The sequence below is a fragment of the Semicossyphus pulcher genome, unplaced genomic scaffold (assembly GCF_022749685.1).
Source record: "Semicossyphus pulcher isolate SPU_LCO1_2020_fin unplaced genomic scaffold, fSemPul1.0.p SCAF_22, whole genome shotgun sequence".
Lineage (NCBI taxonomy): Eukaryota > Metazoa > Chordata > Actinopteri > Labriformes > Labridae > Semicossyphus > Semicossyphus pulcher.
Genome location: NW_027211696.1, coordinates 16,391,514 through 16,535,692, shown reverse-complemented (window position 1 = coordinate 16,535,692; position 144,179 = coordinate 16,391,514). Strand labels below are relative to the sequence as shown.

General features: G+C 41.5%; 4 protein-coding genes across 6 annotated transcripts; 2 read left to right on the top strand and 2 right to left on the bottom strand.

The window, feature by feature from the left end:
- Nucleotides 1-41,603: 41,603 nt before the first annotated feature.
- On the bottom strand, nt 41,604-43,683 carry foxd1 (forkhead box D1). The gene has a single exon (XM_069673625.1). It carries the CDS (start codon nt 43,368-43,370, stop codon nt 42,321-42,323), a length of 1,050 nt encoding a protein of 349 aa, XP_069529726.1. The 5' UTR covers nt 43,371-43,683; the 3' UTR covers nt 41,604-42,320.
- A 6,665-nt stretch (nt 43,684-50,348) lies between these two features.
- On the top strand, nt 50,349-57,669 carry btf3 (basic transcription factor 3). Of its 2 annotated transcripts, none has more exons than XM_069673169.1 (6): nt 50,349-50,392; nt 52,722-52,790; nt 53,184-53,297; nt 53,385-53,586; nt 54,909-54,965; nt 57,208-57,669. In XM_069673169.1, exons 2-6 carry the CDS (start codon nt 52,722-52,724, stop codon nt 57,252-57,254), a joined length of 489 nt encoding a protein of 162 aa, XP_069529270.1. In that variant the 5' UTR covers nt 50,349-50,392; the 3' UTR covers nt 57,255-57,669. The 2 variants fall into 2 exon arrangements, with proteins under 2 accessions (XP_069529270.1, XP_069529269.1); XM_069673168.1 differs by having other exon boundaries at nt 50,367-50,455.
- Nucleotides 57,670-59,484: 1,815 nt separating this feature from the next.
- ankra2 (ankyrin repeat, family A (RFXANK-like), 2) lies at nt 59,485-62,739 on the bottom strand. Its single transcript, XM_069673508.1, has 9 exons — nt 62,669-62,739; nt 62,051-62,403; nt 61,778-61,936; nt 61,619-61,684; nt 61,333-61,430; nt 61,104-61,229; nt 60,896-60,962; nt 60,731-60,811; nt 59,485-59,795 (listed from the first exon to the last, which is right to left on the bottom strand). The coding sequence occupies exons 2-9, from the start codon at nt 62,325-62,327 to the stop codon at nt 59,740-59,742; spliced, it is 930 nt and encodes a 309-aa protein (XP_069529609.1). The 5' UTR covers nt 62,328-62,403; nt 62,669-62,739; the 3' UTR covers nt 59,485-59,739.
- A 4,652-nt stretch (nt 62,740-67,391) lies between these two features.
- On the top strand, nt 67,392-124,967 carry arhgef28a (Rho guanine nucleotide exchange factor (GEF) 28a). 2 transcript variants are annotated; one of them, XM_069673364.1, is made up of 35 exons: nt 67,392-67,547; nt 71,749-71,803; nt 79,715-79,859; nt 79,948-80,316; nt 84,435-84,624; nt 85,089-85,278; nt 85,661-85,730; nt 88,039-88,085; nt 88,246-88,318; nt 92,310-92,425; nt 92,530-92,798; nt 93,599-93,782; nt 93,901-94,012; nt 97,112-97,154; nt 97,849-97,953; nt 99,077-99,200; nt 99,737-99,872; nt 99,952-100,007; nt 100,119-100,179; nt 100,617-100,752; nt 100,844-100,953; nt 102,151-102,291; nt 102,444-102,694; nt 102,770-102,895; nt 105,119-105,236; nt 105,358-105,612; nt 105,701-105,777; nt 105,890-106,068; nt 106,146-106,237; nt 106,336-106,521; nt 107,627-107,859; nt 108,506-108,553; nt 111,378-111,899; nt 115,882-116,173; nt 122,542-124,967. In XM_069673364.1, exons 2-35 carry the CDS (start codon nt 71,771-71,773, stop codon nt 122,715-122,717), a joined length of 5,265 nt encoding a protein of 1,754 aa, XP_069529465.1. In that variant the 5' UTR covers nt 67,392-67,547; nt 71,749-71,770; the 3' UTR covers nt 122,718-124,967. The 2 variants fall into 2 exon arrangements, with proteins under 2 accessions (XP_069529465.1, XP_069529464.1); XM_069673363.1 differs by having other exon boundaries at nt 88,039-88,109.
- The last annotated feature ends 19,212 nt before the right edge of the window (nt 124,968-144,179 follow it).

Genomic DNA, 144,179 nt, shown 5'->3' with positions numbered 1-144,179 from the left:
AGACCTTATGAAGAAGCACATTGATCACACCGATGCTTATCCAATTGATCTTTCCTTATTGAAATGTTCTTTCCATGTTCTTTCACCGGGAGCCGATGGCAGAACATTCCCAGAAACTTATATCTTAGAATCTTAGAATGGCGGTAAAGTTAAATTAACTAACCCTTCTAGGTTTGAGCCAATACTTCTGCTCTTTACTCTGTTATAAATCAAAACTGTGACGCTGGATTATGAAGGAAAGATCAGTATAATCTCCCTCATGTTTCTGCAGTGACTTCAGTACACGTGCTGAAAAAAGAATCCGTAAAAATAAACACAACACGTAGAAAAATGGATCTAGCTTGACATTAGGGTAAAATCTGGAGCATTGTGCTCTCTTGTATAAATACTGACAAAGGAGGACGGGAGAATGAAATATAATTCACTTGACCAATGAGGCCTGAAGTATTTCATCCTCGGAGCAATAAATCACGATCCATAACTTTTGCTTTCTGTTCCCTCTTTGGCAATATTTCATAACCTAATGCATTTCTGTAAAACCACACCACTCAAACATGAAATAAACACATCCAAGATTTAGAGCAATTGTTTGACTTTCTTTATACACAACAAAAAGAGCCTTTTTCCCACCTCACATGTCCGCAGTCTCTGCTAATAGCGGGTCGGCCTCTCGTTGTTTACAGCAGGGAGTAGCGCTGTATCCCTAAACCTCTCTGGCTCTGCGTCGCTTTACTTTGGATTCAAAGCAGAAATCGCCTTGCAACCACAACAGGGAAATGATGTCATACTGCAAAGGAAAAGGGGTCGGCTGAAAAGCAGGGGCCGCTCTGAACAAAGTTATTTGTTGACAAACCGTAAAACAGAGGAAAAAAGGCAGAAATGTGTTACCCTCTAAAAAACACCGAAGCTCTGAGCTAATGAGTCACAGCGCCGTGTGAGCGGACAGAACCCAGATGACTGCCTCTCTTCTGTTTGTGCTCGCTCGCTCTGCGTTTACGTCTCCGTGGCATCAACGTTTAATCAAAAGTGTTTGGTCAGGGTGCGGATCAATATTATTCTTTATGGATCATTTGTCATTTTTTGACAAAGCTTTAGTCGATTACGGTTTACGGAAATCTAAATAGCGATCATTAAGTTAAACACATTTATTCTAACCACTCACAAAAGTAAGAAATAAAGATGATGCATCATCCAAACACATATTCAGTCATCTTTGTGACACTGTTGTACAGACACATGAGGAGTTCCTTAGAAGAAATTACATTAAGAAATGATTATTAACAACACAACTGCCAGATGCCGATCTCCTCATTCACGGACTGTGGTGAACTTTCCCGGTAAGTGTGTGAGTGCTTAGTGCTGTCCCATTGTCGACTCACCTTTCCTTTGGTAGTTACCCAGAGTTCATAGCCAACTTGGTGTAATGTATACAAGCGTGATTGTCCAGCTCCTCACTAAATGCAAACAAATGTTCGTATGTTGAAGTAGTGATCAATAAAGTTTGAACCAAAAAAAAACTCAATATAAACAAAGCAACATGGACGTGATGGAACCGCAATTTTATCTGTAAATGACAAAATGTAGTTAATCAATTTTGTGGTTATTTATTTCACGTTTTTTTTATAGATGTTTTTTTTAATTAAATATTAACAAACTTCTCTGACTTTTGATAGTTAGCTAAAATATGTAAACACTGTAATATAAGACACACAAATGTTAGGTGATAGTTTAATGGTGCATCTTGTTTCCTGGCAACGTGTGATGCCTCATGCACTGCGCGTCAGATGTCACTCAAGTCCCTGAGGATTCAGCGTTTTGGTTTTGGCCACTCGGTTTGGCATCCACACGAGCAGCTCTGTGAGCTAAATGCTAACGTCAGCATGCTAACCTGCTCACAATGACGATGCTAACTTAGTTTTTTAGTTCTTAGTTTAGCGTGTTAGCATGCAAACGAAAACAGGTCTGAGGAAGGTGCTTCTAAGATATTTGGGTCGTGAATGAAAGAAGTAAGAAACAACAAATTTTGTTTCACCTGAATTTTTTCCTTTTTTATGCCTTTAGTCGAGAGAGGAAAGTGGATAGTGACGGAAGCAGGGGAAGAGAGAGCAAAGATGACATGCGGGGCCGAGGGTGGGAGTCAAACTGGTGCATCGAGGGCTGTAGCCTCTGTATATGGAACACGCGATTTGACCACTGAGCTAAACCAGTGCCCCAACATGTGGATATTTAGCATGTTAAATCATGTCAGCCATCAGTTTAGCATGTTAGCATGCAAATGAAAATAGATCTGATGCAGATGGGGATGTCTTTTATTTTTATTTTTTTTAGATATTTGGATCATGAATGAAAGAACTGAGATTTTCATGGTTCCCAGCGGATCAATCCAGCTAATTTTGTTTCACTTTGTTTCACCTCCTACTTCGTGCCATCATGAGGGTCACATTTGTGACTGGATTAAATCTCAGGACGACCGTGAGATGGATCGCTATTACATTTGGTAAAGGCATTCATGATCTCCAGAGGATAAATCATTCAATTTGTAATTATTAAGCGCCAAATCACAACAAAAGGTTATCTTGTGACACTTTACATATAGAGCAGGTCTTCACTGTACTTTGTATTACTAATAAGGGAGATCCTATTTAACCCACCATGAGCACTCACTCAAAAAGCCAAACGTCCAAGGCTAAAGAATTAGCTTTGGTGATCCTCTGCATGGCTTTTCATCAGATCATCAGGCCACCAAGTATTGAACCAAGTGAAAGAGTGGCGTGATGTTGGCACCAGATGAAAAGGTAAGGGATTATAGCAATTCACTCTGAGGGGACTTAGCATTAGCATCATTAGGATTCATTTCAGCCTGGGCCATAGACTGTACATAAGAAGTGGACGTAGCCACCGTGGTGTCACCCATTGTTTTGTGGACTACTGTTAGAAGCCTCGAGGTTGGCATTTAGGCTGCCACCATCTTGGTTTTTGACACCAGAAGTGACCATATATGGATACGCTTCAATAAGCCACTATCCCGTTGGACAGCTCATGGTGGTAACGGTTTGTCAATCAAAGGTGGCCACGCCCTAAATCATACTCTTCTTTATCGTCTATTTAAAGCTAAATCATTTTATTTACATTATTTTTGGCTTTTTGCCTTTAGTAGGCAGGACAGGCGAAGAGAGACAGGAAATGTGGGGAGGAGAGAATGGACCAAATGGTCACAGGCCGGGAGTCATCAGTGCCTGCTCTACAAACTGAGCTAAACCAGCGCCCCAATGGGTACGTAATTTCAAAATCAAAGCATCATGCTGTATTGAAGAAGACTTGGAACTAGTAATTGAGAACATAAACTCATTAGGAAAATGTTTACTGAGGCAAAAATCAAGTGAGGCGTAGGGTCGTATTTTGGTTGACACAGTCGGCTTGCTTTTTCCAACAAGTGGAGTAAGTGGAGTCGCCCCCTGCTGGTCAGTAGAGAGAATGCTGGTTTAAAGCACTTCCACATTGTTCTAAGCTTAATCCAAAAGGCAGCTGGACTTGGTTGAAGTTCTTGAAGACGTTTCACCTCTCATCCGAAAGGCTTCTAAACCGACCGGTGGACGGAGCTGGATAGGCCTCATTGGTTTCCCTTTTAAACGTTTTATTTACAGATGGACACGGCATGTAAACTTTAATCGAATTATCAGCTAAGGTACATTTTTTTCTATCCTTTGAATCTCTTCTGAAAACACACTTTTATAAACAGGCTTTATGTAAATCATCTTGTAGTTTTCTTTACTCTGATCTGATATTTTAGCCGACACCAGTTTTTATCTGACAGTTGATGTGATTTTAGTCGTACCTGTCTACCTTATTTGTTGCTGTTGTATTATTATGGAAAGCACTTTGTAAACTTGTTTTATAAGGTTGCTATTGAAATAAAGTAATTTATAGTTAAAATGTGTCGGGATGCTCTGAGTTCCGAGCTTAATGGTGCGTTTAAACAAGAACGGAAAGTTGTTTTACGGAGATTGATTCATGTCTAACGAGCACAGCAAGAATGTCGCCACTTTAAGACTTTGTCTTACTTTATTTTTAGCTGAACTTCACATGTTCTTGCTGAGTTTTTGTGCATCAAAGAGGCGAAACGCTTCTCATCTTTGAACTCCGACTGGAGACGAGAGCTGAGAGAGATTATGCGACGCAATGAAGTCATTAATGTGGCAAATGGACGTTCTCCTGCTGTGACAATGACACACACACACACATATTTAATTTGTGTATGGGGAATTTAGGCCTTTTATTGACAAAAGAGATGGATGAACAGCTTCACACACACACACACACACACACACACTCCCCCTCTTTGTCGCTCTCTCACACACACTTAAACACACATTGTTCCTTTGGGATCTGAGCTCATTCATGAGTCTTATTATGCCACGGTTTTCAGGTTTTTCCTTTTGATGTGTCATTGTGCTTCTCGAGCCTTTTAGGTGGTTTTCTTCTGCTCTGAGTAACGTTTCGCGAACACACACACACACACACACACACACCTCCCCCTCTGCCTCTCCACTTCACCTCCAGTATCCCTTTTGGCACTAATGATGCCATGTTGTGCATTTGTCGAACTCTCTGAAACATTCCTCCGCCTGTGGACTGCAGGTCCTGTGCCGTACGGACGTTACCTCCTAGCTGACTGGTTCCAGATTTGCGCAGACGAATCACAATAGGTTGTGCGTGAGAAGCGCCAGCCGTTTGTTAATTTGTTTCGAGGTTTGTTTGTCTTACTCATCCATGTGCGCTTGTGTGTGAGGCAGCAGCAGAATCCGAACAGTATGTGTATATTGTAGAAATTCCCGTGTTGATATTGGAGGATAAACACGTTTCTTTCATTTTCTATTGTGTTGTACGTCCAGTGTGACCTGTGCATTTATTTTAGATTCACGTTCTCCCTCGTGGGGCCTTTAAAAGCTTTAGTGTAAACAAATTGTTCTCACTCTAAAGTCGGGAAATACAGCAGCTTGGTCAGCGGCCCAAAGCTTCAAAACATGCCTCTGTAGGTTCCCCTCTAACTCTACTTTCATTTCTGTACTTCTTGCGCCTTCATTGCGCTTCCTGTCTTGATGCGCCTTCAGAGTCAGCTGACATGGCATAAACAGCAAAGATGTCTGCATGCAATGGAAGATGGATGGATCGAACAAACATGGTACATGTATTTAGGAGACAGGGTTCCATTCCCGTGTCTATCAAATATTAAACATCGACTTCATCTAAGGGGTTCACTTCCTTTTAGTTACGAAACATACGCAGGTTAGATACAACCAATGACTGTGTATAGATGACACGTCTTCATCTGCTCTCATCGTATGAAAATGATGCCAAAATACCCCCGAGACGGGCGCTGCCATCTTGCGATGGTTACGCCAGAGCTGCGCCGTAGCCAGTTCCGCTAACCAAAACACGCACGTAACTTACCGGAAAAACAAGCATAGATCCCGCACACCGGCCTGTTTAACCGCAGAACAGCTTCCTGTGTTGGTCTGAGGTTAAAGTTCACAAGTATAGAAGCTTCAATGACTGCAGTGATTGTTTTAGTCATGTCTCCTCTCGTCGATCCTCCTCTACTCTGCTAACCTTGAACAGATCGCCTGCAGGAGCCGGATTTGTCAACAGAGCTGCCAATCATGATGTCACACCCCCTTTTTACAGCATCAAATAACTAATTAGAGATAAACTTGTCAGAAAAATTAACACTTGGACGTCAATCAGCATGATAAGAACTAACTATAATGACAGAAACCATGTTTGAGAAAAATGTATTTGACGTGTATTTTGATTTTATAGTTTGACTCATATCCCATCTGTTAACATGGAGGAGGCGGGCTTTATGAGCTATACTGCAGCCAGTCAGCAGGGGGCGATAGAGAGGGTTTGGCTTCACTCTTAGGGAGCTGTCATATCGTCCATCTTTTTATACAGTCTGTAAATATACGACATACACAGTGCATAAGTTACGTGCGGTAACAATTGTACGTATTTCAGCACTTATTTAAACAAATATGTGACATTCATTAAAGAGGCTGGGGTCTGATTTCCATTTGAAACATAGTAACATAGTTGACATCTTTTAAATCGATATTTGACTTCCTTTGAAGGTATTTAATGAACACTTTTTGTATGTGTAGTTATGCTTTTCACGGCGTGTTAGTTACGTATAGGTAAATTATGTGTGTGCATTAGTACTTAATTAAACAAACCATAGTATTTTCTACTAAACCCAAATAAGTTCTACTTTGAAAATAATACCGGATGTTTTTATTTATAAATAGCTACCTTAAGAACTTTATTTTGGAAGTCTTACAGGATGTTGCCTGTCTATAATCGCGGAATTGACCGCGGAGCGTCGCAAACTGACGCTATTTAGATCGTCATATTTTGAAGCTTTACTCACCAAGATGACGTATATGACGTGTTGGGAATGAAAGTGTGGATTTGACAGAACTTTAATACACTGATGTTAAATGTGTTAGTCCTAAGTTTTTGCTTTATTCAGATTTGTACCAAATGCAATTACATCATAATTTATTTTGTCTCCTTTTTGGACTTATTGAACCCGATCACCCTCCTCCAACTCTTTCCATTGTCATGAATCTATAACCCTCTAATTGGACTCAAAGATTTGAACTACACATGGTCTCCAAATACCTTCACACTCCATTGATTCACATGTTGCAGCGACAAGACTCCCACTTTAACTTCCTCCTGATTCCCCATACAAGATGCATATGCAGATTGCACATGAGCTCTCGGGACAATAAAGGCACTTGTGGTGAGGGGGTCTGAAAAGTCTCCTGAAGTGGTAGACTCTGCGGCCTAATTAACATGCCATAGGTGTTAATTGGCAGCTGGCAGCAGTCAAAGCATGTAGCAGGTGAGCGCCAGCGCTTGTTGAACCGAGATGCACTGAATAGCACGCGGAGTCACCGGGGGTTTATACGGCAGCGATTTACAAATCAATGCGCACGTTCTGGAGGTTAATTTGGATGTGGGGAAGTCTGACATCATGTTTCCAACCTCTTTCAGGAGGTTAAAGCACCATTTTCACTTCTCTTTTTTTTGTTTTGTGCACAGGGAATTTAATTATAACATTTCAATCTCATCATTTGTGATGTGCAAACTATACACCACTTTTTTGTGCATGTAAAATATGAAAAAAGAGAGTAAAAGCAGTTTAAATCCACTATAAACTGAAAACAAATCCGTTATTCTGAATTAACTCACTACTATAAACTTAATGTAAACCACCTGCTAGCTTTTTTAAGTAATAGCACTTCAGTAAAAGGTGTGAAAAGCTCTTATTCTCTTCCCCACATAATGCACAGCGCAGCCAGGGGAATGCGGAGGATTACCAGTCTGCCATTAATAATGGTAGGTAATAAGAAATGCACGTGGATTATTGTAAATGCGATTTTACTTTAGATAAGCACACACCCATCTGCTATTAAATCCATTAAACACACATTACGGTAATGACAGAAGCGGAAGTGGCAGTTTTCTTCTTTAAAAAAAGTCTGTGCGTCCACTTATTTGGTATTTATTGATTGGCAGACTTCAAATATACATTAATTGGCGTAAAAGAGATTTAAAATCTTTGTTTTATCGCGGGATTTAATTTTTATGATGATTTTTCCGGAAGCAGGGCACATTTTTTTCCAAAATAAAATCAATATAAATGAAAATAATATCACTTATCCTGTCAGAAGTGTCTATATCGTGACGACATGCATTAAAGGTGTTTGAAGGGTGGACTTCTCCCGGAAGTTACACAAATAAAAGATTAATACATTATCTTTCACTCTAAGCGCACGTGAGCCTCCAGGTGGGTCGTTTTAAAGTACTCTCGTAGTATTTTAACACCTGTCCCGTCTTTGTTTAATTGCTAAGAAGCTTTAAAGTTTGAGCTCCTCTCGGCGGGGAGCAGACGTGTCTCCGCTCTGCCTCTCCGTCCTCCTCTCTCTGCCCCTCGAGGGGGAGCCGTGGCCCACATCCGCAGCCTCCCCCGCGGACACGCAGCTATATGAACCTGACCAGTCAATTAGGAGGGAAAACAAAAACTAGCTGCAACCAAACACGAGCATCGCGTGCAGGCCACAGCACTGAGCCAATAAACACATCCACGCGCGCGTGACGTATAGCCGCCACCAAGGATTGCTTATGTTTGTTTATTGCTCGTTACTTCATGGAACCTAAACGCTTTATTGGTTTATAGTCATGTGTTTTTATATATATACTTTAGCCCTTAATTAGACTGCATTTCACCGTATTATTAACTGTATAATAACACTTACATTAAATACAGTAGGCTAGAAAAACAGGGGGGAACGACCCAAACTGATTTGACGTTTGACAGTAAAAGGCAGTTCCGCATAGTTTCGTTTAACTGTCCACCAGAAGTTTAACCCTCCTCCGGACATGTTTGTTGACCTATAAAAATAAAAGCTTCTAAATTATAATGAATGTTTACGTAGCAATAGCCTGCTAAAATTAAACTTCTGCTGTTAACATTTTGCTTTTTTAGGAGCTGACCTACAAACGTATCAGCTTCAATATTTATTTATAGCATTAAAGGTAAAATAAAGACGCTCATCACGCCGTATGTCACATTATTAAATCACAATTATTGATGTATTTAAATGTTGCATCTGGTAAAGCTGCACCCGAGCTAATTTTAACCTGGCAGCCCTGAATTTTCCTCCAGGTGTCAATAAAGCATTATCTTAACCAGATAATTTATTGTTTTTAGGCTATATTCTGTATCCGGGTCTGCTGTTTTATTCGAATGAAGTAGAGGCAGGCCTGTACCAGCAGAAAAGTCCGCTAATATACTCAAATAAATGTATTTGGTAACTTTACATTTTAAAAAATTCAATTTAGATTGTCTAAAATAACTTTTACTCCTCCAGCTTTAAGTTTATGTCATAGATGCCTCCAGTGTAAGGTGTGTGTGTGTGTGTGTGTGTGTGTGTGTGTGTGTGTGTGTGTGTGTGTGTGTGTCTCTCAGCGCTGCACCGGGAGGGCTCAGGGTTCCACACCACACTTGTGTGAGCTCACAGATCTGCTGAGGATGCTCCGTGCCGTCATGATAAAGGCGTGAGTGTTTCACTCTTAGGCCTATATCGTGTTTAACTCTGATTTAGGAGAAACGTTCCTATATTTTTAGTTTAAAAAGAAAAGAAGAAATCAACGTTAGTTTAGGAGATGTGGACGTTAACATTTCTTGCATTTCCTGGTGGGAAAAAAGTAATTCCTTTACTATATTTGTTGCCCTTTTCACCTCATATCTGACTCAGCCTGTCCATGTCAGATAAATCAATATAAACTCATCTTACGCTTCCCCCAGTGGTTATAACTTGGCTCTCACACGTTTGACAGATTTTTCTCGGCGCGCTGCATGCTTTATTAGACCACTGAGAGGTACAGCTGCAGCCTGAAACACACGAGGCATCAGCGTGACTTTACTGTATTGATGTGAACTTTAATGAACAATAGAAGTCAATCTGATGGAGTCTATTTCTTTGATTTAAAACATATAAAACACGCGTGGGAACAACAGGGACCTGTTAACACTCACAGCTGCAACCGGAACACTGAGTTAGAAGTTCTTCTACTTTTCACTCCGCACGTGGAGGCCTGTCTGACACATATTTTATTTACCTTATAATAAAGCAGATAAATAAATAAATACAGTTCACTTCCCATAACTTTTATTTCTATATATTTAGAAACCTTCACCTGCTGTGGGGCTGATATTAATGTTAGTTTGTGTCGAAAACAAATGCAAACTTTGAGATGCTTTGTGCGCACGTGCAGATCTGAGTTTCTCCTGAGCCGCTGTGACTCTTTGATCTGATGTAAAATGTGACTCTCACATCGTGTTTGGCGGTGGAGGAGGAAGAGGGGAAAAAGGGGACCAGCTTCCTTAGCTGTGGGGCAAAACACACTCGTCTCTTTCATCAATGAGTCTACCTCCCACCACGACGCAGCCCCACGCGCAGCCCCCCCCCCCACCCCTCAAACATATTCCGTCCAGTTCATGGGAAAACAAAACATCCATTTTTAAACAGGTTTTTCATCAACGTGACTGGTCGTCATTAATATTTTACTTCTGATGGCAAAGCCAACTGCACAGTTTACAGTGACTCAGATGTGTTTGCTCGCGCGCAGATGGGAAAGAAAGCTGCATAAATCTGTTCAGTCACTCTAGGTGGCGAGTTTCGGCAATTTATTAAATTGCAACATTTTGCCAATCCCCTCGCACGAAGGCATTGTTTCTTTTCTCCCCCACGGGGGCATTATGAATAATTAGAGGGCAAACACACACAATCCTGCTTAAGGGACACCAGGAGAGACCTGCTCTGCGGCGCGCGTGCTTAATGCCAAACTAGGCACCAGAAGCAGCTGGGAGCGATCAATTATTAATATACACCGGGCGCGCGTGCGTGCGTGCGTGCGTGGGCCACGGTCACTGCACTTCCTGGGATGGTGCTTCCCTGGAAAAACAGCTTTTCTGGTTGTGTTACGTAAGAGTGAAGGAGGAAGTGCTCAGATTATTTAACACGCTGCTCAATTAACAAGCAACCACCCTGATCGATAACTTCAGAAAAGTTTAATAATCAATAACATGAGTCAGACAAATGTCCCGGATGAGTAAAATGCTTCTGCGTGAGCTGAGTCAGCGTCGTCCTGTTGCGCTTAGCCGATGTGGAACTAGTTTTTACGACTTTTCATGCTGTCCATGAATGTTTCATTAATGTTATTAATGTGCTGTTAATTAATCTGTTACAGTGACTCATGTTGTCACAAGTTTTCTAGGGAAAAAATTGGCGAAGCGACTTAAACTGAAAGTGCAGTGAAAAGAAAAACGATGAGAACATGTAAAGAATACGGAACAAATACACCGCAATGTCTGCTCTTTAACACTTAAATAAATGTACTTTGTATTTATTAAAAGGCTCGACTGTAAAGTAACAAAGTCAATCTGCAATGTGACTTTTTCATCTTGTCGAGATGTTTGATTTACTTTCCTGATTTCAAAATAAAAGCACGGAGACAAAATAAAGTGAGAGACACGAGCTGATCTGCGTTGAGAAGGACACACTTGTTGTTTAAAGGACATAACACAAGAGCGGGGCTTTAATGTACAGTGATTTTAACACACTCACTTGTGATGTTTAACATGTTTAAACGGGCCCTAATATAGCAATGAAACACAAAGGGTTAGGGCTAAGCAGTATAAAGCAGAGGGAGTTAAAATAAAGGAAGAAAAGCCTCCATCCTCTGTTCAGGAAGCAGTCCAGGAAAAGGCATCACAGCCCGCTTGGCTCCGCTCTCTTAATAACTGCTAAACTGCAGTAATCAGGCCAGTTTGCAGAGTTTGAACTGGAAATCCTCCAGTCAGCAGGTTTACCTCAGTTGAACCAAAAGAGCTTCTGGGGTCCAGCGTGTGTGTGTGCGTCTGCCCCGCCTCCGAAGAGCCCATACATAACTTTATTTAAGGCAGAACACACGCGCGGTTATCAGGGAAGATTAAGATGAAAAGTTTCTGCTGTTAAAGTTTTAAGAAGTGTGTCAATTACATAAAATAATGAATCACTTGAGAATAATCTATCAGCCTGATATTATATTCACATCATACATTAAAAAAGTATTAAAACAATCAAGACTTAAAGCTAAATTAAAGTGTTTTTCCTTCAGGAATTTTCGCCGTTTTAAGTTGTTAAATTTAGAATAAAAACGTGTTTTTCTCTTTCAGCTTTTTAAGCAGTTAAATTAAACAAAGGTAAAGTTTTATGTCTTTAATTGCACCGTGGGTGATTCTAATAACAAACTTTTAAGTGTTTAAAGTGTCACCAGGTGTTTGTGCACGCGCGGCAGTGAGGTGTCTGTTTTTCAGTCGTTTGTCAGACACTTGGTTCTAATTTCTGCAACGCGTAAAAAGCGTGTGTTAAAACGTTTCAGAAAGACGTTCAGAAAAAAGTTGACGCTGTTTTCCTGCACGCTGAAGTTTGTGTGACAAAAAGCACGGAGGGAAATTCCATGTTCCCGGTGGGAGCCGCTTCGCTCCCCGCTCACAGTGTGCAAGAAGGAAAACTGTTCCCAAGATGTTATCGGTGAAATGATCCCGCCGATCAGAGAGCACTGCAGGCCATCTGATCCGGCTCCGCGTCGTTCCCGGCCTCCGCGTTGCAGATAAGGTGCGTTTGGGAAATGTTTGTTTCTGTGTTTAGTCACATTTAATGACAACATAAACTTATCTTGAAAACCATAATGAATGGCCATTAGGACTACAAAGCTCTCCAAATGGTGCGCGTTCAAGGGAATATTTGAGTGTCATATCAAAATTACAACTCGAGTAAACCAATTTTCTCCACACAGGAATAAACACAGACGCGAGTGAACCGCAGAGATCAAGCTCGGGGGATATCACAAAGTGTTTCCCAAACTGCTGCAGACTTCTGGAGCAATTAAGAGCGCTTGGCTTTGAATGGTGAAGGAAATAGCTTTCCTTGCTGTTAAATGTCACCAGAAACGCGCCCGGGGCAGAAAGTGACCACTTTGTTTTTGTTTAGTGCGCTTAGATCGCTCTCAGTTACGGGCTGATAGGAGAGGGGGGACACGGCCCTGCAGGTCACACCGGAGCCTCTGCAGGAAGCTGCTTTTTACAACATGTCAGCACTAAATAAAATTCAGATATATGGGCGAAAATTTGCTTTTCATCTTTCTTTAGTTTATTTAGAATTTTTTTCACGAGTTTATGACATCAAAACATTCTTTTTTTTGTTTGCACAGTCAAACCAACTGATTTGAACTTTGACCCAAAGGCCTTTAATCCTCTCCTTTCTTCCCAACATGTGTAAAACTATCATGATTATAAATAACTTTGACATAAAGACCATAAGATTTAACATAAAAATGCAACAAGTTCATGAGTTTTGATTCTTTTAGTTACCAAATTGCACAAAAAATTTAAAATATATATATTTTCTCATTTCAAATTTGATGGAGTTATTATGATATTAACATCCGTACAAGATTTAAAAATTGAAATGCAACAAGTTGAAAAGCTTTTGTAGGAAAATGCCAAATATCTGGATTGCACAGGAACAAAGGAGGAACGAGTTAATCCAGTGGATTGAGACTGAAGGCAAAAAAAGTTGATATCATTGTTTGATTGTGGTGATTTGAAAATTGCTAAAACAGCAAAAAAGCTTTTATATTTTAGCACCTTTGTATTTTAATTTTTGTGTACTAACCAAACTTCTTACAGAAAATTCACTTGTCTCCTTAGAGCTAACGGCAGACCATGTCATTGTCGGGAGTATGCATATTTCTCACATACCTGTTATGCAGCAGTCTCGGTTGTAACGCATTAAAGCGGTCACGAGTACAAAGAGCGATGTCTGCATGCAGGAATTCCCTCAGGTCAGAGAGAAAGCTGTGTTTTGAGGACCTTCTTAGCAGCCTTTGCCTCACTGGCCTTTGACCCCGGCCGGCCCTCTTTAGTGAAGGAGCATAATCCACCTAACATGGATTTAAACAAACAGTGTAATCCATAACACTCAGCCGTTTGCACACCATCTCATTCAGGTTATGAGCCCCGCTGCTGTTACCACCGCGATGGTTTGAGAGGGTGATTTGGACTTTATTGTCCTTTGGCAGCTGGAGCAAATTCTCACTGTAACTCTCTGCAGTAGTGCTGATTTAAATGGGAGTGGAGGGCTATCTGTATCTGTGAAGGTGCTGCTGCTGTTATGACTGTGTTGCTTTCAGTGTGTGATTTGTTTTGTTTTTGTCCTCTGGCAGCAGGAGTGAGTTCTCTGTTACTCCCTGTTGGAGAATTAATTTTAAATGGAAGTAAAGGGCTATCTGCATGTGTGAGGGTGCTGCTGCTGTTACTACTACACCGCTTTGAGTGTGGGATTTGTTTTGCAGACTTTATCGTCCTTTAGCAGCAGGAGTGAGCTCTTCTTGTAGGAGTTCTGCAGTAGGATTGATTTTAAATGGAAGTAAAGGGCTGTCTGTGTCTTTAAAGGTGCTGCTGCTGTTATACCACGCTGCTTGTGTGATATGGACTTTATTGTCCTTTGGCAGCAGGAGGAGGGTTTATTTGTACTTCCCTGCAGCAGCACTGAATTTAAATGGAAGTAAAGGGTAATCTGTATCTTTAAAGGTGCTGCTGCCGTTATGACTGCATCACTTTGATTGGGTGATTTGGACTTTATTGTGCTTTGGCAGTGAGATTGAATTTCCCCCCTGTATTTTCCTGCAGTAGCATTGCATTTAAATGGAAGTAAAGGGTAATCTGTATCTGTGAAGGTGCTGCTGCTGTTATGGCCATGTTGCTTACAGTGTGTGATTTGGACTTTATTGTCCTTTGGCTGCAAGATTTAATTATTCCCCCAGTATTTTCCTGCAGTAGCATTGCATTTAAATGGAAGTAAAGGGTAATCTGTATCTGTGAAGGTGCTGCTGCTGGTATGACTGCGTTACTTTGATCGGATGATTTGGACTTTATTGTCCTTTGGCAGCGGGAGTGAATTTTTCCTGTAATTCTCTGCAGTAGCATTGCATTTAAATGGAAGTAAAGGGTAATCTGAAAGTGTGATGGTGCTGCTGCTATTTCTAGTGCATTATTTTGAGTGTGTGATTTGTTTGTCAGACTTTATTCTCCTTTGGCAGCAGGAGCGAGTCTTCACTATGCTTCCTTGCTGTAGCGAGAAATTCAAATGGAAGTAAAGGGCTTGCCGTATATGTCTAGGTGCTGCTGCTGCTGTTGTCAGCAAGTGGCTTTAATTTGGTGATTTATTTTGCAGACTTAATTGTCTTAAAGGAGCAACTTCTCACTGTTGTAGAATTGATTTTAAATGGAAGTAAAGGGCTAAAAGTATCTGTGAAGGTGTTTTCTGTTATCAGGTCTGCATTGCTTCTACTTGTTTTGCAGCCTTTGTTGTCCTTTGGCAGCAGGAGGCGGGTTTATTTCTACTTTCCTGCAGTAGCATTGAAATTAAATGGAAGTAAAGGGCTATCCGTATCAGTGATGGTGCTGCTGCTGGTTTAACCACGTTGCTTTGATTAGGAGATATGCTGTGCAGACTCTATCGACCTTTGCAGGAGCAGGTTTTCACTGTAATTTCCTGCAGAAGCAGAGAATATAAATGGAAGTAAAGGGCTATATGTATCATGGCAGTTGCTACTGCTGGTATAACTGCATTGCATTGAGTGTGTTTATTGCTTTTACAGACTTTATTGTCCTTTAGCAGGAGCAAGTTTTCACTGTAATTTCCTGCAGTATCACAGACTTTCAATGGAAGTAAATGGAAGTCTGTATCTATGAAGTTGCTGCTGCTGTTATGACTGTGGTGCTACGAGTGTGTGTTTCACCCTGTAGGCCAAAGTACAATAAGTTTGGGACTTTTAACCCTTATTTTTCTGCTGTAGCATTGAATATAAATGGAAGTAAATGGATATCTGTGTATGTTAAGGTGTACCCTGTAAGTAACACACCTGCAGCACAGCTTTAATGTCAGAAAGCGACTGTGAAACGTGGTTGTTCTGTTTTCCCAGCCCGCCCGGCTCTCTCTGTGTGCTTCAGTACAGCTGTGTTTGTGGCCCTTGCACCTCTGCCCTCGCCTGCCTCCCCGCCGCTTCAAGCCTCACTGCTCCCCCCCTCCTTCCTTAAAAAAGTTCATCAATATTTTGGTTGACCTTTGACTTGACCCGCACAATTAAACAATGGGATTTTGGGTACACTAAATGGCCTGGCTTTGCTACAGAGGGCAGACTAATGAGAGGATGTCGTCTTTAGTTTATAGCTCAGTCCAGAAAGCAGTGGAGCGGAAAAACAACCCGACGTTCCGTTAAGCTGCCTCACGCAAACTTTCAAAGCAGGGGCACTTGGAATCAGACTGGGCTTTCCAATGTCATTTACCTTCACTCATGTAACCCCGCCCCCCTCCTCCTCCTCCTCCTCCTCCTCCTCCTCCAAATTTATCTCGCTCTGCTCCCCGAGTTTTTCAAATCTGGGTGTCTTTTAGTCGCATTTCCTTTTCCAAACCATCCCTCGTTACGTGCGTAACAAGACACACAAACATTTTGCAGGTTTATATGAACAGATGTAGAAGAGTGCTGACAGTGTTGTGCTTGTGCTGTCATACTCGCTCTGTTTGTGTATGTGTGTGCGAGACAAAGGCTGTTTTTTGTGTGTTTAGCTGTGTTATTCATGTACTTTTCCCTCGGTCTTGCCCGTGTTGCTTTTTCAGTCTCCCAGCTGGAGTAACAACAGACCGCTGAGAAGCTTTTTTATTAAAAAGTCTGACAGTGGCTCGTCTTGACCGGCAGTCGCACAGGTATAAAAACACTTTGTATCTGTTAAATACATTTGAAAGAACTTTTACTTCATCTTAGGCAACTTTATAGTCCATAAATTATCAGAGGCAAAAGTTGTTTTGTTTTTTTTTGTCAAATATGAAGCTGCAAAGTTTAATAGCGACTGTAGCTGTCATTTAAAACCAAATTATAAGCTTTTAAATTACAATCTGCTCTATTTATTGTTGTAGATTGAAACAGGGGTTACCAAACTGTTACACTCCTGCATGCTTAGATGCAGTGTCTGTGTAGGTCCACACAGTTAAACTACGCAGCAGTAAAAGAAGCTAAATGTAGCTCCAACTCCACATCAAAATTCTGATTAGACATCAGTGCCTGAGAGATAGTTATAATATTATTTATCATACATTAAATTATTGGATAACACTGATCAGAACTATTTTTTTTGTAATAACTTTTGGCACTTTAAGTGTTGGTAATGTTAACATATTGGGTAATTAATAAATTATAACACTAAAAACAACATAATAAATAAAACAGAAAACCAAACATTTTTTTAGGCTGATTAAAACATTAAAAAAATATATATATAAATATATTTACGGATTTAAAACAGTTAAATTTAACTATTTTAAGGTGAAAAAAAAACTTTCCTACCTTATCAGATGATGCAAAACAACAACTGTGCATACACATCACTCTGCTCAGTAAAGCACAAATTAATTTAAAGTAACAATGAGCAAAACACGTTTTAAAGTGCAGGCAGATTTTATATTTGACTTTTTAATAGCAAAAATAAAACAAAATATATTTAATACGTTTAAATGGAGAGGGGTATAAAACAACATACAAACCTGTGAGTTAAAATACAATTTTTAGAGCATTTACTTAAAAATTATGACAGATGTAAATTGTTTTTTTTGATACTTTTATATATTTTAGGAGTTGACCTAAAAGACCAGCACTTCTGCATTTAAAGACAACCAGCCTTTTTATTCTAAAGCTCCACTTGTTCTGTTATACTTCATGTGTGAAGGCCGATATAATGTATAACTACACATTATTTATTTGTAACAAAATTAAGTCTTTCAAGAATGTTTAAAAGTAAAAAAGCGAGCGATGAAACTAAAACTCGGCACCCTTTTTTGGGAGTGAGTCTGAGCAGGCGCTGCTCTGCACCGCCATGATTTATTAGAGCATCAGCTGTGTGTTTATGTAGTATAATGGCACTGAATCTATCACTGCCATAATATTGTCACAATGGAAACATGTGTGTTGTTACTGTTATATATCTGAATGCCAATAATACTATTACCAAAGCCCCTCCCCCCCCTCCCTGTATAAACACACACACACACACACACACACGCACACACTCCAACCCTATGGTGCACATACACATACTGGCTCCATCTCCATTCATTGGTTCAATCTTTCGAGGAACCTCCTCCCAGAGCGACAGACTCGATATCTCTCGCTCTAATAATCTCCCACAAACGCTGCGTGTGGCTTTAGTGTCCCCGAGTGCTCTCCGCACGAGATGGCTCGTATAGGACTCCCCGTATGACCACACGGAAAACAAACACACTACGCACGCACATACACAGCACCGCCTTCGCAGCGGCCGGGTTTTAGATCTTGGCAGCTAGCGTTAGCTTCATTCAGTGTCTGCCCTGATAACTTATTAGCTCATGTGTTAATTCCTTTATTCAGGTCGTTAACAAAGCCCTGAAATATGACCAAAATGGCAACTTGACAAATAACAGGGACATGGAGACATGAAATATTTCCCTGAAAATGTGGCACATTAGCTTTTGTAAAAATGCTATTTTTACAGTTTTGTATGAATAAAATTAATTGTTAGCAAGGCAATAAGAGAGGTTTTAAAGTACTTGTAGGTGGATTTTGTTTCCTTTGGACAGAGCTAAGCTTTAACTCTTTACATTTGCAGGCCTTGAAGTAAGCTAATAATTTGCTACGTGAGGTTAGCTAGCATCATACTGTATTTTTCGTACGGACATGCTGGTGCCATTAATCTTCATATTTAACACTCAGCAAGAATGCAAACAAGAATTTTTGTTAGCTTTTTTTTCACCGTTGTAAAGAGCCAAGCTAGCTGTTCCACCGTTTTTGTGCAAAACTAAGTTAGCTAGCTGCTGCTTGGTTACTGTTTTGCCTCCTTTTCAGAGAGCTAGGCTAACTCTTTGCTTTTTCCCAGTAGGCTACCTTTAAGTGCCATCTTCTCATTTAACACAAAGAAAGAAAGCTAATAAGCATTTTTTGTGTTAGTTATGATACCTTTGGACAGAGCTAGGCTAACTCTTTACATTTGCAAGCCTTGAAGTAATCTAATAATTTGCTATGTGAGGTTAGCTAGCTAGTTATTGCAGCATCGTATTTTCTGTACAGACATACTGGTGCCATTAATCTTTATATTTGACACTCAGCAAGAAAGCAAACAAACTAGCTTCTTTTATTATTTTTTTTACCTTTGGAGCTGCCAAGCTAGATGTTTAACCCTGTTTCTAGTTTCTGTGCAAAGCTAAGTTAGCTAGCTGCTGCTTTGATACGGTTTTTGCTACCTTTTAAAAGAGCTGGGCTAACTCTCTTTCCCCAGTAGGCTACCTTTACATGCTACATACAGGAAGCGCCATCAGTCGTCTCATTTCACATTAAGAAAGAACGCAAATTAGCATTTTTGCTAGTTTTGTTACCTTTGGAAGGAGCCAGGCTTTAACTTGGCTAACTTAGCTGCTAGTGGTAGCTTCATATTATTAGCGCAGATTGCTTTTTACTTTGATCGATGACAATTCAGTGTCTTCTCAAAATGTTTAACTATTCTTTAAAAGTTGTTTAGCTGTTTCCTCCTTTTTTCTAGTTTTTATGCTAAGCTAAGTTAGCCAGCTGCTGCAGCACCCAGACATAACATTTTGCCAGCTAAACATTCGCTTAACCATACGTCTTTCATTATATCCTGTAAAATAGATATATTAGCTCATCATGCTAATTTGCCTCCTTTGTTCCTGTCCCAATAAAAGCCCTGAAATATCACCTGATGTGTTGGATGAGGGGACGGACAGCATGAGAAATAGCAGTGACAAAGGATTGAGGTGGTGGGAGAGGAGGACCTGCTGTCTCAAACGCAGAGGGAAGAGGGGCTGTGTCATGCACGGACGTGTGTGTGTGTGTGTGTGTGTGTGTGTTGTGTGTGTGAGATGAAAATAGACGGGCAGACACATTACAGGATTACGGGTGTGATTTTGGGCTAAGGGGAGGTCATAAGAGGAGAAGAGGGAGAGATGAGTCCTCAATCTAACCCCTGGAGGACTTTCACACCCGGGCGACAGGAACGCTCAGAGGGGAGCGTTCATGTCAAACAAAATACATCCCTCGAGACGTGAAATATTTGACAGAGAATGTGTCTTGAAAAAAAAGGATATGAGGGTTTTTTTTTTGGCCCTTTGTGACAGCAGTTTAGGAGCGGATGACTTGCTGGTGGCTCTGTGGCTCGCTGGCAAGTTGCCCAAGCAGCGGGTTCATTACCAGTGAATCAGTTACAGCAGACTGACACCCAGACTTCAACCCGCACACCTCACAGCTCTGATGAGGCCTCCTCCTCCTCCTCTTCTTCTGTGCCAGCATGGTTTGAGGCCTCCTCTTTGTGACCTCTGAAGCAAGAAAAACACACCTGAAAGATTTCTTAGCTTATTTTAGCTTTATCCACCCCGAGGGAACACTTTCAACCTCCACTGGGTTGCACTGCTTTTGTAGGTCAGTGTTATTGATCCGCCAGTTGGTTAAAGGAAAGGTTTGACATTTTGGGATGTACATTTTTGCTTTCTTTCTCCCCCTATTTATTTCATACTTATGTCCATTGGATCAAAGGCAAGTTAGCATTAAGTCTGTAAATGCACAAGTAAAGTTCTCAATATTTAGCGGCTGGTCCGGAATAACTCAACTTAAATCGGTAGAAAAATATATAAAAAGTCAAATTAGCAAACAAAGCTATGCTAAATAGCCAAAGTAGCAGAATGGAAAGACTTACATCTTTGCAAATAAAAAAGATCACGCATAAGAAATAGAGTACTGTTTTAATATTGGCTAGAAGTCAGAACGTAGAAAAACCGAAATAAAAACATGGAGTCATTTAACAGGAGGTTCTGTAGTTCTGTTGGCTGGTACCGGCAACTTCCAGCCTTGTGCTAATGCTAGGCTAATTAGTCATGAGTGATGTCATATTGAAGTTACAGACAAACAAGTGCCTTCAGTTCTCTCATCTAACTGTTAGCAAGATAGCTAATAAGCGTTTTTGCTAGCTTTGTTACCTATGACAGAGCCAAGCTAGCTGGGTATTACGCTAAGCTAACTTCTGGTGGTAGCTTCATATTTAGAGTACATAAGAATGGTTTTTGCTCTTCTAAATTTTGGAAATAGGCTTTTGTTTATTTGAAGAAGAAAAGGGACAATGTCTCTGAAGGTTCTCAGTCATGGTCATGGTAGTTAAAAGCTTAATCCAAAAGGCAACTGGACTTAGTTGACTTTCTTGAAGACGGCTGCTCATCTGAACTTTAGAACTGAAGAAGCCTTTAAGATGAGAGGTGAAACGTCTTCAAGAACTTCAACCAAGTCCACATGCCTTTTGGATTAAGTTTAGAAAAAGGGACAATACACATTTTAAACATTAAAACAAAATGCAAACAAGTTAGCCAAAATGCTAGTTTTCATCGGTTCCTTTTGCCAGGTGTTGCTAGCATCCTAAAACAACAAAAACAAGCACATGCCTATATTACTGGAAATGTTAAGCTATTTCTTCAAAGTAATACTTGTGATCTTTTCCGTTTTTAAGACTTGAACTTAGCTAATCTTATGCTAAATGAAATTAGCCTGCTTCTGTTGGTAGTTCTATACAGTACAGACATCTGTGTGCTAAGCTATCAGTCCTCCGATGTAACCCGGCAGCACGAGAGCACATTAGCATATCTCTCATAATATCACTCTCAGGTGAACATACTGTGGTGTGTAAAATTCACTTTACTGAGACTGAACAGCTGCAGAATTCACCTCAATATAATCTCATAAATGAAAACATGTGCAGCCGGCTCTTTAGAGGGAAAAATGATTGAGAGCCACAATTGAAAGAGGAAGTAAAAAAGGTCAAGAAGTGATTTTTATTTTCTTAAGCATCCCTACCTCTGCTATTAGCCGCTGGTCGTTTCTTAACCTTTCTGGTCTTGAATCGAGGGCCTGCCCGGTTCTGTTTCCCCCCTCTAAATGGAATTAGACTAAAATTACAGCATGAGGTCACGGCGCTCTGGCAATGAACTCAACAACAGAGGAAAAAAAGATGTAAAAGCTTTGATGGCTTGGTATAGAAATAATCATAAAAAATAAAGGAAATTATATTTACTGAAGTATGTCAGAGCACGTTTAAGCCAGAAACCTCAAAGTGGGAGGACTTTGAGTTTTATGGAAGTGGTCAGATTCGGCATTCTTGTGTTATTCCCAAGGAACTAAAGATAGCAGGGCTGTAAAATACATAGAAATGCTTGTGTGCAACAAAGACATACATGCATAGTGCCTTTTAAGTTTACGTTTGTTCAGATAGGTGCTGAAAATATCGTCTCTGTTGCATTGTTTTTACAATGACGGCCTCGCTTTCTAATTATGCGATCCTGCAAAATGGTTGCGGTGTGGCGTTTTGTGAGGACGGCAGCACGTTGAAAAACACCAAACAGGAAGAAAACAAAGATTTGTGTTAAATTCCACTTTACAATCAGCCCGTTATGATAGCTGCGTATGATGTTGGGAAGTTGTGTTTTCTCGTCGGGCTGCGTCTGGTTTTTAAATGTCTGTAAATCACAGGTTCCTTTGCTTTGCTTGCGGTTCATCTTCGTCCAACAGCTTCACTTATGGGGCTTTTTAAACAAACGTCCTCAGGCATCGTTTTTACTACCTTCATATGGAGCGGACTCTCTGTACACCCCGGTGGAGATTTGAAGGGGCAAATGTTGGTTGCTACAGTCGAAAATAACTTGATGTGTACTTACAGTGCTGTATATACTTTATCAACAATATATGTTTTTACTTTTAGGAAGATTTAAGGACTCATGGTCGTGTGACACAGAGCCGCTGGCTGGTAAATTTGGAAGGTTTTTTAGGGAGCAGTAAACACCAGGTGCACAAACCAACAAGAAACATACTGGGAAGAAAACAGTCTCTATATCATAGATGTAAAATCAGCGTTGAAAAAGTCGTCAGATCCCTGACTTAGATATAGGTAGTATTACTCCATTGGATATATGTTCCACTTCCTGTTTTCAAAACCTTACCAAAGTAAAAGTATAATCAGTTTAACTTCCTGAAAGTTTCCGAAGTAAAAGTTCACATTCTGCAGTAAAATGTTTCCTGACAGTGTTTTACTATTAAACATGATGTTTTCTGGATGCATATTTTTTCTTTATTAATGTTTATGTTACATTTGAGCCAAATTGAACTACTTCATATACTGTTGGGTGATTTCATCATCAGCAATGCATCATACGTTTGCAGAGAGCTGTCCCTGAAAACCGAGGTTCTCCAAAAAGCCCACTTTTCATTCACAAAATAAACCAGTTTTCAGCATTGTTACAATGTACTTCCAGCTTATTTAAGTTTTTTTTCTAATAGTTTATTTAATGTAAAAAGTAGGTGATTTTTCTTAACCCATAAAGGAACATTTTAGCCTTCAGTTTATTGGAAAAACCCATAAGAAGTCACTTAATTTGGAAATACATGGTATTTACTGAAGTGTATAAAAACATTTTAATCAGAGAAGAAACTGTTGGACAAGTTTAGTGTATTAAAAAGTACAATATTTACCTTTGAGCTTAAGTGAATAAAGTTGCAATATTAATTAATATTTTAAAAATACAAACACCTCCAATTTGTATTTAAGTCAATGTACTCAGATATACACTACCAGTCAAAACTTTGGACACACTTTCCCATTCACTTCTATGTGTCCAAACTTTTGACTGGTAGTGTATTCTGGCACTGATTGTTATGCTTTATATTACAACTTCCCTACACAGAAATATTGAATTAAAAAGTTGTTCATAAAAGGAGTAAAAACGTGACAGAAAAATGGAAGAGCAAAGAAACAGGATAATAAAACTCAAGCTACAATGATAGATTTAAATGATGAAGTAGGTGGAAAAAGTGAATAATTACAGGTAAAGACAACAGAAAAAAAACTGTCTCCGTTAGTCGTCAGGAGATCTTAGTCAGGTGACCACAGACAAAGTGCTCTCCGGTGCCTTACTGAGTAACAGTGATTAAAATAATTAAAAAAGGGATGATAATGTGAAGTGGGAGCCGGTGTAATGAGACTGAGTCATGTGAGCAGGCTGTTGTCTGTTTGTTAGGAGCAGATCCTCCAGTAGCACAAACAACCTCCAACAGAGATGAACTAAAAACAATCACAACATCCTGTCAGCACAATAACACTCAGACTGTCATGGAAACTGTCCACCATTAAAAATAAAACTGATAATAAAGGAGCGTATGCTTTATGTCTTTTTTGTCTACGTGAGTATTAACATCTGACTTTGATTTGAGGACACCGGGTCACGTGACATGGAAGTTATTGGAAAAAATTGACAATTTTATATTAAAATATTACTTTCAAATATTAGTAGCACTTGTAATGAGGTGTGTCTTATTTGTCAAAAGTGAGCATTAACATCTGACGAACAAAAATTCTGCAATATCAACATACATGCACACAAACATACACACACACTGGCTAGATAAGTGAGGTCAGAGGCATTATGGGAAACATGCTGAACTAGGAAACAAGAGATGGTAATTGTAAGCTGTGTCCCAATTTGGGGGCTGCATCCTTCCAAGGACGCAGTGGACCGCTAAAGCCGAACTGAAATGGTCTGGCGTACGGAGGTTTTCCTGTTTGCGTCACCAGCTGTTGCCATCCGAACCCTTGCATCACATATCCTGTTGCCTAGCAACAGCTAGCTAGTTGGCTAACCAGCTAACATAACTAACATCAAGAAACTTAACCTAAAGATGATTTGCTTCAAAGGCCCTTTCGTTTTTTAACATTTGTATCGCAGCTATTCGATTGAGTTAAAACCAAAACCTTTTACATTTTAAAGTGTATTCCTCGACCACTTGAGAGTCCACCATCTCATTTGCACTGGCACGCAAAGAATCGCGGGGTACGTTGGGCCATGAAGGACGCACTCGATTTATCCTTTGTGTCCCGGGAAAAGGAGATGCATATTTGTCGGCCGCATCTGGAGGCAGTGTTGTGACCAAGTCATCTTTGCTCAAGTCTCAAGTCATTTTTTCTTTTACAAGTCAAGTCAAGTCAAGTCACAGGTTAGTAAAGTCGAGTCCTTAGTTAAGGCAAGTCAAGTCTCAAGTCAAGTCACTTTTTTTCCACCCAACATATAGCACTCTTACCTGTAGTATCCGGTCTTTATAAAGAGAAAACACAAGGTGTTAGCAGCTCGTCTAATAATGATATTATTGGCCAATTTATATAACCTGTTCAAAAAGTCTGACAGTGAATTGTATCTGTATTATCTTGGCACAGACGCAGCCATGATGATGGTCTGCTCTGAGACCGTGTTGAGTAGTAACGAGTACGACCGATGAGGATTCTCTTTGGGGGCTTTGATGTTGCGTGTTGCCATAGCGAGGAGTCTTCATCCAATCATGACAATCACATACCAGGGAGCTTTTTGAGTCGTCCAATCATGACTCCTAGTTTGCGCTGCGTACATACTTGATAGTTAGAAACTTGACTGCATTGAATTTTATCATCTTATATTTAACAGCTAACACTCAAGCGCCGCTGTGACACAATGGGCCTTCAAATATGTCCTTTGAAGGAAGCAGCTCCTGAATTGGGACACAGCTGTAATTCTCTGTAATAAATGATACATTAAATTATCTGCACTGATGTTTAGCATATGGGGGATGATAAGGGGGACATTCATTCTGATGAAAGTGTCAAAAAGTGTGTGGGGTCCATCTTAGGGCCACATCCCAGTCAGACAAGAAATGGGATAAAGCGTGTCGCATTTGGTTCCTCACAACATCCAGCAGATCGCTTGCTCACTTGTTGGACGAGTCATGAGTTTGCACATTCCTTCATACGAATGTGAATCTGACTTCAGACACCACCGTGCTCTTTCTGCTCTTTGTCTAATCCCGCACGTACAACTTTAATGACCTCAGCTGTAAAAACAAAAGAGTGTACGCATCCCTCTCCTCCTCCATGGCAGGTCCCCGGAGGCCGACGTTGGTGAGAGGGGGAGATCCAAAAGTCAGGTTTGGAAGGGGGGGATCCAGATGGTTGGTTGGAAGGAAGCTAAATAACTTCAAGGTTCACTTCGTTTAGCGCCGTAAGACATGTTTCAACACTTCCTTCACTCTCACTCTCGGTTGGTGCGCCTCAACTGTATGTTTGTCTAAGGCGGTGTGAGAGAGCGAACGTTTGTGTTATTCTTCAGCGCGTATCCATCCTTAAGCCAAATGGTGTCGCGTCGAATGAAGGAATATGAGGAATCAAGTGGATTATAACGCCATTTTGGAGCACGGAGAAGTAAAACAAACAATTGTGGAAGGGGCGAGTAGAAATGTTTCTGTGAGTAAGTGTGAGTAAAGTAGTTAAACGCTTCCATCGCTCTCCTCTCTCTCTCCCCCTCAGGCTCCATAAAATGCTGGTGGATAGCAGAACGTCCCTGCGGAGCATCACTAGGATAAACACACACTCATGAATGGCCCGCATTGAGCAGGGGATGCAGGGGAATACAGGGGTCACCGGTGGACCCCTCCTGCCGGGGGGGGGGGGAGAGGTCACCACACTGACCGCCCTCAGCAGCTAAAGACAAGGAGGATAAATTCTTTGGTGAAGCCGGTCTCAGCTCCTCCTCTGACAGCAGGTCTCGTTCTACAGCCCTAAAGAGAGAGTTGATCGCCCTGTCAATCCCTCCCCCTGCTCTGCTTCTGAGACACTGATTGTTTGTTTAGACTGGGAAAGTCATTAAGTGTTAACGAGAGAGTATCAATCTGTCAGACTGTTAGACTCTCGGCTTAAGATACTCTGAAGGTAGCAACGGCGAAAAGTACTTTTAAAGGTACATGCTAGGCTTGAAAAAGTTCTCCGTTATAAACTGAAGACTTTCCTCCTTTTAAAAAACAGGAAGTGAATAAGTGATAGTTTTTCTAAAGGCCAAAGTACTTCAAGTCATAGCCAACTGTCAACGTGTTGAAAATGTGGCGAAAGATGAACAAATATGACAAGAAGAAGAAGCGTTCTTACTTCCTGGTTTAGCTTGGATAGAAGCGCTGCTACTTGTTGCCTCCAGAAAAGAGACAGAAGGAGTAGTTTGACATTTTGGGGAAATTGGCCCGTTTGTTTTCTTGCCAAGAGTTACACAGGACGATTGATAGACCAAGCGAGCTTCATAAGTGACGCTAGGATGACTTGTTTTTACCATTGGTCAGAGCTAAGCTAGCTGTTCCTGCTTCCAGTGTTTAATGCTAAGCTAATGTAGCCCCAGTTTGAGCCCTCTTGTATACCCAGAGGATTGTTCAGTAATTTAACATTTCCAGAAACCTTAAAGACTTTTTTTTAACTACTTGGATCAGAAAATCTTTCGTCCAATGCTTAGTAAAAACAATTTTTTTTAACCCTTACCCCAAGCTATGGTTGTACTTTGTGAGTACTAGAGATAGGGAAAACAGTGGCAACTTGACATGCTCATAAACTGTTATTTTGTTCGGTAGCGCCCCCTGTTGTTATACCTATAACCACCAGCGGGTCAAATTAATATCGAACTCCGTCATTTTCGCGGTATTCATTTCGCGCGTCTAGATTGATACATTGTATGTTGCTATGGCAACGCCTTTTTTTCTACTACTGTGTGTCATCAAGTTGCTCATCACGTCATGAACTCGGGCATTAGATTTACTCAGTGCCTCGAGTGAAGGTGAGTCTGACAATGGGGAGCTCTCCGGATTATACATGCTGTTCTTAGGTTTGTTTTCTGCGAAGCACCTTGTTCAGAAAAGGTTTATTGTTTTATTTCACTGTCATGTTGTCATTTGTAAGCTGCATAAATGAACCATTTACAATCAATACATTCTAATAGCGGGTACATTTTACTCGTTGGCGGTTGTAGGTACACTGTTACCCCTGGCGGTTCTAGTTTAGTTTCTATTTTTTAGTAAAAGTGTTTAACGATTCTTGAGATTCCTGAGATACCTTGAGATACAGTCGTAAGTGTTGTCCAAACATCCTTATGGGCTCTAAGGTTACTGATTATTGTATGTTTAACACCTGTGATGTAACAGTAACAGTAAAACAGGAGGGCCACAAACTGGAGGTAAGCTCACTGCCTACGAGCTTCAAACCACTTGAGTGTAGTATTGAGTAGGGGTGGGACAAAATATCGATATCGCAATATATCGTCGTCCCAACTGGCGTGATACAATTATCACATCGCTGGCACCAAAAATCCTGCCAATATGAGTCACCGCATCATCATGTTTATCTTAGTTTTATCAGATATCGTGATGTATCGTTATATCATTGTCTTGCAACATATCAATTATCGCAGAATCGCTGTATCGTGATATTATCGTTATCCTGGGCCATGTATCGTATCGTGAGTTACCCTGCGAGTCCCACCACCAGTATTGATCATTTAAGAGCAGATTTGTTCTAAAAACTCACCTCAACACAACTTTTTGCAAGCATGGCACCGAGTAAAATGTCGGTTCCAGTTGGAAACTGACTTTGCTGCGAAACACAACAAGGTGATTAATAATCTGGTGAAAAGAAACCTGCTTTTCCAGATGGCTCTCATTTTCAGGGCCCAGTCACAACATGATTTGTTCGTACAAATATGCATATTTAGACTTTTGTCTCATCTAATTTAACATGTGTGCTTGAGATTTATTGTTTCCTCTGTGCCTGAGTTTACTGGTGCATTTCATTACTTAATAAGAACTTCCTAGAGATCTCATACTTCGCCGTAAACGAAGCTTATCACAACTTTTGTTCGACTGCGCTCTTAAGCTGCAGGAAGAGCCAAAGGATGGCCGTCATTGACTCTTAGTAAGAAGACAGAACTGGTTCAAATCTCCCTTAAACTGACCTTGCTTGTTGCATAAGTCTGAGGAGGGTGAGCAAAGTGTGAGGTAAGCAGGGGAGGAAAAGTTCCACAGCTAACAAATGACCAGCGTTCAGATGTTCAGATTTATGTGACATCTCAGCACCATCCAGCCAGAGTCTCACCCCTCTCTCCCCAGCGGCGCGCGGTAACTCTATCCCCTCTGCTGACGGGCAGAGAGATTGGAAACACGCTGATCTGTGTAGCATGTGTGCTCACGCTCGCACTGAGACCTCTCCTTGCGCCGACTCGTTCCACCTGGTCGCAGAGTGACGGGAGAGGACGGAGAGATCAAGAAGAGGAGGCCAATGAATCAATTAAGCTCCTGTAAAAAACAACGAGGCAGAGCGGAGACGACGCAGCTGTCGAGCCTCTGCTGCTGCCTGCATCCTGTCTGCACGACGTCTTGGATTTCTTGTTTGGGTTGTTTCCGATTTTTTGGTGGTTAAACGTCGGATTCTGGGCTCGCTGCTTTCAGGAGTACACAAGACTCCTAATGATCCATTAATGAACACATGGTGGGTTTCTTCTGTTGACTTTCAGGAAGTAGACCCGCCCCTTTTCAAAGCCCTTTTCCTATAAACTGTCTCAATTCTCCTCTGTGTTTATCCGGCACCTAATATCTTTGCTTTTTCAAACAAGAGCTCGCTCTGTAATCCAGTTTTGTTGAAAGTTTCCAAATGTATTATTCTATCGTGTTTGAGTTGGCCGCGTCGGCCGCAGCGCTGCACATGAATCAGCGGAGGATAAACAGCCGCTGAAGACCATCCAGGGCATCGTTTGAGAAACTTCCACGGCTAAAGAAACAAACACAGACTTTCTACAAATTTAGATGTTGTTTTCTTAGGCTTCACGTACAGCGGGCCACAATTAGAGAAGCACTGCGAATGTTCGGCGAAATATTGTTTTCACTGAAGATAAGACGAGTCGTGAGGTTTTGGGTTCCATATGTTAGCATGTGATTAATTTAGCATCTTTTGTTTGGTTGTTTAGCTGAAAAGAAACACAGAAATATCTGACACCAGCTTGTATGGGAAACACCTGAGCAAACATCTCGGGCTGACGTCTGGACCTATTTTCATTATCTTTTATTTTACCAGGTTTTTATTCTCGAAGTCTTTAGGAGTACTGAGGTCATACATCCAAATCAGCGCCACATACATTTCTGACTGGAGCTGCCAAAACATTTTCTGATTAGTCAAAGTTTGTTTTATTAATTCATTTGACCTCCAAACTAATTTAGAAGTTTTACCCTCCTATCCGCTGCCATGACGACGATACTGAGAGGAGAAATAGTGTGATAAATTCCCAGTGACTCGTAGGACATCACATGTGATCTCCACATGTGATGTGCCATAAAACATCACTTTGAATATTTCACAAGAATTTTCACAATCATCTCAATTCTTGCAAATATGTACCATAAAATATTTCCATGCATTGTACACCTTTTGTCATAACACACTTTCTCACAATAATTTGTTGGACACCTCCTGTTACTGTTGTTGCCAAGTACTGCTCATGGCTCGATTCATGGTGGGTCTTAATTATATAAAAAAAAAGGTTTTTGTTAAGTGTCTTGAGATAACTTTAGTCACGACTTGGCATTATATGAATAAAATTTGACTGATTGAATGAGGACTGTGCGTACCCACGTGGATAGTAACGCGGCTAAAAAATAGTCCCCATTCATTGTGTATTGCAAGCTGCTCGCTTCTCAAAGCATGCTGGGATACCTAAAGCACTGGGCTTGGGGCATCACTTTTTTAGCAGCTTTTCTCCCTCATTATATCATAATCATCTATTTTAAGAAAACTGTCTAACAGTATGTTATACTGTTAAGTGAAACAACCTTGTCGGGAGCTGTTTGGTTTGAAAAAGACTTCTCAATTCACACCAAGTGACCAGCGAGGCTGGGTGGATGTGAGTGTAGGCAAATTGGTCCACACTGTTAAATTGTATTATACACTATGTGATTTAGCGCTAAATTTTTTTTTAAATTACATCCTTAGATCAGACAGTGTTGCATTTGTGACGTCCACGGTTGGCTCCGGTTGTAACTCGTGATTTTCCTCGCTGACGGTCGCTTTCCTTTTCAGACTGTTTGCTTCATCTGAGCGTCGAGTTTGTTTCTTTTTCTTTGGATTGTCACTTATTGTTGAAGTTGTATCTGTAGTCATCCATCTTTTCTTTGTTTGTTCAGCCATAGTAGATTACTGTTTACTCAGAGACTGGAAAAGCAGCCGCTTAGCTCCGGCCTACCCTCTCTGGCAGACCGTCCACTGCTGGGTGACAGAAAAAGCGTCACTAACTGGGCACCGTTTGTGCAAAAGTCGCCACAGACACCCAGTCTGTAATACTGCAAATGCAAAGGCTTTCATCAGTGGGCCATAGGCTCAATCACCATTGTGTTACCTCACTCAGCGACAGATAGAGATTGAGATTGAGCTTCAAAAATGTCAGAATCCTTCCTTTAAAGCCACCACATGTAATGTGAGTGGAATATGTCCCTCCTAAAGTTGTTCAAACTCTTAAATTAATTGTCGCCTCGTACTGAAATAAGTGGTCTGTTCCTTTAACCAGTGGTCACATCATCAGTATCACACAGAGTGAGAGTTAGAGACCTGATTCCTGCTAAAACACATATTTGGCTGTTTGGAGAACTCTGCTTGCATAATGATCGCCCTGTTGGCTGGTGGTAATTAGTCTTTGTGTTCACATTTTGTGTGCACCGAGGGTATGTGGGTGTGTAAAAGCCACTTTTCCAGCTTTCCCGTGTACGAGAGGGCAAAATGGAAGCATAAGTGAGGCACTCTGAGCACCGGAGATAAAACATCAAACCCCCTCCTAAACAGAGAGACCGGCTACGTTCAGATTACTGAACTCCAGTAAACACACAAGATGGACCTCTTACTGCTCCCTGAACTGTTGCAGTTTATGTGAACTGAGTAGGAGTAGGAGATCGGGGGTATTTAGCTTCTGTTAGCATAGGAATTGCATTAGAATTCAAGAGGTAAATTTAGCCTGTGCTAACACTGGAGTTGGGCTACATTTCAGCAGGTCTGCAGCACCCTGCTGTGCCCTGAATATGGATCCGGTTACCTGCCAGCGGAGCCACTTCATTTATCCAAAGAGCGAGAAAGAGAGAGAGAGAGAGAGAGAGAGAGTCAGGGATCTGCTCAGAATTGGCGGGCTTGACCACCCTGAAGCGCAGGGGCCCGCTGGACGCCCCCTTCGGCGCAGTTATACTTTGATAGAGGCCCCTGAAAGTGTTGTGACGGGGAACAGGAAGTGCCGCCCGCCTTGGGAGGAAGTATCAAATAGAACAGCATCTTTTTTTTCTCCACGCTGGTGAGATCTCGCCAGTTTGATGTTACCACCGCTAGTCCAGACAAAAGGAGGCTTTCAGCAGGACGGCGCTAAAGGATATACAGTGTTTTTACAGTTTCTTTCCCCCCTTTGAGAGAGTCAACATTGTTGCTGCTCGCTAGGTGTGTGTTTTCTTTTGTTATTTTATCAAACCTGGGGAGGGAAAAGAAGGGGAGGAGAGGGGTTTGGTGGAAAAACTTGCCATCAATCTGCAGAAAATTCCTTTTGGATGAGACGTGAGCTTGAGAAGAGCTTTCAGGTTTTTGTACTTTACTTGTGTACTTATTATTCTGACATCTTTTTAATTTTAGACACCTACATTTTTACACCAATATCTGTACTTTCTACTCCTTACATTTTCAAAAACGTACTTCAGCTGATTTTAACCCAAACTGACGGGACAGTAATACTATAGAAAAGACGATTCCATGGCGATGCGGTAACTGAATATCAGGCACGATGGGCGTTGCATGATGACATATCAAGAGAACAAAGGGGACACAATGGACGGCAAGAAGTTGTAGCCACATGGATAAAAGTGAACAAGCCAACATTCTTGTTGACGTCTCAGCAGATTCAGAGCAACAAGATGTTTCCCGTCCAACTGATTTGAACATTGGAGCAAATCAAAGGAGCAGTTCGCCCCTGGAAGAAGCCACTGTCAATCAAAGCTCGATAGAAGCATTAATATTTGAAACTGGCGCCATAGCTGCGGAGAAAGTTGTACAAACAGCTCGGGGTTTCGGCCATTCTACATTCCTACAACACCCAGCGTGCATTGCGCCCCTCCATCTGAATGGAACGGCCCAGCGAGAGACGCTGGAGAGAAATACTACAGTTTTCACTGCAGGCAACGGCTCAGAGCGGTAGAGTCTGAAATATGACGGGAATATACCGGTGAATCGTCTTCAGGACTGCAGTCTACATTTCAAACCTGACGATTTTGAACGAGACATGACAACGGAGGCGGGCGTCCTAGATTGAGGAAGTGTAGTTTAGCGAGCTCCCTGGCCTCCGCCAGATGATTCGTGTTGCGTAGTCTGGTCTGGCAGGTTTAACCGGGCCCATTGGAGAAGCGGATAGCGTCCTCCAAAGGCACAGAGCCAAATTAAATTTTCTTTCCTACCATAATGACATTAGCTCCCTGCAATAGCATGATAGGACTGAGGTTGAAAATCGGCGAACTGGCCCTTTAATGTTGATTATTTTCACGATATTGCCAGAAGAATCGACCTTCAGAGGGTGACTTTGACTTTATTCAGCGAGTACATGTCAGAGCTTGTGATTTTATTTTGGTAAAGAAGTTCAATCTGTACTTTTACTTTTACGAGAGTCGTTGTAACACAAGTATCTGTACTTCCTCTTAAGATAAGACTGTGTGTACTGCTGCCACCCATGCTGCAGGCCACTGAGAGCTCCTTACATACAGTGAATGTGGGGAAATGATCACTTAAACACTCACATATATCACATTTCCTCTCACTCTCTCTCCCCCCTGTAGTTGCTCTTTCTCCTGCCATTACTGAGTCATGACTCAAAGGGCAGTTGACACTTTCAGGACGTGTCTTTTCTGAGGGGCTTTCCTCACCTCGACCATGTCGTACATAACCATGCAGCGTGTGATCAGGAAATCAAAGCTCAGTCGCTAATACGTTGCAGAGGGTCATGGTTGTGTCTTTAATGTGGCTAACATCTTGGCAAAGGCTACATCCAAGGCTTGTGAGTGCATCCTAAAGTCTCTGGATCTAATTGTGGCTCGATCTGTTGCTGTGCGAGAAGAGCACGTATGTCAAATATGGAGACAGATTCGGGCAAACTTCCAGAAGCCTGAGCGACACAGAAGGAGGTGTGGCGCATCGACGCGACCGCTTAAACGCTCAGCTCCAGCGTCTGTCTCCCTGTTCCCTTTCAGAGATCCGAATCATCCTGCCATAGACACTTTGTGGTCGAGTCAATGAGGCGGAGAGCTGGAGAGAGAGGAGGATGGAGGGAGAGAAATATACAAACAGAGGGGGAATGTTTGGGGGGAGGAGAAGGAAAAGTGAGGATTGAATGAGGCTACATGGGTGGCTTCCAGTGTTGATGTTTTTTCTTTCCGTTTGAGTGACAGGGCCATCGTCATTGTGAAATCGATGACATAATCTAGAGGATGCAGACTGAAATGTAAAACTTGGAAGCTTTCTGAAGAGCTTTGAACTGGAGTTGTTCCAATACTTAATCAGAAACGCTTCCAGTAGAGCCTAAAATGCAGCATTGATTAGTAGCAAGTATGCTAGTCAATGCACAGATGCATTCCAGTAACTTTTCTGACTCCTAAAAATGGACTTATTTCTTCTTTTCCAAAACAGAAGCCTACAAAACAATAATATATAATATGGCTGCCTAACAACTGTTGTTTTAGAGTGGAAAATAAGAGCTAATTCTAGGTAAATTATCCAGAGAAGAACAGTTTGCTGCTAGCAGAGCCGTAGCGTTAGCAAAGCTAGCTAAATATCAGCAAACACAAAATTTTGATGATTTAAAGCGCTAAAAACACAAAGTAAAGCAGTTTCAAGCTAAGAATCAGGGTGCAAAGCTAGCAAAGATTGTAACGTTAGTCAAAGCTAGCTAAATATCAGCAAACACAAAGTTTAGATTATTTAAAATAGTAAAAACACAAAGTGAGCAGTTTTATGTTTATAGTGCTTAGCTAGCAGAGACTGTCCTGTTAGCGGAAGCTAGCAAAATGTGAGCAATCAGTGTTTTCTTATCAAACGTTTTAAGGTGGTCTTAGTTTTAAATTCAAAGTTCAAATAATTAAATGCAGTTAAAACACAAAGTAAGGCGGTTTCATGATGAAAATCAGGGTGCGTAGCTAGCATAGATTGTATTAGCCGGAAGTAGCAAAATGTGAGCAGTCAGTGTTTTCTAAATCACAGAATTTCAAAGTCGAGCTGAAACGGCATTTCAAAAGTATCTAGCTTCCGTATTGTGACGTATTTCCGAGTGAAACAGGACGTCCAGGCGGGACATATCATTAGAGAGATTTGATTTGATCGTTGAGAAGTGGGCGTAGACAGACGTTCTCCACTGTGCAGTAGCTAGCTAACTGACCGAGCGTTCTTGGTGTTCTGCGGCTAAATGTTGCAGATTGATTGGTTGAAATTGTTTGGTGCTAACTTACGCAAGCACGAGTGAAATTTAGTTTTACCGGAAGAAAAAAAGATTGGATTTTGATATAAGAATACGAAGAAATGGATTTTCTGTATTTTTTTTGGCCTATATTGTCAAATAGATGCACTATACACGGTACAATATTACCGAGGATGTGATCTAAAAGGATTGAAATGACATTTTTCATTTCAGCTTGACTTTAAGGCTTAGTTTACTATTTAGCAGTTCAGATTAATTAAACTAGTAAAAACATGTTAAAACATTTTGTTTTTAAAAATCAGAGTGAATGGCTAGCATAGATTGTCACATTAGCCAAAGCCATCGAAATGTGCGCAGTCAGTGTTTTCTAATCATACATTTTAAGGCTGTTTTGCTTTTAAATTCAAAGTTCAAATAATTAAATGCAGTAAAAACACAAAGTAAAGTAGTTTCATGTTAAGAATCAGGGTGCTTAGCTGGCAAAGACTGTAACATTAGCTGAAGCTAGCAAAATGTGAGCTATGAGTGTTTTCTAATCATAAATTTTAGGGCTTTAGTTTTCTATTTTGCAGTTTAAACTGGTAAAAACACAAAGTAAGGCAGTTCCATGTTGAGGGTTTCTCTGACACTATTTGCGAACACAGGACGCCAGGTGTGGCCATGAATTGAGCTGCGGCTAACGTTAGCTCAGCTTGTTTCTACGTGCTCGTCTTGGTAAGGATTCCTTCAGTGTACTGAGCCAGGCTTTACATCAGTGATAGCATTCATGTCACATCCATACAGAGTAAGTAGTATGGCCTTCAGCTGTTAAATACTTACATGATAATATTATTTTTATATCATGCGAGTATCAGAGGCTACTCAGTATTAGCTGATCCTTAAGTGTAGGTATCGAAATTGGTTTGAACTTCCCACAACCTACACACACACACACACACATGCAGTTAACCAGTGAACTTATCCGACTTTATTTACCGAGTGTAGCGCTGTGTGTTTGCTGTATAGGTTGCAGCCGGTCTGTGTTTAGAAGCGAGCCCCGCTCAGAGGAAATGTTTGGCTCCTGCCTTGTGTCAGCTGCAGCAGTTGGTGTAGATTACCTGCGGGTGTCACCATGATGAACTGGCTGCTGGAGCCCGATGAAGTGTTTATGACCAAGAGGCGTTGTTGCATGTAACTAATCAAGCCTGAAGCTGGTAGTCACAGGCAGTGCTTCTTTGGCAGACCCCTCTGAACGGTAATGTGATGATGCTAAATGATGTGAGGGATGCAAACGGTCAGCAACATCACACAGCTGCTGGACTCTGGATTTGGGACTTTCGAAGTTGCTGATTTGCCGCGGCTGATTTTTGCTCTATTTATTGTTGTAACCTAAGTAGGAGATGTCTAGGTAACCTCTGTGCTTTGTTTCAAGTGGACAGAATAATAAATCCTGCTGTAACAAATGGTTTGTTTCAAGCCGCCTGTTATTTTATCATCACATTCTGCACAAGCGTGATGGATAAGCTACGGGCCCCTGGTTGTTTGCACGAGCGGATAGCATGCCAAAGCAAACACGTGCACGGCTAAAAAAGTGAAAAATGCAGCAACATAATTCTGCAGCAGAACCCCGGATCTGCCGGGTTCAGGCTGAGGTGAGAGACAGGCAAGATGTGGAACAAATAAAAACACCCCTGAAAAGTTTTCGGCTGAATAAATGATGTGCAAGGACGCGTAAGATTGCACTTCATGAAGTGGTGAAAGCTCGGCGTTTCTCCCCGGCCTGTAAGGAAGGTGAGGTGGACCGGAGCCAGAGGTTTTAATTCCTCTGTCAAACACATGTAAATGTAACTGTAAGGCTCATCATGGTTACTCATCACTGCTCCAAACTGGACTTTCACCATCACTTTGTCTGTGCAGGGGAGGATCAAAAGTGCTAAAAGACGATGGAAGCTCTGTTCTCCTTTTTGTTCGAGAGAGGACCAAAAGAAAGAAAGAAAGAAAGAGAGAAGTAATGGGTCCGAAAAAGAAAGAGCAAAACGATGCCATTACAAAAGGGGAAAAGCAGAATCCATCCCAGAGCCACTCGTGTGTAGCAGGTCCTTGCAGTTGTGAGCAGCCTCTAATTAGGCCAGTATTCAGGGGTGGCATTAGTTCCCAAACTTTTTAATGGGGTGGAAAGCGGAGCTCCTTTTAGAGAGAGGGGATAAGTGTAGCGACCGTTCCATACACTGAATAGCAGATGGAGAGATTCTGCACCTCCCTGGGAGGTATTCACTCCTTTAACTCGTTCTCTTTATTTCATTCCTTCTACTCGCACCTTTTCGAACTGCTCTCTTTTTATCGTTTTCCGACAGATGTTCAAAGGTTTTCGCTCCTTATTGTTGCTGCTACTTTAAATAAACTTGGGTTGAAACTTTTGTGGCTAAAACTGTCACACATTTACAGCACTGTTTATCAGCGTGCAACGCTCCTGTGATAAAAACATTATGTGTTAATTAACACATGCATAAGACCAGATTAAAAGTATTACTTATTTATTTTTTATTAACACGGATCATAAATTATTGAATGGATGGGAAACCATTATTAACCTGCAGAATTATAATATTGATGGTTAGATAGACCTTCAAACTTTTGTCAGTTTGTGCATAACTTTTTTTGTGGATCTTTTAATGCATATTGTTGCTTATTTCTTTTTTTTATTATAAAAAGTTTTTAAATAAAAAAAAGTGTAAATATTGGGTTTTATTTCTCTTGAGGAAAAACGTGGTGTTGAATTAGTTTGCCTAATTTTTGCTATGAATAAAGATTATTTTGACGTTTTTATGACGGCATGTTATCCTGCAGAACAATAAAAACTGTTACATTAAACTCTGTTTCTGTGACATTCATGCCAATAAAGCTTTTTGAATTGAACTGAAAAAAAAAAACACATTAAAAAACTTCACTGAGAACTTCCAGTTATACCTCATGCACTTGGTGTTGTATATAATTTAACATTTGCACTATTATACTCTTCTTTGACTTGTTTTAAGTTACTAAATTAAGAAAATTGAGAAAAGTAAAGAAAAAATTAAGAACATTTTTCAACAGGTCAACTTAAGTTTTTTATCTAAAGTTTAGTTGGAGACATTTTTAAGCCACAGTGTAATTGTTACTTGCCTTAAAATTAATCTCCATTGAGGAAAAACTACATTTTACAGCCCAACTTCATAAGTTGAGTTGCTCATACACTTGTGTTGATTTAAAAGCAGAGCTCATTCAAACAAAAGAGAAAGAAAATACTTTATACAAAATAAGAAAGACTAGAGTGGATTTTTTTCCCCACATTTTAAAACATTAAGAAGTTTTATTCCACAGCTGAACACTTTGTAAGCCGGGGAAAACGTATAAATCCTACTTTCCATAAAAATCCAAGTCCATCCAGTAAAACTACTAAATGTATTCCCAGTAGTTGTGGCCAGTTTTCTGTCTTTACCGCACACTCGTGCTGCTGTCGAGTGCTGACAAAAGCTGATGAGGTCAGTGTGACACTCATTCAGTCAGCAGGGCCATAGGTGACCCGAGTGACCCAGATGTTTACTGGCCATGTACGTTTATAACTGAAGTAGGCATCGTCTTTATGACTTCCTTTGAAATATAGATTATTCTCACAGCCCTGAATGCCCCAACACATTTAGCCAAAGCCCAGTGTCTTTTATGGGCTGAGTGTTGTGCTTTATCCCCTCTCCTCATGACCTCTGACCCCGCAGGATAAACTGCTAACTGAGCTTCAGTCATGCTCAAGGAGGCTGATGCCCACATGATCTATGACATGTCATGAAAAGAGCCCTTTTTTTAAAAACTAGGCTCCTTTTTATTCTGCTCATGACAACACGCTTAACGAAGCAGACTCTGAGTTACTCGATCAGACGCTTTCACATGAGGTTCACAAGATGTTGTTTCTTTCCTGCTAATCAAACTAGATCAATAACTTAAGCAGTCTTTTCCTTTTAAAACACTGCTAATTATTATTATTTTTTTTATTTTAAATATTTAACACAATAAACAAATAATTGATGCGTTTGTGCAGTCTAGTTATTTATTTATTTTTACTTCCTTGGGCTTTGTACATTTAAATTTTATGGGATATTAAGAATTATAATTGGAAAAATAATAATAAGACGAATTAACCTAAATAATAAGATAGAAAACTATAATAATTATAGTTATAATAATTAGTCTACATATAATTGAATACAGGTTTCTCCTAATTAAAATGTGAGGACTATTTTAGTGTAACGTGGTCGTGTTAGGTTCAAAGACTGGGGTCTGTCTGTCATGGAAACACGTCAGCTAAAGACGTAAAACCGATTTATGTTGTTTGTTATTGTGGTTATCACGCGGGTCAAAAGGCACGAGCACCCACAAATATGTGTTTGACCTGCAACCGTGAAAATGTTTCACTAAATCAGTGGTGCACGTTATCACATAGATAGTTAGATATTAAATTAACCGTTAGTCATTTGTGCGCACGCGTAGAGCCAATGTTTATTTTATTTTGCCGTTTTTTCCCCTTTAATTTAACCAGGAAGTCTCTTGAGACTAGCTACGTTATTTCTTTTAAACATATATTTAAACATAGAGCTGCGTTGTGATAAATGAACAAGTATTTATAACGCTCACATAAAATAAAGCATGTAGCCTACTACAATTCCTAAAAGACATAAACGGGAGTGTTTGACTGTTTTAAACACCTGAATTCGTCGTGAAACGTGTTTTCAATATGGCGTTTAAATGCGGGAAGGCGGCGCCTTTAAATTAAGTGCGTCAATTATTCAAAGCTCAGGGTGCGTCTGGATACGTGTACACGTATTAGCATAAACAAAGGCCCCAGCTACTAGCATAAAAAATATGTTATTAACAGAGCAATTACACAGAGACGAGAGTTACAACTGAGAGAGGCTAAATAAAAGGAGTCCTACAGATACATTATCATTATAGAGAGATAATAGAAATATTACTGACAGGCTACACGTGCTATAACAGGCTACACACTGTGGGTTATGAGAGGCTCGTTAAATGCACTTATAAATATAACAGGTGCTATTATAATGGTGAAACCTTTAAAACTACACGAAATACTCACATTTTATATATAGATATAAGGCATTAAAATACCATAAATTACAATTAACTAAGGACTACAGACGCAACAGGACTTTTATTGTGATAGTATATCGTCTGGAAAAATCCCGTGCGACTACAGCAGACTACAAGCGTCTTATAGCATTGATTACCCTCGCCCCTTCCCTGTTTAACCTTCTCCATTTGTAAACAAGTCCATACAACTGACCTCCTTCCTGCTACTCTCTCTCTCTCTCTCATCAGTGTGTGTGTGTGCGTGTGTGTGTGTGTGTTTGTGTGCCTGTCTGTCTCTCATTGCGTGTTACATCATCACGCAATAGCTGTCCTCCCGTGGCCTAGTGAACTGGCTCTAAGCGCTGCACCAATTTAGCAATCTACTACACACACACACACACACACACACACACACACACGTTGCTTTGAATCAGGGGAGGCAGGCACACGCAGTCGACGGGCGAACACATCCAGTCACGGAAGCAGCGGGGCTGTACAGTAAAGGTCCACACAGAGAGCTCGTGAAAGATTAAAAAGGAGAGGTCTGACATGCAGCAGAATCACGGGAACACAGGTGCTGCAGACATGCGCTTCTGGGCTTTAATTTGTTTTGGAGACGAGAATAAAAATAGCCTATTAAGTAATCTACTCTCAGGCCTATGTTTATACATCCCCTTACAGTGATCTGCACATTTCTTTTGCGTGAACATGGCACGCTATTTGGCCTTTTAGGTCACCACCTACTTGTATATTAAGACACAAGAAAAGGGGCAAAATAAAGGAGAGTAAACATTAAAACTGCAGAGTGGATGAAGGTGCCCTGAATGCCTCTTTCGTACGATTTAATAGCGAGACCTCAGGAGCAATATTTTGTCTGGGGGGGAAAAATGCGCCAAATAACAGATAATGAAATATTGGATGAGGAAGGTTTTTTCTCGAGAGCTGGCACATCTGTCGACACCAGCGGCGGTTTAATCACCGACCTGAAGCAAGGGGGAAAAAATACAGCCTCCCGACTCACCCCGCTGACACCTTTCCATGTCCGAGCACCGTAATTACAAGGATGAGTGTGAGAGAGGGCAGATGGACACGCAGGCCTCATGTGCGCATGTACACACAGATAGTGCAGCAACACAAAGTAACATGCGCTTCCTGTCTTTAAAGCGCATTTTTGATGCTTTCATTCCCTTTTCAAAGCCATGTTATCTTACAGCCGATTTGGATTGTTGTGCTAACAACTAGCTGCTATTAGCACACAAATCAAACGTTATTAAGCTAAACTTCCTCCTTAGTATCCTCCCTCGCGTGGCAGTTTAGGCCCAAGAAACTCAACGTAATTTAAATAATTTATTTCCAAACAAATTCCCTTTTTTTTTTGCAAAACGAGATTTATTCTTGTTGAAAAAACAAACTGTGTAAAAATATCACACTTCAATTACACAATACTTGCCCAAAAAGAAATGTACAATGTTTTTTTTATTACTGAAATAAAACACACACTGCATATTATTATTATTATTATTATTATAAATGTATGACTTTGCTCTCTGTGTTTTTTTCTTTAATACAAATTTCAAATCAAAACCGTAAAAAAAGTTTTAATTTGCCAAACTAATAAAAAAAAAAACATGGATGTGTTTGACACAAATACATTATTAGCCTATTTTATAAACATGTGATCATTTATAACCTGTCCATTAAAGTCGTTATCCTGAGACGCCCTAAACAGTGACTGAATTTACTTCATAATACAGGGGGGGAAAGTTCGTGGTTTAAAAGTCTGATTCACACCGACAAAAATAACATAAATATCTTTTTTAAACAGCATGAATATAGGCACAAATAGGCTAGTGTTTGTTTATGTCCATCATTCAGCTGCGTGCTAGCAAATAAACGTACAAAAATAATCCTACCTTCAAAGAGGGGCGTTTTTTTGTTTTTGATGCTGTTTCTGTTTTGAAAAAGTTTTCTTGTTAAGACATTTAACACCCGCAAGAGTTCCTCACAACTCTGCTGGGAAAGTTTTCAACCGGGTGTAAGAACCGTTCCAGGGTCGGCGCCGGAGGCCCCAAAAGAGGACGGTGATACCGGGTCACTGACAGGAGAAGTCCTGGAGGGGCACCCGTGATATACTCTCTACAGAGGAAGGGGAACGCTGCACCGGCATCTGGACATTTAACACCCGCTGGAGCCGCTCCCTACTCTGCTTGGAAAGTTTTCAACCGGGTGCAAAACCGCTCCTGGGTGGTGGTTCTGCGGCTGGCTGGCAGCTGGAGGCCCCAAAGAAGAGGGTAAGACCGGGATAACAACCGGAGAAGTCCTTGAGGGGCTCAGAGACCCACCGATGATACTCTCTATGGAGAAAGGGGAACGCTGCACAGGGGAGCTGGATTTCTGCGCCGGGGCTGCAGCCTGCACGCTGGCCGAGCCCAAAGTGGAGGTGAGCTGGGGGTAAAACCTAGTCCGGGCTAAGTCCGTGGTGGTGGGCATCAAAGAGGGAGCGGGGATAATGGTTCCCGTGTGTGAGTGTGAATGCCTGGAGTGCTGCTGCTGCTGCTGGAAAGCAAAAAGTGCAGAGTGTGTGTGGTAGGACTGGAGCTGGATGCCGTATCCTCCGCAGCCGTACGGTCCGTACCCATATGCAGCGGCAGCGGGGATAAAGCTGTTGTGTTCCCGCAGCAAGTCCTGCGCCTGCTGCCGCTTGAAGCGTTTCCTGCGCCTCAGAAAGCTCCCGTTGTCAAACATATCAGCAGACTCCGGGTCCAAGGTCCAGTAGTTGCCCTTCCCAGGGTTCCCGGGCTCCCTCGGGATCTTCACGAAGCAGTCATTGAGGGACAAGTTGTGTCTGATGGAGTTCTGCCACGCCGGGAACTTCTCCCGGTAGTAGGGGAAGCGGTTGCTGATGAAGTCGCAGATCTCGCTGAGGGTGAGCCTCTTTTTGGGGCTCTGCAGGATGGCCATGGTGATTAAGGCGATGTAGGAGTAAGGGGGCTTCACCAGGGTGTTCTTGCCCGCCGGCTTGTAGGTATCCCTTGAGGAGGTGGAGCCGTCCAGGCACGCAGGAGGAGGAGAGCCGGCGAGGAGGATGCCAGCATCGTGCATCTGTGCCACCTCGTCCACGTAGGAGCGCGTGTGGTTGTCCCCATCCTCTCCCTCGCCGACCACGTCTATGTCGGTCTCTTCGGACAGGATGGAGGCATCCGACATCTCGGAGCTCAGAGTCATGGCTCACACACACCGCGGCTTGTGCCCCTCCGAAGCCAGATGAGGAAGACGATGAGATGCACGAGCTGCCCTGCCCTCCCTCTTCAGCAACTCATATGAGGAGGGGGGAGAGGAGAGGAAGGAGCACGTGTCGCCGTCGGTGAGAGATGTCCCCCTTGTTTTCGCGCTATTTCCATATGTTTTCAGGTTTTATAAAATATCGCAGACTAACGAACAGTCCCCGTCAGAGGCAGGCTGAGAAACGCGCCGGGGAACCTGCGAAAGGTCCAAACCTGAATCACAGAGGGGGCGGACCTTGTCTCGTTATTTATACCGCCGCGCTGATCACGTGGTTTGGAAACGTCACCGAGGCAAATGAAAAGAGAGAGAAAATTATAACAAAAAAAAGGTCTTTGAAAATTAACTGTGAGTGGGTTTTAAAAAAAAGTTTGGTGTGGCCTACATCCTTTTTAGTGGTCATTCCTGGTGGCCCGAAGGGCGCAATAATCTGAAGCTTTTATTCTGGCGCAGCGTTTGGCGCAAAAATAGATTTTTGACTAAAAAACGGTCTTTAAAAAGTCTAATTGCTGGTGTGGTCATCGCTGAGATTGAAGCGGATATTTTGACAACCGTTTTTATTTATTTAGGCTTAGTTACGAGGCTGATACATAAACGGGAAACATGCATTTTTTTTATACATATACATTCAATAACTATATTTATAAAGACCCTATAGGCCACCCGTAGGTCATGTATAAAACAATAACTAAAAATAACAGTTGCTGGAAGAAAACATCAGCCTAAAAACGCCCCGTGATATTTAATGTGAATATCGTGTAAAATAGTGCCGGGGACTGGTGCACCAAACCCAGGCAGCTCAGTTTGCGTGATCCGGTAGTTATCTAGATTATCCGCGAGCCATTTGTAATGGAAAAGAGTCAGCTGTTAACTCGAATCAGTCACGGGTCACGCAGAGCATGCAAGCCCCAGATATAAGGCCTCTGCCGTGCGTCTGGAGCACGGAGCTGTGAGTGCATGTGTGTGAAGACATCTCTGTACATTTTGTTTCATTTCATGGAGTTGTGGAGGGACGGCTGAAGGGTGGTGTTTTGTTTTTTGTCTATCAAAGCAGAAAACAGACAATAAGTGTCACTCTTTAAACACATGGAAGAAAAAAAGTATTAATTAATATTGCACATGTGTGAAGGCCTATTAAAACACATGATAAAACACTGATACCCTTATTGTATCGATTATTTAATAAAACGGACCCTAAATGCAACACGTGACATTCATTCATGCTGTGGATTTTTATACGTAAGAGGCGGTTCAAGTTGCACAGCCATCATGAGATATAAAATAATATAACTCTGTCAGTTATATGAGTAAATATATAAGAGGAATATAGAGGTAATAAAGTGTGAATACATTTTTATTATTTTATAATAAACGATGATCTCGCATCTTCAAAATAAACTTTATTTTGAAATAGATTTTGTCAGTAAACAAGCTGCAGGGTCTCTACTTTTTTAAGGACAAATCAAACTAAACACATTTATTTAAAAAATTAATAAAAGTGCACTTTGATGACAGAAAAAAACTTTTCCAAACTTATACACATTTTACTTTTCGCTTTTTCCTCTTCTAATAGAAATAATAAGTAATAAACTTCTTAAAATCAGACTTCCTCTAAACTCCACAGGTCCACGCACGGAGGCTCCTCGCGACTTCACTTCACACTGGATGTTTTCAGGCCCCTTCTGTAACTATTTGCGCAGCGCCATCTAGCGGTGAAACCTGCCTCACAGTTTAAACACTCCCGGACCAGAGAAGAGTCAAAGCTCTGGATGCAGCTGGAGGTGTACCGAGCTGAACTTTAGTGCTAACTTCATTTTAAATAAACATTTTAGTTCAACTTTTGTGTGAAAATTTAAGCCGTGAATTTATCTGACGTTTTATGGTGCCATGAAACTCTAAAGGTAATTATTTTGGCCGATAATAATTTATTATGTTGTTGAGGGGGGAAAAAGGCGGGAAAAACTTAAGGTTAAATACAAACAGTATTTTGTGTCACCTCTGTAGCCGGAAGTGTTTAGTTTGCTTTGATTAGAACTGATTAAAGGCTGAGTTTGATTTATTATTCATCACTTCAGACACATCACAGTCTGAAATACAAGCTGCGCTTTCACCATATATTTCAGATAACACAAAACATTCGTGTTTATTGATTATTAGCATGTGTGTAAAATAAAATCCGCTGAAAATCTTTGATTAATAAAGTTTAACACTCACGCGCCTCTCGCGCTTTAAAAATTTTTTTTTTGCTCAAACATAAAGTGAATCATGAATGTAGACCAGGAGGAACTACGTCTCGTTCATTCTAAGACTCGTGTTGTTTTAATCGATTCAGTTGAGCTTTTTGTCGCACTTATAATAAATCAATAATCAATGACAGGTTATTATGAACGCTGCGATGATTTCTGTTGTGTGATGGCTGAAACTCTCCTTATTTAGAAACAAATAAACCTTGTTTACATTAGATTTCATTAGTTTACATTAAACAGTTCGTATGTAACTCTTAAAAACTTTATTTAAACTGAACTTATCAACATTTGTAAGATAAAATTAAACTATTATTTTGAAGGTTTAATTTTCAACGCACTGAGTTATTTTAAATGTCTGTTGACTTATTATAAACGTAAAGGCCCTGCATGTGCTGTAAATGAAAACAAGTGTATTTAACATATAAAGTGCAGATTGCGGAGACGCATTCAAGAACAGGCGCTCGTTTTCGAAGTTATGTGAGAATCCACAGACTGACACTATGAGGGAGAATAAAAAATGTGCATTTAATGAATGAAGCAGGCGATGTTTTTTCTTTTGAGCCGACACTTCCAGCAGCAGCAGCATGTGTGTGTTAAACCAGCTCTAAAGTGTTTCTAAATTCCCCCTCTGCGCTCCGAGGGGTGGTTCCGTGCCACGGGGTGCACAGAGAGCACTTAGCTGTTTTAAACGCGATCCCTTCCTGCCTCCAGCTCTGATAACAACCCCGGAGTGTCACCAAAACTGAGGGCGAGAGAGAGAGAGAGAGAGAGAGAGAGGGCTGTGGGGCATGTGATTAATGCGGGGACTATCACATGAAGGAAAGGCGAGACACAGGACCAACTAACTGGACCGGAGAGACGACAATTAGTCACGATGACCATCACACTCACCCGGAGTTCAATGAGAATATTGCCGAAATAAAAGGTGTAATATGTTTCTAAGGTAACTAACGTCAGCGGTTATATAAGAATAAACATAAACATAATTGTAGTTTGTATTATTTCACTTAAACGCAACACTTTTGGAAACTTTCTGACTCTTCAAGTGAGCTTAAAATCTGTACAATCAGACGTTCATGCATCTTTTTTAAATGTTCCCTGCCACATGTAGTGAACCGACCCCAGCTTACTAATGCAATGCATAAAAATAAAAGCTTAACAACCAAAAATGTTGCCCTGATGACTCGAAAGTTTGACAGGAAATGAGGCAGAAATAAAGCTGCAGTGAGAGAGGCAGCAACAACAGAACCATTAAAGACAAAATTCACAACAACTTTTTACTTCTATCCAAGTTCAAACCCTTTTCTTGTGTGTCGGGGGACGTTACAGGAAAGTTTCTACAGCCAAGAAGGTCCCTGACACAAGCACAGGTCATGATCAGTCAGGGAGCAGAAGGAGAAGAGGAGCTTCCACTTTGCCCTAAACTGTGGGTTTTAGGATGCTTCCCAGCCCACTGGAGACTTCACAATACAAAGATGAAAATGGTTTTATTCTGTTAACTTGAAGCTAAACATAAACTTGCTTTATCGTGGAAATCTGTTGACAGACCAAGCAAGCAATGTTGGACTGATGGGTGGTGAACTGTCTTGCTATAAAGAAACTTACATGTACAGTAAAAGGGAAATTTTCACTAGGATTTGGCGATGATTCATGATATTTTGAGCAGTTTTGTTGTTATTATGTGTCGGAGAAAGTGTTATTATCTGCCAAAATATGATTTTAAGTAACAAGCAGAACCTGCCGTACGCCAGACTCAAAGTGTCCACATGTGATTTGTCCAAGTGTTCTTTGTGTGCCTTTATGCTCAAGTTTGTATAAAACACATCTGTCAGAAAAATAAGATGCTTTAAGTGATCTGATATTAATTTATTTATGAAGGTTTAATAATAATAATAATAATAATAATAATAATAATAAGTTTATTTGGTATGGCACCTTTCACAGAGTGAAGTCACAAAGTGCTGCACAAAACACAACAACAGCAATATATTACAATTATAATAATAACAATCATGAAATAAAACTGAACAGAAACTAAATAAAAGAAGTGAAGAAAAGAAATAAAACTGAAACTACAAATGTGCAAAAAGATGACCAAAAGCCAATTTTTAAATGTGTCTTAATCTGCTGTTTAAAAGCATCAGAAGAAACTGCAGAGCGTGTTTGACAGGCAGAGTGTTCCAGAGGGTTCCAGAGTGTTCCGAAGCTACAACTCTGAAGGCACGATCACCTTTAGCTTTCAGGCGGACACGAGGGTCAGTTATTACCGCAGTAACAACTACTCTTCCTGGGGTCCATACAACCATTGTTGTTTTATCAATAAGATAAGACTTTAAACTTTATTAACCCCAAAGGAAATTAGTCCAAAATCACAACAATAACTGAAATATCAGTGAAATATAAAATATAAAGTGTATATCTGTAAAATGCAAAGAGACAGTGCCTATAAAATAACAATAGTACAATAAGTTATTTACAAAAGCAAGCTGAAAGTACTGATAAATATAAATAATTTAGTGTGTTAGTGGTGTCGTCACACAGCTGCAGGAGAACCTGCTCATTTATAGTGATGTAATATTAATGTATTGTTTGGGTATGTTTCAAGGAGAAGGTAACAGGTGCTGCAAGTATTTGTTTCAGATGCAGGAGGGTGATAAATGTTTAAATTAAATCCAAGACACAAAAAGTGTATTGTGGAATTTGTCTCATTTGTTATTGTGTTTTTGGGGAGGTGGGATATTAGAATGAGTTTAGGATAATGATCAGCATGCATATACGGCTGATAAAACTGTCTTCTCCTTAATCAATGAAGCAGCGATGTGCTGATGTTGTGATTAGAATGACGAGTCAAAGAAACTGCTTCTTTCTACACTTACAATTTTGTGTTATAATGTTCATAATGTAGTTTCTCTCCTAACAGCACCCTCAATAGACCAGAATGCATTGCAGTCAGAGGCCAGGTTGTGCTTTGAGTTACCTCGTGCAAACTCTGCGTCGCCTGCTGACAATGTTTCCTACCTGGCAGACAAACAGACAAAGCTGGCTGAGATGGAGTCCTACACAGAGCAGAAGACCGCACATGATCCCACAGTAACTCCCGCAGGAGGCCGATCTACGGGATTAAAGATGATCAGAGCTGAACTTTCAAAGGGAGCGCACTAACTGATATCATATCCCTCTGTTTGATCCAACATACAGCACAGACATTTTCACCTGAACTTTCAGCGCAGCGAGCTAATGAATGAGTAGAGCTGAAAGATCCTGCACGGCTAAAAGCTCTTTGTTGATATGCATGTAATTAATATAATAAAGCTATAACAGAATGTAGCAGAAAGGATGTATACTGCTGTACATTATTTCACAGTGAAGGAACAAACCGGTGATTTTTATGTTGAATTTGACAGGAGGCATTCATGTGTCAAACAGTCCTGATGAATTAGAACAGGTTAATAAAAAAAAACATTCCTTCCCCCTTGAAAAGAAGACATTTATGCAGCGAGAAAAGTGCTCCAATTATCAAAACCAGTGCATGCTTACTTTTAAAGGACCTACTGTACGAAGTCATCACACCAACTTACTTGTTGATCATGCAAATCACAGTCTTGGTAGGATACTATTCTGGAACAAAATTCCTTGTGCTCTCATCCCAGATGTCTTACACATCCATGTCTTATTGCTACTCGACTTGTGTCTCTGCAACAACACTATACTTCCATCTAATGGACGCAACATCAGCTGCAGTCTGAGCCTGTTGTCATCATCAGCCAGCAGCTGTGGACTCGCCAACTATCTGGCCAAATGTAGTGGGGTATGATTTTGAATTGCCCTGAGGAGACTTGAAGAGAGTTAAACACAACAAGAGCTATAAAATACTTTGAGTAGTGTTTAGATTATTCCGGTGACTATGAGGGGAGCTTCCTGTGCCAAAAAACACACTTCAAAGTTATTTTTTAATGACACATTTTTGCTCAGACTAGCATCAAAAGTGTCTAGATAAAATCTTGGTACTTACATCTACAGCCCACAGAGGGTATAAAAAGGTACAGGCCATAGGATGAAGGTGTATTGCTCCAAATGAACAAGTTTGTTTTGCTGAATTCAGTGGAAAAGTTTTAAATCATCTTGAAAACAGAGGATCTTGTTAACAGGCAGCTATTAGATTATACATGAACCCTCATCTTCATCAGTCTCTCGAATTACCTAACCACAGACCCCTGAAAATATGAGTATACAAGTTCAGCAAGCAATCAGTTCACTTTACAGGCTTTCAGTAAAAGACTTTCATTATCAGAAGTGGAAAATATGGCAAAAGCAATTCATTTTATAACGAATGAATGAAGCAGCTGGATGAAGATGATTGCAAAAAGTACACAGATGTGTTTCAGGGAAACTGGGTGGTAAATGTTGGTCTAATCAGTTTGGTTGCCTTAAAAAAAGTATGCATCATGTCTTTGTTTATTATCTTCATTGTTATTGTATTAATGTTAAATAAAAACATAACTTTGATGTCATTATTTTGTAACACAGATCATTTCCGGGGCCTGTAAAACACACAATAAAGCACAAGAAAGTTTAGACAGGGGAAAGTGTTGCCTGCAAAACCAAACTCTGGGCATCAAAAACCCATTACTAGATTGTGGTTTTTGCCTGTACGTCACTTCCGCCCTCCTCTCTCTCGCTTCCATCTTGCTCCCGCATGTGTCTGCTGTTAGTTTACAGGTCAGTGAGGAGCTTTAAATACCTTCTTCCCTGCACTGTTTCCCCCCGATCCGGCGGCAAGAGGTAAACGAAAGCCTTCTCTGTCTAGGTGGCTAAAATCTGCCGTGGTTTGAAGCTAACGCTGCTGACGGTGGAGTGTGGCTGTGTGAGAGGCTGTGACTGACAGGCCGAGCACTGCACTGTCTCCCGGTTAGCCGAGAAGCTAGCTACAGTTAGCCTTCAAGTTATTGCACAAAAGCTAAACCACACCTTGTTGCAGTGGTAATAGTGGGTTGAATTAGTCAGCAGACGTTAGCTTAGCTCTATCTGATGCTACCACACCCACATTCAAGCCACAGCTCCCCGCTTGTGTGTTTACATGTGTGTTGTAGTAGGAAACACTCTTTCAATGTATGACAATATTTAAAGGTCCAGTGTGTACGACTGGGGATGTTATTGGCAGGAATGGAAATACTCTTAAGTATGTTGTCATTATTGTTTGAGTTAACCATCTGGGAATAAAATTAGATGTGTTTTTGTTACCTTAAAACGTGCTGTATGTGTTGAGAGGGAGCGGGTCTTGTCCACTGAGTCCGCCCTGTCGAACCACCATGTATGTACGGTAGCCCAGAACGGACAAACCAAACACACTTGTTCTAGAGCTAACCTTAAGTGCTTTTCGCGAATTTCGCGGCCACCTTATGAGAGACAGGTTTAAACCCTGTTTTGGTTGCATTGTTGTATGAGATTTGTTGTCTTAAATTCCAACTAAATAACTTGTTGAAAACCCGCAAAACAAAGTACTTTAAAAATACGAAAGCTAGGTTACAAAAAGGTACAAAGTCTTTCAACATTGTTGTTATGAGCATAACACAGTAATTTAACACAGTTAGCATATACTGTAGTAATAATTTGACCTAGATGATAATGCCCTCGATGACCTGTTCGTAAAACTGTTAGAGCACACGGGCAAAAAAAAGAGTACCTACAATGTTTAAAGGGCCAGTTCGCCGATTTTCAACCTCAGTCCTATCATGCTATCATGGGTGCCTTTGGAGGACGCTATCCGCTTCTCCAATGGGCCCTGGAAAACGTCCGCAAGACTACGTAAGACGTGGAGGCCAGGGAGCTCGCCAAACTACGCTTCCTCAATCTGGGACGCTGCCTCTGATGTCATGTCTAGTTAAAAATCATCAGGTTTGAAATGTAGACTGCAGACCTGAAGATTTTTTAGACGATCCACCGGTATATTCTCGTCGTATTTCGTATTCTGTACCGCTCTGAGCCGTTGCCTGCAGCGAAACAGTAGTATTTCACTCCAGTGTTTCTCGCTGGGCCGGTCCTTTCAGAGGGAGGGGCACAATGCACGCTGGGTGTTGTAGGAATGTAGAATGGGTGAAACCACGAGCTGTTTGTACAACTTTCTCCACAGCTATGGCGCCAATTTCAAAAATGATTGCTTCTATCGATTGCAGAGAACACCAGCTTTGACTGACAGTGGCTTCTTCCAGGGGCGAACTGCTCCTTTAATATAAGATTTCTTTATAATGCAGTTTATGGAGCATGTTTTGAGATCTCCTGTCTGTTCTGCAGGAGTTTTGCTTGTTAACAGTTGTTTACACTTGTCAGCACATCATATTTCAGCAACAGAATGAGTCTTTGTGTTGGATCAGACGTGATGAGATTGGATAAGCAGCCATTTAGTTGTGATAAAGCTCCAGCGAAAAGCCCATAGATCACTCTCTCGATGTATCACCAGGCCTTTATGTGTTTTTGTCTTCTGCTAGATTTCCATCAGTATTGTGTGTGCAGTGCTCAATGAGATCAGAGCCTCAAGTCAGCACATGAATGAACCAAATCACACCCAGTGTGTGCTGGACACTTAATGCACCAGCCGTCAGTGACGCATACTTGCTCCTGACTTACTTGATAGATAGAAGGCAAGTTAGGGAGCTCTATAAAAACTATAATTTTTGGGTGCAGCCACACTTAAATGTTACTGCTTGGATGCAGCATTGCAACTCTGGACATTCTTTTTGCGATAACATTGACTGAAGGTAGATAAATCAGTGTTAATGTATTAGTATGTTATTAGGATAGTGTAGTATTTTCAGTGTGTTGCAGTTGCATGCTGTGCTTTGTGTCTCATTGCCTGTTTTGTGCAGTGTTTTCAGCAACATGAAATGTTTCTTATCCTAAATATTAACCATGTAATTTTTATAAATCTTGTCATGTTCGAGACACAATATTGTTTGTTTGTCCTGGAGGCTGTCAGTAAAAAGATCAGCTGTGTTGGCGACACGATCATAATCTTATAAAATGTACTTTCTTTTGTTTTTGTTTTTTACAGATGAAAGAAGCAATTATGAATCAAGAAAAACTTGCTAAACTACAGGCACAAGTCCGCATTGGCGGAAAGGTAACTGACCAGATGCGTGATCACAGGCTGCATGAAGTGCTGGATTTACTGTGCTGTTTTTCAATGCTTTGAGACGTGCTTAGTCTTCAGGGTTTAGCACCAGGTTGTCAGAACGTATTACAAATCAGGCCGATCAGATACGTTGGAAAAAGATGGGAAAAACATTCAATACAGACTTTACTATGCTGACATATAGAAGACATTTTTGTGATGCTATGGTGACATAAGACTTTGAGCTGCATGTGGCATCTGTCAAATTGTATCCACAGTTTTTGTGGTAGTAATTTTAGGTTCAGTCAAACATCCAGCCTACAAGTTTCACAGAGATGATTTATAATTAGATTATTAACAACAGGACAGAAACTGAAACATGTTTTCTCAATGTCTCCACAGGGCAGCGCTCGCAGAAAGAAGAAGGTCGTACACAGAACGGCGACAGCAGATGACAAGAAGCTCCAGTTCTCCTTAAAGAAACTCGGCGTCAACAACATCTCTGGTATTGAGGAGGTCGGTGTAAACTTTCATCTTGGTTTCGTTCAGTTGTCGTTAAAGGTTGTTTTGTTGCTAAGAGTGTGAAATTCTGGTCGGTTGCAGGTCAACATGTTTACAAATCAAGGAACGGTCATCCACTTCAACAACCCCAAAGTGCAGGCCTCCCTCGCCGCCAACACCTTCACCATCACCGGCCACGCCGAGACCAAACAGCTGACCGAGATGCTGCCGGGCATCCTGAACCAGCTGGGAGCCGACAGCCTGACGAGCCTCAGGAGACTCGCCGAGGCTCTGCCCAAACAGGGTCAGTAACCTATGATACTAAACCTTCGTCACAAATGAGCGCATGTAACAGAACAGATTGTTTTATTTTCTGTTTTGTTACGGAGACGAGTCTCCTTTAGAAATGATTGTTTCTGACCCATGATCATTTTACCTCCCTCGTTTTTTACATGATCCTGTTTAGTCGACCTTTAAAAGAAATTTAGTCCCTAAAAACCGTTTTTCTTTTTGTAGTCAAAGCTTATATAATGTTCTTTTGCAGCAACATTTGCCACAACGTTACGTGCGATGAAAACCAGTTTGGTAAAGTGTGGGCGGATTGTTACAACTTGTTGCGGGAGATTGTTTCTACATGGTTCTGTTTAAATTGATCTAAAATAAATACCAACTTATACAGACTTATAACATATCCTTTAATTTGTATAGAGTTATGCCTGAGATAAACTTGCTGCTTGGCCTTGCGTTCGCGTACACAACCGGCTGCGTCATGAACGTAAACTTGTCTTTGCACTACTCATGTAATACTGGAGGATACCTCTAGAGGGCGCACCAGAGAGCTCAGGCTGTATGCAACTACTGTATGTGCAGGATGTAAACAACAGACACTCGAGGAGGTTACTGTAACGTTTATTCTGAGGCCGCGCCCGCTCTGTTTCTCTAATGTGTTCCTCCGTGCACGGACGTAACAGTCTCAGACTTGTTTACATTTAGTTTTGCAGGTTTCCACGTCGACTAAAATGTAACTTATCTGTCGCAGCTGTTTTGACAGGCAATGACACAATGTATAGATGTTGATAATATGGACTTGGTTTATCAGCTTGTCTTCAGGACTTTCTGCCATGGTTGTACCTGCTGCTGCGTCGACCCTGTCACATGCCCTCTGCCTCCACACTCCCCCAACTTTCATGTGCATACAGCACCTCGCGTACGACGTGCACAGCCGACGCTCCTAACAGACACAGGGAAAGCATGGCAGCCACCATGCACACGTGTAGTTAAAAGCGAGTATTTCTCCGGCCTTAAGGGATATGAGGCATTTTAAAGAACCTCAACTAAAAGGACATCCAGAGTTCAAAGAACGTCTGGAGATATGATTTCTAAATTCAGGAAAGTTTTTGATCCACGTGTTTATCGTGTGAAAAAATCATTTAATTTAATTACATAACCTTTTAGCCTAGGTTGTTCAGTTTCTAGGGATATCAAGCGTTTAATTGTACTCAACAAAATGTCATCAAAATAAGCAAAAATACCAGTGCGGGCACTCGCGGAACATTTCTGTAGCAGAGTTTGTAATCAGGGTTTTTAGCTCTTCTAGTCTCTCACAGATCTCCTCTGTTCTTACAGCTGCAGATGGAAAAGCACCGATTGCAACAGTAGAAGAAGAAGACGACGACGTTCCAGGTGAGTTCTTGAAGGACTGCTTTGCCACAGTACAGTTGAGTTTTCTGTGCACATCTTTTGCAGACTCATTTGGAAGCCGTCTCTTCCACTCGTTCACTATCAGACAAGGCTCTTTTGTTTTCCCCTCTCAGTTAAATAATCACGGCAGGTTTGTTTTCTTTTGGCTTGTGTAAGGGGTCATCAGAAGGGGATTCATCACCGACTTCAGACGATGGTGCAATGCACCGTTTCTGTGCTGGAATCGTGTCCACTGTTTATAAGATCTTCAGATCCAGTTTGCTTTTCTTTGCGAGCGGAACGGGCCGAACACATGAGGTTACCATTACAGCCTTTTTCCCAGGACTTCTCAGTAATGTACCAAACGATTACACGTGTAGTCGGCGATGGGAGCAGTTGAAGGCCGATGGCGCGGGGTTAACAGCCTTTTGCCATCATGTTGTTGTTGGAGTTAAGTTTCCTTTTTGTTCCTGAGCTGAAGGAACATGTTTACTCAGACCTCTCCGATTGTTTCCATTTTAACCCCTCGACTCCTTCCAGCCAAAACGTGGACGTGCAGATTTCTCACGTTTCACGGAGTAATTGAAGCCAACTTTTTGATGTATGCCGTCATTTTGACAGCTGCGCTCAGTAGTTGTGAGGGGACGCGTGTGTGGAGCACATCTGAAGGGAGTTGCAAACTGTTTATCAGGTTTCAGATGAAAACACTTTTCCTGAATTGTTCTCTGCCACCACCGAGAGTCCTTCACGTAGACAGACATTCCTTTAACCCCTGACTAAGGCTGCAACTAACAACCTTTTATTCATCTTGGATACATCTGCCTGTTATTGGCATGATTAACTGATCAATCTTTTAGTGTATAAAATCCAAAAATCTTACAGCTTCCAATTGCATCATTTGTCCAGCCAACAGTCCAAATTAAGGTTGTCACATTTTTGATGCAAACTTTGATGCTTTTCGATACCACGTTATTTTTACGATCGATATTATCAAAAGGTACCGAAGCTTAAAAAAAAAAACACATCTACAATCAGTTTTCAGCCCAAATCTGCCGCGAGAGAGAGAGAGAGAGAGGGGGAGCTGTGGTCGAGTGATGCAGGCAGGAAGGGGAGAGAGCGAGCGCCGTAATGAAAGTAAAGCGTTGAAACTGAAATTTTAAGATATTTTTAATTTATTTATTTTACCAGGAAATAATCCCATTGAGATACAAGATCTCTTTTACAACGGAGTCCTGGCCAAGACGGCAGCATAAAAAGTTTCACAAAAACAAACAACAGCAACATAAAAGTTTCAAGTACAGAACAGACAACAGACTAAGACAGGCAAGAAATTAATCTACCAATAGCTGTAAAAGATGTCATTTCTGATTGAACAAAGTAACATGCCAACACCTCCGTAAAACCCCGCAGGAAGGTGCAGGAGTTATTTTGTCTGCAGCTGAAGTCGAGCTTCATCCTGCCGACTGTGTGTCTGTAGCTCCACCCTCGGTCACACCTGGAGCGCTTTCACAGCACCGACACAGCGGACTGTTCCCATTCACAGGTCGGCAAGTACCGACGTTTTGTCGAGTAATTTTGGCGTCTCATAAAGATGCACAAGTTAGCATCTGTTGCAGACAGACGGAGAGCAGAGAGAGAGAGACAGCGCTGTCACCTGGTCTCTACGTCTTCATTCAGTCCAGATTATCGACACAGAAACGTCCCAAACACAGCAGAGTTAGAAGAAAATGAGAAAATACAGACACACAACTTAATGCTTCTTATGTCTATGATTGATAATTTAGAGGGGAGGCTATATTTAATATGTGTCTTAAAGGAGCAGTGCGCCCCTGGAAGAAGCCACTGTCAGTCAAAGCTGGTGTTCTCTGTAACCGATAGAAGCAATAATATTTGAAATTGGCGCCATAGCTGTGGAGAAAGTTGTACAAACAGCTCTTGGTTTCGCCCATTCTACATTCCTACAACACCCAGCATGCATTGTGCCCCTCCCTCTGAAAGGAACGGCCCAGCGAGAGACGCTGGAGTGAAATACTACTGGAGGTTTTCCAGGACCCATTGGAGACCCCCTGTTCAAAACCCAAAGATTCATTTGCTGTCATAAATTACAAATAAAGGCAGCATATCCTGACATTTCAGAAGCTGGATCCTGTAAAAATGTAACATTTCTGCTTAATAAATGTCTGTAATAGTTGCCGATTAATTCCTCTACTCCTGACTCAATCTACTTTCCATGTTGTTGTTTCAGACCTGGTGGAGAACTTCGATGAAGCATCCAAGGACGAGGCTAACTAGAGGAAAAAAGAGGGACTTCCTGAAGTGTCAAAACTCGCCTGGACCATGTGGGGAACAAGATGTTTTTCTGTCATTCGAAGAGGTGGAAAGAGAATGATTAAAGTACCTGAGATGTGCAACACCTGAACAAAGTAATCACACTCTCTCTTCAGTGAATATTTTTGAGTAATTTTCTAGGAATAGTACTCTGGAGTATTAAAACAAGGGGGTCGGGGTATTTTAGTATTCATTCCACCTCTTCTCGCCCGTCAGACTCTGTAAATGCTCGTCGTGCTCTGTGGTCTGTGCGTCCAGTCAGAGTGGGAGATTGTGTGTTAAGTGCTGTGCATCTGTTTCCTCCATGTTACTGAACCATAACTCTCTGTGGCCTCGCTCAAACCACCATATCTGGAATAAACCTTTGCTACTGTCGAAACTTGGACAATATTCCTGTTTTCTTTTTATCCCTGAAGTACGACTCGACTTCCACCGCTGACATGCTGTATGTAAAACTGGGTTGCATGCCTCAGAGTGCAGGCTGATCTTTGACCACTCTTTAAACATTATCATACAACTCACTCAAATCACATCTGCATCACCAGGATTAGGATTTCCCTTATATACAGAAAGGATCTCTCGGTGCAGTATAATAGTTTAGATACAATTTCAGTCATGCAAGTTATTTCCGACGAAGTAATCTGATTGGATAAGAGGCATTCCACGAGTGCTGATACAGAGAACAACATCACTGGGACTTTTCAATCTGTGTATCACTCCACCTCAGCCTTCAGTGTTCTGAATACTGTTAATCAACATTACAGCAGAGCGTGTACATCTACATTAATCAAGCTGGTGCCTCTGAATCACACAGCAGACTCTTATTTCACTGGCTGATGATGCATTAAAACAAACATAAATGTACACGATAAAAACAGCTGATCTGTGGTAACCTGTTGACACAGAGGCCATGAGAATGTTTGGGTTGCTTGGCAACAAGACTTCAGTTTCAGCTAAATTGGGGGATTAGTTGAGTTGACGGAGCAAAAACTAATAATTCTAATGCTGATTGTTTTTACTGATATTTGCCGCGTGTAGAACTGTTCTGAGCAGTATCACAGTCGAGGTTGTGATGTACTGAATATCATCACGGCTGTGATGATGTGCGGCACTCGGCTGAATCACAGCCGTGATGATATTCAGTACAACATCACAACCTCAGCTGTTATACTGCTTAAAGATATAATCTTGAAGATCTCCACGGTTGTAACTCTTGATTTTCCTCGCTGACGGTCGCTTTCCTTTTTAGACTGTTTGCTTCATCTGAGCGTCGAGTTTGTTTCTTTTTCTTTAGATGTTCACTTATTGTTGAAGTTGTATCTCTAGTCATCCATCTATTCTTTGTTTGTTCAGCCATAGTAGATTACTGTTTACTGCTGGCTGATGGAAAACGCGTCACTAACTGGGCGCCGCTTGTGAAGGCTTTCATCAGTGGGCCATAGGCTCAATCGCCATTGTGTTACCTCATTCGGCAAAAGATGGAGACTTAACAGACATCTATTTAAATGATTAAGTTCAAGGTTGTTACATTAAAGGTCTTTGGAACTGCACTTCCAGTTGTTTAAGGATACAGTTATCAGATTCTTTGATCAAAACTTTAAACAGCTTTACCTTCAGTGAACGGACTCTAAATGTGTGTTTCCTCCCAATGACTTGGACTCTGTTGGACGCAGCCTTGAAAAGATTTTAATTAAATAACAGCTTCATTTCAGTGACTATAAACATTGTTTGACCTTTCTGACTTACAATCAGATAAATATCTGTACAGACGGATGAATGATACAGAGGTCAATACAAGTTGTGACTGATGGTGTAAAACACAAGCAGCCTCACACAGGGGCCGTCTGGGGTTCAAACTCACAACACATAGACATCATCACAACACAGAAAGAAAAACGGATTCAACATGAGGATGTAACTCACAATAACACAACGTCTAAATAAATCCAATAAATAAAGTCAGTACAACAAACAGCTTGGCAGCTTCATTAAAGCACAAACTCTGTCACCGTTCAGTGGAGTCCAGCGAGCTCGACTATGAGGCAATTCATTGATCACATTAATATTCTGTAACTGTTAAAAACTCGATTTCAGTTAATAGGTTTAAAAACACTTGACACGACAGGAAACTATGAAACAGCCAATGAAGGCGTTAAAAAGTGATACACGAGTAAAAAGACTTCAAACAAAACGTCCCTCGCTTCGTTAATGCAGATAATCCAGATTCTCTACTCCACATTCAGTGTGGAGTAAAACAGATTAAAAGAGGGTTCAAATTTAAAAGCCACACAGCACAAATCGTCTCGTGCATCATGCCAACAAAATACCGTCGATATGATGCGACGCTGCTGAGCTGTCGCTCAGTGGAACTACGTTTTCCCATCGTGCTACATGATTGTCCAGAGGCCGGCGTGTCCCTTCAGGATTTCAACTTCTCGACTGTCACAGTTCATTCTCTGATTCCCATCAGTAACTTCAGTAGGTGAGCCTCCATCACCTGTTGAACTGAACAGAGAACATACAGCATTTGTTAAACAGGTGTCTGCTATTTCAAACTGAATACTACTTAAAATATATACTCCCAGAAGGGAGCGTGTTTTTCTGAGCAGGCTTTTATTTTCTTGGGAGCAGCAGCATTGTCAACAACTCATTTCCTGCTAAAACACTAGTCAAGTATGACAGGATGAAGTGGAATTCTTTACTCCTAGAAGAATCTTTAAATCAGTGCTTCTCACTACTGGATTTTCATCAGGAGGTTTCAGGTGATTTTTGGCAGGATTATCAAAAATTGCTTGTCGTTGTTTTCAATGAAAGGGACGCTTTTTGCCCGACGTCACGGGCACCTTTTCTCATTGTCCAATCGGATGAAAAGAGAGGCGGGGCTTCTGTTAGTTTACAAAATAATGGTTAGGTTAATGACAGCTAATGATTCGGTCGAGCTGAAACGGCATTTCGAGAGTATCGTGACGTATTTCCGAGTGAAACAGGACGTGCAGGCGGGACATATCATTAGAGGGATTTGATTTGATCGTTGAGAAGTGGGCGTAGACAGACGTTCTCCACAGCGCAGTAGCTAGCTAACTGACCGAGCGTTCTTGGTGCTCTGCGGCTAAATGTTGCAGATTGATTGGTTGAAATAGTTTGGTGCTAACTTACGTAAGCACGCGTGAAATTTAGTTTTACCGGAAGAAAAAATGATCGGATTTAGATATAAGAATACGAAGAAATTTATTTTCTGTATTTTTTTTGGCCTATATTGTCAAATAGATGCACAATATTACCGGGGATGTGATCTAAAAGGATTAAAATTATATTTTCATTTCACCTCGACTTTAACAACAGACAGTTTGATTATTCAGTTTAAATAGAAGAGCATGTCCACTGCATGTATATACATGAATAATTCAAATATTCAAACTATGGTTTTCATATACACTTACCATTCCGGTAGCCCATAGCGACAGCCATGTCCATTGCATTAAACCCAGAGTCTGACTCAATGGTAGGATCAGCACCACTCTCTGTAACACATCACAAAACTTTATTACTACACAGGTTTATGTTTCACATAACACATTCCATTTCGGTAAAATATTTATTCTCACCGAGCAAGATCTCGACACAGCGCACATGATTCCCATGGACAGCGTACAGCAGAGGGGCTCCTCCATTCTGAAACCCAGAGAAGAACCATCACATCAGGCAACACAGACCGACTCCTTTCATTTGAAAGCAACACTAACATTAAATCCCCTGTGCAGCATCCTCGTTATAAAATGTATTGTGGACATATTGTGCTTAATCAGTTCTTACCCAGTCATATTCATTTACATCAACACCACAGTCAATGAGCATCTTCACAATATCCGTGTATCCCTTACTGCAGGCCAACGACAGAGCGCTTTCCCTCCCTTTGGCCAGGAGGTTGGGGTCAGCTCCCTACAGAGACGAACGATTTAGAGGGAAGAACATTCACTAAAAGAGGTGGCGTACAATGAAACAATGAGATCTGAATAATGCATTAAATTGAATGTTTTCATACATTCTGGAGCAGAAACTCAACAACAGCGATCTGTCCGTGTGCAGCTGCCCACATCAGGGGGGTGAAGCCTTCCTCGTCTTGGAGATTTATTACAGTTTCTATTGAAAAGGCGCACAGAAAACAACACAATCAATACATTAATTTCTATTTAATTTTGTCATTGGGAAAAAATGTATGCAATGAAGACACTACTTTTCCTAAAGTTAATGATTGTTTTACGTCATAAGACAGTTTAACTACTTTATAAGTACATATGATAACTCTTATTGTATTATGGTCAGCCTACCTTGTTCAATCCTACTGGCCAGAAACACCATTTCACCTTGGGCTGCAAGCTGATGAATGGACAAAGCTGAGAAGAAAAAAAGCATGCATGTTTTGATTAACGTTTTGACTGGATTTGTGTTTAGAAACAAAAGAACGAATGAACAACTGATGTACTTACAATGCACCAACAGAGGGGTGGAAGAAACCTCATTGCCTCTGTGTTTGTTGGTGAGAGTGGTTGACTGCTTGATGGGGGAGAAATGTTTGGTGGTGGAGGGCGTGTAAACATGACGCACTTGTATACCCGGGGAAGGAGAGGTCTGGATATTGCACTCAGCTGGAACAGAAAAAGACATTTTGATTTTGATTATTTAGTCAGATATTGTCACAAGTTAACCAAGTAAAACGTGAAGTTGCAGTAAATTTAGAGTCACATAAACAGGGTTCTAACCTTTAAATAAAACAGAAGCCACCTCCAGATCAGAGTTGACCTGGTCCTGGATGTTCTTGCTGTCCTCCTCGTTCAACGACTTAACAAATCTTGAACAAACGTTCATGTCAAAGCGGTTTGGCAGGATGAATTTGATGCCCATGGGCACATTTTGGGTGCCTGTGTCGTCAGGGCTTCCACCCACCGACGGCTCAGTCTTGATGGCACTTAAATCCGGCATCACGCAGATCCCCTCCATGTCCTGAGGACAGTCTGCGGTCCCGTCTGACGCTGCCATGGTAACGTTAACGCTGTCCAACCACTGAACACACACTGAGCTGTCACACTGAGGTCAACATGAAGACAATACTCGCCTGAAATGGAGACACAAATTATGTTAATGACACAAATCGCATTTATTTTTCAGTTCACGTTACGTAGGACGTCTAAGATACATAAATACTACAGGTCCTAGTGTTAAATACCCCATACCTGTCTGTTAGCCACACTTAGCATGCTAGCTATTGTTATCGTAGCCTTCCTTGTGACACACTAACTAACTGTTGCAAATAAATTCGAATGTGTAAACACAGTACCCATCAAAAAAAACTATTTTAGAAGAAAATAGACATATCTTACTTAAAAGGCATTGCTTTACTTGAATATCATCATGCGGCAACCTTCTTTGGGTGTTTTGATAGATATGCGCATGCGCAATTTGGTTGCCTTGCGTCCGCTACCGGGTGCATCCACAATTAACCTCCCTCTATCTAGTTCCGGCACCTCTATATCATGCTACTACAGGACAGACGCACTCATTTCATGAGCTTGTACAAAAATACCTCACACAACCAGAGGCCAAAAGTATGTACATTATATATTTATATAATATAATATACTTTAGACACTATTTTGAAGACCTGGATAATGTTGGTGGTCTGTCATCAAAACTACTTTTATGCAAAACCACAGGTGAGTGCTAACATCTCATGACTAAATGGCACACTGAATTAATAAGAGTGTAAAGTGTTTTTATTTACAGTTTTATAGAAATTTAAATAGTAGCCTGAAGTCAGACCTGAGGTTTGCGGTTCTTAACAGAGCAACTTCCTGGGTCTGCATCATATTGTGTTTATAGTAGGAAAGAAAGCAAACTGCTGGAGGTGGTTTATTGTGTTCAGTGGAGTGCTGCGGTGCGTGGACCTCCTGATAAAACTGGCTGTGTTTCCCTGCCTTCGTGTAAATGTGTATGTGTGGTCTGAGATCACAGGTGGGCAGATGTTTCTAATGATAATCAAATAGTGACACCTTATCCTCAAGAAGTGGCTTATATAAGAAAAGTTCAACAATCCGGAGCAATTTAGCGCTTGTTTAATATTCTTTTAGAGCAGTTTTCCACATTAATGACGATGAATTACAAATCAATTCCAGCTGTGGTTATTATCTTTACTCAAAGTTCCAACATATTAATCTGATTTAGAGGTTTTACAGAAAATAATTCTTCGGACGCTGTCAAATCTCTCCGTCCACAGACATAAACATGGCATCAGTCTTCTGTTTTGGGGTTGTGAATTCAGAGATGATGAGGAGGTGTTGGTTCCATTGCTTTTCACAGTCGTGTGTGTGTGGATAATACATTTTCTGTTCAACCAAACAAAATATCTGAATGATCTTTTGTTTTACCCCGTCAGGTGTTTTGACTGTCTCGGTTTGTTTTGTTATGACTAACTGGGCCTGAAAAGCTGCAAAGTAGAGATTTTGTAATGGTTTGATTAGGCTCTGCAGGATAAACAGTGTTCAGGCCACTGAGACTGTTTATCCCAGTCATAAGTCCTTTAAAACATCTTGATTTTTATGGAAATGTCTGTGTGCCTGCTTGGTATCTATGCTACGGAAGCCCTAAGTGGACATGCATCCATACATTTTATTTACTCGAGTAATTTCCGGTTGTTTTTTGAGCTCTTGACTTATTTTTCGTTAGAGATAACAACGCTTCACCACCGTGACGTCAGATGATCATAACTTGTATCCCTCGTATAACTTGTAGAGTTGCAAAAGCACAAAACAAACATAGAAACAATGGCAGCATGGCATGTCCTGGTCTGTAATATCACAGTGACCAGCCGATTGTTAGCTTTGTTATCTCTAGATAATAAGTGGAGATCTTGAGAAAACAACCGGAAATTACTCGTTATCAGGGGAAATAAAATGTATGGATTCATGTCCGCTTCGGGCTTCCGTACTGTGCTATCTTTCCTGTGTAATGCTTCATCCTTTGTCCTCATTCAGTCCTTTGAAGCAGGCAATCTTTTGAATCAGTCCTAACTGACAAAAACACAGGAATTCAGAATGTTGTGTGAAAAAAAAGCTTCTGTCATCGAAGAACAACGACAGATCTCAAATCCCTTTGTCTCAATTTAAGGACCAAAATGTTCTGATAAGTTTGTTTGAGAGGTCAAGAAAAGCTCTTGAGGCACAGTTGGTTCAAAAAAAATTACCACACATGCAGCAACTCTTAAGCTGTATAAGTAATGTCTTGTTAGAAAAAAATACTAAATGACATATCTGGTTGTGCTGGGAAAGCTGCAAAACCAGAGACAAGAATGTTTCTAATGAGGCCTCATTGAGCACAGACATTACTGCTGTTTACTTGTTTGTTTCTTGTCGAATGAGGAGGTCAAAGGTCGCTGTCCACCGAGGCCTCTGTGGTGATAATAATAGATTTATTTTCATTATTTATTTATCTTTATTAGTCTTTGGGAAAAAACATTCTCTGCTGCACTGAGGGAGTTGCCGCATCCTCAAGAGTTCAACATCACATGCAAGTCAACAGAGACCTGCTCTCATCAACTACAGGACTCTCACATGGAATAACAACAATATATGCAGAAAATACACCTGATTATACTTTATATCTTACTTAATTAGAGGAGCAAATATTTTCCAATTTATTAAGAAAAACAAGATGACGCCTGTTGAATGTTATCTGTAAACTCTCCACATGATGGCAGTGTTGTAAAGTCATTCACTTTCTCTATACAACAGAGGGCACCACAGTTTAACAGAATAAGTTGCAGAGCTGTATGATATATTTGAGTTTTTCTTCTCTTCTTCTCTAATTCTCTAATTTCCCCGGTTAAAAAGGACAAAAGCATCCATGAGTAACTGCCAAATTAACTCTTAACTTTTATCTGTGTTAAAAGAAAGTCAGTTTCAGACTTTCAGCCGTGACCTAATTTCAGACCTTTAATCTGTTGCTCATTATCAGTCGGTGTGATAAGTCTGGGAGCAGGAAGGGTGGGAAAGTCTTCCTGTTGCTGTCATACGACTGTGTGAGCGTCTGTGTCTCCTGTGTGTGATTATAGTTACAGTACAACTGGGACCTGAGCGATTTCTATCGATGCGAGAAAAGAGCATCAGGAAGTCAAGTATCTCGTGCAAATTGGACACTGATGTTAAATAGAACCGACTATTTTCCCTGAATGCAACACACATGCACCAACTCAGCTTAAGTTTGCTAAACTTTCACTTCAGTTAATAATTATATCCAGACATTTTAACATTTTCATTTTACTTAAATATAGTGAATACGAGGAAAAGATTAGCTGATTAAGTGACATATGATTTGTAAAAGTAATACTATAAGATCAGTATTGAACATCATGCTTCTTAGCACAGTCACATTGATATATTTCAGTCACACAATCAGTAACAGCCAGTAGCTGTACAGCTAAAGGGGGCATATAGGACGATGATAATTGCTAAAACATGGTCTTAGTCCAGCTCAAGGTTTGCTGGTGCTTAAAGGAAGTTTTTTTTTTTTTTTGACATGGGATCAAATAAAAGATATTACTTTGTTGCATCATGGGAAATGTAGGATAAAAAATTTAAAAAACATTCTACAGACAAAATACTTTTAATAAATAAAATGCCTTTTTAGAAGCTCAGTTCGTAAATCTAGCTGTAGACTGTGACAAAGTCTGACAGCATTAATAACAAGCAGATGATAATAAAGCCCACATAATGACATAACCTTACCTAATACATACCTCAGAGTTCAGGCTTCTGTAGATGTTTCATTCTATTATTATCAGTCATTTCCTGAGTCAGAGACACTGTAACGTGTGGTGAGACCAAAAAAGACAGCATTCAAAAACAGCAGTATCATAAGAAAAATGTACTTAAGGTATCAAAAGTAAATTTGCTCTCAAAGAAATAGTTAATTATACTTGATAATTTAATTATTATTATTGATGCATAAATGTGTAAGCTGCTTTTTAAATGTGCAGGTGATTGACTCATTTCATCTACTTGTTTACTTCTCCATAGACACTGTATGTTGGAGGTCATACTTGCTAAATATGTATATTCATATAATAATAATAATTTAACTTATAAAGCACTTTTCAAGCTTGGAGCACAAAGTGCTTTCCAGGTTAAAAGATTTACAGAGTAAAACAGAAATCCACCCCATGATTTACAAAAGTCATTCAACATACAATAGTATCACGTGGCCTTGAGCCCATACCTAAGCACATGGAGGTGCAAGTGCAAAAATAAGTTCAGGTGTAAGTAAATAAAATGTGGGAACATATATATACACACACACACATATATATATAATAGTTGTAGGTCATTTAAATCCCTGTACATTGTTCTTGGAACATTTAGAGCAACTAAAAACGGCAGTAAAAGTCATTTTCTGTATACACATACTGAGTTAATAAGCAAATCCTGATTCTGATTTACTGTTAAATTTAGAAAAACACATTAAATCTTACTTGGAAAGCAGAATTAACAAGTGTACTTGTGTAAACTCTAAAACTAAAGCTGTAAAATAGATATATTGGTTATTACAATGTTTCCTGTTGCATGTATTAATTATTGTTGTATAAACTGGAAATTATTTAAACTTAAAGGTACAAGTACCTCAAATAGGTACTAATAAGACCAGTACTTCAGTAAACGCACTGTATTACTGTGTCGTGAACAAGCAACATACAGCACAACCAGGCCTAATGAAAGTGACGTCACTCCAACTTGTCTCTGATTGGAGGAAAAATAAATTACAACTGAAGCCTTAACTGTTGCAAGGTTATACAGTAAACTTAGTCCGTTTATATACAGTTTAAAGTATTAAATGAGACTCAAACATTCACTTCAGAGTAAGAGAGGATCATTAACGGTGCAGGTATAAAATAAAGTCTTTGTAATATCGTGGGAGTGTTTCTTTTTCCCTCCGAGCCTCCAGGCGTGCAGCCCGGTGTGTGCGAGCTGTGAGGGGGCTGGACCAGAGGAGAGAGAGCTGCAGAGAGGAGACACAACTCTGACGACACCTGCAAACAAACTCCAAACCGAGGAGTCGCACGAGGCTGAGACGTGGAGTAATGCGGAATAATACGGCTGCAAAACGTGCTCGTGCGTATGTAGCGGAATAAATTGATAGGAAGAAGATAACAAAAGTCGTGGGGATTCAGTTATCGACGAGCAGAGCGAGAGCTGAGAGAGACGACAGCAGGTAATGGCAACCTGATTCATCCTCAGTTGAAACAAAACTTCTGCTTAGGCTAGCTATTGATAAACAAAAGTACTTAGCGATGTTATCGCGATGTTTTCGACGTTTTTATTCATTTATAGACGATGAAGTGTGTGGTGCGTTCACAGGTAGAACGTAAAAACGCCAGTCGCCTCATAACGTTACTGATTCAAACACTTTCTCTGTTTTTTCTCTGATGCATTTACTGACAGTCTTTGCAGTGTTGTGCAGGAGTTTCTCTTCCATATGAAAGCAACAGAGGTCATGGATTGTTTCCTGAAGGATTGTTTGTGTGGTTATATGAATACTATTGTTTTTAAAGCCTGTTTTCACTTCTTTTTGTGAGAGTTTCTCAACCATTGCAGGTTTTTTCCATTATGTCGTATTTAAAGGGTCTAAAAAAGAGCTTTAGTTTCCTTTTCACATTATTCCCAAGGTAGCTTCATATAAAATCACTTTAATTGTGTTATTGTCACTGAGATCATTAAGTAAAGACACCTATTTATTACAGTGCAATGACTCTACTGAGTGAGAATGATGCTTATTAATGTCATGATTGCATTGAGCACCTTATTTTGGGAGGTAATGATGTATATCCATGTACCAAATGGTGAAGGGTGGAACATTTAGGTATAATAGCCTGACTAAAGGTCTGACAGCATAAAAAGTGATATAACTGATTGCAAATTGTCATGCGAAAGGAATTTGATGATTCAATCATGCATATGAAAATATGTTCAGGACGACAGGATCGACTCGCTCGCGTCTTAAAAATATTTTCATCACATTTACAGATGTCAGAACGAGCTTCCTAAATGCTTTTCGACAGCGCGCGTTCTCTTGTTATGTGTAATCTCTTTTCTCACGCTCTGCTCTGCAGTGCGTGGCCAGCAGCCAGCTCAGGTTTCTCGTTCACATTGAAACATGTCACAGGCGGAGTGAGGACAATGACTGACACAAATCCTGTGAGGATCAGAAAAACAAGACATCTGGATTTTTTGGCCTTGAAGTGCGGTGTCTAATTTTGGTCCTTGTGTTTATTTTTTTGCTCAGAGATGATTTAAAGTTGTTTTTGAAGCTCAAATAAAAGTGGACCCCGATCCTTTGCTCTCAGATTATGTCTTTAAACTTTAATTAAACACAAAAATACAAAAATATTCACAGTATTTTGATGTAAAGCGGTGCAGCTTGCCCACTTTTAGACCATGTCTTTTCTACATTATGATGCATGAACCTTCTCTAGTTCCACTGTACAATGGTGTATTCCCATTGATATGAGTGGTATTCAAAACCGAGATATACGCCCGGGCCTGTGGCATCGAACCCCCTCTATTGATAAGAGGATTCCTGGAAACAATATTACAGCACGCAAACGTGATACTGATATTATTGTCATATAAAGCCATAGGACATCTGTTAGTGTATTACAGTATAACGTGACTGGACCTGCTTACTGTAAGATATTAGATCCTTTTGTTGATGTGGGTCTGTTTTGTCATATAATAGTTTTGTTTTCATAAAATAACATGAAGTAATCTTGCGTTTGACCCAAATTCAGACTACAAGCATTCACCCTCTTGCTAGTATTAAGGTTTCAAATTCGTTGACCTTACATTACCTTCATATAAAGTACTTTACTTTGGCTCAGTGCCAAACTCCTGTATAGTGTTGTTCCGATACAGATAACAGCATCAGCCTTTGATACAGCCTAAAATGCAGTATTGGGTATGAGAGAGTAAGCCAATGAACAACCGTGCAGTGCTAGCTTAGAAGTAGTGAAAGCTAGCAAAATGCCAGCACGCAGTATTTTTCCACCAATAATAATATTTATTTATTGTCCTGGTAACGTAGGCGTAATTGGTATCGGCCAATACACAAGTCTAGGTATCAGAATTGGTATCACGAAGATGAAGATAAGTTATATAGGAACATCTCTACTGCCTGAATGCCTGAATGAGTCTCATGTTTTACCTGTAAGATGCACGTTTTCCATAGGCTCTGGTTGTCAGCTGGACATTAAACATTCCAGCCAACTATTTTCTTAGTGTTTTAAGTAACATCATCATCATTTTTTACCATCATTACACTGGGTGAAGGATTTTAGTCATTAGACATAGAAATCAGAGAAACCAGCTTAGCTAACGTTAGCGGCAGCTCAGCTAGCAGCCCCCTAAGCCCTGTCAAAGAGTGTTGGGGAGAAAATAAGATTTAAAGTAAGAGTAAAAAAACAGGTCAATTTGTTTTGGAGAAAAGGAGACCTCTGCTCTTTACTTGTATCCTGTCCAAACACTGTTAACAATGAACACAAGGAATCTACCCTAGAAACTAGCTACAGAACAAGATGAGCTAACGTTAGCGGCAGCTCAGCTAGCAGCCCCCTAAGCCCTGTCAAAGAGTGTCTGAGAGACAATAAGATTTAAAGTAAAAGTTAAAAAAACAGGTCAATTTGTTTTGGAGAAAAGGAGACCTCTGCTCTTTATTTGTATCCTGTCCAAACACTGTTAACAATGAACACAAGGAATCCCACCCGAGAAACTAGCTACAGAACAAGATGAGCTAACATCAGCTAACATTAGCGGCAGCTCAGCTGATGTGATTTTCAGCTTGTACCTGCTTAAATTCTTTGTAATTTAAATATATTTTAGGTTGGGGTCATTTGGTCAAACAAAACAACAAATTTGAAGAATGTCAGCCATGCAACAAACGGAGGATGTGTAATGGGCACGAGACAAAAATATCATCAGAATAATAAACTATTTACTCTTAATTGGACCTGAAGCAGGGCAGAAAATAATGTATCAGTAGGTCACTACAGAGTGTTTGTGTGTCTTCCTCTGAGCTACAGAAAAAAAAAAACTATCACAGCCGGCCTGTGCGGCACCAGCTCATGCAAATGAGTGTCTAGACAAAGTGCAGCCTGCAGAGCTGACACCACTGTGCAGCTTTGAAGTCATGCACTATTCACAGCTTGGAGTGAAGTCACAGCAGATCAGGTGATGACTGATGACACAGTTACTCTACCCTCTCCTCTGCTGCATCCTGTCTGAAGAGTCCGACACTGTTATTGTAGTTATAACCTCATGCTAACAGGTGGTCATTCAGGGTTTTAAAAATATTGATGCATGTCTGAGTATTGATTTAAAGAAAACATTGTTTGGATTTTAAATTAATAGTTTACATCCAAATATTTGATTCTATTTCTATTAAAACAGGCAATTTTTTAAAATTCTTTTGCTCAGATTGCACAAAAAGTTAGCTTTTTTTATTCAGATTTTATTTATTTATTAGTTTCTAAGACAGTTTTTCTGAAATAATAATTGTAAAAAAAATTGCGATACGTCATCATGCTTACAGTATCCAGTATCGCAATATATTGAATTCTAACCCTTGTAGTGTGATGCGTATTGCATCACTAGATTCTTGCCAATATAATGCTGCAGTGGTCATTCAGTCACTTAAAGGGCCAGTTCGCTGATTTTCAACCTCAGTCCTATCATGCTAACACGGGGGGCTAATGCCATTATGGTAGTAAAATAAATTAGATTTCGCTCTGTGCCTTTGGAGGACGCTATCCGCTTCTCCAATGGGTCCTGGAAAACCTTCGCCAGACGACGTAAAGCGCGTCATCTGGCGGAGGTCGGGGAGCTCGCCAAACTACAGACCTGAAGATTTTTTAGACGATCCACCGGTATACTCTCGCCGTATTTCGGATTCTTTTCGTAGCCATTGCCTGCAGCCATCAATGTCCCTGGCTGGAAAACGGTAGTGTTTCTAACTCCAGCGTCTCTCGCTGGGCCGTTCCTTTCAGAGGGAGGGGTGCAATGCACGCTGGGTGTTGTAGGAATGTAGAATGGGCGAAACCACGAGCTGTTTGTACAACTTTCTCCCCAGCTATGGCGGCAATTTCAAATATTATTGCCTCTATTGATTACAGACACCAGCTTCGACTGGCTTCAGGTGTTATTGTATTTGCTGGTTTAAAACGATTATCAATTATCGTCTAAGCATATTAGTTTAATATTAACGATATACATATTTGCTCTTGTTTCTACCTGTGGGATACACTTTCCATTAAATCATTGCAATTTACTCATATATGCTAAAACATTTGATACTGTATGTTTTCTTATAGACTAGACTAAATAATCCTGACTTTGTCGTAACTAATCTATTTCCCTTACAGGCGTCTGGTGGATGGAGAGAACATGGCTGTCAACAGAAGAGAGGTGCCTCTTTATGTAAGTCATATGTTTCCTCCAGTCTGAATGTGTCTGATGTGTTGGTGGTCCAGCAGAAGGGGTCTGTTTGGGTATTATTTGGGTGTGGTTGATCTCAGACCCAATGCTCTTTCTTCTCACCAGAATTAGAGCGCCCCAGCCTCTCCCTCTGGCTGTCTCTTTTCTGTTTCTCAGTCCTGACTCTCCCTCTGTGCGGTTGTTGACTGGCAAGCCTTGTGTCGCAGGTGAAACCCAAGCCAGGAGGGTTTCAGTCCCTGGGGAAGCCAGGCCTCGGCCAGCCTGAAAGCATCGCTCCCACAGTGAACACAGGAAGCCAGAATCAGAGAGAGAACATACCCATTAGTTTCTTGGCTTTTTACTGTAAGGACAGAGCAAATACAGATTTTTCTCTTGGAAGCGTATTAGAGCGCAGGTGTGTTTTGAATTATCGTTTTTGGACACAGTCCGGCTCTGTTTCTCTCGGGGACTTTCACTTCTTCCATCTGTCTTCCTTTTCCCCTTCCAATCCTCCATATCCGCCATCTCTCTCTCTCGCCCCATATTCTCCCGTGAGTTAGGAAGCCTGGGTGGGCCGGTCGCTGAAGCGTTGCCAGATTTCTGGTAAGCAGAGTGTCTGCCTGTTTTGCTGTGTCACCAGTTTCAGAAGGGGGAGGGGATGCCAGCTCCAAAAAACGTAGCCTTCACTCGCTCGCTCATAGAGGCTGATTGAGGACCCGTCTGAAAACCCAGGCATGTGAATCATTATGGGCTCTAACACTCACACACACACGCACCTCTCCATTAAGAGGAAGTGGCGTCTCCACCCTCGAAGGTCACAGCTCAACAGGAGCAACTCTCACTGCTGAATGAGATCCAGATTTCAATGCCGGGCTTTGTGAAGGCGAGCCAAGGCGCACCGCTGCGATATAAAGGCTGTTATTGTAACACCTTTAGTAAAGTGTTATGGTGCACCTCCACACATGCAACAGAGTGTCAGGCCAAAAGCAGATACTGTTAGGCCAGATCAATGGATAAATGGTTGCATTGAGTTGCAGGCAGAAAGTGTGGGACTTCCTGTGTTTGAGGAGGTTTTATTGGGCTCCGGAGCAGAACTTCACGTCAAAGGGATTTTGTTCATCCAGGTGTGTATGTGTGAGTAAAACTGATCCCCCTGCAAGAAGACTGTGTGCTCATGCTGGTGAGCCGGAGTCCGAGTCTGCTGGGAGAGAGAAATATCATGGCATGGCTCCAAGGATGGCAGTGTTGGTGTATCAGCCTGTTGGTGGTGCACCGCTTTGGACCACTTTCAGACCAGTCTAATCAACTATAGATTGCCATAAAATGCAATTTTTTACGCCATTAGAGTTGACTGAAATATCTTTACTTTTCCATTAAATTAGTGTGCCAGTTATTGCCAAAATACTTGTATCTGACCAGATAATGGCAAAAAAACAACATAAAAAACAGATTATGACAGATTATGATTTTACATCCAAAGAAACGCTTTTTAAAATGTAAATGTCTCTATCCCATGACAGCCAGGACCTATGAGCTAGCTAGCAGTTCCTCATTGTTTGTGTGCTGTTGGCTTCTAGTAACACCAATCAATATTTACTGTTTTCAAAGGAAAAGCATAGAAATACAAAATCAATAAGCGACCTGCCAGCCATTTCATATAAACTTTCATATCTGTTGATCAAGCACCAGCAGCAAGTCAAGGTTATAACTCATTCTGAAAACTAGGGTTGGGTAGGGATGCACGATATTGGATTTTTTGCCGATATCCGATATGCCGATATTTTACAACTCATTTAGCCGATTACCGATACCGATATTTTTTTCCCGCACACCTAATTGCAGAGATCATCAACTCTCTTCTGTATTGGAATTAGCGTACAGTATAATGGTGATACTCTTATCACATTTGTTACAACGGTCGGGGTGACGGGTCTTGAGATGGTTAATCAAGTTTGTAGTGTTGAAAGACTTTGCCTTGGCTCCTCCTCGCATCACCGAAGCTGAGCAGTCATTGCAAATAGCAGTTTTGCTGTCTATTTTGGACACTTTAAAAACTTCCACACCACGGACATTTTGGCTTCTAACTCTCTCATGCTGCAGGTAGACACACGTGACGTCATCACGCTGCGCCGCGCAGGTCTTCTTCGCGCCGGGGACATTGCGCCGAGGTCGGGCATTTAATCAAGTATGCAGCAGCCCATTATTTTATCGGTTAATTATATCGGCGGATATCGGCGTGTTGCCCGTTCATTTTTTTTTTTAAACAATATGTTTATTTCCTTTTAACAACATAGTTATAAGACATATCCTATACATAATATATACCTTACACAAACTTAATATCAACAGCGTAAATAATAGGCATAGAAAGGACAAAAGGACAAAACAACAAATAAGAATAATAATAACGACAAAAACATAAAAACTGGAAATGAAGATGAAGAAACAAACAAACAATCAATTGATTTATTTTTGCCCGTTCATTTTTAAGCCGATATCGGCCGATACCGATAACGTGCCGATAATATCGTGCATCCCTAGGGCTGGGGCCCAATTCACAGGGTCCTGATTCAACTCGATTTTGATCCGATCCGATTCGATTTGATATCGATTTTTGTTAGGGGTATTTCAGTTACAATATCAATGCACCTCTAACCTGCTGCATTATCAAAAATGTTCATGTTTACAATAAGAATTGACCCCAAAGAAGTGACATCATGTTTATTTTGCATGACCAACAAACAGCAGTCAAAACAATATGAACAATTTTATGAATTAGACAGCTTGATGAACTTTTTTCCATATTATATTGATACTGATTTTTGGTGATCCAAATGAGATTGATCGATTTGAATCGGAAAAAACGCAACCTTACTTAAAACTATGATTTGTAGATGACGTTCATGGTTACTAGGAGGTGTAATTTTGGTTATGAATACATTTGTTTATTTCGCACCATCATCATATCAACATTTAAGTTTGTCCAATATTTTGGTTTGACCAAATGTTTTGCTGAAAGGACATTCCTTTGGCTGCCTATTACTAAAATGAGCTAATGTTAGCATGCTAACACACTAAACAAAGATACTGGCCATGTAAACATTACACCAGATAAACATCAAAGTGTTTGTGAGCATAATATTAGCATGTCGTTTAAAATACTGTCTGCCACTGCTCACAGAGCACAGAGCTGCTAGTTTGTTGACACTCTGCCTTGTGTCTTTATGGCGGCTATTAGCTCAGCGCACTAAACTTCATGTTCTCAAATGGGGATAGATTAGCTTTACCCACGTTTGTTCACATGTTAGTTGGTGAGATAGCGACAGTTATCGCAGTGCTCTTTGAGCTAGTATGCACCTCTGTGTAATGGTTTATGATTTTTCTCCCTCTAAGGGGTACGGCGGTTGTGTTTGCTAGACTTCTTCACATGCACGTCAAGCTAGCAGAAAACCTCACCCTGCTTGTCGTTTATTGACGTCAGATAAGCCAGTCAATCATGAAAGGAGAAGAAGAATTATTCCTTAAGCTTGAACAAATAGACGTGCTCTCATTACATCGGCTTTCTCAAATGCTATGAGTAAGAAGAATGATCCTTAAAAATGATTCATTTCAGTAAACGTTTTAGCTAGCACGTACTTCTTTTCTTTTCTTTTTGGTATCATTATGTCACAATAAGTCTGTACATGGCAGCCCTGTTCTTTGAAATGTCTGTGGCACCCCTCCAGTCGTACTGACAGCCTTTCCTGACATGCAGACTAGTTATTAGTATCTCATTTGCACAGCAGATTGAATACGAGGTATGTGTCTCAGCTGAGTGCTGAGAAAAGGCCTACAGCACAGTTAGCCACCACCCTCAAGACTTCAATGAGATTCTGGTTCATTGAGTTTCTTTAGATCAGATTCATAACCTATATTTCACTTTGGTGCAGTGTGACGTGGAAAAATGTAAACTATTTTCCATTTGAAACATTCCCATGAGGTTAAATATGGTGAGATTGACGTGTTAGCTTAGCAGGTGGAAGATTGAAGGTTGAATGGGCCAAGCATTTGCCTTTTGTCAGTCCTCTGCTGAACCATCGTGTTATAATAATTAAAAGTGACTGAAACAGAAGTCTTTTATTCTGTAATTCCACATGAGGATGGAGCTTTTTTTTTGAGACATATGGTTGGAAATACTACACTGTGAAAAACTCTAAATATTTAAAATGAGAAATACTCCGTCCCCGCTGACGTCAGGTTATCCTCTGGCTCAGGGACTGTTATCGGAGCTGTTTTTGTTGTTGCAGCAGCAGTGATCATGCTCCCCTGACGTCACCTACGTGTTGCACTCAGGAGATCATGGCAAAGAGCTCTAAAGCTGATGACTGCTGGTTTCCTGGAGACCAAAAGGAGCAGATCTGATGTTGTTTTTCCCCCCTCTGAATGGACAACAACATGGGTCGAATATACAGTCAAGCCGCAGGCGTGTGTTCGGATTTTGTGCTCCAATTACAACAATAATTCAACCGGTAATTATGACGGTTTAAAGTTTCTATCAAGCTTCTGTTGAATATTCATAAACCGCCTTGTCTTTATGTTCCATAGTTTACATATTAAGCCTGACCTGCCCATATGGAAAGCATGAGCTAAAAGCACAAGGTGTTGAATATTTCATTGTCACTGGATCGGCTCGTCATGATGAAGCCCTGGAGAAAAGGTTTGACGCCTTATCGCAAACGAGCCATCCTCCTCGCCCGAAGCGCAGGAAATGCTGCAAATTCTGTCTGATCAAATCTTACCCGTGTAAAGTAATATTATCTGAGGCTGCTGCAGATTATTGGGACACACAAAGATATTAAAAATATCAAAACATATGTTTTTGTGTCTTTCAGAGACGTTTTCATCAAATAGCTGAAGGCCAGTTTCAGGAAAAGTGAAGCACCAAAGACAGAGAACGGATAAAGCTCCCTGACTTATTAAAAATATGACTTTGCAAGTGAGAATAAATACAAAGGATTGTTGCGCGAATGGATACTAAATTTCCTTTGCAATGTATCTCAGGTGCATGCTCCGTGTCTAGCTAGCCTTAAGAGATCAGAGAGGCTGCACAAACCTTTGGCAGACATCTTATCTTTCTGTAAGGTGGAAAAACTATCAGCGATAACATTAACAGTGTTAAGTGTGCACTAAGTGGTACTGCAGGTAACCACTTAGCGCTCACAACAAGCTGAGGAACTGCAGTCTGACTCAGACCTTTATTATCAGTCCAAAGACGAAAAGAGCAACTCTAAGAGTTTAGGGAAAAGCAAATAAAAGGAGAGTTAGAGTTAGACTGATATCAGTTTGCAGGCTTGGTCAAAAGATTGTCTTTAAGCCCTAGCCATGTTATTGATTTGCTAGCCAGGGACAAGATGTGCTTTCCCTTTGAGGTTGTGTGGATAAATATTCCACATTTAATCATCAAATTAAATAGAAATGATGCAGTCTTGACATGTGTCCTTTTGCAGGCATCTTGTTATCTCATAATACTGCTCAGCGTACCTAAACGGCTAAATCTAGAAAAAGTACAACAATCGTCTTTGTCTTGACCACGCTATGGACGTCAATCCACCTCTGAACTTCAAAAGGAAATATCTCAACATCTGCATTGATTCTGTTTTTGATTCAAACATTCATGGTCCCCTGGGGAATTCTTGATTTTCAATAGCGGGTCAAATGTTTCACTGCAAAGATTGTTAGGATGTATTGTTAGGACTTTGGTGATCCCGAGCAACAGAGTGAGGTTGACATGTTGTTTTGAGAAAGTGAATTGAGTAAAATGTCCAAAAAATGCTAACATGCGTTCTCATGGAATTTGGTATCAGCGCTGATTTGTTGGACGTGGTCGTGTATCAGCCAATATTAGCTAAATAGCTAAATTTGGTCTGATATTGTTTATGATTAAAGCTCCTGTGAGGAGTTTTTTGCTGGTTTTGAAATTGACTGAAATTAATTCTGATGACTCTCTATGACCTACAAAAGCAAACCAGACCATCAGAGACAAGATTGATTATTTCTATCTCGTTATTTTTAATGCCTGAAACTAGAGATAGACCGATATGGTTTTTTCAGGGCCGATACCGATACCGATTATTAGTAGTCAAGGAGGCCGATAACCGATATTTGGAGCTGATATTCATTTGCAGTAACAGTGAAAATATTGGCGTCAAAATTTTGAATAATACAAACTCCAACACTTAACTTTGTTTAAATGCCTTTAAGCATATGTTTATTAAACAAACAAACAAAAAGCGCAGGTCCCAGGGTCAGCAGCATCTCTTATAAAGTTAACTGAAAATTTAAATAAATAAATAAATAACTTCCTGAAGTTTATTAAGGAAATAAAACAAAGTTAAATAAAATTTGCAAAGAAATGAACTTTTTCTCCTCTCTGCCGTGTGTGTGAGCACTCTGCACTCTTATCGGCCGTTGGATAAAAAAATAAAAAAATAATTTTTATTTATTTTTTTTTTTAAAAAGGCCCGGCCGATAATCGGTCGATCCCTACCTGAAATTGCTGGCGGTGGGGGGGGTAGGTGTCAGATGAGTTGATTAACTGCACGCATCCTTTGTTTACATTTTCCAGGGCAAACATTTAAAGTGAGTGATACATATGACTGTTAAAGAAAGCAGGATGAGATCGTTTCTTAAAAACCACCACTTAAACATGTACAGGTCAAAATCAGCAAAGAGTTAAGAGGTACGGCTTTGTCCACAGGGGGCGCCAAAATCAACACAAAACGAAAGTTCCTCACAGGAGCTTTAAATACCTCCTCTTCTAATGACAGTCTCATAACACCCAGAGTTAATTTGTGTTTAATGCTTATTATCAAATGACATGCTTAAACATGTAGTGAACGTTGTCAACATTACACCTGGTAACATCAACGTGTATGCATCGTCTTTGTTGGAATGTTAGCATGCTAACGTTAGCTTTTAAGTGCAGCCTCACAGCCGCCAGCATGTCTGTAGACTCGTCTTGTTTATTGATAATAATGTGGCTCATATTTAATCCATACACAGTCTAAACTGTAATTATCAACTGTTTATGCTTTGGTTACTTGTATTTGGCTGCTTTCCCACTAAAAGGTCTCGGGACTCAGTCGGAAGAATCTAGAAAACGGAGCACTGGGCGGCTGGAGAAGAAATGGTTACAAAGTTCAAATCAAGGCCCTAAAAATAGATTCAAACATGATTGATGCCTCCGCTTTAAGTATTAACAATGAGGATGAATTAAGGACAGCCTCATAAATCACCAGATAAAACCCCAAGCTGAGGACAAGAAAACAGTAGATAAGGATATTGCACAAGTATGGAACTTCAAGTATGTGTTCCCTCTCGACTTTGCAAGATACACTAAGAGCTAATCCTCTTTTAAAGGGCGGGAAAATAATACTTTTTGTGGTGGTCTCCGGCAAGTAAAACAAATGTACTTGATTGGACATTCCTGCATCAGGGGCTGTAAAGCTGAATATCTTGATGTCTGTGTTTGGGATCTTATTAAAATCTTTCTGCTTCTCTCTCCCTCCATGTTCAGTCGATCGCAGACCCTCGTGAGAGTTCTGGGTGTCTTTGAGGTGATGCATGAGTGAACACAGTTTACATGAGGTCAATGAAAAAAAACAAGGTCAACCTAACAGAAATAATGAATCTCATTATGAAGGTGGATCATGAAGTAGACGCTCAGCGGGGTGCAGCTCACTCCCGTCGTGAGAAAATAACTGGTCTGTCTTTCTTTCTTCTTTTCTCTGCCTGATTTTGCTCTTTCCATCGAAGTTGTCAGCAGGGTGAAACATTTTTCCTGTGAAGAAGACTTTTTATTCAGCCCCTCGTAAGAATTTCCACCACGAATTGGAGCCATTGCAATTTTATAATCCAGCACATTTCTCATTTCAGGGTCAGGTGGAGGCCAATGTAACGTTACAAGCAAAGGCTCCTGAAGACGCAGAGTTTTATGTCGCACTTCAAGGCTCTGAGCTTACGCATGTGACGCCAGCAAAAAGAGGGGATGATGGCGTGACCCTTTGCTACACAGTTCCCGGTATGTCCTTAAATCAACTTCTTCAAATGCTTAGATTTAACTTTTTGTCCTTCATTGTCTCACTCACTCTTATCTTTCTCTCCAATAGGTCATTCCCTTGCAGAAGTTGTCTCTGTCACGTCTTACTTTTACGCACAAGACCAAGTTAAGCAGAATGAGGGTGAAACATCTCTTGAATACCTCGGGGACGTTGCCCAGGAAGCCGCAGAGTACCTGAGCATAAACAGAGAACAGCTTGAACCCCAGAGCTTCCTAGAAGTCCTGAAGAGGTTTTCCACGGGGGCGGTAAAAGCTGACGAGGAGTTTTCTGCAGGAGGATTTAACTGCGAAGAGGAGGACATGCAAAGTCCAGGTGATCACGAAGGTCTCAGGCAGCTGGATGAGAAGATCACACAGGCTATGGCCAACATGGATTACCCCCAGGAGTGGAGAGACCCGGACAGTCATCCTAAAGAAGGTAATGATTTAGGAAGTGAGAGTGTAGACCAGATGGGTCTGCATATTGTGCAGTATGAATCATTTAAACTACACAAACTAAACGAGTCCAACAGAAGAAAAGCACCAACAGTCAGGAGATCTGCATCCGTATGCATATGAGGATGTTTAGCCCCAAATCCTTCAGGCTTCATACACTTGTGCTCTGCTACTTCCTGTATCATCCACAGAGGTCAAATGTCAGGGTTTCCTCTCTGCTCGGCAGATATGAGGAAAACTTTTGGATGAGTTGCAAAAAGTTTGCATTTCTTCCAAAAGATGCTGTTGTTGCTGTTATGTACATCCTGCAGATGTTTTTTAACTGTTGGTTCACCCACATTTAAAACCACATATTTTGTGACTTTTCACAGTTCTGTTCTTATTTGCTGAGGTGTTTAGACGTCATATCTATTTTCATAGTGAAAGTTTCTTCGGTAGAAGGAAGCTAGCTGATCACACTGAGGTCTCTGGATTTCCCTGTGCAAAGGGGAACTGTTTCCTTAAAGACATGATTATGTTGAAATTTTCACCCTTAGCTGCATTATTCAGATAATGTCTTCCACAAGCAGATCATAAATTGCCCACATGAAATTGTATGTTTTTTAATGATAATAACATAATAAGTATGTGTTGATATTTTTGCTCAGACTTATTGCCAGATCAAGAGCTAGCTAGTCAAAGTTAGCTAACAAAGCAATGTTAGCTAAAAGACCAATGTTAGCTAAAAAGTCAATTTAATCTAGAATCTTGTTAGCTAATAAGCCAATGTAAGCTAGCGAAGTAATGTTAGCTAGCAAGCCAAGGTTAGCTAGAAAGCCAATCTAATGTAGACTCTTGTTAGCTAATGAGCCCATGTAAGCTAGCAAAGCAAGGTTAGCTAGCAAGCCAATGTAAGGTAGCAAGCCAATGTTAGCTAGAAAGCCAATGTAATGTAGAATCTTGTTTGCTAATAAACCAATGTAAGCTAGCGAAGTAATGTTAGCTAGCAAGGCAATGTTAGCTAGAAAGCCAATGTAAGCTAGCAAGGCAATGTAATGTAGAATCTTGTTTGCTAATAAGCCAATGTAAGCTAGCGAAGTAATGTTAGCTAGAAAGCCAATGTAATGTAGAATCTTGTTAGCTAATAAGCCCATGTAAGATAGCAAAGCAATGTTAGCTAGCAAGCCAATGTAATGTAGACTCTTGTTAGCTAATAAGCCAATAAAAGCTAACAAAGTAATGTTAGCTAGAAAGCCAATGTAATGTAGAATCTTGTTAGCTAATAAGCCAATAAAAGCTAACAAAGTAATGTTAGCTAGCAAGCCAATGTGAGCTAAAAAGCCAATGTTGGTTTGCCAAAATGTAGGGCAATTCAATTATAATGTAATACTTTTTTTTAAATAGTTGTAATCAAAGCATATATCTGAAAAATTGTGGTAACACACAGTTGACACGTCTTCCACAGTAAATACTGTGTTTGACAAAAGCAACTGAAGTTGAGAAAAGATCCCTTAAAAATCAAACCTCAGCCTTCTCAAAACTTAAAACTGAAACTGTGTTGTTTATTTGTGAGCGCTGCCCCTTTAAAGAAAAACAATATGAATCCCTTAGCTTAATATCATTGCAGTGGTGTTTTGGTGTTAAGTAGATTGAAAAAAAACCAGCATGAGATCTGACTGTACAGCCAAACTCTTTCATCACATGATGTTCAGGACCAGCCAGCCAGCCGGGCAGAAGCCTGTGTTCTCCAAAGACGGAGCAATTACTGCCATTATTCCTCTCCAGTCAGATTAGAGTTGTCTTGCAGACCTCTGTGTCTATTAAATCAACTCCCACAATCCTCCTCTGCACTGCACCCACACTAGTTGTTTCTGGCATCTGGCTTTTTTTTTTTATTATGATGATTCATTATTCGAAAGCATTGACGTCTCTCCTTTTTGTTAGGAATTGACAGTGAAACACTCACAGCTGCCAAGATGTTCTATATTGAACATAGGTGCAGTTTTAAGATGAAAGTTTAGCTGGTGCAGTTTATTGCCAGCTCACAATGTCAGACTGTTTTTTATGTAGCATGATAAGAAAAGGGAGGGCTAAAGGCTGCCTTTAATCTCATATTAAACGGTAGTACAGTTTGCATACAGGACTTGCTTAGGAAAAGCAAATGTCCATGCAAAACAAGGGCGAGGTGCACATGCAAAGCAGCTATCGGCCCCTTGTCCCTCTGCACACTATTTACTGGAATATGCGACAATGACATTCTTGTTTGTTGAACTTTGCTTGAAGAGCATGTTCAGCATTCACTCCTCTCAGTCGGATGAAACTGGGTCACAATTAGCGGCGCCATTGTGAGGGGTGACGAGGCATTTCGGATCATCTCAGGGCTCCGGCAACAAGTTGGAGGGCGAAGAGGAAATAAGATTGAATTCTTCTGCACGTTGTTTGTGGGTTCGTAAAGATAGCGCCATGGCAACTTGCAGATAAAGTACCTCTCCAAAACAGTCTTTCATGTTGTGCTTACAGACAACAAGGGCGTGTATGGAGGATTTGTACCCTGTACCCGCCCTGTGCTGCTGCATCCCATTAGCCCAGATATTTAATGTAGAAGCATCATCGCAGCGAATCTGGATTGTTTATATGCCCTTATATTTCTTGTTGCTACTCCCTCATGCTCCTGTGCACTCGAGGCAAAAGGCAGCAGCTGATGTGAAGCAGGTGTTGGCATCCAGTTTTTCTACGTATTCATTGATTCATTGGCAGACTTTACGTAACCCAGAGACCCTTCATCTGCAATGTTTACTACTGATTTACATTCCATACACATGCAGCAGATTATGTGTACATCCACGCTGAGTGGAGAGAGCGTGTGTAGAATGCAACACTGTGATCGATTGGAAGGTTGATATAAAAGTTTACATGAGGGGAAGTTTAGTATGGCATGAGCAATACTTGATTTTTGAGGCTTATGCTTGTATCGGTATTTGGGAGATTTTGATTAAGACTTTGGTTGATAGTAATTGCTTTTTAACATATAACAGAAACTAGACTTTTAAAGAGTTGTAGCTGAGGTACCTAGTTGGCAATATTAATAATAATAAAAACTGCAAATTCTTAATAATCATTCATAAGCTTATATCAGCCTGGCTCTGATTTACACTGCTAGTATGGTCATAGTTTGTTCTAGAGCTCGACTGATATGGGATGTTTTAAGCTGCTACTAATTTTAGAAGGCAAAAAAATCCTCCCTTACCAATATGGCGGCCGCTATCATGAATTTTTCTACGTGGATAGTTGACTTTGCAAAGGTACTCAAAGGAATGCTTTCTTAAGCAAATAAATGTATTTAAAGTGGTAATCTCCAATATCTCAGTTTTGTTCTCGTTGGCGACACCTGTGGTGATAAACGGTAATTACAGGAGCACACTTCCCAGATATCCAGACAGTGCTGCATGTGTGACGTCCACAGTTGACTCCGGTTGTAACTCTTGATTTTCCTCGCTGACGGTCGCTTTCCTTTTCAGACTGTTTGCTTCATCTGAGCGTCGAGTTTGTTTCTTTTTCTTTGGATTTTCACTTATTTTTGAAGTTGTATCTGTAGTCTGTAGATTACTGTTTACTCGCAACACTTGCAGAGAGTGGAAAAGCAGCCGCTTAGCTCCGCCTACCCTCTCTGGCAGACCAACCACTGCTGGATGATGGAAAACGCGTCACTAACTGGACACCCAGTCTGTAATACTGCAAATGCAAAGGCTTAGATAGTGACTTAACAGAAATTTATTTACATGAAAATCTTTCACATTATTACTTTAATAATCCCAGAATACATCTATGCTCATACTTACACATCTGTGATAGGCCTATATCGGCCAATAATATCCACTGGCTGATATATCCCTCAGGCGCTAGATTGGTCTTCTCACATGGAAATATTGTAGCATATATAAAGATGATTTAGTATTTAAGTTTATATTTTACCTTAAGAATTAAGATGTGCAAAAGCCTGAAATAAATGCTAACATTTGTATTTTTAATCAACAAAGTTCTGCCATTGATGTCAGGTAAAGGTGTGGTGTACAGTATGGCTCTAACTCATTCCTCTTTCATTCTTTGTGGGTCTCTCTCCAGCTGCTGAGCTTCAACCCAAAGAAACCCTCCTTCACCTCGCAGTTCGTTTGGGTTTGGTCCAACTCGCCCGTTTCTTGATCCACCAGCCGAGAGGTCAGAGGTTACTGACCTTACCCAATCGGGAGGGAGACACGCCCCTTCAGCTGGCTCAGAGGGACGGACAGCACGCCATGTTCCGGGTGCTGACAGCGTAAGGCCATGAGTTCATCTGTTGCCTAATCCTTACGCAATATAAGCTTGTATGTGTGGGAATGCTAGAGTTATGCATCAGGGCACTTAATGAAATAATACGTTTATGCACTTAAAATCATATGTTTCCAATTTAGTGTCACACAGGAACGCCTTTTATCGCTTCCTGGAAACCTTAAATCTATTTACGGTGTTTAAAGGCTTTCTGGAACCTGTGTTTAATCACAAGTGAAGCTCATGCTATCCGCTTTTATGATTTTAATAAACTGCTAGAAGCAACACATGATCCAAGAGCATGTGAGTCATAAGTAAAACACATTTATTAGCCCAGGGAAGCCCACCACTTCTTTGATAAGAGGTGACATGTACATACGAAACACCTCAGATGTGTTTAATGACACAGAAGGTCTTGCTCACTCAGCCTATTAGCTTTTTAATTGTTGGTGCTTTCCTTCTCCTCCTCAGTCCTCCTGGTCCTGTCGTCGGCCCCGGTCCAGGTGTGAGGTGCGTCTGGTCCGACAGCTCCTGCGTGCTGAGGTTCTGCCCCAGGACGAACTCCCTGACCCTGACTGTTCGGCAGACGCCCGGCAGCTGCCCTCAGGACGCCGTCATGATCCTGAGAGAGAGACTGGGAGAACAGAGCGTCAGTAAACAGGTAAGCGCAAACCACCTCCTTATTTCTATCACATTTACGGGGCAGAAGTGGCTAATAAATATCCCTGTGATAAACAGTGTCAAGATAAGGCAGGCTTGTGTAAACAGTGAGCCTTTGACTCTCACACCCTTTAACGTGCAGACATCTCGATGAGAGTTGAGCAAGTAACGGTGAACAAAATACTGCACCTATCACAGCTAGTAAATCACTGGGCATTAGAGGTGATATGGAAATTACAGACAGGTTGGGATGCAGTGATAGTAGACGATAACAAGGTAGTATGACGATATAAGTGATTGATATTATCATCTCTTGGTTATTTGGTGATTTGTTTCTGTAAGTTACAGAGTGACTGTTAACTTGAGATCTGTTTGTGTCCCAGATCAGGGAGCTCAAAGCGGACAGCGAGGAAGACAAAAAAGACAAAGATGAATTCATTCCAAATGATGGAGGTAAGATGCCTTGTTACATTTACTCAATGTGGTATAAAGTATCAAATTCATTCAAAAGTCAGCAGTTACAAGAGCTCGACAGATATACAGTATATCGTTTGGCCGATATGGTTCAATCATAGATATTTCGTCGTACATGTTTTGACTGAAGCCGGAGATATTCTTGCTTTTAACTATGCGTTTGCGTGCGCATGATGGCTGCCATGCGTTCCCTGCGTCTGTTTGGAGCGTCGGCTGTGCACGTCCTCAAACATTAACACTACACTCATGCAAGACGCAGTATGCACATGACCAGTAGGGGCAGTGTCGAGGCAGAGGGGATGTAACAGGGTCAACAAAGCAGTAGGGTCAACAAGGGCAGGAAGTTCTGAAGACAAGCCGATAGACCAAGTCCACATTTATCCACATCTGTACGATGTGTCATTGCCACTGCACAGCACATGCCTGTCAAAACAGCTGGAGACAGATAAGTTCCATTCTAGAAGTCGACGTGGAGAGAGCTGCAAAACTAAATGGAAACACATCCAGGACCGTTAAGTCCGTGCACGAGGAACATGTTGTAGAAACTGAGTGGGGACGGTGCTGACGGTGTGTTTGTCCACCGAACACACGAAAGCTGTGATCTCAGAATTGTCGTCATAGTAACCTCCTCAAGTCTCGCACTGTCTGTTGTTTACATCCTCCACATGTGGTAGTTGCATACGGCCTGAGCGGAAGGCTAAAAGTGAGTATATCTCCAGCGTTAGTAGATTACAATATGACAAGCACTGTGTGCAGCTGAGTAGCAGAGCATCACAGCGAGCAGACAGAGCTCCAATTGGTTGACAGTGTATAATAATGTTAAATGCGCTTTAATAACCTTATTTGTTTAAAACAGCTACATTCTGAGTGCATTTTTCTTTGTCATGTTGGTGCAAAATTGGTGCACAATCCTCTTAAAAAAGGTTTCTTTCATCCCAGCTATAAAATTAATGATCAATCAGCCGCCATAGTGGAAATCAGTGAATTTTCTCCTCTAAATTTGCTTTTCCTGTGGACTCCGGAAATCCTGTATCTGCCAGGCACTACCATTTAAAACCTTTATTTAAACTCCTCTGATTGTGAGGTTTAGTTTTCAGCGAGGCAGAGATGGCACGAAAAGCTGCGTCGCAACATCAAGTTTCTGAGCAGAAGTAAAAAAACCTGATTGCTGGAGCCGTAATCAAATTCAAATATGGTTCTTTTAATCAGCTGCTATCAAGTGTCTGTTTATCACAGGCGAGCTCCATCTAGGCACGTGCATTACCTGTGTTTTCCATCATGCGCCACTCATTAGCTGTCACATGGATGTGCCAGCTGTGAAACACGAGCTGCAAAAAACACAAACAAATGTCACAAACAGAGCCAAACACACACACAGCTGGTGACATAAGCGCGAGGAGATTCACAGATGTTTTCCTGTGCCTAAAGTATTAGTCCATCCAGAGAAATGATTAACAACAATTTGGAGAATCAGTTTATCTTCTAATTATTTATGGCTCAGCTTCTCAATGTTGATTTTCTCTGTTTTTCCTGAAAAAAAGCTTTCAGGAAAGCTTTCGGAGGACATTTTTCTTACACGTAATGTTCAACAGATTACCCAACAATAAAAGCAATCATTAGTTGCAGCCCTAGTATTGCCATCACACTCGTCTCTGCATGCACAAACAGCACTTACTTAATTTTCTGCGTGTTGCTGAGTTTACTGAAAGCTGTTGGAAAAGGAACCTCCACAGATCACCTTGAGCAAACATTCGTATTCTTAGACATCCATCACTTGCAGAAAACACGCCAGCATACGCCATAAAAGGAACCCTCTGCTTTACACATGTGTTTCCTCACAGAGCACAGGGAAGACTTTGGGGACAGATTGTTGTTTTTTCCTTGAGCGACCACAACCTACCTCCTTTATTCGTCATGCACACACACAAACATCTGCTAGCTCTCATTAACCTGTGGCTACTGTTTTTGGTAACCATAGCGAGAGATGGTGGCAGTATCGACTCGTAAAGGGAAGCAGGAAGTGTTCCTCAGTATTGACCTTAACCCTGTCCCGACTTCTGCAGCCGCCCATTAATCCTCTCGAAATAACAACTGCACAGTAGGGAGTATGTGCTCTTCCTCTGGACATGCTGCTTTGCATGAGCACAACATCTCATTGGCCAGCTTTTTTTTCCCATTCCTGGATAGTCGAGTCATATCCAGAGGACCTGACTGTCCTTAGGAGGAGGAGGCGAGGAGCTAGCGTGTCATGCATCAACTTCTGGTTAAATATTTTTATTTTGCACAGGCATCAGGAAGGAGCTCCGAGGGGAAGAGAACGGGCTGCTGGACAACGTGAGTTTACATACAGATATTTATGTGAGTCTCTGTGTTGTAAATGTTTACGATTTGCCTCTTAACTTCCTTGCGTGCAACCACGTGTGTGTCTGAGAGCATTAAAGTAAAAAACACTCCCTAAAAGTTTCCTCTATTTTTGTGTGTTTTTTTCTGGAAGATTTTTGAAGAGAAGCTTGTTCTGTCTTTGGATGACGACGATGATGAAGAAGAATACCTGTCCTCATTATCAGGTGGGTCTTCTATTCTTCTAATCCGTCAGTCTATTTTTATAACGAAGGAAAGGGAGAAGGAGTGATTTATTTGCTTAAGAATACCCAAAAGCAACATATCTGGAGCGTGCTACTGTTTTTATTTTAATATTTTGGCAATAATACTTTTGCATCTGGCTTTGATTTGTGGGTAGTTGAGTCACCTCCAGAGGACCTGATGTTGTGCCATCAACCCTTCCTGGGAGGAGGAGGAGGAGGAAGAGGGTGTTAGCATGTCATGCACTAACTTCTGGTTCATCATTTTTATTTTGGACAGGCATTCGCATAGGAGCTCCATGTGGCTTAGATAATAAAAGGATGGGTATTTCAACAGCATATTTGTGGCTGTGCTGAGCAGCAGGGTGTGGGAACGAGGCATTATAAGCTGGTTGGGGAGGCTTTCTCTTGTGACGCTGGCTCGATATGCAGAGCTCTGGTTTGGATCGCATCATAGGAAATCAATACACTTACTGCTTCACAAACACAAGTAAGGGTTCACGGCTGTCTGAGCTGTTTTGTTTGATTAAATGGATGTTTCATCATACTGGTAGTGCAGTAGTGGATCGCTACCCTTCCATAATAAAAGCCAATATTCCAATGTTGATACCAGTAATTAGCAGTGCATGCTTGTCAATGCACTGATCCACTAGCAAAATTAATTAGCCCCCAAAAATGTACTTGTTTCTTCTTTTCAAAAGTAGTCTTCAGCAATAATATATAATATGTCTGCCGTTAGCAAATGCTGATTTAGAGTTGCAAAGAAGAAGTGAGAAGAACGATTTATCAGGAATCATGTAGGATAACAAACAGTTTGGTGCTAGCAGGAGTGGAATGCTAGCTAACAAGCAAATGTCAGCAGTGTTTTTCTACCACATTTTTAAAGGTTGTGATAAATAGCTAAGATAATTAAAAGTGGTAACGATACTATATAAAGCAGAGTTTTGTTAAAAATATCTGTTTCTACAATGCTTTGGCAGACACAGGATGTCACTCACAAGTTGAGCTGCTGCTAGCCTTACATTAGCTTGTTTCTAGGTTAGCGTTCCTTCGGTGTAGTGAGCCAATACAGCTGTTATTGTACAAGTATGGGAGTGATACTTATATATTGGCCAATAATCAAGTACCATGAAGAAAAAAAAGGTATTGATAATCCAATACTAAAATTTATTAGCCTTTCCCAAACAACTGCTGCTAGCATTTGCTAGCAGAGACGATTAAGTCATTCAAAGCTAGCAAAATGTCAGCAATAAATGTTTTCCCATCACATGTTTTGTAGCTGTATGTTTTAATATAAAGTTAAGATAATTATAAAGGTAGAAACACTCAATATAGCAGTTTTATAAGGGTTTCTTTATGTCGGATACAAGGGCGACGAGCTAGATGAGTTGCTGCTAACGTTAGCCTAGCTTGTTTCTAGGTTAGGATTCCTTCACTGTACAGAGGCAGGCCAATTAAAATCACAGCCACCATATCACATTCATCCAGGGTTAGTAGTATACAGCAGTAAAGAAATACGTAAATTAAAAGAAAACGTACATGTTTTATTGCGCTGCTATCAGAGGGGTACTCGGTATCAGACAAAAATCAAGTCTAGGTATCAGGAAGGGAAAATTTGTACCAGAACATTCCATCCACAATGATTTAGCCTAATGTCCAGGAATCTGCCCTGTCACTGGGACAAAGGCAGGAATGGGGTCAGACTCGTCCCACTCAAAAAACTCTGTCTGAGCTGGGAGATGCCTCCCCCCCCTCCTCTGGCCTGTCGCCCTGCCCTGCCATCCCCTCCCCCGACTCCCCTGGACGGGACAGTGGAGCTCTGTGCTTGAATTAAGAGGAGGGGGAATGTTAACAAGCTCAAATGTCGCAGGTTTACAAAAGCTGACATTTTAGGTGAGCCTCATGCATTAACCTTGAATTCTCTTTAACCACACGCGTGTCACACAAGCTAGTATATGAGCTTAGCTAGCGTAAACACTTCCCGGCTTGTAAAAACGTTTTAAGGAGGATGCTAAAGTGCTTCAGGTGTTGCCACAGTTACGGTGAATGCTAATTTCCTGTGTGTTGTTGTGAGAGAATGAAGAGATTGCTGTAAACTCTGGAGAGACCGCTGGAGCCTTTAAAGTCTGTGGTGCAAAGTTGTCTGAGTAATTGTTATTTTGAAATTATCCTAAGGGTCTGACTGGTTTCACTGACATGACTCAGCATTTGTCTGTTTTTGTTGGAGCGAGCCCCTGCTTCAATTAAGATTAAATCAAGATTTTTGATATCTGTGAGTTAAGCTGCATACACACACACTGACAAAAGTAACACAAGCTAGCAGACATGTAGATAAAACAATATAAACGCACTGAAAAGGATGAAATAAGTCCGCCTTGTTTGTTTGAGCTCCATGCAAAATTGTCTTCACTGTGTGAGAGCAGCAGAGAGGAAATGCCTCTGTGATGCCCAGGATTTCCCTTACATTAGCGCAGGCATGGCTGGGCCAGACATCAAAGTCTGGGTGGAAAGTGCACACAGAGCTATGAAAATGGCTTCTCATCAGGAGAGGTCATTTTCCACCACTCTTGTAAATACGCAATCATGCCAACCGTGGCACAAATAACTGTACATGTACTGGAAACATTTACTTTACTTAGCCAGTGTGCTTAGGGACAGTTTTAAGGTGCTTAACTTTAATTCATGCTGTGCTGTGCTTTGTTCTTTTAACTGCTTTATATAAATTTGACAGCTTTAGTTCCAGGTAAAGAGTTTTATTAATTTAATTTATTATTTATGTATCATTATAGATTCAGATACCCTACAGGAGTTAAAATTAGCTCCACATCGACCAGTTAAAACACTAAAATACTGCATACACATGTTAACTAGTTAATAATATAGATTAACAGAAAATAATAAATGTATCTTCTGTCACTTCATATTGATTTTGTTTGCCTTCCAAGAAAGGGTAACAAGACTGTTTCCTCAAAGGCAACAAGAGTCCACAGGCAAGCTATGTTAGCATGCTAACACACAAGTGGCAATGCTAACACAAAGACTAGCAAGTATTATTACAGTAAAGTTTCGCGTGTTAGCATGGCAACATTGGTTCTAACTAAACATAAAGTAAAGCTGAGGTTGTTGCAAGTGTTTTTTCTGGATTAAATATCAAATTATTTGACAAATTCATTAATTTTTTACTTTATGAATGGAGTAAGCATGCCTTCCCTGGAGCGTAGCGTTAGCCTAAAGTTGCTAAAAATACAGAAGATTCTGGACTCAAGAGTTTTAGGTGAAAATGATGACGGTTTAAAGAGTTCAAACTTAACCCAGGTGTAAAAATCCTAGTCTCCACTTTCTATTAATTCATTTTAAACAGAAGGTGTATATAAATATTACTAAGCAGACCTGGCTAATAAACGAGAGCGTAACTCAACACGTGTCAATAATCCATTTTTTCCCCAGTAAATTAGCCGACTGTTAACGTTAATATGTGGAGGTTCCTATGAAAACAAACCTTTAAAGGGCACACATGGAGCAGGTATGCAGTGTCTCATCACGTTTGCCTTTATTTACTCTAAGCCCATGACATTTAGGCGATGAAAGATCAATGAGTGATGATCCCAAATTACCGGCATGAAGGCTTATCAGAGCTTGAAGTTGAGAGAAGGTTTTGTTGTGTTTTTGTTGAGAAAAATCTGTTGTTTGGTTAAGATATCTGTGAGATCATGTTACTCCTAAAGCTGGTCTGTATTAAACCACATCTTTATCTGGCTGATGCTGGGGTGAATGATGGTAATAAAAATGGCTTCCCGCAGTGTTTTGTGACAGTCAATCATTTAGCAGGATAAAAACAAATTCCTTGGAGACTTCTTTAGTAGTTGTAGTGAAGCTTAACTTGGAAAAAGAATGGGAAACAAAGAGGAGTAATCTATTTGAATTATAATAAACTATACTGAAGCTATCCTGAGGTCCTTCTCTTTGTGTATCACAGTAAATGGGAACTCAATGCAGTCCAGTGGAATCCAGAACCAGTTCACCAAGTGTGCTTCGGATACTCTGCTCTCCATGATCGACAGCAGCGATCTGACCATCACACAGAAGACACAGGTCTTAAATCATTTCTCTTTTTAAACCCAAATTATCACATCATTTCTTCTGCTTTTCTTTTTTTAAAAAGGGGAATTTTTTCTTTTCTTCTGTTTTTACTTTAGGCGGAAGATGTCGACATCAAGTTCAGCGTCAGTGGCGTGACCAGCGGCAGCACAGGGACTGACGGCGGGTTCTGTGACGCGGTGGACTCAGACGATCTTCCTGCCACTGACACTCCTCCGCCATATTCAGAAGATTTCTGCCCTCCCTCTGTACCCTGCTCTCTTCCACTCTCACCTGCTGATCAGGCCCTCGCCAGGCTGAACCGTCCCGCCTTCTCTGAACCGACGGATCAGAGAGAGAGTCCTCCCATGGAGACATGTGACCTCAGGTATTACAGGGAAATTCCAGTATTTCTAAACTTGTTTTACACATTTTTTTTTCAATGATTTAAAGGTACAATAAGTTTTTTGAATTGCTCCAGTAGATCGCTCCAGCTGGCTGCCACAAAACAGGCTGTAATGGCTGCTATGTAATCCTTTGGGGCAATTGCACACTGTCAAAGTACATCCACCAATGTGCTTGTTTTGCCACTGAGAGGATCAAATTGTGTCTGACAACATTCAGGAAGAGAGAGGTTTTTTTTTGGTTCGGAAGGGAACAGCTATTTATTGCTCTTTTCTAAGCCACCAGACTCCATTGACAAAATCAGTCATTTTAACCTTGCATAACACGAGAGTTGCTGGGCTTGCACTGCCTCGAACGAGTTTGTTTATGTTATCATGTGACTTTTAATACTTAGCTAGATCCAATACAAATCTTTCTTACATACAAAAACACAAAAACATTATAATTGGTATAATATCGTGGCAGCAATAGATGAGAAACTCCAGTGTTCTGTAAGGTAAGGTAAAAACGCAGATTTTATCAATGGAGTCTGGTGGGTTTGAAAAGCACAGAGTAATGGCGGTTTCTGAGCCTTTCAGTGGCAAAAACAAACACTTTTAGTAGATGTACTTTCTTACTGGAATTATGTTACAGTTATGACAGCATTTTGTCCAGAACTTTTTGTACCTTAATTAGTTATTTAGACCCATAATTATGTAAAATAGGCCTAGGTTTAGAAGAAATCCCATTCTCAGTTTTCTGATGTGTCGCTTTGTTTTTTCAACTGGTCATTCATTCATCCAGTCCCAGTCTAGTGGCTTTGGAAGTGGACAGTGAAGAGGACAGCCCTGAGCCAAAGCCTCCACTTTTCCCGCTCTCACCAGATGTTGAGAAAAGTGAAAACAAAAGGGAAACCTGTCATCCATCCCCTGACCTTACTTGCACTCGCAGCCAATCTGCTTCCTCAGCATGTGAACCCACGACGAAAGTAAAAAATATACTGCTCTTACTTACGCACTTTCACCAAATACTTTCACTTCTCTTTTTATGGTGAGAAGTTCTTTGAATCCTGTTTGTATTCTGAATTTATTCTTCTCCTTACCCAGGATATGGGTGACTTTGGGATTCGACTGCGTTCATACTCCTACTCTTCCCCTAAGATCAGTTTGCGCCCTGCTCGTTTTGCCCGGGAGAACCACACTTCAGATACCAGCCCTGGTCAGTATCACTGTGACTGTTCAATCTCACATTATAAGAAATATAGTCTTATGTGTCACTAACATTTCCATGAACTAACTTGTTTGTTGTGTTACTAATAGGGAAGTCTCACCACTTGGTTGTTGCAGGAGCTCACTTTTTAACTTTATGCTAATTTGAATCCACCTTTTAACTGTAGATAGCCTCACTACTAATGCAAAGTGCAGTCAACTCCCAGTAAAAAGATGTTATAAAAGTCGCAGTCTGTTATTTCAACACATTGAAAACACACAAATTACAGGCTAACATTAGTTTTCAGCATGTTAAGTTTGCAGTCCTGCTAGCTACAGGTGTGGTAGCTAGCAGCTTACATTAACGTAGATTGTTTTGAGGTTAGCGGCTGCACTGGCGATCATGACGTCCTGGCAGAGCATTAGCTATCTTATAGAGCCATCGTCTGGTTAAAATACCATAACAAAATAAAATACCTCTGCATTTTATACTGGTATATTGGTCGCACCGGTGTATAGGATGCAGTACACTTTTTAGATGGAAAAAATGTATTAAAAGTGAGTCTTATACACCGAATTTTATGGTAATAGTTCCACATTTTGAGAGGTATGCCCAATCCTTTTTTTTCCGAAGTTTTAGATAAAATTATCTCTGATCAATACGAGGCCAAAGCGAGCAGATGTTAGCTTAGCTTAGCATAAAGACTGGAAACAGGGGGAAACAGCTAGCCTACCAGGGGCTATAAAGCTCACTGATTAACACTTTTATTTTTTTGTTGAACAACATTTTTAAAACTACAAGTTTTGGTTGAACAGAGGATTAGGCTGTACCATTTCTCGGACGGGGAGCAGTGTCTTCCTGGAGTTTTGTCATCAGGCCTGGCTAAGATGTCTAAAGCATATAACACCCAACAAAAACACGAAAATGTCTCACAGTTTTCAAATACAACAGGATTCTAGCTTTGCCTTCTAAAATATTCACCATGTGCCTGCACCATAGTGATTTTTGAAAGCTCTCATTTCGGAGTTGACTGTACGAGGTGATAGTTTGTAGCAGATGTGTTAGCAGCCCTCTGTCCACTGTGCCCTGTAGATGCCGTGCTCCACAGTGTCAGCCACAGCCGATCTCTCCTTCAGGCCCTCTCTCTGTCTAAATCTCTGTCTCTGCTCCACCCTGGTAGTAAGTACTGGACGCCTGCAGCCGTCACACTACGGCCCAGCATGGCCAGCACGCCGCTGTCAGTGTCGCTGCTTCCTGTGTGTGATTCGAGAGACTAATAATAAAGCTGTAATAACCTTGGCTTGGGTTTGCACGCATGTCTGTATGTTGCTTTCATCTGAATGGCAGTGGTGGTGCAAGAAAAACATTTCCATGATGCACATTTGCAGCCTGGTGACGGATGCGACGTGTCTGTGAGGGTTTGTGTCTGTCTGTGCTGCTTTAATTGTTCACGTACTTGTGCTTCATCGCTGTTAATTTGCATATGAATTGTGGTTGCACTCAGATGCTCTTATATGAACCTGTTCAGATGACAAACAGCTCCTCTGGCATGTAAATGAAACCTCACAAGCTTCCTCTTATGCTACATGAAATGTGTGAAATATTCACTCTGAGGAACAAACATAGGAAGCTTAAAGAGCCGCTGCAGTCATGCTTTATACATATAAAATGCTCTGCTTGAAGTAATAAATTGTGTCTGATATGTTTTTTCTGCAAATTTAATTACATTGAAAAAATCCTCCTTCTCCCTCATCAAAAATTCCTGAATCTGCATAGGCTCCGCCCACTACGCAAATTTCCAACCACCCCTTCTGTTGCAAAAACAAAACACGTCTCTGCCATCGTTCAGTGGCAACTAGTGGAAACTTAGCTAGCTTGAAATGTAGTAATTAGCAGTAGTAACGTTAACGTTAGTAGTCAGTAGTGAGTTTGCAAAAATGACGACGGTTACAGCTGGCTTGCACATCGCCGAAGTGGTTGCCATAGGTTACACATAATGATATGCATAGTGTCACCCCGTCCATTAAAGGATAACTTTGGGATTTTTCAGCCTAGACCCTATTTTCCCACGTGTTTGTGTGTAAGTGACTCGTGGAGACAACAATTATTGAAATCGATCCAGTATTCAGGGAGGGAGCACCAGCCGGCAGCCGCGACATGAGATACAATGTAACTAAACGGGGCACCGCGCATACGCCAATATACAGCCACTTGTCGCTTGTTTTTGCTATTGACAGGCTCAGATCGTTACAATAAGTGTCTGACAACTCTGTGGCAGCCATGCTACTTTACCTGATGCTCTCTGTTGTTGTCCGTAACCAAGTCTCGCTCACGGAGAAGTCTTGCTCATGGAGAAGTCTCGCGCTGAAATCTCGTGCGAGACCGTAGTTGTTGTAGGAAGAAGGAGAGAGGAGTGAGAGAAGATGTATTGGAGTACAGTGTTGTCGGACACTTATTATAACGATCTGAGCCTGTCAGTAGCAAAAACAAGCGCTTTTGGTGGCTGTATATTGGCGTATGCGCGGTGCGACGTTTAGTTACATTGTATCTCATATCGCGGCTGCCGGCCGGTGCTCCCTCCCTGAATACTGGATCGATTTCAGTAATTGTTGTCTCCACTAGTCACTTACACACAAACACATGGGAAAATAAGGTCTAGGTTGAAACATCCCGAAGTTATCCTTTAACGGGATTGGCTCCTTAGGTTTGTGACGTCTCAAACCTGCCAATCTGAAAACGTGTTGTTCAGCCTGTCCTTGGTACACTGCAGTTTAAAAGCAGACAGGCCCAGCCATGGAGGTGACTGCTGATGTTGTCCCTGATATGTCTTGTAGCAAATGAGAAACACCACACGGAGATGTTTACAAGTTAAACACTTGATTCTCACTGGAGGGGGTCTTTAACTTTTAACTTTGGACTGTTATAGTCTGATTGAATGTGTGAAAATGATTGAAATTTGTGCTGCCTGACTTTTTGTTATGTGGATCTTTCTTTTAGTTTTTGTGCATATTTGCTGCAGCAGTTTCTTTTCGTGCCAATTTCAAATGAGTTGTCAGGTACCTGAATGATTAGTTTAACCACACTTCTCCTCATTCTTTATGTCTGCAGAGCAAAAAGCCACGAGTATAACCGAGCAGTCGCATGAAAAAAGGTATTTATGCTTCATTTTTTTATTTCTTTGAGTGCTATTTTGATTACAGTGTATTTCTTCTACTTCCCTTTAAGTGTAGTGTTTCTCTGTCCTACACTCATTTGAGCCTTCGCTCTTACCTCAGTGCCAGGAGCAGCATATGTGGTTCCTCTGTGAAGTTTGCTGCTGTCTTTTGTTCTCTTGAAGCAGAGCTGGTTTAATGTACTGCTGGTGTTTTGATCCTCCTTCTTTTGTAGTGATTGCACAGGTCAGGCTGTATCAGTGTGAGCTACTTACAGCCCTGGTTTTGTCACGCACATTGCCTTTGATCTGACCATCGTTTACACTCTCATTTTATCCAATTGTAGCTGTAATTTTGTAGCTTATTTTCAGATGTTATCGTCTGCATCTTATCACAATGCATAATGAATGTACCGCATGTTACAGTGCACTGGCAAATTACTTTTTAAATGCAGAATCTCATATAAAAAAGTGACTCTGCTCTAAGAATCATTTTGCCAACTCATGTATAAATACTGTGCCACACTTCAGTAGCTCCCCCTAGTGGCAGATAAGGGACCAAATCAGGTTTTAAAAGAAGTGTAAAGTCATTATTTCTTGTGAAAACACAAGAAATTTCCATCTTTAATATGAGTCGTCTCATTAGATTAAACCCTCAGTGTGTGTGTCCGTGTGTGTGCGCTGTTCTCCACAGGGAGGTTAGCTTCCGTAAGCGCGCCCAGTCAGCTGACGATGACGAGGGCAGCATGGAGCTGACAGAGTCCCTCCAACATCTGACCCTGTCAGAGTTCCTCAAAGAGTATGTGGAGGGTCGCCCCGAAAGTCCTTAACCTTCGTCTTAAACCGACTAACCCGAACCCGAACTTACAGCACGTCTCGCAGCTGACAGTAGACTACATCCTCCTCTCCTCTGCTGTCTCCTGTTCTTATTTCCTCTCCTTCCCTTTCTTTTCTTCTCCTCTCCTCCCATCTCCGCTTCTCTGTCTCTCCTCATCTCTCCTCCATCTGCTGTCCTTATTTCCTCTCCTTTCCTCTCATCGTTTCCTTCCCTGTAGTCTTGTGTGGTCTCATCTCTTACCTCCTTGTTCTATCTCCTTTCTTCTCTGGTTTCCTCTCCCCTTCTCCTCCTTTCTCCTGTCCTTATGTCCCCTCCTTCCCACTCATTGTTCCCTTCCCTCTGGTCTTGTGTCGTCTCATCTCTTCCCTCCTTGTTCTATCTCCTTTCTTCTCTGGTTTCCTCTCCCCTTCTCCTCCCATCTCCCCTTTTCTGTCTTTCCTCATCTCTTCTCCTTCTGTCCTGCTCTCCTCTTCTCATTTGTCTTCTGTCTTCTCCTTGTTTTCTTTACTTGTGTCTTCCCTCCTAATTTATGTCTCTGCCTGAACTATTTTCCTCTCTTTGTTTCCCCTCCTCTCCTTCGCTTGTTTCCTACACTCTCTATCTCCTCTCCTCTTTTCCTCTCCTCTGCTCTTGCCTTCGCCTTCACCTCTTTGAGTGTCATCATATTCTCCCCCCTCCTCGCCTTTCCTTGTTTCCTTTTCTCTTCTCCTCATTTCCTCTCCTCTGCTAGAAGTTTTAACAACATTGATCACGTCCGTCTTTGTCGATCTGCATGTATCTGCCCTCTAACAGCTTTTTCTTTCACAGCACAGAGCGGCAGAGAATGAACGCACATTTTTGTCTAACAACTTTTCATTGCAGTTGCTTCCATAACATTTAATGGAACTGGGTGTGACAGTTTGAAGTTACGACAGTCACGTTTTATGCTTGTGACTGCACCCACACAAGCCTGTCACTCTTAGTTTTCCTGTAGACTCAGACGCTGTGACTTGACCGACTAACACGAGTCTGTAAACCAACAACTTCACTGCCATAAAACAAGGAAACAACAAACTGCCCTGATGTGACTTTTATTTTCCTTCAGAATTGAAGAGGAGGAATTGGATAAGTACAACATCCCGACGAAGGTGGAGTCGGAAAAGTACAAAGTTATTCGCACCTTCAGTTTCCTCAAGAGCAGGATGTCCAGCACACGCAACAAGACCAAGGTAAACAAGCCACAAATACACTGCTGTTACACACATCACACACAATAGAAACAAGAATATAAAGATAGTGGAAGAACCTTTAAACCACTTTACAATGAATGCTGGAACATTTTTTAAAAGGTCTGTATCCCAGGTTTAGCCGAGGTAAGGTTTGTCTTTCTGCTCGCCGTGAGACCAAAACCAGGAAGCGTTTCTGGGAAAAGCTCAAGGTCAGAGTGACAGACCAAACATGGTGTCCAGCCTCCTTCCTTTTAATGATTAATCCCCCGTTGTCGAGTCAGCACGGAGACTGTCAGCCCTCCCCGACCTGCATCTGTTGTTTACGCTGCGCTCCCATTTCCTCCTCGCTGGACTTTCTGACTGTTCGGATAAAGGCGGGGATTCCTCCCAGGCTCACATATATCCACGTACACATGGTGGAGTTCACTCTGCATATACATGGTGTATAGAAATATGAATTAAGGCCTGATTGCAGCTTACACCTCGTGTCTGTATGTGCTGTGTTTACGCCTATGTCTCTGGCATGGTTTTCAAAGGGGAAGGGGAAGGACCGAGAGGCCAAGGACCGGCAGCTGAATGGACATCGGTTCAACACGGGCGCCTGTTTAGGCCCGACCGTGTGCCTCGTGTGTGACAAGCAGGCCTCTGGAAAGGACCTGCTGCACTGCTCCAGTAAGTTAAAGCTTCATTTCATGATTTTTTATTAGCATGAAATCCACATTTATTAACATTAAAGTATAATATTCCCCAGGTTGCACCGCTATCGTCCATAAAAGCTGTAAGGACTCTCTCCCCCCGTGTTTGAAGGTGAGAAATATTGGAATAAAAACTGGTCTGAAGTGCTCGTCCCCGCTGGAGTCTGTCCTCGTGTCTGTTGTTTATACACCTAACCCAGCCTCTCTCATTTGTACTACTTAGAAACTTCAGGATAAGTATGCGGTTGCCATGGTGAAGAACAGGACAGCATCTCTCCCGCAGAGTGAGTTTTAAACACAAAGGTCGCCAACAATTCTTTTGTTAAGCTCTCTAAGCCACGTTGATCGATGTTTTATAATGTTTAAAGGAAATATCTTTATTATTTCTTCTTCCTTTCAAAGTAAAAGCCTTTTTTTGGGCTGAAGTTGCTCAAAATATCACAATTTTTTTGGCTCCATACGTCCTCTAAAATCTTCAGAAAAATAGTCCCTTTTCTCCTAGATGTACAAAATTTGGTACATAAATGTATCATGTCAAGAGCTACAAAAAAGCCTCTTGGAGCTATAGCCTAAACCTAACAGGAAGTCAACCATTTTGAGTGTCGTTTTTGTCGTTTAAAGAGGTTATACTTGAATGAAATCTTCCTCAGCCCTTCACTCATCCACCCTTATCTTTTATGAAAGAGCTGCTTCCAGTTTTAACTCTTTCCTTTCCGCACAGACTTCACCGTCAGAGACATTCCTCCTCAGTCTGTCATCCCCGTCTCTACTTCACTTCCTGTTATGACCCCGAAGGACAGGAAAGACTCTGCGGCCCAGTCATGCAGCCTCTCTGGGAGTTTCCCAAACAGCGACAGGTCGTGAAGCCTTCACTAATCATAGATTATATAATAAGATGTGGGGATGTTTGGGAGTTATAATGCTTGTCCATGTTCCTTGTTGAAACAGTCGGCTCAGCGAAGGCTCAGAGACGGAGTCTGATATGTCAAAGGTGACGAGCCGATCGGAGGAGCTGCTGCCGACTCCAGCGTCCTCCACTGAGTCATCCATTGGAGAAGGTATCATATAAGGAAGGCTTCTTTCCAGTTTAAACAGATCTACACAAAAACGAAAAAAGGATGAGACTGGTTTCTGTTCTTTAAATTGAATTAATGTCCTGGAGAAAAGGTTGCTGAGTTTACAAGGTCCTTTTAAAAGCAGCAGGCTGTAAAAAGGAAGAAGGAAGAGGAAACAATGGGACAAAATGCTAAGAAGCTGCTGACTGTGCATCACAGTTGTTCTAGGTCCGGTAAGATATAAAACAGGAAATGGAAAAGGTAAAAAAAAAACAGCTGGCTGCTTTGAAAGTAAGATTACTATTCTAGGAATAAATAAGGAACAGATACAGTAACTTTCAGGAGAGAGAAGTCTCGATAATGCTGACTAATGTATGATTCAGAATCAGCAAAAACAACAACATACACAAACGTGTATTAAGATTTTTGAGGTTTTAAAATGAAAGCTATATGAGGCAGGAATATTAAAGAGGGGGAGACATATATATATAATGTTACAATGTTGGATGTTCAGACTAAATGTGGGTGAAGTTTCAAATCTGCAGGTCAAAGTATGTTGGAGTAATCACCAGGCTGCTGTGAACGTAAGGTTCTACACGCTGCGCTTTGTGACATCACAGCAGGCTTCGGAGAGCTGGCCAATCAGAAGAAAGTGGGCTTGTAGGGGCGGGGTTTCTTAAAGGGGCAGAGCTGACTGAGTCGTTTCAGGCAGAGGCTGTAAGAGGGCCTGCACAGAGCACCAGTTTTTAGCTCTAAATTATGCTAAGCTACGCCACAGTTATAATGCAGTGAAATATGAAGCTTGAAATTAGCATAATCATTTTGGTAAAACGGAAATTCCACATGAGTGCACTTAAAAAAAGGTTGCCCGTTTTCCCTCGGTACTTGAACGCAGCATGCATTTGTAGAGATGTAGAAAGAGTCTAAAAGGCAGCAACAGGATGCTTTTAACAAGCAAATGTTCATAGACTTAATGTTAGATTATGTACATGTAAAGAACTGATATTAATTCTGGATTTGTTAAAATTGATTACTGATTGATACTTTTTTGGGAAGTGAAAAACCTTTCTTGTCTTGCACATGCGGGAAGCTGTTGTGCATCACGCAGCATCATTTATCGGCAGTATTAGATCATTTCTCTCCATCGGCCCCAGGGATAAGAAAGTGACTGACAGACTGAGTGATTCTTTCTCGCCACAGACTGCGTGGACACGTTTATCCAGAGCGACATGTCGGTGGATGCTGTGGATTACGAGGCCGAGTCGTGGAGTCTCACAGTGGAGCACAAGTTCTGCAAGAAGCAGGACAAGCGAGCTGTCAAGCGGCAGGACGTGATCTACGGTGAGCAGATGTCAGAGCTGTGAGAGAAGACCGCTGGAATGTGTCACTTTCTGCTAGTGTCTGTATTTCATGTATAAAATGACTGTCATCACGTATAAATCACTACGATCGAGGCTCCCGGGCGTGATTTAACCCGTGTTTTTATGTGACAGAGCTGATGCAGACTGAGCTCCACCACCTGCAGACGCTTCACATCATGGCCGAGGTTTTCCGCCGAGGTATGAAGGAAGAAGTGCAGTTGGACACAGAAGCGGTGGAGCGGGTCTTCCCCTGTCTGGACCAGCTGCTTGTCTTCCATCACGCCTTCTTCGCCGCCATGAAGGAGCGGCGTCACGGCTCCGCCCAGCCTCAGGGTCACAAAAACTACCTCATCCAGCGCATAGGAGACGTCCTGCTCCAACAGGTGCGCTACATTTCTCTTGTGAGTGCTGACGGGAAACCGGGGAGGGCGTGAGTCACTGATCGTGTGTTTCTGCAGTTTTCAGATGAGAACAGTGAGAAAATGAAGCAGGTGTACGGAGACTTCTGCAGTCGTCACAACGAAGCGGTCAGCTTCTTCAAAGAGCTCCAGCAGCATAACAAGAGATTTCAGAGCTTCATTAAGGTACCTAAAGACGAACTCTTTTTAAAGAGCTGTTCTTTTATATTTGGGGTATAACTGACCTATAGGGACATACATTTTAAGGGTGGATTGCTTCATCCAGCAGCGAGGAAACAAGCCCCAATGGATGCAAATCTATCAGGGCACCTGATCAAAGTGTGTCCACTAAAAGTTCTTGTTTTTGCCACTGACGGACTCAAATCTGTCTGACAACATTACTGAAACAACTGCGAGAGAAATAGATACTTTTTGTTAAGATAATATTTGTTATTTTAACCAGAAAAGCCTCTACATTTCCTCTCCTTCCCTCTCATTGTTATTGTGTCGTCCCATCTCTTCTCTCCTTGGTCTCTCTCTTTTCTTCTCCTCTCCTCCCATCTCCCCTTTTCTGTCTTTCCTCATCTCTTCTCCTTCTGTCCTGCTCTCCTCTTCTCGTTTGTCTTCTGTCTTCTCCTTGTTTTCTTTACTTGTGTCGTCCCTCCTAATTTATGTCTCTGCCTGAACTATTTTCCTCTCCTTGTTCCCCCTCCTCTCCTTTCCATGTTTCCTATTCTCTCTATTTCCTCTCCTCTTCTCTTGTTTGTCTTCTCTCCTCTCCTTGTTTTCTTTACTTGTCATCCCTCCTAATTTATGTCTCTGCCTGAACCACTTTCCTCTCTTTGTTTCCCCTCCTCTCATTTCCTTGTTTCCTACACTCTCTATCTCCTCTTTTCCTCTCCTCTGCTCTTGCCTTCACCTTCACCTCTTTGAGTGTCATCATATTCTCCCCCCTCCTCGCCTTTCCTTGTTTCCTTGTCTCTTCTCCTCACTTCCTCTCCTCTGCTAGAAGTTCTAACAACATTGATCACGTCCGTCTTTGTCGATCTGCATGTATCTGCCCTCTAACAGCTTTTTCTTTCACCGCACAGAGCGGCAGAGAATGAACGCACATTTTTGTCTAAAATTTTCATTACAGTTGCTTTCCATAACATTTAATGGAACTGGGAGTGAAAGCCACTTCACTCCAGAGACAAAACAGTAACTTTTGGTGCTGTCAGGCTATTAAAATAAATAATCTAATTTCAGGTTTTTTATTAATTAATCGCAATGAATCAATGATTTTTGTGAGAAGCACCACATCACATGGTTATACTTTACTTCCACACTTTATTTGCACTCTCTTCACCTTATTAAGTGTTCATTCTAGTGCTGTCAAAACTACTGCGTTCATTTTTGCAATCAATTTGAAATATTTACCACGTAAAAAAAACCCCACAATTAACGCAGCTGTGTTTACTTCCTGTGGCATTTCCTGTGAGTGTTGCCAATTTAGCGACTTATTTCTAAGCGACTCGCGACAAATTTCTGAGTAATCGCAGTTCACGGCTCCGAGTTGCTCTCTCTCCTCTTGTGCGATTAATGAGTTGATTTACTTTGATCGATCAACAGCCCTCGTTCAGTCACAATCTACTTTAATCTGATCACTTTGCTTCCCTTCATCCACACTCAAAGTCGGGACGGGACAGGAGAGGAGAGGAGAGGGGAGGGGAAATAAGTAAAGATAAAGGCCTGCACCTGCACACAGCTGCTTGCCCTGCCCCCCTCTTTCTGTCTGTCTCTCTGTCTGCTTTGTTGCCTTCATCAACAGTCTGTTTCATTAAGTCACAAAAGTTTTACTTTTATTTTCTCTCGCAATTCAGTTCAAATACGTAATTCACAGCACGTGCGCCGCGTGTGGATGAGGAATGTTATTAATGATGTCGCGTTTCAACAGTCAATCGTAACCAAATGACATCAGCAACTTTTACAAGCTTCAAAACAGCGACAGGTTTGTGATCTATGTGTTTACAGTAGGGATGTGCTTTGCAGAACGCTGGAGTGGATTATCTTCTGCTGCCTGGGCTTGAGAGTTTGTCAATGTTATTGTGTTGTGCTAGATTCAAGCTAAGCATCAAACTAACCGATAAAGGCAGACGTAGACCAACAGCTCCTGTGTTCTGCGGGATAAAATGACGATGTAGTAGCTGTTTTCGGTAAAAGAAAGAACCTTACAAAATAGGTCTATCTCGGTGGCTCTCCTCTAAATAATGTGTCATACACTTCAGTCCATCAGGGGCAAAAACAAGCACTTATAGGGGGATCATTTGCCCCCAAGTGTTGCGTTGCAGCCCTTACATCCCGTCTCTCAACTGTGACTACCCTTTCTTTTAGGAGGTATAGAATAACTTCTTATTTCTTTGTTTCAAGCAACAAGGCACCAATTCTTTGGTGAGACGGAGGGAGATCCCAGAATGCATCTTGCTGGTAACCCAAAGGATTACAAAGTACCCAGTGCTGCTGGAGAGGATCCTACAGTACACTCAAGGTCAGTCGTCTGCTGCCCTCTGCTGGCGACATGGTGGTATGTGCTCGTCACTAACAGCCCAATATACAGCAATGATTCAATTGAAAATAAGTTGATTATCATGTGTTTCTTGTTCCATCAGAGGAAACAGAGGAGCACGGCAACATTTCCAAAGCTCTGACTCGGATTCGGGAGGTGATAGCGGCCGTCGACCTGAGCGTCAGCGAGTACGAGCGGCGCCAGCGGCTACAGGCAGTGTGGAGCCGCATGGAGAACCGCAGCTCGGCCAAGCTGAAGAACGGCCACACCTTCCGCAAGCAGGACATGATGAGGCCGGGGCAGACGCTCAAACACCAGGGCCTGCTGCTGTGGAAGACGGCGACGGGGAGGCTGAAAGGTAAAATAGAGACGTGAGCTTTGTTATTGGATACATTTGATGCCTTTGCCTCATGACATGAAGTGACATCATGCGAATCCTCCTGTAGATGTCCTGGCGCTCCTTCTCACAGACGCGCTCATCTTCCTGCAAGAGAAAGACCAGAAGTTTGCATTTGCCGCTGTGGTACGCTGCACACATTAAACACCACAGAGGAAGAAAACAGCTGCGTCACACACTATTACCTGTTCTATTTTATCTAAGGACATTACCACATCATATTTTTTCCGTGCTCCAGGATCAGAAGCCTCCGGTCATCGCGCTGCAGAAGTTAATCGTGCGAGAAGTAGCGAACGAAGAGAGAGGGATGTTTCTGATCAGCGCTTCAGCCGCCGGGCCGGAGATGTACGAGGTCCACACGTCGTCCAAAGAGGAGCGGAACACCTGGATGAGGCTCATCAGGGAGGCTGTAGAGAGGTGTGTTACCAAAGGAGACGTACATATTCACATTTCCCCTGTTGTGAACAGTCTAACCTTCTGTTGTCTTTGCTCAGCTGTCCGGAGGAAGAAGAGGAATACACGAGCGAGTCGGAGGAGGAGAAGCGAGCTGCCGAGGCTCGTATTCAGAAGATCCACAAGTTCCAAGGTATTCAGAAACTTGCAAACTCCCTCATTCGTTATTTCTTGAATATTTTCCTCCCTCCTTAGTTTACAATATGTGACCTCTGTGACCTCCTGTATCAGAGACTCTGCTGAGCCACGACCAGCGGATCTGCTCCAGCCTGGAGGAGAAGCTGCAGGTCTACGCGGCGCTCTCTGCTCTGAGTGGGAGGACGGACGCCTCGCTGGTGGAACCTCGGCTGCTCGTCCAGCCGCACTCAGAGGAGCCGCCCCAGGCTGCCCTGCTGCTGGCCAAAGCTCTGCAAGAGGGTGAGATGTGTTTTACAGATACTTAACACTGCAGGTTATCCGCTTCCTACATCGTCTAACTTTCGCCACTGTTGGCCTGTGCCCTGCATTTATTCTTTTTTTCTACTACACTTCCCAGTGCGCATTTCTCCGTTGAAGAGACTAAACTGGTTCAAAACGTTGATTAAATGTTAAATCTGCTTCTGTCTCAAGATTCATCACATTCACACGTATTAACAGCAATTTTCAGGTCTCATAGCAGCTAAAATGATTGTATTAAATGAGCAGTGTATCACAGTCGCCGTCGCTCGTCTGTCCGTCAGGTATTTGAAATGCCTCTTTATGAATAAAGCTGCCTTGCAATGCGTATAAACGCTAAGTTCTAGTTGTTAAAGATATAATCTGGAAGATTTTCATGTAAATAAATGTCTGTTAAGTCTCTATCTATCGCTGAATGAGGTAACACAATGGTGATTGAGCCTATGGCCCACTGATGAAAGCCTCTGCATTTGCAGTATTATGGACGCTGAAAAAATCACAAGCGGCGCCCAGTTAGTGACACCTTTTCCATCACCCAGCAGTGGTTCGTCTGTCAGAGAGGGTAGGCGGAGCTAAGCGACTGCTTTTCCGGTCTCTGCAAGTGTTACGAGTAAACAGTAATCTACTATGGCTGAACAAACACAGAAAAGATGGATGACTACAGATACAACTTCAACAAGAAGTGAAAATCCAAAGAAATAGAAACAAACTCGACGCTCAGATGAAGCAAACAGTCTAAAAAGGAAAGCGACCGTCAGCCAGGAAAATCAAGAGTTACAACCGGAGCCAACCGTGGACGTCACACATGCAACACTGTCTGGATATCTGGGAAGTGTGCTCCCGCAATTACCGTTTATCGCCACAGGTGCCACCAAAGAGAACCAAACTGAGATCCTCAAGATAACCACTTTAAAGCTAACTGAAGTAATCAATTATTAGATATATTTACTAATGGAATGCAGCCCTTTTTGTTGTTGCAACTTTAGTTTTATTCATGTTATTTTTAAGCATAAAGCTTTTATTTTGGAGTCAGACTCATATTTATTGTTTCCACTTACTTTGCTTCACACTCGTTGTTTGCTTCCAGCTGAGAACCTGAAAGCCGCTCTGTCGTCCACGGCTTGTTCTCCGTCCAGCCGCAGCCCGGACTCCAGCACGGACTCTTTGTTTGCGGGCTCTGCGAGTCCCGCTACACCTGTGCCGCCCCCGTCAGACTCTGAAACATCACCTGAAAACCCCGAGGCCAGCGAGGGCAGCTGGACCGAGCCCCTGTCGCTTCAAAGCCCGACTCTGTTTGACACGAACGACATCAACTCCAAGGTACAGCTATTCATGACATAAATATAAAGTGTGACTTATACAGGTGTTAAATATTGATGCATCTATATGATGTAATGTTTTCCTATTACTGGGGCAGCTTCGGCGGTATTGCAGAGGTATTACACGTCGTTATTGCCTCTTACAGACTGCATCTGAATGTCACCGCTTTTCCATCTCTCCACAGATGTGCGGCTCGAGATTGCCAACAGTTGTTTCAATAATTCAGCTCCGTCTATTAGAATTACATTTCAGTCTTAATGCGATGAATCATTGATAAGCTCATAATAAAGGAAGAAGTCCATTTAGTTCCCAGAGGTGTTCCAGCATTAATAATAGATAGGGAGACTTATTCCAATTACTGAGCCACAGTTGTGCTACCGTCTGCAGCTCTGTGAGGTAAATGACCGCCACGAGAGAGAATGCAGTGTGATCATTTAACCCTTAAGCAGCGTTGTAGGACGGCGTGTGGCCTCAAGGGGGCGCAAATGCTGCATGAAAACAACTTTAAATCTCAGCTTGCAAATGGGAAATATTTTGACTTCCTCTTCCAGGAGAATGTAAAGTTTCTTTAGCAGATTAAATGTGACATTTTCATGAATTAAAACTTCTGATTCTGCATGTTGTGTTTGGTTTTGCTCATTAACAGGTGGCTCAAAGTGTCCAGAGCCTGACTCAGTTACTCTACAGTCTGCAGGTGAGTCGTTACACAACATACAGCCGCTTTTCTATCACACAAAACCCCTGTTTTAGTATCAATAAGCAGAGGAAGCAACGGATTCAATTCAAGATGCTCAAGTGAAGAAACCCCTCCCCTTGTGCCCTCATCCCACTTATAATCAATCTACCACATGACCCTTAGAGGTCACCGCAACCCAAGCAGCATTGCCACATTCGACAGACCCAGGCTCCGTTCATGCGAGCTCCAGGTATTGACAACGCCGATACTACAACAATGTATTAAGCACACAGAGAAAGATAGAGAGAAGAGTTTGTCGAGAGAGGTGTCAAGGCAGAGCCCCTGTCCAGGGCTGGCACTCACCCCCGCCGGAGACGGGCTGTAAGCTCTACCTCCCCCTACTCCCTCTTAATCATGAGAGGAGAGAAGAGAGAGCAAGGAAGATGGGGGGTTAAGGTTAGGAGGTAACCCTAACCCCAAGCAGATACTACCTACCTTACCACATGGCTTCTAATGGCCCCACTACTCAAACTTGTAGTTAGATGGGCAGTGAGAGGCAGTGCATCAACAGGGTTATCAGGGTGGCTCCTCCCTTCACCGGTACACCTATTTTTTCCTCAGGTGAAACTAGAAGTTTTGAATGAACTTTTTTTTTCTTAAGAATTATTTTTGCCTTTATTATAGCTGATGAGAGACAGAAAGTATGGGGAGAGGAGAGTGGGGGATGACATGCAGCAAAGGGCCGAGGGCGGGAGTCTGGCCTGTGCCTGCTGCTTCGAGGGCTGTTGCCTCTGTATATGGAGGACCTGCTCTACCCACTGAGCTAAACCTAGCGCACCTTGATTGAACTTCTTAAAGCCCCCCTCCAGTGAAAGTCCAGTGTTTAACCTTGTAAACATCTCCATGTGGTGTTCTTCATGTGCTACAAGACATATCAGGGACAACATCAGCAGTCATTGTCTGCTTTTAAACTGCAGTGTACCAAGGACAGGCTGAACAACACGTTTTCAGATTGGCAGGTTTGAGATGTCAAAAACCTAAGGAGCCAATCCCGTTAAGGGACGGGGCGACGCTATGCATATCATTATGTGTAACCTATGGCAACCACTTCGGTGATGCGAGAGCCAGCTGTAACCGTAATTTTGCAAACTCACTACTGACTACTAACGTTAACGTTGCTACTGCTAATTACTACATTTCAAGCTAGCTAAGTTTCCACTAAACGATGGCAGAGACATGTTTTGTTTTCAGCTGTAATTTTAAAAGGAGAAATATAGTGCACAGTGGGCGGGGCCTACGCAGATTAGGGATTTTTTTAATGAGAGAGAAGGAGGAGATGCCTTGGAAGGATTTTTACAAGGTAATTAAACATCAGACACAATTTCTTATTTCGGGCAGAGCATTTTGTACGTCTTAAAACATGAGCTGGTCTCTACTTGAAATTTAAATTCACGCTCTAAAAAGTCCTCACAGCCCTCTGGAGGACATTACTGCTGGCTTTTTCTGTGCAAAGCCGTGTAAATATGTTGTTATATCCGAGAGACCGCTTCGAATGAAATAAAAAAACAATACACTAACGAGCTTTAACTTTGCTCTAATGTGTAAATCAGTTGAACGGGTAATGTCTTTGTGATTTGCAGCTGCTCTGATATTGTCTACATTGTTGGCTGGTTCACTTTCATCCGTGTCGCTACAAGTTCTCCGTGTCGGTCACGCACATCACATTCAATAGACTGCTTCTTGACATGCACGGATGGATGTGCAAAGTCATTATCTTTTCTATTTCTTATTGTCCCTATCATTTAAGATGAAATCAGTCTTGATGCTGGGATGGTGGTGATAATTCCCCTCACATGCGTTCAACATAACGTAACACAGCTGGATTAGATATGTAGGCAGCAGAAAGAATAGACACTTTATTGATCCCCGAGGGGAAATTCAATGTTTTCACTCTGTTAGCACAAACATGCTACACACACATAGGCCTGAAATGCAGGCAGGCACAAACAGGACTCTATGGAGAGACGTCAGAGTGCATAGGCTTGATCCGTACCAGGACTTGAACCAGCCGCCCTCCAGTTCCCAAGCCAAGTCCCTCCAGACTGAGCTGCCCCAAGTGCAGATGTACACCCTCAAGTACAGACTTTAATCTCTCTCTAGTCTTTTTTTTACTTTGCACCTTTTTCTGATCAGCGAGTCAGCAAACAGACGAACCTCCTGTGTTCTCACTGAGAACATGAGCATGCTATGTCGGTGTCAAACTCAGTCAGGATGGAGGCTTTAATGTGCTGAACGCTGCAGCCTCAGTAAACACCGAGGCAGCGCCGCTCTCAGCTGTTTGAAGGCAAAGGTAGCGAGAGTCCCACTGATCTTTTTCTGCAGCTTTTGTTTCACGATTCACACACACACACACACACACACACACACACACACACACACACACCAACAGGCTGCTCTTTGGTATGAAATGTAAATTTGTGCACAGAGAACGTGTGTGTATTTGCATTTGGGCATTCGAGCGCACACTCATGCCTACATGTGTGTTTTTGGATCAGGATGATATTTTCATATTCAAAGTTGTGCATCCCGCCTGCATTTGGAGCAGAAAGCCGCGGTTGAACCAGTAGCGATGCGATTACATGACCTTGTAAAGAGATGCTGTTGCCATTAAAGAAAAAAATCAGGTCAACCAATAGAAGCAGATCAAAATTTCCTTCCTAATTTGCCATTCAAATCACCGTCTCTGTCAGCCTGAAAGGAGGATGCACATGTGGTTACAGCGGTGGTTTTGCCGTTGCATTTTATGAACCCTAACTCTGTGACTTGTCCCCTTCTGTGCCAGGCCGCAGTGACCCTCCAGGACAGCTGCTACGAGGTCCAGAGGCTCCTCCTCCAAGAGAACGGCCGCCCTTCCCCCCGCGCCCAGCGGCCGCACCTCCCCAGCATCCGCGTCAACACCCTCCAAGAGCAGGAGAAGCAGCGCAACCTGGAGAAGCGGAAGGAGGAGGTGGCATCTGCTCGGCGGCTCCAGGAGCAGCTGCGCCAGGAGAAGGAGCGCTGGGAGAAGGAGTGCCAGGCCAGGGAGAGCCAACAGGGGGAGCAGGAGAGCCGGCTGGAGGAGCGGGAGAGGCAGTGCCACCTGGAGGCGGAGAAGCTGAGGCGCGAGAGAGAGGAGCTGGAGGAGCAGCTCGAGGAGTACCAGCAGAGCTTGGAGCGGCTCAGGGAGGGCCAGAGGAGCGTGGAGAGGGAGCGGGAGAAGCTGGAGAACCAGGAGCAGCTGCTGCAGACGTGGAAGCACGGCCGGCAGAGGAGTCTGCCCGCTGTAATCCCTCACATGGTCATCCCTCTAGACGGCCAGCAGCAGGTAAAGTATCATCGCTTTGGATTATAAAACAGCTTCTGGGCGCAGTTGTTCAAAAGTTATCTGACCAGTTTGGATGAAATCAAATGGTTTGTTTTGTAGCGCTGATTTAGCTCAGTGGGTACAGCAGGCGCCCCATATACAGAGGCTACAGTCGCGGCCTTAGGTTGTTCAAACTTTTAAGCCGGATTGGGATAACCTTGATTCAAAAAAACGGAATAATCCTGATCCAAGCAAAAGGTTGGGTTAGGGCTGGTTTTCCAGAACATAAAGTAATAAAAACTTTTAATCTGTTCAGAAAATACAACATTTACCCCATGTAGTACACACTATGCCCAGTTGAGGTAGCTCGGGCATCTTATTAGGATGCCTCCTGGGCAGGTCCAACTGGGAGGAGACCCTGGGGTAGACCCAGACCCCGCTGGAGGGATTATAGTATATCCCACCTGACCTGGGAACGCAGCAAGACCCCCCAGGAGGAGCTGAAAAATGTTGCGAGGGAGAGGGACGTCTGGGCTAACTTGCTTAGCGTGCTGCCACCGCGACCCGACCCCGGATAAAATGGATACATGGAGTATACACGTTATTTATTTAACTTATACGGTGATAATGAAAATCAAATAGACAACAGACTACCTAATAAAGGATTTTATTGCAATAAAAAAAGCTGTCAATATCAAACAAAAGTTATTAAACTTTTAGATTTCATGTTTAACTTTGGAATTATTATTATGCATCCTTTATTGAACATGAAAGGTCTTCCTGAGTCTACAAGGACGGCAGGATCCAAGACCGGCCCTGTGACACAAACAGGTCCATGTTTTATTATTTAAGAAGTCAGGGGAAGTTTATTATCGTTTCAGAACACGTGAGAACATCAAAGGGAACAAAATGAGGTATTTAGGCCCTAGTTTAAGCAAACCAACCAACTAAACTAAACCTCTCAGTGCAAAGAAAACACGCCTTAATAAGTAATCAAAAATATATCACGATTAATATGAGTTAGTTGAATATGAGCGATTTTGTCCCTTCAAAATAAAGCACTTAAAGTGCCGGCTACTCTAGCTGTTACTCTGTACGTTGCTAGTAGCCTCCGCTCTTATACGTTTCTCCTGGCTGAAGCTCTTGACCCTGACACACGACGCACAGTGTTTATGGAGTATTTCTCAGCTACAGACATTAATGGGAAGCCTTTTTTCTCAGGCACCTATCAGCCTGAGCTACGTTGGTTCACTCATTTACCCGGAGCAGCTCAATCCCCGCTTGATATACGACCCGCGATAATGAGAGCAATTTCAGCATCATTTGTCTTAGTGCTCCAGCAGCCCCACTCACCAATAAACATCTTAATGATTGATGATAATTAAACCGTTGCAAATAAAAGCGCCGACAAAATAATTAAAACCAGAGGCTCGCAGCCGGAGAAACCAATCAATCGCGTCCGAGTGGACTTAAATTATCGACACTTTGTTTGAAAAGCACTACAGTGAAATGTCCCCCGCAGCTGGAAGGCATGCGGGATAAAGGCTGCACTGTTCTCCGTGCCCTTTAAGGCTCATTGTACCTTGCATGCACAGGAAGCTAACGCAGCAGCGCATACATCTCCGCGAGCCTCCGCATGGGTACGGCTCTGTGCTGCTCAGTTCAGCAGGTGTGGCTGTTCAGAAGACACACGCACACACACAATCCAACGGGCAGACAAATGAGCAGACGAGTGTTACAATATTCCCTCTCTCCCTCATTAATTTACACACCACCGTGGGCTCCTGCAGGCTAGACGTGATGAAGCTCTCCTGGCTTTTTTCGCAGAATTTATTTATTTCCATTCATCTATTTTAGTCCTGCGGAGGCTGCATTAACAGAAGCGGTCTAACAAAGGCGTGCAGAGGCAGCGGAGGTCCTAATGTTCCCCTGCTAATGTTTTAGCCAGAGGCGGCAGTTCACGGGGTCAGAGACAGATCGGATGACGCACACACACACACACACACACACACACACACACACACATTCACACACAGACACACAGAGGCTCTCAGGTTGTTTCTAATTAGCCTTGCTGCCTGCTCTCAGCAGAGGAAAGGCCATGTTGGTGTGAAGATGGGACATCAGAGTATTAGGAAAGGACAGGAGGAGGGGCAGCAGCCTTAAGGGACAGCTTCACCGTATATTAAAGGGTCAGTTCACCCAAATGACGGAACATTTTTTTCACTTACCCCAGCTTTTATAAGGCAGTGCTTTTTTTTTGGTCAGGGGTTTGAGATAGCCTGGTAGCTTGTGCTCAAATCATTCACCATATTAACACAGTGGCTATTTTCCTCTGATAACATCAGAGTTGAAAGCTCGATTACTGTTAATGACGTGCTGCTGTGTTCCCCGGTAACAAGTTGTATTTAAACTTCTTAAAAAATCGTTATCATTTCTCTGCTTCATGATTTTTCTGCAGCTGAAAAGACAATGGGTTGTGAAAATCTGGATGGACATCAGACCAAGTTAAAACAATATATTTAACCTCATAGAAAACTAATATTGTTCCACACTAGCTAACTTCAGCTCTCAACCGCTTCATGTTACCCTTTAATTGAGTTACAAGATCTGATAATTATTCCTAGCCAACAGTCATTTTAGCCAGCTAACAGTGATGTTAGCTCAAATGTTGACAGCAATGTTAAAAAAAAAAAAAAACTTTATTGATCCCCGAAGGGATATTCACTTGTCTGGCATCTACCATTTACTGAAGAAGCAGTATTTAGCTTTAACTTCATAAATAGCTTACTGGATGCTGTTTGACACAAGCAAACTTAAGCTCTCAACCACTTCCTAAGGAACGTTACCATTTAATAGTGTTACAAGTTATGATAACAAAGGCATTAAGCCAAATAACAGACATTTTAGCCAGCTAACAGTTATGTTAGCTAGCTCAAATGTTGACAGTAATGTTAGCTATATTTAACCTCATTAATAACTAATTAACTCCTGTTCAACAACTGCTAACTTTAGCTCTCAACTGCTTCCTAAGTAACGTTAGCATTTAATAGTGTAAGTTATTATAACAAAGGTGTTAATTCCTAGCCAACAGTCATTTAAGCTAACAGTTATTTCAACTAGCTCAAATGTTGACAGTAATGTTAACAAAAACAATAACTTTATTGATCCCCAAAGGGAGATTCACTTGTCTCGCATCTCATCTACCATTTACTGAAGAAGCGGTATTTAGCCATATTTAACTTCATAAATAGCTTACTGGTCGCTGTTTGACACAAGCTAACTTTAGCTCTCAACCACTTCCTAAGGAACGTTACCATTTAATAGTGTTACAAGTTATGATAACAAAGGCATTCATTCCTAGCCAAATAACAGACATTTTAGCCAGCTAACAGTTATGTTAGCTAGCTCAAATGTTGACAGTAATGTTAGCTATATTTAACCTCATTAAAAGCTAATTAGCTACTGTTCGACACCTGCTAAATTTAGCTCTCAACTGCTTCCTAAGTAACCTTAGCATTTAAGAGTGTAAGTTATTAAAACAAATGTGTTAATTCCTAGCCAACAGTCATTTAAGCTAACAGTTGTGTTAGCTAGCTCAAATGCTGACAGTAATGTTAGCTAGCTAAAATTACTATTAAATTACTAGCTAACCTTCTTGTTAGCTGTGACGGTGTTAACGCTAATGTTAGCTGTTGTGACTTAACTATTGGTAGCCTCCCTAAAGGCTTATCTAATATGTTGTTTTAACTTGAAATATGGTGTCCCACCAGATTTTTCGCTATTCACGTGTCTTTTCAGTTGCGGTTCAACCTGGAAGAGGTGAAATGATTTGTTAGATTGTCTATAGAAACAGCAGTACTGCATTATAAAAGCCTTTGAGTTTATCAGTACATCTACTTTTTAGCCTCCTCCTAGAAGTTCTACATATGAATATGCTAACAGTGCACTTTATTTCAGCGCTGTGTCTGAATGCGACCATGACTCTTGCTCTCTTCCTCAGGACTCAACACAAAGTCAGTCCAGGGACCACGCTGGTAACGGCTCCGTGTTCGTGAACGAGGCCGCCTTCGCCTTCGCCAGCACCAGCGTCAACAACCGCCACGTTCACCACAAAAGAAATGACCCCAGCGCACACAACTGTCTTAATACCCTGCTGGCAAGAACCAACAGCAGACAGCCCCCCATTTTAAAGACTTCTCCTAATCAGCACTCCGACTCCCAGGAGTGGGTGATGGGGACAGGATACCTGTACAGCTCTGCAGGAAGGCTGGGGCTGGAACACACGCCTACAGGTAAGAGTTACCTTCAAGCTGAAGTTTTACCATCTGTTGTAGATGAAAGATTTAAAGAAAAACAGTCATAGAATGGGTTTTATTATCAACTAATGATGAGTTTTGTTAACAGTTAATCTGCTATTTCTTCAGGAAATAGTGTAACATTTATGTTACAGTTTCCTGAAGCCCAATCGCACATTTTCAGATAAACAGCTTTCTCCACCAAACAGTCCAAGGCCGACATATTTAGTTTACCATCATTTAAGACATCATCCAACATTTTCTGCTTTGACCACTGACGATATAGCGCCTTCTTAGGACCCGGCATTACAGCTGTAAGAACCATATTTGGATGAGAGGATGGATATCCACTGCTACACCTCTATACTTATTGACAGGTCGCAGTCGTAGTCAACACAGGTAGCCATACCTTAAACATCCATCCATTTTCTTCCGCTTAGCTGGGGTCAGGTTGCCGTGGCAGCAGGCTAAGCAAGTTGGCCCAGACGTCCCTCTCCGCAGCAATGTCTTCCATCCCAGGCAAGATGGGATGATAATCCCTCTAGCGAGCTCTGGGTCTGCCCCGGGGTCTCTTCCCAGTTGGACATGCCCAGGAGGCATCCAAAGATCAGATGCCCGAACCACCTCAACTGGCTCCTTTTGATGCAAAGGAGTAGCAGCTCTACTCCGAGCTCCCTCCAGATGTCTGAGCTCCTTAGCCTATCTCTAAGGCTGAGTCCAGCCACCCTACGAAGTAAACTTTTCAGTGGCTTGTATCTCATTCTTCCGGTCACTACTCAAAGCTCATGACCGAAGGTGAGGGTTGGAACGTAAATCGGCTGGTAAATTGAGAGCATCACCTTGCGGGTCAGGTCCTTCTTCACCCCGACGGTCCGGTACAACGCTCACAATACTGCTGACACTGCACCAGCCTGTCCGTCAATCTCACGATCCATTTAAGATAGGAGATATTTGAACTCCTCCGCTTGGGGCGGTACCTCTTTTCCCATACGAATGGTGCAATCTGCCGTTTTCATAGACTTCTACGCAATCTTACTTCCTCTTCAAACCAGTGGAGTCGCCACCAAAAAGCTGCATCCACTATACAATTTACAGTGTAGACACATATTTGTAAACACAATAACTTTAAGAGCAATTAAAACTTTGAGGCACTTTACTGAATTAATAGCTCCGTTTAAAGCCAATATTTAGAGCTACCATCTGTGAAGAGACGACACAGAAAAACCCGCTAATGAATTCATAAAGGAGCTCAATTATCAATTTTCATCACTGGTTATGTTTAATATCGTCTATCTGAGTGCTAATGGCTGCATATTTTACAGCCAAAGTGGCTCTCATATCGGACTGTAGTGTCCTGTTATCGTGCTGCCTCTGCAGCTCAGCATAAATGAGAAATGTGCTACCTGTGAGAATGTAAACAAACCCGGTGCCTGCACTGGTTTCACCTACGCATGTGAGAGAACACACACACACACACACTCTCAAGGCTGTTTCCCTGGTGAGGCCTTGTCTGTCCTTCCTCTCGGTTAATCAGTGTCTCCTGACAAAGGAACCCCCCCATCCTCCCCGCCGCCTCCACCTCGACCTGCACCACCAGCAGCCGCGCCTGAGGGCCCTCTGCTGCCAAAGGAAAAGAAAAATCAATGGTTCCTCTATCTATCGACTGGCAGCGCAGACAACAGCGTGTGAATCACAGTTCACAGGCGATGGTTGACTGATTGGGACATCGATCTAGAAAAATCTTTATAAAACTCATTACAGCATGACTTGTCATCGCATCAGGGCGAGAGGGGGGGGAGGTGCGAGATGCAGACGCGTATTAATGTGTGTTTCACTCGCGAGGTGTCGGATACATTCTCATGTTTATCTAATCCACTCAGCTCATTCTCATATTCACGGCAGGCGGAGCGGAAATTACAGGTTACATGTGTCAAGCGGACAAACAGCCATTGTTACCTGCAGACGAGATTCGGGGATTGTTTACCAGCTGCAGCAGGCGGCACAATCTCGTCCTCATTGATCAGCTTATTAACCTTTCCTCGTTATTGAGCACACGAGAGCCCCGCCGGAGCCTGAGTCACTTGTTAACAAGCCTGCGGTGTATACTCGACAACGCAGGGTTCAGGCTGACAGCTACCCACAATGCACTCCTTGTGGATCCCAGGAGGGCCTGCGATGATGCTGAATAATATCGCCTAATTTTCCCGTCTCGATTTTACCCTCTATAAGGAGTCATATTAGTATCTTTTATGTGCAGTTGCAGGTTTTAAGGCCTCTCCGTTGACCTTGTCCCGGATCACACGCTGCCTGGTATGTGGAGGAACCGGGTTTTTATTTCTCGTGTGAAAAAGACAAAGAATCTCTTTCAAATGCTAATTCTCCATTGTGCCGGGAGTCACATGAATCAAAAATAAGATCCTGCCTCTCGTCCTCACCTGAGCATGTGAACATTTCTTCTCATGTTTTCTCACACGCGTTCATTCAGACACACACCCTCATCGAGTGGATTTCCATAATTTGTCCGTGCACACAAAGTAATCTCGGGGAACCAGTCGGATGGAATTCTCCGAAGTGACGCCGTCGTCTGATGAGTCGTATTAGGTTTTTGTTGCTCACCTTTTCGTGCAGAGGGATGAGAGCATCGTGAGAAGAAAAGAGATGAAACTAGTGCTCTTTAAGGTATGCAGATTCATTCACACATTATAAAGAAAGTATGCAGCGAGATGCCCGAACCTGATCTGTGACTTTTGTAACAAAGCAGCGGGCTGAGCTGCAACCGCTTAATGGAAACTAATGATTATTTTGCTGCACTGCCGAGACGAGAGTGGAGAATAAAGCAGAAATTTTGTCACACGAGAGCAGAGATTTCTTTTTGTCTCACCAATTAGGACGAAAAAAACCCCGGTAAAAACAAAAGACGTGAAACATAAACACATTACACATAATCAGCAGTATATGTGTGAAAGTTGATACTATAATTACATGCATTTAAGGGCTGTTTGTTTATTTCATTGATTGCACATGGCACAAAGGAGCCCTTTCATCTTCTTGTTTACCACAGGTGTACCATCGTGTTGCCCAGAATGCTTTAAAAGTGCCCTTTGAAGTTGATTGTAAACAAACACATGTTTGCAAGAAGTCCAACTCGCCAAAATCCACTGTGTGTGAATCTTTGAAGGTCGAAAACTGCGTCGTGAAGTGTTTTTTTCCCTGGCGTTACTTGTGCGTGTCTGTGTGGTTTCTTTGCGTTGAATAAGATTCAAATATTCCCCCTTCCAGTAAATCAAACCGTAAAGTGTCTCCAGAGCTTCAGAGTTGAAATATTACAACTTGCTCTAATATGCAAATAAAACAAATTTGCATGCCCTTCTTCTGTGCCATGTGAAAGGATACACTTTTATAAGCATCTTTGCATTGACTTTGTATATTATCACAGCCTGCTGAACATCTGCCACAGTTTTGGTTTGAACCATAGACTGTGTAAACAGATGGACGACATGACAGCTCCCTAAAAAGTGAAGCCAAACCCTCTCTATCGCCCCCTGCTGACTGGCTGCAGTGTAGCTCATAAAGCCCGCCTCCTCCATGTTAACAGATGGGACATGAGTCAAACTATAAAATCTAAATACACGTCAAATACATTTTTCTCAAATATGGTTTCTGTCATTATAGTTAGTTGTTATCATGCTGATTTACGTCCAAGTGTTCATTTTTAATGAGTTATTTAATGCTGTAAAAAGGGGGCGTGACCTCATGATTGACAGCTGTGTTGACAAGTACGGCTCTTGCAGCGTTCTGTTCCCAAGTAGCAGAGTAGAGGAGGAACGGCGAGAGGAGACGTAACTAACACGAACACTACAGTCATTGAAGTTTACATAACCGTGATTATCTGCTTCAGAACAACACAAGAAACACAGGGACCCTGCCAAAAAAATAAAGATTACCTGATATACAAAGTTAAGGTATAATATAAACGTTTCTCTGTAAACAGCAGTACATCATTGAAGGTGCAGACTAATGACTGTATATAAAGATGGACGATGCATCTCCATCTGCTCTCATTGTACAAAATTGAAGCCAAAATACCCTCTGTGATGGGCGCTGGTGGCGTCATTTGGAGCCAGAGCTGCGCAGAAGAGAGTGGCGGTTGGAGCCATCGTAGCCCCTTACGCTAACCAAACACACACTTAACTTACCGAAAAAAAACAGCAAGGATCCCGCACGTTGGTGTATTTAACAGCAGAACAGCTTCTTGTGTTGGTCTGAAGCAGACGTTCACAGGTATGGAAACTTCAATGACTGTAGTGATTGTTTTAGTTACGTCTCCTCTTGCCGTTCCTCCTCTACTCTGCTACTCGGGAACAGAGCTGTCAATCATCCTTTTTACAGCATCAAATAACTAATTAAAAATAAACTTAAAATGAACACTTGGACGTAAATCAGCATGATAAGAACTAACTATGATGGCAGAAAAATGTATTTGAGGTGTATTTTGATTTAATAGTTTGACTCATGTCCCATCTGTTAACATGGAGGAGGCGGGCTTTATGAGCTATACTGCAGCCAGTCAGCAGGGGGCGATAGAGAGGGTTTGGCTTCACTTTTAGGGAGCTGTCATGTCGTCCATCTTTTTATAGTCTGAGATGGAGACCTACAATTTTTTGGGTACTTCTAACAACCCTTGCCAAAAGGTTTCTGTTTGCCAGGGTTGGGCTACCATACGAGGCTGGTGTTTGGGAGTGCTACTGCTTACATAACAGACAAATTAAAGCCGTATTTTTTACACAGCCTTGAATTAATTTCCTGTTCCTGTTTTCTGTATAATCATCAGTTTAGGAGCCACATTGTCTGCCTTTGCTGTCTGTGTTGTAACATCTTAATAATGCTAAAATCTTATTAGTCCATGGATAAAGCTCTGAGACAGAGATGGAGTGTTCTTATCATCTGGCTGCACACTGATGTCTCATCTATCACAGGGCAGGCCTATATGGTGGCTAACAGAGCTACGCTAACAGACTCTTATATAATTAATCAAACAGAGACACTTTCCTACAGGGACACAATGAGCCAATTTATAGTTCACGCCATCTGTTACCATGACAGCACACCTGCCCTAATGCTAGACAGCACCCACCGTGCACACAAATGGAAGGAAGCACACACACTATCTCTGCTAGATACCGCACACAGACACACGAAACAACAGGGTTTTTTTAATTGAATAATGAATTTACTGATCCTTGAAGGAGAGGCCGTGAATCTGGGTGTGATATGTTGCTCAAAAACACTTCAGCCGGCCGTTTGTTTGCCGACCGTTTGTTTGAATGCTTGTTATCTGCTCGAGCGCTGCTGTCACCGAGATATTTGCTCATCCCTCCTTGTTTTCGGCCCGTCGTTTCCTCATCTCTTCTCGTCAAGTGTGAGGAGGCAGGTGCCGTCCAATCCCGACCATGACGACCGATCATTTTGACAAAGATAATAATAAAAGTGACATCTCTAAGTGGAGGCGGGGATGATGGATAGCCTGAAAATGATTTTGTTTTCATTCTCCGGGTGTAGGAGGGAGCAGCGGGCCGAGCTGCAGCAGCTGTGGTTGATCTATATGCAGTTTGTGATTAGATGAGTGGGCGAAACAATTAGACTGAGCTCATTAAACAAGTGGCTACATGGCCCGTGCTGGTGATTATTTGTCAGTGATTAGAAAACGATGAAGTCTCTTCAGTCAGAATTTGGCACAGCATAAAAGCCGCTAAAAGGCACCAAGAAGACCATTGTAATTATGGACTGAAATTAGCTATGGTTAGTATAAGGTATAAAGTACTATTCATATACTAAGCTTAATCCAAAAGGCTGTAGGTCACTGGTATGCTATATTACACATCTATTAGCATAATAATTACCTACTGAGGTTTATATTTCTAGCTCCGTCCACCAGTCAGATAAGAACTGAAGAAGCCTTTCGGATGAGAGGTGAAACGTCTGCAAGAACTTCAACCAGCTGCCTTTTGGATTAAGTTTAGAATTACCATTACCTGGGTGACTGAGAACCTTCACAGATAAGCCTTAATGTAATTCAAACGGATGAGTTGTCATAAAAAGAGAATTTAGCTAAAGTTTGTTTGTTTGTTTTTGTACCAGGCTGTAAACATGTTTTAATTTGGCTACAAAGTTGGGCATTTTAACATGGGGCTTAATGGGGATTGACTCGCTTTTGGAGCCAGCCTCAAGTGGCCACTCGAGGAACTGCAGTTTTTGGCACTTCCACATCGCCTTCCTTTTTCAGTCCTGTATTATCAGCAACAGAAGCTGCATTTCTTCTCCAGCTCACTGAGTAGAATAACTGTGTGTCTCCTGTGCCCACTCAGATCTCAACAGTCGCAGCTACATCGGCGAGACCTGGTCGTCGACAGCGAGCGGAGCTGACCCGTATCCGGTGCTGCCGCATCCCGGTGGCCCTCAGCTGGACCTCAGCGACCTGGTTGCTTTGGAGACTGACAGCGGAGGGGAGGAGGGCAGCGAGGAAACCATCGTGTACCTCTGAATGTTGATAAATTTCAGACTCTAAAAAAAACAGCCAACCCAGCACTTGGAGAAAGAAAAAGACTTTCAGGGTGGCCTCAGAAAGCATTTCTCTCTTTTACAGACTTTTTTTTACATTTGAAAGATTGTTTTTGTGCTCTTCTTGCGAAGTGTAAAGTTACTAGAGACACAAAGAGAAACAGATAAAGAAACTGAGGTTGTTTCAGACTCAATCTCACATGTGTCATGCACCTTAACTTGAGGCACCTCTGGGCGTTCAGTGTCTCTTTATTTTCTGTTTTGTGTGTGTGTGGTCTTTATTGACTATCCCTGCAGCCACACCTTTCCCCCTTTTTTTCTCCCCTTCTCTTCTTTTTACTGTCCCTCCCTCGCTTCTTTTCTCAGGTCCCTCGAGCGCTATATTTATTAAATTTACCACAAAAGGAGAAAAAGCGTATACTCTATATCAGCAAGACATCAGGCTCTTCTCTCTCCGGGTGATTGTGTGTCTTGCCGTGGAGTAAACTGCCCCTCTTTCATTCATCAGACGCGCTCTGTTTATGTACAAGCCGAGCCTAACGTGAGGCACATTAGGATTGAAAGATAAGGTGCGACAGCAGCAACGTTTTCTCAGACTCTGCGCCTGCAGCCGTCATTTATTTCTTTTTATCGGAAGCACGTTTGTCTGGTTAAGAGAAAATAAGCGCACATGTGGTTTAAAGAGAGATGTTGCCGCTCTGTTTATATGTCAGTTTTATCAGTGTAATATACTGAGAACATATTTTGAGCATGACTCTTCCTGTAAAAAAAATAAATGGATGTTGTTCCAGGAAGAAGGACAGAAGGAAAACATGTGAGTTCAACCATTTTTAGCACTGATGCAATTATTTATCAAGAATTAGCACCCCAATTTTAGCCAGAGTAGCTCAAGAGGAAATTTTGTAAAAACATTCGTAGTCATCAGAGGATAAATCCTGTTTTTTGCAAATACATAACATGAAAAGGATAAACTACTTGTCTACTACATACATTATCACCAAATACCTGAAAAACACTTGTAACTCCCACCTTGCTTCTGCTGTACTTTGAGCTAAGTGCTTATTAGCCGACGTTAGCTTGCTAACACTCTGACAAACTACAATGGTGAACATGGTAGGAATTGTACTTCCTAAAAGTCAGCATGTTAGCATTGCTATTGTTAGCTCAAAGCTCCACTTTAGCCTCACTTTAGCCTCACAAAGCTGCTAGCATAAATATAAGCTGTGTCCCAACTCAGGAGCTGCATCCTTTGAAGGCCGCATTTGAAGGCTGATTGTGTCACAGCAGTATGCGAAGGCTGTCCCAATTCGAAGGCTCCTTTTCCTAGGCTACGAAGGATCCATCGTGTGCATCCTTCACAGTCCAAAGTATCCCAAGATTCAAGTTGAACGAGAAGGCAGACTCTTACGCGGCCGAGGAATACAATTTTCACTTTTCAATCAAATAGCTAGCGTTACACATTTAAAAAAACCAAAGGGCCCTTGAAACGAATTGTCTTTAAAATAATAGGTTAACCTACTCGACGTTAGTTATGCTAGCTAGCTTGCTAGCTAGGCACGAGCCATGTTTCGTGACACAAGGGTAAGGGCAGGAGCAGCTGGTGACACAAACAGGAAATCGTCTGTAGACCAGACCGCCTCATTTCAGTTTGGCTTAAACGGTCTACACAGGCTATGAATGATGCATCCTCCGTAGACCGCCTCCTTCGAAGGCTGCAGCCCCTGGACTGGGACACAGCTACAGACTCTTATGCTAGGCTATTTAGCTTAACTTTACCTGACACAAGCTGTAAACAGTGGAAGATTTGGTCTTGAAATTTTGTTCCCATGCCCCCCAAACAATATGAAGTTGCCTTATTGATGCTGTCATGCTAAGCGCTGAACTATTACAACTTGAACATTAGTGTTGTATTTAAATATTATCTCTCATGGGCATTTCTATGTGTAAATAGCTCCCAGTGCCAACGCTTTACTTGTGTTTCGCTGTTTTTTTTAAAGCTATAAAAGATAAATAGTTTAATTACTGTTTCTTAAGGGGACAAAAAGGCAGCAGAAGTATTTTGCTGTAACTTCAACATAATGTATATACTGTATGTTTGTGCTTTTATTTATTTATTCCAGTACAGAAGCGTTTCAGTGCTTTACAGTGCTTTGTGAAGGGTTGTATTGTGTATAAAAGTGTACCTGTATAAACAGATGAACAGGTGTCTTTGTTCGTTTTCTGTCTTTACTGATAAAACAACTTTTATTGAACTTGAAACAGTGCTTTCTTTTCCTTCTTGTCATTAAACGTGGCTCAGTGAAGGTGTAAGTGTAATAAAAAAAAATCATACTGGCTGCTACACAAACAAAATGTTCAGCTCGGTTGCAAGTATCACTTCAGTTTTATGGCCAGTGTCTGAATGTGTCTCCAACCGTGTGAACAGATGTGTGATTGAGGCCGCCCCTTCAGTTGCCAGCAGTGACAGGTGGCAGAGCCAGGTGCGTGAATATCAATGATTTCCTGTTTGAATGCACCTCCGAATTGCAAAAACAAAAACCACCATCGGCATTGAATGAACGCAATATGTTTTGTAGCAACAAACAGCCTTTACACTAAATGTGTGGGCCATTACATTATTTAAATGTCGACATACAATTAAGACTACTACAGCTATAAAGACCAATCAGAGCCTGCCTTTCCACTAAAGGCTAAAAATAAACTCCTCAATTGGAGCGCCCAGGCTTTTCCTGACACTAATAATGTATTTCATACGCTCCACCTGTGTCTCTGCCACTCTTTCCGTTTTAGAGCAGATGCCTGGCAACAACATGGTCCTTGCTGTACCCCCCAATATGCATCATATCAGTTCACTGATGTGCTGCATACAAACGCCCACTCCATTCCTCATCAGCCGCAGTCTTAAGTCTTATTTCTAGCTTATTAAATTTTGCCTTATTGAATGTCATTTGCGAGGATATGGAGTGTAATTCATGTTTTGATTACCAGCTATTCATTTTTATAATTTCACTTAATTTGACCTTATTCTTATTTAATCAATGTCTCTGAACGTCAGTCTAATGAAAGAGGTTAAAGTGAATAAGAGCAGAGGTGGATAAGCTCTTTTAATTAACTAGCATGAGCCGACATCATCTTTATAGGCATCTTTTGCATATTTGTCTTTTATTTATAATCCCCTGCTTAACCAACTGTAAGCCATCAAAATTATATTCTTGCCTTTTTGAGTAACCACGTCTTACTTCTGCATTGATTTTGGGGATTCTAATAATTGTATTATTTTATTGCTAACTTGAATAATTGTAGTGCTGAATAATCTACCTTAAACTGACTCAAGGTGATTTAGTTGAAATCGTTTTACATAAAAATAGAGGCTGTTTTGAGACATATATGAGCGAACAAAAATCTGGAGTTCCTCAAGGCTCCGTTCTCGGTCCCCTTCTGTTCATTTTCTGCATGCTCCCAGTACTTCACAATATTGATAACTAAAAAACTGTGATGATGATTTTGCAGACTGCAATCCATTTTAAATATTTTTTAATGAGCAGTTGCCAGAATCCATTAAAACAATTTTACATTTCAAGCATTCTTTAAATGATTTGTTTTCTGCCGTCAACCTGAGAGTATCTGAGAGTTATTTATGTGGTTGAATTAAAAACACAAATTCTCTTTCGTTTTCCCATTTCAAGGGGTTGATAATGTCATTATCTCCAGATAACAGCTTCTCGAGATAACAAAATGATGTACTTGTGGTGTTGCGATAACAGCATTAAAGACTTAAACCATGGCTGTTTTCGGCTGCCATACTGTGTAGTTGTTTACTTGTGACTTCTTCTTCTTTACTTAAATCATAAAGATTTGTTTTAAAATTCTCAAGGCCCAAAATACATTCGGCTTTGGTGACCTCACCAGGCCTCTCAGGTCATCTGGGACTGCTTTGCCTCCAAAGGTTAAAGCAAAATACGATGAAGCAGTCGTTAAAGTTTCTCTGCAAAAATAAATCTGAAAAAAAAAAAAAAAACCCTCTGGGAGACACGAGGTCTGCTCTGAATCCGACCTCTTCTGAATCAATGCTTGTCTGTGTTTACCACTGCTTCGTAGAGTTTGGGGTTATTTTTCGCACAGTTACCACACTCTAACTTTATCATTTACAGAAGTTACAGCTTAATTTAATATGATTTGTAACTCTTTTTAGAATGCATGTATTGTCTTTATTGTTTTTTCTTCTTAAATACTGAACAGCGTACGTTCAGATCTGTGTTTGATCCACTTTGTGCTTCAACTATAAGTATAAATTGGCATTACTTTATGGTCCATATAGCTGTGTACAATCATTTTTTGTGCCTTTGCATCTTTTTGTGTTCTGGTTGAAGGAAACATTTCAAAGGCGTTGCACAGCTGTTTGAGGTGGTTGTGTGTTTGTGTTTGACAAAGAGAGACAGCAGTGTAATGCATTTTACTCTTCTTTCTGTATGCATGTCATGGAGCTGTGTTTACGTGCGTAAACCTGTCTGCTTTGTGTTTGACAGGTGTTTCTTTCCACATATACACACGTGCTGTGATGTAAATCAGCCATCTGTGTTTCCAGCCCAGCTGGCAGCCTCTGATATGATTTCCTGATAACATCACAAGGGCGTTTCATTTCCTGAGAACTTCACAAAACAAATTATTGACTCTTTTCCAGAGAAGCCAGAAGAGTAAATATTCTTAAGGGAATTTGACTTTCAGTAAGCTCCACATTGAAATAGTGTTAAATACTTAATAGCTCTTTAGTGTTTTACTCCCCGAGCTTCAGTCTCAGTGGAATCCAAAGTAGTCTTTTTCCTTATTACACAGGAAACAGACCCTCTTTTTTGGACCTGTCCGCCTCCCTTAGTTGTTTTTTAATGACCCCTGTGGAAGGTAACCAATAACACCGAAGGAAAAAAACCCCCGATAAAGTGGAAACATATTATCACTGAGTCATCTGCCAGGGTGAAACATGCGTCGCTGGAGCCTTTCCCAAGGGGAAGTGTAATGATTTCTGTAGGCGCGCAGAATAAACCTGCCCGGCCCAAATATAAATAACAGCCATTAAAGCTTATCCCAGTGAGGAATGCTTTTATGAGAAACCTGAACAATATACAGCATATATACAGGTTATTAGATTTCTCTTGGGGTGAAATATAGTGACAGGCTTGACTCGATATATATACGGACTGCTCGCAGCTGCTGCTAGAGGAGAAATGTAACAACTTACGGCTTTATCTCGACTAAACTAAATATCTCTAACAATGTTTTTAATAAGTCTCTGCAGCCTTTGGACACAGTGTTTCTCTTTGAAGTGACATTTAAAGTGACACATCCTCTGATCTTTACTTCTGACCCGCTTTTTAATTGGTCTCACTCATCGCGTCCCTTTAAAGTCACGGTTGCCTCCCGCAGCTGTGTCAAAGCCAAGTGCAGCTCTGTTTACCCCAAAATAAATGCTAATTACGGCGTTCACACATTTGACAGCTTCAGTGTCGCAGCCACAAGCCGGGGCCCTCAAAGGAACGGCGTGCAGGCGTGATACCACAAAAGGTTACACCATTTCTATACATCCATCAGTCGTTTATTCACTGATGATTCATTTCCAGCTCGCATTAAAAGTCTGATCATCTAGAGGTTGATAAATGTAAATGAGCTCAGAAACATCAATTTATTAGAGATGGGAGATTCGACTCACTAAAGAGAGTCGGGTTTTCGATTCACTCGAGTCAGTTACCCAGAGCTTGAATCCCCACCGGCCCAAGCGTCCATAGAGCATGCGCACTAGAGACTTCTGTCGCCAGATCTGGCTAACTTCGGCTAACATTTATGGAGATTAAATTTGTGGACCTAATTGATCAGTTTATGATGGTAAAGCGTGTCATTTCGTGGGGTTCTTGGCGCTCGTTTTCCCATGATTGACAGAGTGAGGGAGTGATTCGTGTAACTCGAGTCAGACTTTCAGCTCAGGGCAGGAAGCGAGCATCGGGCATCGGACTGTGGGAGCGAGTATAGAGTTGAAACAAGCGCCAGAGTGGTTGTTTTTCTCTCGGAGCTCGGCTCATACAGTGGTCTCGCCTCAAACTCGCAGTTTGCAGTGGCTAGCGGGTAGATGGGATGAGTCGGTGGAGACTCGTGACCCGCAAGTCAGTAAAAAGAGTTGTTTGTTTCAAACGATTGACTCATGACTCGCATATCACTACAATTTAAAGTTCCCAAAAATGAGCTGAATAAAGGTTTTTTTTCACCTTATCATGGTTAACTTTGGTCGACACAAGACATCCATATTGGTTTGCTTTTACGACCTTTCCAAATACTGTTGAGCCAAGATGATTCTATCAGAGCTTTGGGAAACACTCATCCATCTGCTGGTCCCAGTTATGACTCAGATGTTGGTTTTATTAGCTGGAAATTGCCAGATACGTTCCTTCTATGGGACGTGAACGCAGCATTAAAAGGCTTTACATTGTTAACATGGGGCTGAACTGAAAGTTACGTTACCTCAAATCGTAATGATTATCTTAGAAATACTGAAAAGGCACTCACCTGCCACATCTAGGGTACATCAGACATCTGTGAGGTCGGGGCGTTGGGAACACAACGGATGAAATTCAAGGAAGAAATGACATTGCAGAAACGAACACACACAGTTCCAATTTATTCTCCCTCAATGTTAAATATAATCACAAAGGGGCGCCGGATTAGCTCAGCAGTCAGAGCAAACTCCTCGATGCAGCGGCCCCGGGTTCAACTCCGACTCTTGGCCCTTTGCTGCATGTCACCCTCACTCTCTCTCCCCCCATTTCCGACTCCCTCCACTGTCCTAACCTAAAGGCAAAAGGCCAATAAAATCATATGAAAAAAAAAATATATATATTATCACGAAAACTTTTTACCATTCGTTCCAAGTGAAGAAATATTCTATTGCACATGCAGTAGCACATTTTAAGCATAGACTTGCTTGAATGTCTATAAGCCAATCACAGTGTCCCACATCATCTTAAATGGACAGCAGGAGAGCCACGCCCCCTTTTTCAGGAAGTATGGACGACCGTGAGGCAAGCAGCAAGCTTAAGGTACAGTTTGATGTCTTAATCATATTATTATTAAATTGTTAAATTAAATGTTATTGTTAAAAGTGTGTCTAAAGTTTTTATGCATACATCAAAATATCACCTGGTAGATTTCTAACTTTTTCTCAGGACAGGCAGGAAGTCCAGGTTTAACTTGTTCAGAAAAAGGCCAGCAAAGGTAAAACCAGGTAGTTAGATTATCTGTTACTCTATCAGTCTGAAAGCAAATCCTTGTGAATGACATAAACACGGTATTGGTTTGCGTCTGACTCACCTGCTAACTCAACATGAGGTTGTTTCCTTGTACCGGAGAGTTTGGTTACACATACAGTTTATTCTTATCTTACCTCCCACATCTGAGCGACTCTAGTTTCCCAGACAGAGTAGCAGATGATGATGGGTGAAAGAATGGAAAGAGACGACTTATATTTTCTCTCATTACGACCCAAACATTTATCTTATGTGGTTTAGAAGTTCATGCTAATGTTATTGGACAGAATACGTCAAAAAGGGGGTTGGAATTGATTATCTATGCTCCTTTAATGGCTTCCAAACACCTCAAACTGCCAGAGGCTGAGCACCAATCAATACTTAAAAATACTCCTCCTCTCCTCTCCTCCAACCACTCGCTTGCATAGCTTGAAATGTTTGATATGTGTTGGGAATTTGAAGGACTAAGAAGAAGTAAATTTGGATAAACATCATGAATGCATGCAGCATCTGTCAGCACCACCTGTCTGAGGCTCCACACGTGAACGGCGGATCATTTTTCATGACGTGCTGTTTCTGCAGACGTGCGCTCACCGCCTGTTGTCCTGCCAGCGCCGCTCTGTTCGTTCCATCATCAGTGTCATCACAACAGAACGTGTATGTTTGTGTGGTTTTGTCGTGAAAGGGCGGCAACATCAGAGCACCAGGGAGTGTTTTCCTAAAGTGCGGCCATTTAATTTGCACTCAGGGGGGAGGAGGGGGCGAGTTGTCTTCCCCGGGCGTACTGATACACGCCAAAGGCCGCTACCTGTCAGCACTTGATGTGTGTGTGATGTGCGGAGCGGTTCGTGAGAGCGCGGGGATGAGCTGTTCACTGTGATCCTGCACCGTGACAGTGTGGTAATCCTCAACAATAGACTCACTCATTAGCTCAACCCACCCACCTGCTGCTCAATAGGACCCTCATTTTCCCTCTTTGTCCCGTTAAATTACAGACTGTCAGGTATCCATGTGTCGTGTGTGTGTGTGTGTGTGTGTGAGGGAGAGGCGGCGAAGGTGTTAGGTAATAGATAATGGAGGGGTAGGTTGGTGGGTGGGTTCAGAGCGATAGGATGAGTTAATGTAGCTTTACCTGTGGTCACTGAACACCACAGCACGTGTCTTCTAGAATGTTCTCTGTACTCTGTGAAGGCCACTCGTCTAACTTAGTGGAGGGGAATAACCGAGTTCATTCACTGTAATACATTTGAGGGTGCTTGAAGTTAACTACTGTTACCATGTTCTTCTATTTTAAGGGCCTGTGTTCAGTAACGCTGTTTTCGCTCTGTATGCTTCATATTTGCTTTTATTTAAGGAAACTTTACAAAGAAAAACGATTGAAAGGAATCGTGTGTTGGCGTTAGCAGCAGCTCTACACCTGGAAATTGTACCCTTGAAAAAACTGAAGGATTAGTTTCTCCTCTGCCATTGTTTATTTATTAAATAGTTTATTTGAAAAGGGACAATGTACCTCAATCAACATCCAAACAAAATGTAAATGCACCCGAATTAGCTGAAAGGCTAGTTTTCGTTGGTAGTCCCTTGTCCCAGTTAAATGTAACATAACTTTACTCGTTTATCTCTGTTATTTGTATGTTTTTTATATTGTGTGTCTGAAGTAGGAAAGTACTTTGCACATGTATTTTTGGTGCGTAGGAGAGGAACGAATCCATCAAAACATGTAAGCAAACTCCCTTTGGTACGAGACTGTTTTCCTGGTGGTCTAGAACACAACCGTTGCCAATGAATGTATTTTTGCAAGTAAGACAGTGTGCAGGAGTTTGCTTGCATTCGTGTGTCGAAATCGACCAAAGTGAGGCCCAAATTGGAGTTTTCCTCGATACTGGCTCATCTGAATGCATATGTGTGCATACAGTCTGCCTCTAAATGAGCGTCTCTCTCTGTTCATCGAACCGAGAGCTCTTTAAAGTCAGTCTTTCACTTTGCTTCCCTTTGATAATGCCCTTCCCCACATCAGAGGTTGCAGCAGTTAAAAGGCGGCGTGCCGGCCCTTTTGGATGAGCGCTCGGTCATTAAGAAATAGGTGAAAACAAGGTCAGTCCACACCTCCATCGGCCCGTGCACAAAGAGGAACTGACAATTAAAGCATTCAGGGGTCATTTGCTGTTAGTCACAAGCACAGCAGCTTCTGCCCTGTGATCAGCAGAGACAGCTGCAGTTAGTGACGCTCTGTACACCGGATATTTAAGCCAGAGAAGATTAAACAGGTCGGACTTCTGCGGCTGAAATGGGTCATCATGCATTTCCTGTAAGACGAAGACGCTCATCCTCAGATTGATGATCCCGAGAAGAGACAGAGAAGGAACAATGGCTGCCAAAACTTACAGATTCATACACTGCAGATGATCAGTGATTAATGTTCAATTAAAAGCCATAGCTCTCGTGTTAGGACGGGAAAGAAGAAGCAGAGAAATCACTGCCTTTTACTTTCTACAACATCATGATGTCACTTTAGGTTAGGCAGCTAATGCTAAACAGATAGCTTGCATAATGTTTGTATTGCAAAGTAAGTGGAATGATGTAGTGCTCTGTTTAAGCAAATGTATTCTAACCTCTCTCTGGAGTGCTCTCTCTCTGTCTCTCTCTCTCTGGATTACTGGAAGGCTCTTAAAGCATCTTTGTGAGGCCCTGGTAATAACAACTGAGGTGGTTTGAGCTAAACTAATATGCTCACAAGGAAATGCACAACACATTGATGTTTTTGTCAGTTGTAATACTTACAATGAGCACCAACTAGTCAAGTATGATAACATGATAACATTCAGTAATTTGCAGTGAGAACAAAGTAGCCTACAGCTGAAGGGAAAGATATTAGCTTTGCAGAAATGTAGCTAGCTAGCAAGCCCAGGTCATTTTTAACAGTTCACTCGCCAAAAGTTTCAGATCAAATTGGATCAAATTTAGGAGCACGTATGTCACTCCAAAGTTCATGGAATTAATCCGAAATGTGTTGTTTATATACCTGCTAAAAGTAAAAAAAATGTCCCTCCAGTTGTAGAAAAGTCGGCCTTAAGCACATCCTGATGCCTGTTACACAATTCGGTCACTTCCTCTCAGGAAAAAACATTGGCACTCAATTTACTGCTGCGGTGAAACTAAATAACCTGTTATTAATGGAGGTCACTGGCCTGGAAACTATATCGCATATAAAATGTGAATTTAAAACTCATTTCAGATTTCATATCGTGGCGACAGCGTGGTCATAGTTTTATATTCAGTCCACTTTACTTAAAGCTCAAAGCCTGTCAGGTGTGACTTATTGGACGCTAAGGGTCCTTCGTTTATAGTTCAGGGGCGGTTCAGCTCCGATTATCTTCAGGGCGGTTTGTTCGGGTTCTGCTCGCCGTGGCTCACAGACTCGGGTTGGTCTTACGAGATGATATTCATTCAGCCTGATATTGACGCTGCGTGTTTTTGGTCTTTTGATGTCTTTGATGAGATTTCTCCCTCAGAGGAAACTGCTGCTCGTCTTTTTCCACCGACAGAAGGACAAAAGTGCTCTGAGCTCCCCTCTAAACACACACACACACACACCCACACACAGTTATATCCATAACTCCGGCAGAGAGGGCACGAGTTAAAAGGATTTGGTCTCATTAAAAGATTTTGGGGGATACAGAGGAAGAGGGATCAGACTTTATTTGATGGCCTGGGGGCTGGGGAGTTCTTCAATCACAGAACAATTGCTTTAAAATCGCAGCTCCTCTTTGTGTTCGCTCTCTCCTCCCCTCCGCTCAACTACTGAGGCTCCGTGTTTGTTTGTTGTTCACACTGCCGTTTATGATTGATGTAGCAGTGTAGCGCTGCGAGGCAATAATCAAATGTTATTTCTCTTTAAGTGAAAACACATTTGAGAGCTTTGTAGCTTAGAAATGGGTGATTTGGATGCATTCATGCCTCAGTCAGATGGTAGACGTTTCACAGATGCACTCAACAGCAGCGACTGACATCATCAATCATTTACTTTTATTGCCTATGAGCAGAAAGCTTCATCTGCCGCACACGCAGATTCAGTTTATTGATATTTTCAGATCCATTAAAAAAGGTTTAAAAAGCTGTTTAACCAACATGTTTGTTATGTTCCTTTTTAGACCCTGAGATGCACAAGTCATTGGAAACTAAGTATTATATGAAGTTTGTCATATCGTGTGGATTATTAGCCTTGCAGGATCCAAAGCTGTGTCTCGATTCAGGGGCCGCAGCCTTTGAAGGATGAGTCGTTCGTAGCCTGTGTAGACGCTAAGGCCGACCTGAAATGAGTCGTCTGCTCTGTTTGTGTCACCAGCTGTTCCCGCCCTTACCCGTGTGCAACAAATCACCGCTCAAGTCACCTAGCAACAGGTAGCTAGCTGACTAACTAGCAAACATAGTTAACGTCATGTAACCTAACCTATCATTATAAAGATAATTTGAAGTATCAAGGCCCCGTTCGTGTTTCAATATATGTATCGCTAGCTATTGGAGTGAGTGGAAGCCGGAAGTGTTTACATTTTAAAGTGTATTCCTCGGCCGCTCAAGAGTCCGCCATCTCGTTTGAATTGGCTCGCAATGAATGTTGGGATACGCCGGGCCACGAAGGATGCACCCGATGGATCCTTCGTGGCCCGGGACACATTTGTCGGCCGCATCTGAAGGAGCCTTTGAATTGGGACAGCCTCTGGATTTTGACACAGCTACAGAGTGCAGGAGAATGTTTGGGTTGCTTGGCAACAACAGTCCAGATTCAAAAAGAAATGTGGATTTTTTGACCCATTTCAGAAAGTTGTGATGATGATACAAAACTTTCTTAAAAAGTAAAGGATTTTAAAAAGTAAGTAAAAAACATCAAGAACAGATTTTTCTTTTTTATTACTTGGAATATAAAGAACTGAAACACTTAAAGTGTAATTTTTACCCACTGGTGCGTTGGTTCAACACTGTGCTGAATTATGGTCATTAAAATATCCAGAGACTGTTTTAATGAAAGCTGTAAAGGTGAAGGAAATTTGAGCAGTAAAGTACCAAACAGTGAATGTTTGAGCTTTGTGGTTTAATCATCTTAGGGTGGGTACCACTGTTAAAAAACACACAAGCACACAATGTTCCACTTCTTTTTGAACGTGTGATTCTGCACATGCCAGGAGTAATTTGACTGAAAACTTTGTCTTTAATCAAAACAAAATGTTGCCTTACAGGCCCGTGAATCAGACGCTGGCAAATTCTACCCTGCAACAGCAGAGAAAACAAAGTCAGTTAATGAAAGAGGAAGTAAAATGTACAATGCCTGGCTCTTTCTCTCGACACGTAGGATGCCAAAATAAACTGTCAATCTGAGAGTTTGGCTTCAGGCTAAGTAGATAAACAGCTATCAGGATGTGAGCAATCCTCCAATGTCCTAATAACTGTGAGAATTCCTCTCAGCGTCCCTGTACACAAACAGTGGGTGTCACTGTTTGTAGCCAAGTAGCCACAGGTCCCTCTCGCAGCACATTTCCAGTTGCACGTTAGTTGAAAGTTTCATCAAGCTTGGATGGAGAAATGCACATGCAACCAAATCCCAATGCTTATACTACAACAACAAAATGGCATTATCAGTGCATGACGAAATAAAGAACACAAGCACATTGCTCACCTCTTACACATTTCATCACATTACAGCAAGTGAGCAAACTGTAGCGTATGGAGCGTGCAAAAATGTCCAGAAATACAATGAGCAATTCTGCAGCTCAAAGAGGAGGTTGTCTTTTGGAGTTGCTTAAGAGACACACAAGAGCATGACTTTGCAAAAATGCAACCAGGGCAAGCTGTTTTTCAAATAAATGATATGGCACTTACGGGGAATCTACACAGGCAATGTATTTGAAGCGTGTTTTTGACACGCCTGTGCTGGGACAGAACCACTCCAATGTCATTCAATGCTGCAATCTCCACCAGCCGCATGCTGTGGGCAAGGCAGGCGTAATACGCGTGTAATTTTCTGCTAGATGTAAATACATACCCACAACCAAGGAATCCATGTTAAACCATGTGATCTCTACCTTTTGGACTTTGATTTCAGTTTCCTTTTGAAGTCGGTTGCTAAGTTGTCTTCTTCTTCTGTGTCCGGCAGAATGCACACTTTTTGGCATCACTGCCACCCCTATTTACGGCCAGGAATCGCAACTACGATTGGCGAACTTTGAGACCCATCTTTGCTGTAGATTGCGAAATAGATGCTTCCGTGACGCTTACGTGTTGTGCAGGTTCATCTGATGCTACAGTGTCAATATCGATTCCCAGTTGGCCTGTTTACTAAGACGTGGTCGTTTGGAAACGACCTGATGCAAGCTCTTCTGATTCACTTCCAGGAATCTGTGTTTTTCTGGAAACTGTGCAGTGTTGAAATAAAAGGTTTGGTGAATCAGTTGCATGCTAACATCATGCAAGTGTGTTTGTGTTTTAAGATTAAAATAACAAAACTTTTGGATCCCCAAAAGTCCTAAAAGATGATTGTTTCTGCGCAAGACGTCAAGTTGTTTGCAGATGATACCAACATTTACACACAAGATATCAGATCCATCTTGTACGTTTATAAATAACTTTTGGGAACAACATAAACGTTTGTAATTATCTTTCAGAACTTTGGGGGCTCCATTAGAACCTGTATCGACTGCAATCAGGAAAATAACTTTGTGTGTGAAATATTTGACTTCTATTAATGTTGTTACAAATAAGGGTTGTAGGGTTTAGCTCAGTTGGTAGAGTAGGTGCCCACTGCAGAGAGGTTGCAGTCCTTAACGCACTGATCGCAGGTTCAACTCCCAATCTGCTGATCATTTGGTGCATGTCATCCCCCACACTCCTCCCCATACTTTCCGTCTCTCTTCAGCTATCAGCCAATAAAGGCAAAAGCCAAAAAAATTATATACGTATATATAAAAAAGAAATAAAGATTGTGACCATACTCAGTAGTGATATGTATTTTGCTTTAAGTGAACAGCACATACACCTACTTTATTGACGGGAAGACTTAGAAAAAGTATGTAAACAAGCATGTCAGGCAGCAAGCAATGTAAGCCTTTTTATAGAATATTCTTATTTAATAACATGTTTTATGTATGTGTTACATAAACCCACAATCAATTATTGCTGAGAGTGAAAAGCCTGCTTGAGGACTAAACTGAACTAAATGCATTTACATGGTTTTCTCTATAATCAACGGTTCATGTTGAAGGGGATTTGGATGCTCTGCTGCTTCCACAAACTCCCCGTGCCTCTCTCCATTACACCCACATATTGCATTCACACTCACATAGACTCATGACACACTGCTAACCCCTGAGCCCCGCATGAATTTTAATCAGAGCAGCGCAAAGCAGTGAAGTGCAAATACAGACACAATGCCACAATTAGCATCCCAGCGGCAGCTTCAGGGGCCCAATTAGAGGCAGAACGCGCCGCCGAAGAGTCTCCTGTTAGGCCTTCTTTTTGCTGACAAGAGATGCGTGACAAAGGTCAAACTGCTCGCTGTAGACTCTCTTTGGTTAATTAATCCCACTGTTTAATATGTGTGATGCACTGAAATGTTTTTCTCCACTGCTAGCTGTTGCTTACATTTATCTTATAAAAATACAAGTCAGGAACTTTAATGAGTTTTATTGGCATTGAGCTCAGACTCTAAAATACACGTGTTTACCACGAGAAGCACATGATGGAAACCCTCCCAGCATGACTCATGTATATGCTTAAGTTACTGACATTTAATGAGGGGAAAGCATTTAACACTCACTGGTTGCCCTTAAAACGCCATAAAAGAAACTTTGATGCACACAGTTGTAGGCTATTAAAGTTCTCTTACATAAGGATTCTTGTTTAATAGCAAATGGACACCCACTTGGTCATGGGTGACTTAATCTGTGCTACTTTTAAAGGCCAATTCTGCTAAATAACAAAAAAAGAAAGAAGAAGAAGAAAGAAATCAACCGACCAAAGTAATGCAAGTAAATGGGGAAAAAAAGTTTTTGGTATTTGGCTGAAGTAACCACTAAAATAGAAAAGGTCATTTTCAGAGCCATTAAATGTATTATCAGGATCCACACGTTACTCATAATATAAGTCAAATTATGTTCATTGTGTTCAATGTGATCCAAAGTAATGGAAGTAAATGGGAAAAAAGGTGGCTAAAGTGACCATTTAAATGAAGTAGAGTAAGGTCACACATTAGTCATAATTTAAGTCAAATGTTATTATTGTTCAATATGATCCAAAATTATGTAAATTAATGGGAAAATGGTTTTATTTATTTGGGTGAAGTAAACATTTAAATAACACTTAAAACACTTAACTTTTTCAGAGCTATGAGTCACATATTAGACATAATACAGGTCAAAGGACATTATGGTCATTGGTCAATATGGTCCCAAGTAATGGAAGTAAATGGGAGGGACACATTTGTGTGATTTGGCTTAAGTAACCAACTAAGTAAAAAAGAATAGGATCTTTTATTAAGCCATGAAATCACACATTAGTTATGATATGAGTCAAACGTCATTACAGTCTTTTGTCAATATGATCCAAAGAAATGGAAGTAAATAGGAGAGACACATTTTTGTAATATAGCTAAAGTAACCATATAAATAAAAAAATAATACAATCTTTAATTAAATAAAATCACACATAAGTCATGATTTAGGTCAATGTCATTATGGACATTTGTCCATATGATTCAAAGAAATGGAAGTAAATGAGGAAAAAACGTTGAAGTAATTACTTCAGTAGGAAAGAATAAGGTTTTTCTCAGAGCCATGAAATGCATGATCAGGATCCACACATTCGTCATGATATAAGTCAAATTATGTTCATCAAAGTAATGGAAGTAAATGGGGAAAAAACGTTATTTCGCTGAAGTAACCATTTAAACTGAAAAGAATTAGGTCTTTCTCAGAGCCATTACATATATTATGAGTCAAACATTAGTCGTAATATAGGTCAAATGACGTCAATATCATCCAAAGTAATGGAAGTAAATTGGATCCAAAGAAATGGGAGTAAATGGGGAAAAAACGTTATTTCATTGAAGTAACCATTTAAATAGAAAAGAATAAGGTCTTTCTCAGAGCCATGAAATGTATTACCATGAGTCACACATTAGTCACTTATGCCAATGTTATCTCTCAGCTCTTCAAACCGAGACAACACAGCCATGCACCATGATCAATATGCACTACATAGTGATGCTGTGATTGCATGCTAGACAGCAGAGACAAGCTGTGTTGCCTGGAGCACAAGAGGGCATCTGCATTCCATTATACCAAAAGAAGGTATGGAAATCCAATAGCAACTGTGCCTCTTCGGGTGTGCATGCGTTTGTCTGCACGTACACACCCACTTACAAACACCTGGAACACATTACATATTTCTGTTGTTTGCGCTTGTTAGGGAAAACAGCAAACAGACAGATGTTTGCCAGTGCGGAAGAGCGTTTTCTCTGTGTGCCCTGCATTCCTGCGTCCCTATTAAAGCCTTTTTTTATACCCAGGGACAGAAGAACAGTGGTGTAGTGCAACCCAAATTTATTCATGAAGAACATAATAATCAGACAGTAGAAAGGAGAGGAGGTGGAAATGGGAGCTGTTCCTGAATGGTGATGGGCTGCTGCGTGTCCTTGGTGCCTCCGTGGCTCGGAGGTGGAGATACAGATGGGTACGCTCGCTCTGAACAGGGAGACTGACAGCTCCTGTCTCTGTCTGCGTTTAATTTACACGCCAGGCCTGTCTCGCACTGATAACCTCTGTGATATAGCTGCTGTAGTGGTGCCGGCTGCAGAGGAGAGGGGATTTTTAATTGTGATTCATATGGGGGTCACTCATCAGCCGAGGCTCCACGCTGCAGCTATGAGAGAACAGGCCGACCGGGTGCCGATGATGGATCATGGGTAATGAGAGTGCGAGAAGTTCATGTGTCATACAAGTCATCAGTCCCCATTGCACCTCCCTGGAGTTGGTGAATCACCTCCTTCTCGTGTCGAGGGAGAAGGAAAAGAAAGAAGAAAGACACTCCTATCTAATTTGTGAGGGGGAGCGTTGCCTGCGATCTATCAGCTGCTGGAAGTGTCTTTGTGAGAGCGGAGTCAGGATGTCAGATGGAGCCGCGGAACAACACAAGAGTGACTCACCGCAGAGGGGGCGTCATGTCTGGGAATGTCCTCGGCTGTGGGCCTTTCACTCTCTGAAAGATGTTTAGCCTAAACTTTTTTCTGACCAATCTTTGTGTTATCCACATGTACACAGATGAGATGGGACAGGAGCTGTGGGAGATGGAGGGAGATGGAGGGAGATGGGGGAGGGTAAAATGATAAATCATGCCCGGAGCACATGAGGATGAGAGAGCAGTGCCATCGATCACCTCTGCTGTGTCATTGCAGCACATTTAATGAGAAAATCTGGGCAGAAGAGGGGCGGGGACAGCGGCCTGTCACTGTAGGCGCCTGTCAATCAATTTCAAATTCAAGCAGTTAGCAGATGATAACCAGAGCCATACAGTGTGATACAAGAAGAAGTGAAATTGTCTTGCTAGATACTTTTGTATGGTAAATCCAAGCTGATATGCAGTGTCAGAATCAAACAGGACTTCCACTTCCACAAGGATGGACTGGCCTACATGACAACGTGTGAATTTAGTTACACTACATTTAAAGATTATTCCTTTTTATAACCTAATTTACGTTGAATGGCGGAAAGATAAAGAGTCTGTTTAGCCAGATAATCTAAACCCATTTATCAGATTATAAACTAGTTAAAGTAGTTCAAGGTTGAACTAGGAAGACTGTCTAAAAATGTCTATTTGCAGATGTTTATAATAAACCGAGAAAAGAATGTACAGTTCGTTTTATAGTTTCAGAGAGCAAGGATTTGTTAATTATGTATTGTGAGCAAACTACAACGTTGATTCCAAAAAGGTTAAAATGCTGTAAAAATGTTACTAAAATCTGCAAGTGTCAAGTTCTTAATAAGTAACAGATTATCAGTTTGAACATTAGAGCTTCTGTGAGGAGTTTTTCACTTAAACAGACTGAAATTAATTCTGATTACTCTGTATGACCTATAAAAGCAAGGCAGACCTTGTTTTGTGACAGATATGAGTGAACGAAAATATGGAGTTCCTCAAGGCTCAGTTTTTGGTCCTCTTCTGTTCATGTGGAAAAGACTAAATCTGTGATTATAATTGAGCAGAAACATTTCTCAACCCTTTTTTGATCTTTGTTGAAGCCCTTGTGAGGAGTTTTTCACTGCTTATGAAACAGACTGAAATTTATTCGGATTACTCTGTATGACCTATAAAAGCAAATCCGACCATCAGCAACAAGATTGTTTATTTCTATATATTGTTTTTATTGCCTAAAATCACTGGCGTAGGGGTAGGTGTCTGATGAAGAGATTAACTGCACGCTGCCTTTGTTTACATTTTCCAGGGCAAAGATTTAAATTGAGTGATACATGACTGTGAAAGAAAACAGGAGATTTTTTGTTAAAACCACCACCAAAGCATGTACAGGACAAAATCAGCAAAGAGATAAGAGGTATGAATTTGTCCACAGGGGGCGCCAAAATCAACACAGACCGAAAGTTCCTCACAGTAGCTTTAATTTTTCAATTAAATATATGGTAAATAGGACTAACAAATAATTACATACTGTTTTATTTACGTTTTAAACAGCGTTCCTATTTTGGAATCAGGGTTGTCAGGAAAAAACGACAAAAGTTGTGATTACCCTTTAAAGAAAAGGAGTGGTTGATTCAACAACTCTTTGGTGCTTCTTTCAATACTTACGACTTCCAAGCACTCGACGCCAAGCCCATTGGTTCCTAATGAAGATGTAAATCTTTATAAACTGATCACAAATGTTTCCTTTAGTTACAAAGTTGCAAAATTGCAAATAAAGTATTTGTTAGGGACTATTTTTTCAGTTGGGATTTGGTGCTCTAGTGAGTATTCACACCAGCTGCTCAGTCTGCTGTATGTGTATAAAACTAATAAGCGTGCCCATGTTGGAGTAAACTAAGTTGCAAAGATGAGCTGTATACACTCTTAAGAGTTTTTCTATAATAGCTCTGTGATGGCTCATGCTTATCTATAGAATATTTTTCTGTCACTCCAAATTGGGCGTAATTATTTTAATTAGGATGTCGGATGATTGTGGTTTGGTTTTGTTCGTCTCCTTTAAAGCTTAAGCTGAGAGGAGAACTATTAGAACTATTACTGTTGAAGGAAACACAAAAAGCCCTGAGACCTGTGGACAAGAGGATGTGATGTAATTCAAGCCCTGTGGCCTCGGGGGAGTCGGTATATTGGAGAGCTTTTATTAAAACTGAGGGAGAATAAAGAGTAATAGCGTATAATGTCGAGCCGTTTTGACAATCTTTCGTGCCTCAGGTAATAGGATCCTGCACACCTGTGCCTGTTGTGCAAGTGGAAAATGAGTTTTCGGGGAGTCATTATAACAAGAGCCGCTCTGTGTTTTTGCCTTCATACATGACAGGGATGACATACGAAGAGGGGAGCGGTAATTGCATTTTTTTTCTCCCCCTTCTCCCCCCCTCCACAGTTCATATTACAGGAGAAATATGAGAAGGCTGCTTGTGTGAAGGGTCGTCCGAGGCATCTTTGACAGCCAATTTGGTCCTGCAGAAACAGACCTGTCCCTCCAGCTACTGGGGGGTTAGAGCTGTCACACATGCACTCAGACAGAAAAGACCATCTCTTCTTTCTAAACCCACCCGTCCCTTTCCATCTGCTGTAGTCTCGTCTTGATTAGGGGCGATTCAGACTCCTCGCTAGAAAAATTCTGTTTATAAAATTAGGACTGTTTTTTAAGGGTTTTTGTCTTATCTTCACCACAGAAATTGCACTTGTCTCTCCGCCACAGTGGTTTATTGTATGAAAAAAAGTTTCTATTACGGAGTTATACAGACAGAGACGAATGGTTTCATAGTTTGGAATATACTGGGGTTTTTTTAGGGGGTTAGTGGAGCTTTTCTGCTTTTCTTATTCTGCTGCTCAAGGGCAACACAATATAGGAAAGGTCTTAAAGTTTCCCAGTTAAAGCACAGTTTGGCTAACTTGAAAATATTCTGAGGATTTAGTTCCACATTTCAGTAAATATGCAATTTTTTTGCCAAAGAATTAGATTACAAACCCGATGGCACCCGCAAGTCTGTGCAACTAGGCTATCTGTAGCCAGGAGTTGATTAGCTTAGCTTAGCTTAGCTTAGCAGAAAGATTGGAATCAGGAGCCGGGTCCACTCCAATGTTGAATATTACAGCTAACACCTAAAGCTTAAAATGTAACACAAAGTATCTTGTTTGTGTAATAAGGTTGTCTGAAAGACTAAATCACCCTGACCTTCTGGAAGCTTCCACATCGTTAGGCCCACAGAGTAAGCACACTAGCTTTCCTTTAACCCCGCCTCCAAACCCTGTTAGCTCTGGAGAATTTTGCACTACAAAATAAATCTGGTAATTTATTAATTTTACACCTTGAGGACATAAGTATGTAAAAAGAAGCTATTTAAATGTGTTTTTTGGCCAGTTTGCATCCCCTGGTGTAGTGACTCACATGAATGCCACACTTCAAAAACACTTCCTGGAGGCTTGTTTTGTACACAAAAAAAGGTGAAGAATATTAATTAGATAGCTTTAGAGTTGCCATCAGTCATGTTGTTTATCTTCAAAATGAGCCAGGCTAACAGTTTAGCCCTGTCTCCAGTCTCTATGCTATGTTTGTCAATAACCCTTTAAAATTAATAAACATTTTCAAACTTATCATATATCCAAAATTCGTATTAAATGAGGTTTAATCATTTAGGAAACTAGAAAACAGAATTATTCAAGTACGGTAAGGCTGTTGAAACAAAGTAGTAAGTAAGAGATGCTTTTGTGTATTTGCTTGTTTAGTTGGGAGGAAATAGCACTTCTACTGATTACATTGCTGCTACTAGCTTAGCTTATCGCTTTGTTTTTGGAGTCCCTAATGCTAGTCTTGTTGCTGCTACTAGCCTTGCCAAGCTTTTTGTCTCTTGTGCCTGTAATACCTTTAGTAATGTTAGTCATGCTTCTGCTACTAGCCACGCCTAACTTTT

Bases quoted from the DNA above. Each gene is read 5' to 3' on its own strand.
- ankra2 (XM_069673508.1), bottom strand. From the start codon at position 62,327: ATGGCAGCGTCAGACGGGACCGCAGACTGTCCTCAGGACATGGAGGGG. The intron at 61,431-61,618 runs GTAGGCTGACCA...CCTTTTCAATAG, and splicing joins GGCCAGTAGGATTGAACAAG to AAACTGTAATAAATCTCCAA. The intron at 59,796-60,730 runs GTAAGTGTATAT...TTCTCTGTTCAG, and splicing joins CGCTATGGGCTACCGGAATG to TTCAACAGGTGATGGAGGCT.
- arhgef28a (XM_069673363.1), top strand. From the start codon at position 71,771: ATGGCTGTCAACAGAAGAGAGGTGCCTCTTTAT. The intron at 97,155-97,848 runs GTATTTATGCTT...TGTTCTCCACAG, and splicing joins GAGCAGTCGCATGAAAAAAG to GGAGGTTAGCTTCCGTAAGC. The intron at 106,069-106,145 runs GTGTGTTACCAA...GTCTTTGCTCAG, and splicing joins ATCAGGGAGGCTGTAGAGAG to CTGTCCGGAGGAAGAAGAGG.
- foxd1 (XM_069673625.1), bottom strand. From the start codon at position 43,370: ATGACTCTGAGCTCCGAGATGTCGGATGCCTCCATCCTGTCCGAAGAG.
- btf3 (XM_069673169.1), top strand. From the start codon at position 52,722: ATGAAAGAAGCAATTATGAATCAAGAAAAACTTGCTAAACTACAGGCA. The intron at 52,791-53,183 runs GTAACTGACCAG...ATGTCTCCACAG, and splicing joins AAGTCCGCATTGGCGGAAAG to GGCAGCGCTCGCAGAAAGAA. The intron at 54,966-57,207 runs GTGAGTTCTTGA...TTGTTGTTTCAG, and splicing joins AGAAGACGACGACGTTCCAG to ACCTGGTGGAGAACTTCGAT.